Below are 144,179 nucleotides of genomic sequence, written 5' to 3'. Positions count from 1 at the left end.
ATATGCACACTTGTGTCTGTCGCTGCACAGTGCAGCCGGTGTGTCAACACAATAACGTTACACCGGGCAGCGCAGACACGAATCTTACTACTTGATCATCATCGATCATGCACCAACTTCATATATTATCAAGCGTACTAAATCAACACAAGGAAACTTCCTTAATTAGTCCCCATAAACTTCCGTAATCGTCACTGACAAACTTCACATACCAATCAGCAACGTCAGCGTTCTGCTTTGGACGTTCTCCGTCCCTGGCCCAGTGTCGCCGGACATAAATCCGAACGTGCATTCCTGTGGATGTTGACAAGCTGTTACAGACTGTGGCACTGCACCTACGATAATGTTCAGAAGTCGCCCAGACCGCTCTTCTGAAGCCGGTATTATATCATATGTAGCCTACCATATACATGATTATGATCCACGTGGGGTGGGGGTATCGTTTAATCCGAAAGACTACAGCACCCAGACCACCACTCAAGGTCTGGTGAAAGGAGAAGTAAAATTTCCGGTCGAAATGGGACTCAGATCTATGGACACCACAAACATTTATATGTTGAGAAAGAGAGATAGATACAGAGATAGATATAGAAAATTACATATACATAGAAAAGTAAATATACATATAACCTATATACATCCGTGGTGGACACTCGCATCCTTGTCGCGCGCACTGTCACAAGGCCACCGCCCCACACAGTACTGATGACGGGAACTGCCCTTACTAATGGACCACCCTACCTTTTCCCTCAGTTACTTTTGATCGTCACCACACCTCTCCCCATTCCGTCCTGGTTAACGGTACGGTTTCTTCTGTATGTATGAGTTGTAACTATGAGGGGAAAGGGGAGGGGGTGGGGGTCGGTTAGGAAGTTGTTAATCACATTTAGGGACTGGACAGATTTGTTCTCGGTTTGTCGTTTGTTTTTTGTTCAATTGTCTGTTTGTTGTTTGTTTTTGTTGATTTTTTTTGTAATCAGTTGTTTGCTTTCGACCTGTTAATTTCTAGCAATATTATAAAAGGTTTATATATTTGTTTTCTATCATTTTTTTTTTTTTTTTTTTTTTTTATACTTCATTTGGTTTCATGTCCGGGAAGGATGCAGATGATTCGATCGTGTAAGGCGAAATCACAGCGCTGCTATTTGAAAGGGGTCGTAACCCCACAGAAACATTGAAGAGACAGTTCTCTTCAATGGCAGTCATTGCCCTTGGTTCAACTGTCGAACCGACTCGATCTCCACATAAAACGAAGTTCTAAATAATTACACCACATCGTATGATATATAGCAGCATAATTTTTGGACAATGTTCAGATTCTTTCTATTTCAACTGCTTCTATATTTGTAATCGTACTCAGTATAGTCTTAGGTGTGGACTCAACAGTTAATAAGCTGAACAAACCACGACCACCAAGTCCCTTGTCAGTCAACAGTATTATAGTATTTCATTAGGGTGCTTGTCTGAGCAGCAGAAAAAAAAAGATGATTGAATGTGTGGTTTTGATGGCCAATTGGCAATGCCGTGTACAAATACCTGGGAATATTTTTTTCCACATGCATGAGTTTTGTTGGTAATTTCAAAGACCTATTCTAGCAGAGCCAAACGCTTCTGACTTAAGTTTCACTGATATATTATATGCTCAATAATTATGTTTCTTTTGATTTATTTATTTATCAAACTATTTGATGCACAGGTACAGCCGCTTGTTGCGCAACGCGGGTCGGATTTATGAGGTCTAGCTGTTCATTGTGAATTAGTCCATACTTTAAAATTAAAGCCGAATTTGTACTGAGGCCAGTGTACTAGAACCAGGCTGAGGTGGGCAAACGCCGAGTGATTTAGTTCATGCTAAAACGAATAACCGTTATATTTTGTTTCAGTGCTAGATGTATCCGTTTTTAGTTCAGATTATTACTAGTACAAAATGCCACGCAAAGCTTAAGTTACAATAATATAAGTTGCATGATTTTCATCAGTCAGAGACAGACTGAATCCGCAGTAATCAATACTGGTTATATTCGCCATTGTTTGTTTGAGTAGATGTTTGGATTTAAAGTGTTTTATTACTCAGTTATTGAAACCGGCTACTAAAGGTGTTGACAGCATCCAGGCGTTTATCTGTGTGTTTCGAAAACGGACAGATTTCCGATTCAGTCTTGTAGATGGCAGAAATGGTCTGCTGGCGGATATCAAGAATAGTGAAATGTTTATGGGTTTGTTTGTTTGTTTGTTTTTTGTTGTTGTTTTTTTATATCAGTGCGTCTGACTTGAAACATTACTTAGTGTTGAATATGGATTGACATTTGAAATATGCAACGGCGAGATTAAGATTATGCATTTCCGAATTAGCCTGAGTCCATCGATCACTATAGATAGAGAATATATGTAATGAGGTGCGGATATTATGATCGGTCTTTTGTGTAAAGACTTAATTGCAAGAAAATGACTGAGACATGTTTCAGTACACTTTTTTTCTTTGTAGTCCAGCATGTGTGTGTCACGGTGTGTGTGTGTGTGCGTGTGTGCGTGCGTGTGTGTGTGTGTGTGTGTGTGTGTGTGTGCTAGTACTACCCCAGTGTGTGTGTGTGTGTGTGTGTGTGTGTGTGTCAGTGTGTGTGTGTGTGTGTGTGTGTGTGTGTGTGTGTGTGTCAGTGTGTGTGTGTGTGCGTGTGTGTCACGTTAGTGCTGGTGGGTGCCGTACTGATGTGTGTGTGTGTGTGTCAGTGTGTGTGTGTGTGTGTGTGTGTGTGTGTGTGTGTGTGCCAGTGTGTGTGTGTGTGTGTGTGTATGTGTGTGTGTGGCGGGGGCGGGAAGGGGTGATGGTGGATGTATATCATGTACTGATGGGACTGGGGGATTTTGATTAAAGACTGACAGCTGGCGAGTGTAGTGTGTTAAATTGACTTGAGTGGTAGTCTCAGTTTCGGCAGTGACGTATTCTTGAAGACGGAGCCGGTAAGTAATGCGGTGGGGGAAAAAAACAACAACTAACAATCTGCTGGCATTTATTCAGCCCAGTTGTTTTCATGCTGCGATAAAAGTCCGAGAGCGAAGGTTTTTTTGGTAGCGGGTGTGTCATGACGTATGCTTTTTCTGTGAGATCCCGTGACTTGTCGACGTAACAGGTGCCCCTGGATGTAACAATGACGACCATGAACAGCCAATGAAAACTCAGAACTATCTTTAGAAACACTATTTTTACATCTATGACCGCATTGGCCTGGCAGATTGCCAAAATTTTCTGATGCAATATGCCAACCGCAGTACTGTTTTACATATTATTAGCTTTCGAGATACAAAGTAGTACCTCTGTTTCTTTGAAATAATACGCTTATTCAGATAATATGAAACACAAAATCATGCCGAGAGCCACAAATAAATACATTACGTTCTTACATCTGTCTCTTAAGAAGACAATCCTCACGCTGGATTCATTTTCAAATGGAGCGGATGAATCGAAAACAGCCGCTCCCACTTTCTTTTACACGAGGCAGCCGTCGTCCCGCGCCATACTCCATTTTGACATCTCAACAAGTAACACGTTATTCCTGCGTCCAAGATGGCAGTGTAAATAACGGCACCGGGCACCCGCTCGTGCACCTTGGCACAAATCACAATGGTGTAAGTGTTTGTTTTTTGGGTATTTTTTAACAGCCTATTGGTATGTTTTAGTTAATTGTTTAAAATTTAGTGATTTCGTTCAAATGAGACGCCGGCCCAACTCACGGATCTGCATCTGCCTTGTATGACCTTGAATTGTCGTTCATGTCTGAACCAGTTACTGGTATGAGGAAAGTATTGAAATATGATTTTGTTTATAATTTATTTGTTTAGGAACATAAGCTAGTAATGGACACATTCAATATATCATGGCTAGATCAGATGTACTTTACAGTTTTGAATATTTGTCATGTGGGACAGACTGGTAGTCTACTAGTACAAGACCACATATGGTATACCAGAGCCTTGTTTGAAATTCTACACTTAAACGTGGTTGAAGTGGACATGGGAAAATATTTTTCTTCTTTACCGTTAGCGATCACAATCATTGTGAATATTGTCACTCAAAAAGAGCGAGTGACCTTTGGGACGAGTAGCCTAATGGACATTCTGAAACCAGTCACCTATCAAAGCACCACCCCCAAACACACACTTGCACATACACTTATCACTATATCAGTTATGAAACTATCTGCTAAACGAAAAATTCAATGGTTAAATAACTCAATTGATGATAAATGCATTGACAAAGTCGACTTGCAGATTGGTGTTTGCATTTGTGCTTTACAGCAGGCACACTTACAATTTGATATTTGCCATTGTCATCTCTAAGAACACTGATGGGACCTTCACCACCTTGTTTATCAAAGTATAGGACTTAGAGTCATCAGTCAGATGTGAGTAATGGACATGAACTTTAATAAAAGTGTCTTGCTGGCCAAGCCCCAAATGACTGCCTGTGGAATGCTACCAATTCACATTTGGATTTTGTTTCTGTGATAATGTAACTTTTATCACTGTGACCTGTGGTAGAACTGAGATAGCATTGTAGATGTACATTACATGCAGTAATTGATGCACTAGCTTATGCAGTTTAAAAAGTTCATCTAAAAAAAAAGAAAAAAAGCTTAAATTCGTTGTTTTTTTATCTTGTATGTCCACAGTACCTGCAATGATGTTCTGGCCATTTTGGCAACTCTACTGACTGCAAAAGTCACAGACAAAAAAGACGACTTGAGTGGAGACTGCTTCGCCATTACCTCTTCAAGTTCATTTCAACTGGTTGACCTGCACAACATAATCCAGTATGGAATTGGACATGCTTCTTCAGTCGGAGGGCGGTTGGACCCTGGACCAGCCGGACTATTTCCTCCTCGGTGACATTGACATGATAGAGGCCCCAGATGGCCTTCCAGGGATCAGCACCAAGTCGGAAACTCTGGCGGACACACTGGAGGGACTGTCCAGCCCCGTTGAAGGTCATTTCCTTAACTAAATTTGGCAGTGTAAATTCTGAAAAGATGTCATTCCATGATAACTGATGAAAAATTTCATCAAATATGTGTGTACTCAGTAAATGTTGAACCTACTCAAATATGATTGTTGGGGGGGGGGGGGTAAAAAATTGTGGGGGGACACCCTGAGCTAAATTTAGAGTTGTTGGGTTGCTCATATTTTGATACTAATAATCTTATGTGTGCACTTTGTAATTTAAGTTTGTATAATTTAAGTTGATAGTCGGCCTCTTTGCTAGCTGACTTAATTTTAACAGTTGTGTACACTACCTTGAACCATAATGATACTGTATTACTGCTTGCATACGCTAAATTTTTTGTTGCAGATTATATGTTTGATTTACGATTATAACAAACAGTTCCTGATAAAGGCACTTTCAAGCGGAGAGTCGTTTCAGTGTCATTCAGAACAGATATAACTCGCATAGGCTTGATTGCGCATAGCTTTTAACTGTTGCACAGAGCTTTAAACTGAAATATAATATTGAATGATGTGAAAGGGTAAGTGTTTATGTTTGGAAATACTGACAGATTTTCATCTTCAAAGACCTCATATTGGAAAGGTGTTTGTATACTTTCAGGTTCCTTGGGGACAGATTGGATGGAACAAGATTTCACTTTCCCAGTTGACTTCCCCTTGCTGCCTCTTCATCTGGATGATGAAATTGTCAAGCTTCCCAGCACAGACACTCTAACCACCACCACCACTGCTGGCTCCAGCCCAGTCGAGGAGTGCACCGATGAATTGGGAAGCCTGAACCATGTGTTTGCCGATGAGTTTCTGCACAGCTTGAACAAAGAGCCCTTGCTGAAACTTGACACTCCTCCATCTTCCCCACCATCCCCACATGACCAAGTCACCCCTCAGATTGTTCTGGATGCAGATGCTGAAAACAGCCCAGCTTTGCAGGTACTAGAGAGTGGGAACATTCAGTTCCTTCAGTCCCCACTGTCCCCGGATGATGTGGAGAGTGTCTTGTCTTCAGCTAGCTCTCAATCCAGTTCCCCTGCCCCAACCCCTTCCCCCTCCCCATCTTCAACAGTGGATACCTCGATTCTCTTGACCGATGGCTCGTGGTCCTTTAGCTCCACTGATCTGTACAAAGTGGTTGAGAACACGGATAAGTCAAGACCTACCCCTTATAGCAGGTCTCAGAAGACTCCCAAGAGCAGTAAATCTAAAGGACGCAAACAGACTGCTAGCATTAGTCCCAACCCTACTGAGCTAGAGCTAGAACTCATGAGCAAAAAGGACAGAAAAAAGCTGCAGAATAAGAATGCTGCCATTCGTTATCGCATGAAGAAAAAGAAAGAAACTGATGAGAAAAGGTCTGAGGTAGACGAGCTGGAGGCCATCAACGATGATTTGCGTGAAAAATGTGACGAACTGCAGCGTGAAGTGAAATGCATGAAAGACTTGATCAATGACATCCGCAAAGCCCGGGGCCAACCACCACTAGCCCTCTCTCAGCACTCTCTTTTAGGACATAGTAAATAGCAGCTTGGCTGTTTACTGCCTTTTTTTTTTTTTTTTTTTTCATCCAACTGTACATAGACCAACCATTTCATAGTTCAGTTCCATCAGTTTATTAATATTGCAAATAGATAACATTTTGTAAATTAGCTTATTTTATATTTGAACACATTTTTCATTCATGTTTATTTTTCCCCACTTATATATTTACTTTTACCTTCAGAAGTAGGTAAGGTCATTTGGAAATTTGAAATTCCAGGTCATGGATCAAATGTAGAGCAGCTATATTATCCAGACAATTTGAACTGGTGTCTTCATTCACAATTTGGTGAGGTCCGTTGTAAATTTGAAATTTCATATCAAGGATCAATTGTAGAGCATCTATATTCTCCAGACAATTTGTACTGGTGTCTTCAGTCACATTCTAAGTTTAGGAATGATTTACAGTTCTGTAGAAGTTGCATTTTGTTGACGGAAGTATTGCTGTTAATGTCTGATGTGAGCTTCATCTTTGTCATAAATTGGTACATGTCAAGTGTTTGATTTTTGTGAACACCTCTCGTGTGTGAATTTAATTCCTTTATTTATTGGCAACAAACTGATCAAACAAAATAAATTTTTGAAGTCATGTGTTACGATTGGGACTGTTCATTGCTATTCTTATGAATGGATGTGCCATGTGTTATGATTGGACTGTTGATTGCAATTCTCATGAATGGATGTGCCATTTCACTTTCCAGTTTACTGATGCAGATGGTCTGTGCAGTCACACAAACAAGGTGGTTGAATACAACGTATTGCTTAGCCATGAAACAGAGTACACTTATCACAATTTACTAGTGATCTTTAAAGAATGGAACAAATTAGTAATGGTATGCAAGATATTTTTGCAGAAATTAGAATGGGTTAGCAATACTATCCTGGAGATAAAAAGTTCAACATTATGCTTCCATGTTCTCTGCTTACTAGCATTTACACTAAGTATTTTATACAGTGGACGTATCTTTTAGGAGAAATCAGTGGATGCGTAAAATTTCTGCAAATGAGCAGGGTAGTCTTGGCATCCTTGGAAGGTTCTTTCCCACATTTTTTTGGGGGGGAGGGGGGGGTCTCTTTTTTTTTTTCTTTTTTTTCTCATCATTTTTCTCCTTTCTGTTGTCTTTTTTTTTTCTTCTTCTCTCATCTCTTTATTCTGCCTTTTTTTTCTCTCTCTCTCTTCCCCCTGTAATCTGTCTTCTTACCATTGTCATGCTCAAACATTGTCAAGGTCATGCAACATATAAAATCACATACAGGGTAGTTTTATACAGTGGACTTTGACCAAATTGTTTGCTATTTGCATGTGACTCCTACAATTGTAGCAAACAGTACAAAGTCTGGCCAGCTGAACAGATAGTTTCTAAGGTTGATCATGGGTTCTTTTATGTGTGTTAATTGAATTGCACAAAACCTTTTTCATTGGCTTTTTAAAAATATTGGATTCAATTCCAAAGGCATACAAGATCAGGAGATAGTTGCGCATAATTGGCAATGCAGTCAGTACAGTAGTTCATGTTATACCCAGTCCAAAAACTTTAAGGTGTCTGGGGTAGAATATTGCCAGTAAAATGTTGGTTCAGTAAAGCAATATGAAAGTCATTTCAGTGAAGTACAGTAGCAATAAACAATGAGTAAGCTCACTATCTTACACTCGCTGTATAACAAATACATGCACAAGAAAAGTCCATGGACGCTGATATGTATTGATCATTCAAAATGGAAATTTTACAAGAAGCTCGAAGCCTATATATCTGACCTGAAACATTCGCCAAAACCAATAGATGTATTACTCGGATAAACTGATTTCCTTTGTTGGGCATATACAGAACGTGCATAAAAGAGGCCATATTCAAGTTTCTGATTTCTGTTCAGAATGCTCGACTTAAACCTCGCATGTGTGCTCAGAAAATAAAGTATTCCTTGCAAGCAAACCAAACACAAGCACTCCTTTTGTGCACATGTTTGACACATTTTGCAATTCCCACCCACCCCTGACACATTCACCTTCGCTGGCTATCGTGGGTCGTACACGACCCAGAAAGGGTACGAAAACGCAAATATCTCGGCCAATTATTAACCCTCGCTGGCTGTCGCTTTTTACAACATGCGGAAGCTCATGTACGTGGGTCATACGACCCAATCTTTTTAAAGTGACAAAAACCAGTATATTTCTCCAAAGCTTGTGTGGGTCGTGCACGACCCATACCTTTTAAAGAGACAAACCTGTATATTCCTCCAAAGCTTCCACACGAGCTTTCGAGGGGTGACCACGTTTTTTCCTCTTTAAAAAGCGTAGGTCATACACGACCCACACAAGCGTCCGTGTGTAGTTAAAACGCCACCTTTAAGTTGCATGCTGATGTACAAGCTTGACAAGTTCTGATTTAGAATTCTTGCTTGCTTTGGCATGCTCACACACACACAAATCCCAATATGTGTTGTTGTTTTTTCAAAAAAATGATCCATTTGGTGAGGTGGCTCTTCTTTCACTAATTAAACTTCCACCATACAGGTTTTGATAAGGGATGGATTGTCAGCACTAAACAAGGGAGGAGCAGATGGAGTCAGTGGGGAGTGTGGCTGCGTGTGGCAGAAGAGGGAATTGGGGGACTTTGATTTCCACCATTGTGAGTGACACTAGCTGCGGCCTCGTGTAGAACTGATTAGTTTCAATCACGGACATTTGAGTAATTCCTGTTGCGAACAGAAAAAGCCTACCACAGGCGCGTGAGAAAAAAACTTTCAAAGATTGGGACTGTTAGAATCAAAGCCATGTCAATGGACTTGGTCAGCTTCCTCAGGCAAGGTTGGTCATGTATCTTCTCGTTCGTTGGATGGACGAGCATATTGTACAAGATCCATAACAACCAAGCCATAATCAACAGATCCAAGATTTTCCCCGCCTCTGTTCGACAGAGAAGAGATCACCCCCAACAACTGTGCCAGATTCAGTGCAGAAACCAGTACAGGAAATTCTCATCCCTTCCAAATACCGTCAGAAACAGAAATAAGCTACAAGAAACAGCTGTCAAACTTAGAATATGTGTTGAATGGTGTCTTGATTGATTGATACAAAAACGTAGTAAATGATGTCATCATAACGTTCATGACACCATTCAACACACACATGTTCTGCTTCTTTTCATTTTTATATTTAATTGTACTTTGCCTGTTGAAACTTGGGTCTAACCGCGTCGCTTTCTCGTCTCGTATTTGTGTTGTTACCTACATGTGTTTCGGTGTATTCAGTTCATGAGGGTGGGTGAGAAAAGTACACTATCCTTTTTCAAGTTCCCTTTTTTTTTTTTTTTTGCAAGCACCTCTCCTCCAAAAACCATTCGCAAAGTCTCCATCACACAGTATAGGGACCGAATAACAGAAATAGACCAACACCCTAGCCCTTTACTACATGATCTCAAACTCCAACAGAAATGTAGCCTACCTGAAGCAACTTGCCGCACATCACACGCAGTAAGAGTAACTGCATGAATGCACATCTGACCAAATGAATGACACATCTTTTGAGTCTTTGGGAGACATTGTCAAGTGAGGTGAGAATGTGGGACTCTGCAATCAGACCTAAACAAAGTGGCAAAATAATGAGGGAACACAAATAGTCCGCGAGGCCTAAGGCCAAAAGCCAGTCCCTACAACTACTACTACCAGGAAATGACATTGTGTATTTATAAGGAAACGTTACTCTGGCAGCCACGCGTAACTCTTGAGAAAGCTATCATGGCAGCCCCCGGCTGGAAAGAGAGACGAGGTGTGTGTTTTGTTTTGGTATCAGCTGCTTTTAGGTGCTTCTCGAGTTTTGCGTTTTACAGTGATGTTATAACTGTTGACACATTTAAAGTTACATTATTTTAATGATTTTATATTGCGACGCCTTTGTTCTTTTTATCAGTTCATTGTAAAATAGGCTGAAGATCTGAAGACCTGACCATGCATCGCCTTCTTCCCCCACTCCACACCCTCGTTCCTCCCAACCCCCTTTCTTCTTCGTCTTCTTTCATTCTGTTGTGGTGTAATGTATATTGATCAGTCTACATGCTTTGACGCCTCCTCGAAATTAAAAATTGAGACTGATGATGCGCGGCAGCATTTGTTGGGTTCGGATCAAAGTCGCAGTTTGTGATGTGCGTGTTTTTCAGGTGGGCGATGGGATGGAACTCCAAGAGGCATTGGTGTATGGGGAAGGGGAGGGGGGTATTATGGGGAGGGGTTGAGCGTTTTACCAGTGAATGTACCGCCAAGAACAGTTTGCGCGGGTGAGTGCGGGTTATCCGACGAATGAATAACTGCTCAGGACACTTGCGTGATTAACTTGAAGCCAAACCAAAATGTAGCAGTGCTGGTAACTATATCCACATTGTTTCCCCACAAGACGGAATGAGCAGTGTTCACAAGGCGTGGACGTTCACTCCGTCAGTCTCACAGAGGGTGGAGGGGAAGAAATGTGGATTTTGCCGCAGTGCAAAGTGGATTTTCACCCCAAGCTCAGTTACTGTAGTTGACGCCCCATGTTGTGTGGAACCAGGAAATAGCAAGTTTTCACTCGGGCTTGCTTGGATAGAAAAAAAGATAGAAAATATAAAACAAACTTAAAGAATATAATAAATTTATACATAAATGAAATAAGACATGTTTTGCACCATTCAAAAGAGCAGAATTTTCTTTCAGGTGCACTGTTGTGTAAATTTGTCAAATACTCTGCTGGTCTAGTTCTTCTGGTATGGAGTGAAACAAGACACCAAAAGTTAGCTTGAAAGTTAAAAAATAATGACTCTCTCTCTCTCTCTCTCCACCCCATAACTCGCCTGAAATGCGCGCACATACACCCCCCCCCCCCCCCCACCCCCCCCCCCACACACACACACCCACACACACGCACGCGTGTGCACAGATTTGAAAAAAACCCAAAAAACATATAGTGAACCTAATGATTATATCAGTGTGTCAAGTACACCTAGATACACTATATATGAAATTTATTTTTTTGAAAATCATGCTGACCACTTCATTGTGTGATTTCTGATGTAATTAACCCAACATATTTAGCAGATACATCAATCTGTCCCTTGACATCACATAAGGATCAAGTGTCAGGTCAGTTGATGATTAAAGCCGTCTCAAGCACACAATATGCAATATTAAGGTATTTAAGAGAGAAAGACTGAGACTGAAAAGACTGAGACTGAGATATTATATTCATTTACGGCCTTGACCCCATATGAAGAGGGGCAACAACAGAGTTTATATTATATAATCAATACTTAAATCAGATAAGCATCACAGGTCCAAATACCAAATCTAAATCTGGTCAAAATGAATCGTAACTAACGGACTGAATTTAAAGAAAGATATATTTCTTCACTAAATGAGTTGAACTATACACTCTGTATATGTATCTATGTGTAATCTGTCACTGTACTTGAAGATTTTCCCAATCTTGCCATCTGCAGTCAGTCAGTCGTCAATGGAAAGTTTCCACAAATGAATTTTCTTCACCCACTCCTTGATAAATCCAAGCATACCGTCAACTGTAAACATAGCACCATGCCTATCCTTCTGGATTATTTCAGTTGACAATTCATTTACAAACAATGAAAATAAGATAGGATTGCAGACATGCCCATGTTTCACACCTCTTATAAGTTATACAATTAATCATTTAATGTAATCTTTAAATTTGTCTCCAGATCTGATTCTTGTTTTTAGAACATTATACATTGTCAAGGGGGAGAGAGAGAGAGGGAGAATGATACAGAAATTTAACAAACTCACTTTTCTCAGAAGAGAGAGGGAGAATGATACAGAAATTTAACTAACTCACTTTTCTCAGATCCAGAAGTTGAATCACTTGCATGATACACACATACACTTACATGTTTGCCTGCATATGCATGCATGCAGATGTGCACTCATACACACGCATACACACTCACACGCACACACACTCACGTGCTCGCGCACACACATGCACGCAAACACGCAGACACAGACAGACAGACACACACACACACACACACACACACACACACACACACCGAACATGGCAGAGGGTACTATTTGTTAGGAAATGACACACGCACAACCAACTTACGCATTTATGCTTACATTGTCTCTTTCTGTCTTGTTTTCTGTCTCTGCCTCTCTCCCTCCCTCTCTATCTCATTAATTTCACACACACATGCATACATTTACACACACACACACACACACAAACGCACTATCCTTCATACAGATTTATACATGTCTTCTGCTACCAAACTAGTCTGTACAGTCTTTGAGTAATTTATGCAGATTCTCTCTTACTGGCCTCTTTTTCTGCCTTCCATTTCTGTCATTCCTTTAATTTTTTTTTCTTTCTAAAATCAAGGCCTGAGAGATGAGACATCTGCAGCAGTTGATCAGGAAATTGAGCAAAAGCTTCCATTGATAGATCATCTGCAGTATTGATAAGGAAATTTGAGTGATTCCAGTGGTGCCTCCATGAATTACATAACTCTTGACTGTGTAGTTTCTGTCTTTTTATTTAAGCTTAGCTCACACAGCACACTTGGCTCTGGTCAGGTGCTGGTCAAAGGTCAAAATGTCCCACAATGATAATCCTCTGATATGTTTTTAAACTCACATCCTTCCATGCAATTGTCAGTGTCAGTTACGTTAACAACTTCTCCCCCATGGTGGCTGGCTAATTTGGATGGACTTTTTTTTGTGTGTATTTGATTTCTAGATGGTCAGTGTCATCTGCTGTTTACATATCCTTTTTAGCTTTCATCATGTTTATATTATCAGGTGTGTTTGTCATAGTTCAGTCATTTATTTGTGGTATTATCAGCTGTATCTTGTATAAACAGTTGACTTTGCTTTTTAAAATCATATCTGTCAGATTCAGCAGAAGGCAGGGCAGCCTTTGAAAAAAGGGAGAAGAGAAGAACGATTCGTCGGCTGCAGGAAGCCATTGATGACAAGGACGTGGCCTCAGTCAAGGACATTCTGCAGAAAGACCAGGAGTTTGATGTGGACTTCCGCTACAGAGGCCAGACTGCCTTGCAGCTGTCGGTGCGACTCGGTATCACGGACATCTGTAGCCTTCTGCTGGACCGCGGGGCCAACGTGGATGAAGCTGATGGGGAACTGAACTCACTCCTCAACGTGGCCTGCTGGAATGGGTACTACACTGTTGCCAAGCTGCTGGTTGAGCGAGCAGCGAACCTGGACTTTGAGAATGAGGCGGGGTCCACCCCTCTGCATGCCTGTGCCAGGAAGGGTCACGTCAACATTGTGGAACTCCTGGTGGCTGCAAAGTGCAGCTTGAACGCAGTGGACAGGCTGGGACGCACACCCACCATGCTGGCGGCAAAAGCAGGACAGATGCAGGTGGTGGCAGCGCTGGCCTGTGCTGGAGCGGACATCAACTGGATGGACCAGCAGCACAAGACTCCGCTCATTGTGGCCGCTGAGTCGGGGCACCTGGACATTGTGCACACCTTGATCCATGCAGGTAAAGTTCAAGGTTGATGGTGCCATGGTGTTTAGGGATTTGGGGGTAGTGAATTCTGCTGTGTCTTAGGCTCGGCATTAAAAGGCAGGGCCCAATCCTCTCCTTTCAATGCTTCCCTAATGCCATGCTGGTACTGATGTCTTAGTTAATGAATGTCCAGGGTAGTCCAGGGCAGATACAAAAATGGTCAAAATGTCTGCAACAAAACCGTTCTTTTCACGATAAAATAGAATAAATCATACTGATCACGCTGATATAAACTTGACCGCTGTAGGTGGGTGGGAACATGATTAGATTTTGATTTTTAATGATTATTTCTCACACATTTGGCTATGAGAGAGCACTTTACAAAGATCGCAAGGCATGAGCAAGCCAGGGTTATGCAAGTGCGGTATAAGGGATCGTCAGAGGAAAGCGTTTAGGGCAGTACAGTACTTGTGGCTGACTGCTGCCGCGCTTATGTTGTCCTATACCTCCGTTAGTAGGTCACTCCGGCAGATGACAGATACCATACAGAAAATACAGAAAACTCTTTGGAGTCAGAAGGAAACATAATTTTTAATTTCATCTATTATATACTAAATTGGTAGAAAACACAAATTTGCTTTTATGAATGTTTTACAGTTTCTTACCAGTCCTGACATTTCATAAAAATGAAATCGGTATTATACCGACTGCAAAGGTGAATTTACGAAGGCAGCACAGGATCATTTAGTTCGTAAGAACAATTATGTTGACATTTTATGCAATGTACATCTTGGAAATACTTCATGCTCTGCTTATTAACGTGTAGTATATGAATATCTCAGTACCTGTTAACTAGGTTTGTTTCAATGAACATTGTCGGAGCACTGTCCAGACAATTAATTCAGAAAGCATGGAAGGCAGATGATGGCAAAATTGACCAACATCATGTCTTAATGTAAAAAGAACGGTATTAAATATATATTTTTCTTTGGAAATGAAGCGGTATTTGCAAATGTGACTCACGAACCCTGATGCAGTAGACACATCAGTTTAGCGTGGGAAAGAAAATGTATCTGGCTGGAGTATGAAGGTGGCAAAATGAAGTGCATCAGATAGTCATGAAGAGCAAAGACTGCCTGGAAAATGAAAATGGGTCAATCTCCATAACTTTGTTGGAAATGGGGGTCTCTCAGTCTGATACAGTATAAACATGTGTTTACAATGATTATTCAAATGTTTCACATGTTATCAGGATTGCAATTCATTAGAGAAATGTCTGCAACAATTTTGTGAGATATGGTTTGTTCTTGTGTCTTAAATGTGTTGAAAATTATTAAAAACATCCAAAATTTCGGTGCCATTTTGTGACATGGCAATGTGTCTAGACATGAAGTGGTCAGAAACAAATAAGTACAAACCTGACTAAAATCAGGTACATACAGACCTGATCTATATTCATTCGTTGTGATAATAAAACATTGGTCATCAGTAAAAATGGTACATTAAGTTTGAAATATTACGCAAAAAACCCGCGTGACAGACGTAAACAACCCGTTCCTCTTGACGTATTTTTTATTCATTCAAAGGCAAGCACATTCATGAATACACTACATGTTCTTTACTTGCAACAGGTGGTCAACACATCTATCTTCTGCAGCACATACACTCATTTTCTGAAAAAAAAAAGTCTATTCAACTATTTAAATGCAATTGACATCGCATATTAATTTTCAGTTCCGCTTTTCTGTGTTACTTCTGTGCATGTAAACGACCCAAGAAAAATATACATGTAAACAAAATTAGAACTTTTTCCACATAAATCATGCGGATTCATCGTGGGAAAGCGTAAATCGGTTTGACAAACACCCTTCAATCGTGTGTGTTTGAACACAGATTCAGAGAATGTGTTGTTTCCGACAGCGTGTGAGATGTACATATGTTACATGGAAATCTCCGATATGTTCATTTGCACCCCGTGGTTGCTATATTAAAACAAAACAAAACTGTGTATGTTAATTTAGTGATTGTTACAGTTTGTTTGTACATTTATCTCTGATCCGATTAAGTTTAGACACAATCACCGTTTCTGACACATGGCGAGATGCGATAATATATGGATACTGGCGTAAGATTTCGAACCAAGTCAACGCATGTAGTTCATTAAGACTGTTTTCAGTTGAAGACTTGTTGCATCAAAAGTTCCAAACAACAAAGTTCAAAGTAGAAAATCACCCCCATAAATTACCTTGATTTTGGCTTTTGCTGTCTGGTGAAGTTTTATCACGAAATGATGTAGTTTATCAGTTCACAAGACAGACGAAGTGTGGAACGAAAAAATTTGTTGTATCCGAAACATGTCAGTCCCTACGCGCTTATTGTTTTGAAAAATTTGATTAGAACAGCCACATTTTACATCACACAAGTTCTGAAAAACCAAAGTATACATTGATTTTGAATGAATTTCTTAAAATTAATGAAGTTTGAAGCATTTCACGTTTAGTAGTGCTTGAGATGAAGTCAGGTGTCACATTCGGACACGGAACACATGTTCTTTGGTTATGCCTTACGCAGATAATAAAATTCCTTATTTTTAGTTGTTGCTTGTTGTTGTTGTTTGGTTTTGTTTTTTCTCAAAGTCTTACTTTTATTACATTTTGTTTTTCTGCAATCCTAAATATTTGTTCACTGTGAGGATAACGCAAATCAGTTTTCTGTTGATTGACCTAATAGAAAGATACAAAGAATCCGGTGTTTTGATCACAATTCTTCAGATAAAGAGGAAAACTTTTGTCAAGTGATATAAATAATACAATTCCCATTTCATAAGAAAATGAACGGTAGTACTTTTAAACAGTTAAACACTGGGGAGAATTGATGTGAAAATGGAGTGCCTGCAGCGTTTCTGAAAAATAAAATCATCCAGTGTGGAGGAGTTAGTTTAGGTATTTTGGGTTCCATGTTACATATGTCATAAGATTTTCACTCACTCACTCATTCCCTTGACCGCTGGGGTCGTTGGGGGGACATGAGGAAGATGTCATAGTTCGCCACGCCGTTCTGTTGGCAGCTGTCGTGAGGAGATCTGGCATCATCATTTTGGTCCATTCCTTGACGTTGTCGGACCAGCTCTTTCTCTGCCGCCCCCGTCTGCGCCCTCCCTCTACAGTCCCTTGCAGGATGGTTTTGGAGAGGGTGTTATGTCATATGACGTGACCAAACCATGCCATCTTCCGTCGTTTGACAGTCGCCAGCAGTGGTTCTTGGGGCCCAACAAGGTTGCTGACCAGGTTCCACGCATAGTCATTGGTCTTGTGCTCCTTGTAGGAGATGTGTAGTAGTCTCCTCAAGCACTTGGTTTCGAATGCTTGGATTCTTCTTTCTGTTTCTGCCATCAGTGTCCATGTCTCACATCCATATAAGAGGATGGAGACCACCAGTGACTTGTAGAGCAGGAATTTTGTGTGGAATCTGATGTTGCTCTTCCATACCCTGTTCAGTCTGGCCATCGCTGCCGTTGCAGAATTAATCCTATTTCGGATTTCTGCTGTGCACGTGCCGTCTTTGGACAGGGTTGCTCCCAGGTACTTGAAACTGGTCACTTCTTCCAAGGGCTCACCATTCATGGTTATGTTGGCACTGATGTTAGTTGTGCTGCTGACCATGACCTTTGACTTCTCTGTGCTGACCTCCATGCCGTAAGCACTTGCTCTTGTAGTAAGTCTGTTTGTTAGATCCTGGAGCTTGGTGTTAGTGCCTCCCATGAGGTCGATGTCGTCTGTGAATCGAAGATTGCAGACTGGCCTGCCGCCAATGATGATGGAGGTGTGGTGGTCTTCGAGGGCCTCTTGCATGATTCTCTCCAGAAAGATGTTGAAAAGTACTGGGGATAATAGGCATCCTTGCCTGACTCCGACTGTGGTCCGAAAGAACTGTCCTTGTTGATTGTTGAGGAGCACTGCGCTGCTGGAATGTTCGTAGAGGGCCTGGATGTCTTGAATGAGCCCTTCATCAATGTTGAAGCCTCTCAGTACTTGCCAGAGGCCGCTGTGCCACACCCGATCGAATGCCTTCTTGAAGTCGATGAAGTTGTGACAGATGTCCTTTTGGTGTTGTAGATGTTTTTCAGTGAGGACTCAACAGTTGAATATTTGTTCGACAGTGCTCCGCCCTTTTCTAAAGCCTGCTTGTTCTTCTGATAGCAGCTCCTCAGTCTTGGATTTCAATTGGTTGAGGATGATGCGGAGCATGACTTTGCTTGGGTCGCTAATGAGACTTATAGTCCTGTAATTTTGACACTGCTTGAGGTTGCCCCTCTTGGGTAGAGGAATCACCAGCGATTGGGTCCATTCTGTCGGCCACTTCTTTTCTGTCCAGATCTTCTGACATAGCATTGTTAGTGCTTCTGTGGTCTCCTTCCCTCCGTACTTCAAAAGCTCAGATGGGACGTTGTCCACTCCTGGAGATTTCTCTGGCTTCAGACTCTGTATTGCAGCCTCAACCTCCTCCTTCAATACTTGGAGATTTTCCTCACTGTCTGTGGATCGTGGGTTGTCCTGCAGTATGGATGAGTCTGGATTGAGCTGGTAGTTGTAGAGGCCGTCACAGTATTCTGTCCACCTCTTCAGGAGTTCTTCGCTATCTGTCAGTAGCTTGCCATCCTTATCTTCGATGACAGCTGATCTTTGCTGGCTAGTCTTGGTGAGGGTCTTGAGGGTGCTATGGGCTCTTTTGCTGTTCCCTGCTTCCATGCCTTTCTCAACTTCTTCGCACTGCTCCTCTATCCAGTTTTCTTTGGCTGCCTTCATCTTTGTCCTGACTTCTCTGTTCATCTGTTGGTGCTTCGTCCTGGCTTCATTACTAGAGTGTTTCTTTTTCCTCAGTTCTTGCCGCTTGTCGCACAGATCTAGGACCTCATTTGTCACCCATGGTTGGATCCTTTTTTGCTTTTTTCCCACAACTTGTTCAGCTGTTGTAGTTAGCACCTCTTTTGATGTTGTTAGCTAGGGTGTCTACGTCGATGTCCATTAAGTTGAGGGCTGTGAACTTCCCGCCTACTTGAGCCTGGAACACATCCGCGATTTCAGGGTCCTTTAGCTTTTCTAGGTCAAAGCGGATACGGGGATTCCTTGGACAACGCTTGCACTTCAGCTTGAGCTTGAAGGTTGCCAAGACAAGATCATGATCGCTGCCGATATCAGCTCCTGGGAACGTCCTTGTGTTGGCTTTATTGATACTGGACTTTTTGCGTTGTGGGGTCAGGATGAAGTCTATCTGGTTGTGGACTTGCCTGTTTGGTGAGTGTCAGGTTGCGGTTCTGGACAGCTTATGCAGGTAGAGAGTATTGGCTAGGGTAAGGCGATGGCTTTTGGCAAACTCCAGCAATCTAAGGCCTCTGTCATTGGTTTCCCCAATGCCAAACTTACCAGTTGTTCCTGCCCAATTCTGGTATGCATCTGGGCCAACCTTGGCATTCCAGTCTCCCTGGACTATCAGCATATCTTTCTTTGGGACTGTATAAGGTTTTAGGTAATCATTAATAAAATACATAATTTTGCACAGGCTTTGTTTGAATGCATTGCATTGGCTAAGGATCGCATGATAGATTCATTATTATAATTATTATAAATCCAGTAATTCAAACATCTGCGTCGGGAAAGTTAGTTTAGGTAACTTGGATTCAGTGTTACATGTGTTACATAATCATTAATAAAATTTATGATCCATTGTTATCATTATGATTATTATTTATATCCCACTCTAAATTGACGTCTACTGCGCCAGGGTTTGTGAGTCACATTTGCAAATACCGGTTCATTTCCAAAGAAAAATATGTATTTCATACCGTTCTTTTCACATCAAGACATGATGTTCAATTTTGCCATCATCTGCCCTCCATACTTTCCCAGTTTCTTGTCTGGACAGAGCGCCGATAATGTTCATTGAAACTGAACCGGGTTAACACATATTTAGATATTTATATTCTACACGTTAATAAGCGGAGCATGGAGTATATCCAAGTTGTGCATTGCGTAAAATATCAACAAAATTGTACTTACGAACTAAATGATCCCATGCTGCCTTCGTAAATTCACCTTTGCAGTCAGTATAATACCGATTTCATTCTTTATGATATGTCATGAATGGTAGGAAACTGGAAAACATTCATAAAAGCGGATTTGCATCTTCTACCACTTTAGTATAAAATACATGAATTTGAAAATGTTTGTTTCCTTTTGACCCCAAAGAGCTCTGTTCCTAGCTTACTGTTCAGAATCAGTTGTCTGCCGCAGTGACCTGCTCACAGATCAGCATCAGCGCGGCAGCAGTCAGTCACATGTACTGTACCGCGCTGAACGCTTTCCTCTGGCGACCCCTAATACCGCGCTTGCGTAACCTTCGCCTGTGCTTGCCTTGCGACTCTTTGTAAGGCGCTCTCACACAGGCAGAAGTAATAAAAATATTCGATTCTGGACATTAAAAATCAAAATCTACTTATGTTCCCGCCCCCCTATAGTGGTCAACTTTATATCAGTATGATCAGTATGATTTATTCTATTTTATCATAAAAAGAACGGTTTTGTTGCAGGCATTTTGACCTAACGCAAATTTTAATCTAAATTCCTTGGCCTAGGGTTCATTGCTGCCTTGACACTGTGACTCACAGTACACACACACACGCACACACACACACACACACACACACACACACACACTCACAGACTCACTCACACACACACACACAAACGCGTGCACGCGCGCGCGCGCGCACACACACACACACACACACACACACACACACACACAGAGTTCATACATACACATACATACTGTACACATACTGGGTATGAACCATTCAAAAATTGGTTGTGGATAGCAAATCTTTGTGTGTATGTGTGCATGCTCATGTTCATGCTTGTTTATACATGTGTATACATACAAATTATTCAGTGCCATCCAATGAAGGAACTTTTCATCTGTGTGTATCACTGCTTATCACCTGTGTGTGTGTGCAGGTGCCAATGTGGATGCCCAGGACCGCACTGGTCACACAGCTCTGATGATGGCCACTGTCAAAAACCAAGTCAACATTGTGCAGCTCCTCCTGGACAACCATGCCAACCCAAACCTGTCTGTCATGAAAGGGACGACTCCTTTGTTAGGTCTGGTTTCACACATGCTGTATTGTTTTGCTCTCATTTGTGTGTGGGCGTATATCAGAAATTCACATGAATTTACAGCAGGGCCAACAGCAAAGGGAGAGCTGTATGATGAATGGTTTCTTCACTGCAGTGGGAATTCATTTACAGTTTAATCTTTTGTGAAGGATTGTGCCTCTCAAATTAGGAGGCAAGATTGCAGATGCTGCAGCCATGGGGACTAGTTGGCCTTTGGGGACTATCCCAACGCTCACTGTCCTAAAGCTCTCTTGGCTAAGAGAGTGGGGATGTAACTTGGGCAAGACACTCTTCACTGTGATCAAATTCTTGCCCATATAGTGGGGACAGCAATTGCTTCCTCTGCTGGTCCAGTGGTCAGTCTGACATGGCTATTATATATACACACACATACGTACATTGTATTACTTTTTTGTCACAACAGATTTCTCTTGTGTGAAATTCAGGTTGCTCTTCATGGGTAGAGAGCTCAGTGCAGCACTGCCACCCCTCCATTTTTTTTCTCAGTCTACAAGTATGCTTGTTTTACTATCAAAGTGGATTTTTCTACAGAACTTCTCAAGGGAAAACCTCTTGTTGTGGGTTCTTTTATGTGGACTAAGCGCATGTTCCACACAGAACCTCGGTTTATTATCTAATCTGAAAGACAAGCAACCAGACTGCCACTCAAGATCTAGTGGAGGGGGAGTAAAAATCCCAGTCTGGTGGGGTACTTGAAATTGTGGACACTTGCTTTTGAGTCAGGTACATGTAATTTAAACCATCTTTATTCAGGAATGTTATGTTTTAAAGCAAAACAAAAACCAAAGTGTACATGTTAGTAATGCTGAATCAATGATTTTGGAAAAATGAAGGGGAAAGAAAAAGTAATATTTGGTTTTAAGGTAATGATAAAAAAGAAAAAAAACAACAAACAACTCATCAGTCTTGGCATTCCAGACATGGTAAATGGTAACATTTTCCGATGTAATATTTAGTTTCCACTAAAAGAAAAACTCCTCATTCTAAGCATTTAACTCACTCCATGCCAAGAGTTTTTGCCCTTGCCAATCCCTGAAAACCCAGGGTTTGTACAGGATGGGGAAAAAATTGTAAAAAAAAACAAATAAACACCCAGACAATTGATATTTAGTATATGTATGCAAGGAATGTTGTTCCATATGTGTGCAAAAAATCAAAGTATTTACTCACCATCTTGATGTTGATCGCGGTATACATATTTTGTGTAATTTTTAGCATTTTTGCACCCATCAGAAATGTACACCAAGTGCCCTTGAACATGTTCCACATCACATTCTAACACTATTTGAGGAACTGAAGACCTAGTGCATGCAATGAAGTATGAACAGGTGGTGAAGAAAGTTGAAATTCACACATACAAAAAAAAATATTGTCTCTATATAATGAAAAAAAAAGGAGTTCACTGTACACAAAAGCCTGATGTAGTATCACCAACAATAATCTTGTCTTGAGTGGAAGAGCTCATGGCAGGTGATGCTGAGTCCTGGGAGGGAAAAAGGAAAAATTGTCAGTCCAATCACTGGTGAAAACACTTGCAAAATCGTCCGTTTCCTCAGTGGTTTCATCGTCTGTGTCTGTCTCATCTGTGGGCACATGTTCCTCACTTTCCTCTCCATTGTAAACACTCTCTTCAGCGGCCAAATCTATTTCTAGTTCATCGAGATCTGGTTCAAATTCACTGTCTGAAGAATCAACATTATCTCCTTCGACATCAGAGCCTTCAGTTTGGATCATTTCCAAAGCATCTTCGACGCTGAGTAACATTTCACCTCTCCGACCGTGTCGAACACTTCGCCGTGACGCCATCTTGTCAAACAACTTACAAAGCTGACAGGGGGCACGCTTTGTTATCAACTGCGGTTGAGCTTATCGCGACACACACGCAGCGTGTGTGAATGAAAAGCAGACCAGAGGTGACGTAAGATATCACATCTGCTTTTGATTTTCGCATCCTACGCGTCACTCCGACAGCACGACTTTTTAAAATCCAAGTCCGCATATGCGGACATTGGCATCCAACGCTTTCTCGGACGATGTCCGCATATGCGGACAATGGCAGCGAGTGAGTTAATACATGATAAATGATAATTTTGTCCACTGTGTTATTTTTGATTTCCATAATCAATTCTTGTTTTTAAGTTCAGAGAAAAACAAAACAAAACAAAACAAAACAAACTTTTTGTTCTTAGCATTTAAGGCATGATGAATGATCGCTTTATTTAGTGTGTTATTTACAGTTACCATAAATCATGTACTTTAATGTGATATTACTATTGATAACAGGCATATTGACCATAGAAAATCACACAGTGCTCTGATACTTCAGTACATGTGCCCACTCTAGAAATCTTTTTGATAATAATGATATTAATTTTCATGCATCTGTTTGTTTGTGTTTTGTGTGTGTGTGTGTGTGTGTGCCCCACAATAGAGGCAGTAAGTCACCAGTACATGGAGATTTCCCAGTTGTTACTGGCCAGAGGCTGTGACATCAATCGAGCCGATCGTCTTCACCAAGCTCCGCTGCACGAAGCCATCAGACAGGGTCAGTCACTGTTCACCTGCAGTCAGCTGCAGAGGTAGCTCTGCTTGCTGTTTATTCATTGTCTGACTCTTACAGCTTTGTACTGAGTACAGATTTATGTTGATTAAAAGTGCCTATCATGATACCTACATACATACTGAGTACTCATTTTTGCTGATTAAAAACTCTGCCTGCAGCTTTATGTGAGTTCAGATTTATGCTGATTAAATCTCTGCTTACAAGGACCTACAGCTTTACACCCAACACTGATTATGTGCCAATTAAAACTATGCCAACCATATACATGTTTATTTAGTGTACGTATTTAAGTGTGTGGTGGGGGATTGGGGGTGGGGGTATGTACATATATGCATGTATATAGTGTACATGTGTGTGTTTATGATTGCAGATGAATACACAAGAATATTGAATACATAATTATCTCTGTGTGTGTCTTGCAGTTTCTCAGTATTTCGACCCAGCACAGAGTGAGGAAGCGGTGGGTCTGGTGAAACGTCTGGTGAGGAGTGGCGCCAACCTGAACCTGGGTGACAGCCAAGGCTGGACACCGCTCTATCAGTCTGCCTATGGGGGACACTTGGGTACTGTTTCATCAGGGTATAACATCAATGTCCGCCTTAAGTATTAACAGCCAGCTAGGATATAATAATCCATGGGCAATATGGCCAACCTAACCAAAACGGCAGCACATTAATGTGGACTCTTAGAATGTCAGTTGTTTTTATTATGGCTATGGGAAATCGAACTCATGACTTTAAAATGTGAGCCCAGTGCAAAACCAAGCCACTTGTGCAGGCAACCCAAAGCTGAATCGACACGGGTACATGGGTTGCTGCTTTAGGGCATGCAGCAGTTCTCTTCTCAAGCAGATATATTTGCAGATTCATTTGCATATGCAGAAGAATTTAAAACTGCTGCATGAATAAAGTTAAAACACAAAAGATTGATGTGTAGCATAATATATGAGAAAAAGAGGAAGAAATTGTTACATGAAGTATGGACAAGATGGAGTGTTGTGTGAGGTGGCATTTAGTAGCATGATGTGATAATGTGGTTTGCTTTATGTAAAAAGCTGCAGTAACTGCATCAGCACCCAGCTTGATGTTCCAGCATCCACAACTTAATACACAGCATCTTGAGATGATTGTGATAGTAATGGATTGTTTGTGATGACAGTGATTTTGATGATATGAACACTACATAAACAGTGTGTATTTGATCATGATATTCCTTTGTGACCTGGCCAGTGGATTTGCCACAGGCTGAAAGTCTTGAGATCTTGAAGAAACAGGCGGCAGTGGTTGATATACATTCTGAAAATAAGTAGAGTTTATTTTCTTAAAGCATATTTCATCATAGACAGGTCAGTAGTGACTGTTTAAAAGAACATGGTTTTAGTTTCACTGCATCAAAAATTTGGAGCTGGTTGTCATCCAGTGTGTGTAACACTCCAAAGTCAATCTCAGGACATGTTTATTTTTACCAAGCATTCCCTTAACTGTATGTCATAGATCATGTGTGTGGATAGGCTGTGTTATAGGTGATATGTGTGTGGATGGTTGTTTATGAGTGGATGGTTTCTAAGAGTGTGTGTGTTTGGTCTTAAGCTTAGTGCACAGAACTATAAGTGAACAGAGTGTGTATGGTCCACTGAGTTGCATTATATAGGATCATGCGGCATATAAAAGTGATTCACTATTATGTGCTGTGTGTGTGTGTGTCCAGAGCTGACCAAGCTGCTGGTGGAGAGCAGGGCCGACCTGACCGTGCTGACGTCCAGCGGGGAGAGCATCATGCATGCTGCCGTCTGTGGCAACAATCTGGACATCGTCCGCTACCTCATTGACGCTGGTCAGTTTGACAGTTCCTGTGAACACACATACTTCCACTACTACTACTGCTGCTACTACTACTACTATGTAGTCGTACTTAATGGCACAACTCCATATAGTGGGCTCTAAGTGCCTCCCCAAAACCAATACACATACAGTAGTATATAACAGCATACAACAGCATACCTGTACAATATACATTACAATACAATACATGTGGAATGAATAATTGTCGTAGTTCATTTGCTTTATTTTTTATCTCCAGAACTGGACACTCATTTTTAGTGTGCATTCAGAATATTCTGCATTACACTGCTTATTCTCCAAATCAGAAGTGTTCACTCTGCTGGAAATGAATCAAGTTTATAAAATATCACTCTCTGTACATAACTGAGCATACGGCTTACCTCTGCTCTTTGTGTTTGTTTTTGGTGCATGTTACATACAGGACTTCATTTCATCACCTGTGAAAGGCTAACACCCACACCAGCATTTTAAGGCTTAGTTGTTGGAGGAGGGAGGAAAAAAAAGATTCTTGAGTGTTGCAAACTTGGGTGCTTTTTTGGCTGTCTAGGCAGGTGCTGTATCCACAAAGCCACCTCTGCTTGGCCTTCATCCCACATGTGTAATGGTGTCATACTGTATATATGGATTGACCAAACTGTTGATATCATCACTTAGAACAACTGCCATCAGTTTTCAGTTTTATTTACTTTTCTGCTCAGTACCAATCTAAGTATGTGTATGGCTGATGCAGATTTCAGCTGCCGTGTGTATGTTCCAAAATGGACAGATGTTTTGTGTATCTTAAACGTAATCTGCATTTGGAGATTTTCAGTAGATTTAGGGAATAAGAATAATGTTTGTATTCATTTCAGCATTGTTTTGTTTCTGAAGAAGATTTTTCTTGGAGATTCTGTCAGATGCCTATATATATATATTTTTTTAATTTAAAGTATAATATAAAATTTCTGTGGGTATTAGTTCTGTGTCTTTAGCAGAAGCCCCTCTGTGAACAAAGGGTGTGGCCCGACAGTCCTTTTGTCTGGTTTTGCATTGGCAAAGCGATGCGCCTGGTACAGACAAAACAATGAATGATACTGACTCATCTTGAACAGGGCAAGTCTTGTTGGCAGTGGTGTAGTTGAACGACCTGTTGGCTGATGCCCTTAAGGTCAAGTTGTTTGGGGCTGTGATCTTCCAAAGGGTAGTGCACCAACTTCATGGAGAAAATAGAATAAGGCAGGGGAGGTAATTCTTCTCTGCAGTGTTTTCCAGGATCCCTGGTAGCAAGTTACACAGACCAACTATCTTATGGATTCTAAGCTTGTGTGTCCTTGTCAGTATTGGTGTTGTTTGTTTGGGTGTTTTTTTTAAATGTCTGTACTGCCAGTGTTGATATGTCAGCTCTTCTCATAATGTTATTCCCTTAGGACTGAGAATAATTATCAGTCCTTGGTGGCCTCTGACTCCGAATGTCAGTCCTGGGTGATCACTGTCCGTCTCACAAGACAGTGGGTTGTGTGCCTGTTCATGGAGCTTGAACAGCACCTGCAATGGCATAGAATCAAATGCAGAGTGAATACACTGTCCCTTTTCTCTTTGAAGACTGGTCTTGTTGATACAGAAGAAATGCATGCAGCCTTTCTGTTCATTTTTCTTTATGTCCCTGTATTTGTGCTTGATTTAAAATAAAGATGTATATGCCTTATCGAAGATATTGCTGTGGTAGACCAACCCTTTTTTTCTTTGTTTGCTGGCCTGAAGCGTTCTGTATGGCCTTGTAAGAAAAGGTTAAATTGTTACTTGTGGAATTGAATGGAAACAGAGTGATCAATCGTTTTTTTAAATTCCTTCTCCCTTGACAAAGTCCTTACATCAACCTGGGGCTTTTTGCTTTTCTTGTTGGTGGTTAAAAAACAACAACCTAGAACTGATTAAGAAACAATAAAACTTGAGTCTTGGTCTTTGTTCTAGTCTTTCACAGATGCTAAACTGCACACGTCTTATGTGCAGCATGCATTTAGCACACACAAGCACACACATGCAGAAAAACCCATTCAAGCACTTTTGTTCCAGTTTCATAAAAGGACTTTGTCAGATGGCCTTAGTTTAATGGTACTTGCTGTGAAAAATGCACATGCAGTTCTGTGCCATCAACAAAGGTTGCAGTGCGACAAAGGCTGTGGTCTGACAATTCTTTCATATGCTTTTGCAGTAGCAATGGGAAAAGAAAAATTAAATTACATGGCTGTTTGGTTTTCGTTTGCTCTTGAAGCTTGTGATGTTTATCAAGGACACCCACTTATTCTTTTGTCAGTGCACAAATTTCTGGGATGGAATAAAGTAGGGGAGATAACTTGTAACCGCAGTACTTCAAAAAGCGACGGCAATGTACTTATGTCTAATAAATGAGGAGAACAAACACAGGTTATTATTCAAAGTGAGACAAGGAAGTGAAACGTTTAGATCCCAGGGTCCTTTGTAGGCAAAATGCTGTATGTGTAGCTTGTTTGGCTTGAAAAAATTCCGCTGAAATCGTTACTTGCAAAATTGAATGCAGAAATGAGAATGATGCATGGAAAAAAAAAAAAAAAAGGAAATCTGTGGGGTGGCATGTGCTTTTGTTTGGGAGATGTTTTAAAGAGGCTGGCTGTTTGAAATTGGTATTTTGTTAAACAGAGTTTATCCTTCATTCAGTTGATTGCTAGGGTGTGTCTTTGTATTTTCCCAGTACTCTTGTTATAGTTCATTCTGTTATCTTGGACCCTAAAATTTATGTACAATGTATGAGTGTGTGTGTGTGTGTGTGTATGCACGCTAGTGAACATTAGCACATACAGAATATATTTTTCATTTCATTTCTTGCTGCAGTGTTATATTTTCTTCTTTCAGTCATACAATATCATTTTGTTATCTTTGACCCGGATGTGTGTGTGTGTGAGTGTGTGTGTGGTTGCATGCATGTAAGTGAGCATTTGCGCATACATAATTTATTCTTCATTCCATTTCTTGCTGTAGTGTCTTATTTTCCCCTTATTCATGAATTGCTTCATTGTGTTATCTTTGATCTTGATGTGTATGCATCTGTGCGTGCATGTGTATGTGTGTGTGTGTGTGTGTGTGTGTGAAAAACAGGGTGTTCAGTCAACGTGGCCAGTAAGAATGGCCAGACTCCACTTATGGTTGGCATCATAAGCAAATCAGACATCCAGGTCAGTTTTTTGTCTTTTTCTTCTCTCTCTGTCTCTCTCTTTTTCTTTCTCCTTGTGCCTCTCTTTGTTTATCTCTCTACCCTCTGTCACCCTCTGACTGTGTCTCTCTCTTTCTCTTTCTCAGTTTCTGTTTCTTTCTGCTTGACTTGCTCTCATTTTCGATGATCCTCTTCCCTTTCCTTTTGTGCATTTTTTATTTCACATATATCGCTCTGTCAAATACTCCTTATTATTCATTATTATTTTACAGTCCATTTATACTGTGGTCATAATGGTGACTAATGTGAAACAGTATGAAGGGGTCATGAATGATAATGGGGTACAACTTGGTGACTTTAATGTTTAACACTTAAACAATAAGCTTCATGATGTTTCCATGCTACTTAATGATCCTCCAATATAAGAACAAAAGCTTAAGAGGGTTTGAGAGAGAGAGAGATAAAATGTAACTCTTGACATAATAGAGCATCAAGAGAAACAACAGTTGAAGTGGAGATTACCTGCTAGATGATGATGAAGAATTATTATTTATCATTATACTATTATTATACTTATGTAACACTTATCCTTGGTCAGAGACCAAACTCCAAGCGCTTAATAAACACAGTCATTTGCACAACAGGCTGCCAGCCTGGGTAGAGCCAACTGACAGCTGTCTTTTGGCACTCATCATTAGTTTCATGTGATGTTCAGTCAGGCTTTAATCATGCTTGCGCACACACATGAAAATGACTGGATTTTTCTTCAGAATTGTGCCAGGGACAACCATTTGTTGCTGCGGGGTTTCTTTAACAAGCGCAAAGTGCATGCTGCACATGGGACTTCCATTTATTGTCTCATCTGAATGACAAGCATCCAGACCACCACTCTAAGTTTTAGCAGAAGGGGGAGAAAATACTGGCAAGGGTGGGATTCAGTGCCCGAGCATTCAGTGTGTGTGAACTCAGGCTCACACTTTTTTTTTTTTTTTTTTTTTTTTGCTGCCCCATCATTTGCACTGTTTCTGTGGCATTACTCTCACTATGCTCCTCCGAGTTGTCCCATACATGGCCACACCCGGGTTCGTCTGTCTTAGTATCAGCGCCGGCAGACCACAGGAAACCATGGATGGAAGAATGCTAGAAGGCCACACACCAGAGGAGACCCTGCACTGCTCACACGTTTTGTTTCAGATCCTGTCGACGGTGGTGAAGGCGGGAGGGGACATCAACAAAGCGGAACACAGTGCTCTGCACACTCCCCTTCATGAGGCCATCCACCAGCACTACAACCAGGCCGCCATCCTCCTTATCGACGCAGGTATAGTGTATCTCTCTCTCTCTCTCTCTCTCTCTATATATATATATATATATATATATATCCCCTTCACCTGCTATACATGCATGAACACGATGCAAACATGCGTGTACGTGAACACACACACACATGCACGCATACACATATTCACACACACACACACACACACCATTGCTCTGACATATATATGACAGAACCAACTTGTGCATCAGCTACCCTGTGATATGCCACATGCTTGCTGTAACCCCCCACGCCCCCACCCCACCACCCCCCACCTTTCCATGCCCTGTAATATGTGTACTTTCCATGCCCTGTAATATGTGCCCTTTCCATACCCTGTAATATGTGTCCTTTCCATGCCCTGTAATAAGTGCCCATACCCTGTAATATGTGTCCTTTCCATGCCCTGTAATATGTGTCCTGTAAGCAGCATGCACTTGGCACACTGAAAGGAACCCATGGCAACATAAGTGTCATTCTCCGGCAAAAGTTCTGCAGAAGAAATCCTCCGATAGGCACACATATACAATCACATGCATGCACTCAAGACCTGACTAAGTGTGTTGGATAATCAGCTGGTCAGGCATCTGGCCTATCAGATGTGGTACAGGGTGTAAGGATTTGTCTGAACACAAATGACACACCTTCCCTCAGAAACTGAAACATGCCCCTGTGCTGCAGGCTGCAACCTGCGGGCCCAGAACAAAGAGCGTCAGACCCCTCTGTGCCTGGCCTGTCACAAGGGGAACGACAGGATCATCTCCAATCTCCTGGCTGCCCTGCCCCGGCCCCTGGTGTTCACCACCCTCTCTGCCATCCCCGCCCACGCCGCCGCCAAAGAGGGTCACGCCCACGCCCTGCAGTTGCTGGCTGAGGGTGGCTGTGACATCAATCAGGTGACTTGGCTTTGCTGGTGTGAAGTTGTGTAAAACTTATCGTCTGTCAACTTGCCATTCGGGGGAGATGATTTATTCTTCTTCTTCGTTCGTTCGTGGGCTGCAACCTCCACGTTTACTCGTATGTACACGAGTGGGCTTTTGCGTGTATGACCGTTTTTACCCTGCCATGTAGGCAGCCATACTCAGCCATATGACTTGTCTGTGTAAGTAATGATAATGATAATGCAGACAGACTTATGCTCACACCTACAAACTTAGAGGTCATGGCATTTACCATAAGTTATTTTGATTACACATACTATACTGCGACCCACTGGTGCAGACTATGACTCAGTCTGATTTCTGTTCTGTACATCTTATATACATAAATATACATGCACACAAGTATGACATACCTTACACAAACAAGCGTGTGCACACACAACCTCAGATAGACTGCTAAATAAGTATCCATTATTAGTATTATTATTGTCACTATTTGTGTGTGTGTGTGTGTCCCTTCACAGCTGAACCTGGACGGCCTGACCCCGCTGCAGGTGGCGGTCACTGAGGACAACTTCTCAACGGCCCGCAAGCTCCTGCAGCTGGGCTGCGACCCGGATGCCCACGCCCGGGTGACCAGCCTGCAGAAGTGCTGTCTCACCAACCCAGACCCCCACCCCCACCTGTCCCTGGAGCCCCTCTTCCTGGCCCTGACTCATCGCAACCTCGACCTCCTGGGCCTGCTCTTCCAGTGCTACCCCTCCGCGCCCTTCCGCGTCACCCGCATGCTGAAGGCCATCCTGAAGACCTCACAGGAGCTGACCGTGCACTTCGACGTCGCCCTGAAGAGGAAGCTGGCCTTGCTGTTCCACGCCCACTTGGGAGAGCCCCGGGCCCTGCAGGACATCTGTCGGCGCGTCATCCGCGGCCGCCTGGGCTTCCCGCTGTCTGCCAAGGTCTCGCGCCTTCCTTTGGCCTGCAGGCTGCAGGACTATGTCATCATGAAGGAGGTGTTCGAGGGCTGGGACGACATCGACCGCATGCATGAAGAGGCGAGCGGGAGACAGGGGGTGTTTGGCTGGAGGGACGAGTCGGAGGAAAGGAGTGTTTTTGCTGTTGAGTAGAGAAGGTGTGACATCAGTGGATTATGACTGGGAGGGTGGAGAGAGAGAGAGGGAATAAGAGTGAAGTTCAAAGGGGAAGGTGGGGTAGGGGGGCACCATGATAGTAAAAGGGAGGTAGGTGGTAGGGAGGTCTGAACACTTGGGATGGAAGGGGGGGTGGGGGGGGGAGAGTAGATTTGCTCCAGTCAGGGAGAGGTTACATGATGGAAATGATCAAGAAATGGTTCTCCTAGTCTGGAGATAAAAAAATGAGGATGTTTAACAATAGCAGAGAGGAAATTAAACAGCAGAATTAACAAGCGGTGCAGGGGAGGGAGGGAGGGAGGGAGGAGAAGTATTACATAGCAGGAAAGAGGTAACACACATGTGGACAGAGGACCTACTTTAGTGGAGATGAACATGGAGAGGCAAAACAGAGATTACTCATAATGTAATACTTACTTAGTGGAGATGAACATAGAGAGGTAAAACAGAGATACTCATAAGACTTACTCAGTGGAGATGAACATGGAGAGGTAAAACAGAGATTACTCATAATGTAAGACTTACTTAGTGGAGATGAACATGAAGAGGTGAAACAGAGATACTCATAATGTAAGACTTACGTAGTGGAGATGAACATGGAGAGGTAAAATAGAGATACTCATAATGTAAGATTTACTTAGTGGAGATGAACATGGAGAGGTAAAACAGATACTCATAATGTAAGACTTACTTAGTGGAGATGAACGTGGAGAGGCAAAACAGAGATACTCATAATGTAAGACTTACTTAGTGGAGATGAACATGGAGAGGTAAAACAGAGATACTCATAATGTAAGACTTGCTTAGTGGAGATGAACATGGAGAGGTAAAACAGAGGTTACTTGCAATGGAAGTTCAGTATGTGAGTGGTTGGTGAGTCAGCCTTTCAGTTTTCAAAGGCGTAGGGTGCAAACCATGGTTGCTTCTTGCTGGTTTAGGGCAGAGATTGTTTTCTGACTCCCTGGCCAGCACATGTACTGACTGACATTCTGCTTCCTTCAGTGGGTGTGGATGGGGTAGGGGATAACAGGGATAAGGATATTCATGTGAGCTTTTGGTAAAGCGATATTGTGTTTTAGTAGTAGAAGAGAGAGAGAGAGAACAAATTGACAAGTCAGAGAGACTGAGTGAAGAGGAGAAAGAATGACAAAAACGTTTTCAGTCACTGATTCAGTGTCTCTGCTGTCAACCAGACTTTCTCTGCCTAAGAGCTGATCATTAGTCAACTGACTTGGGGGTGAGGCAAAGTGTAATTTTAACAGGATTATATCCCAAGCTGTTATTGGAGGTGCTGTCATGAACCATCTTGTCCAAGACTATTTGCGGGTGCTAGAATGAATTGTTGTCCCAGACTAGTTATCCTGCAGGTGCTGTCACGAACCATCCCATCCCAAACTATCCTGCAGGTGCTGTCATGAACCATCCCATCCCATACTGTTGTCCCAAACTATCCTGCAGGTGCTGTCATGAATCATCCCATCCCAAACTGTTGTCCCAATCTATCCTGCAGGTGCTGTCATGAACCATCCCATCCCAAACTGTTGTCCCAATCTATCCTGCAGGTGCTGTCATGAACCATCCCATCCCTTACTGTTTTCCCAAACTATCCTGCAGGTGCTGTCATGAACCATCCCATCCCAAACTGTTGTCCCAATCTATCCTGCAAGTGCTGTCATGAATCATCCCATCCCATACTGTTGTCCCAAACTATCCTGCAGGTGCTGTCATGAACCATCTTGTCCCAAACTGTTGTCGCAAACTATCCTGCAGGTGCTGTCATGAACCATCCCATCCCAAACTGTTGTCGCAAACTATCCTGCAGGTGCTGTCATGAACCATCCCATCCCAAACTGTTGTCCCAAACTATCCTGCAAGTGCTGTCATGAACCATCTTGTCCCAAACTGTTGTCCCAAACTATCCTGCAGGTGCTGTCATGAACCATCTTGTCCCAAACTATCCTGCAGGTGCTGTCATGAACCATCTTGTCCCAAACTATTGTCACAAACTATCCTGCAGGTGCTGTCATGAACCATCCCATCCCAAACTGTTGTCCCAAACTATCCTGCAGGTGCTGTCATGAACCATCTTGTCCCAAACTGTTGTCCCAAACTATCCTGCAGGTGCTGTCATGAACCATCTTGTCCCAAACTGTTGTCCCAAACTATCCTGCAGGTGCTGTCATGAACCATCTTGTCCCAAACTGTTGTCCCAAACTATCCTGCAGGTGCTGTCATGAACCATCTTGTCCCAAACATTTGTCCCAAACTATCCTGCAGGTGCTGTCATGAACCATCTTGTCCCAAACTGTTGTCCCAAACTATCCTGCAGGTGCTGTCATGAACCATCTTGTCCCAAACTGTTGTCCCAAACCATCCTGCAGGGTTGTCACGAACCATTTTGTGTGTGTGTGTGTATTATGTTATGTATCTCTCTCTCTCTCTCTCTCTATATATATATATATATATATATATATATAACTGACAGGTATTTATTTTATTATCATTGCATGATTAAAAATGTTCTGATAATAGTAACAGAATCATGGTTTATGTACATGTCACTGATAAAGAAAAAGAAAGAAAGAAAAAAAAAAAAGAAAAAAAAAAGGTCAACAGGTGAACTGAGATATTTTTTTCAATCAAATCATGTGGACATTCCTTGGTTGTGGCATGTGCTGCCATCTTTTTGAGCTTTTTTTTTCTTTTTTTTTTCCAATCTTGATTATTCAGTTGATTTTTTGTTATGGGTATGTTTGACTGCCACATACAATGATAAAATTTATACTTGACTGGGAGAATGGCAAAAAAGAAAAGTGCAAAAATACAAAAGAGTTCTCAGAATGAAAATCAGTGTACTGCTCACATAACAAACAAGTGCGTGTCAGCATGTATTTGCATCAAATTTTACATGTCAAATCATGCCTTTTGAAGACATTAAAACATTATGCACTTTATGGGAGATTCAGCAATATGGCTGTGGTGTGGAATGTACCATGTCAGTAGCAATATGGCTGTGGTATGGAATGTACCATGTCAGTAGCAATATGGCTGTGGTATGGAATGTACCATGTCAGTAGCAATATGGCTGTGGTATGGAATGTACCATGTCAGTAGCAATATGGCTGTGGTATGGAATGTACCATGTCAGTAGCAATATGGCTGTGGTATGGAATGTACCATGTCAATAGCAATATGGTTGTGGTATGGAATGTACCATGTCTGTGGTATGGAATGTACCATGTCAGTAGCAATATGGCTGTGGTATGGAATGTACCATGTCAGTAGCAATATGGCTGTGGTATGGAATGTACCATGTCAGTAGCAATATGGCTGTGGTATGGAATGTACCATGTCAGTAGCAATATGGCTGTGGTATGGAATGTACCATGTCAGTAGCAATATGGCTGTGGTATGGAATGTACCATGTCAGTAGCAATATGGCTGTGGTATGGAATGTACCATGTCAATAGCAATATGGTTGTGGTATGGAATGTACCATGTCTGTGGTATGGAATGTACCATGTCAGTAGCAATATGGCTGTGGTATGGAATGTACCATGTCAGTAGCAATATGGCTGTGGTATGGAATGTACCATGTCAGTAGCAATATGGCTGTGGTATGGAATGTACCATGTCAATAGCAATATGGTTGTGGTATGGAATGTACCATGTCTGTGGTATGGAATGTACCATGTCAGTAGCAATATGGCTGTGGTATGGAATGTACCATGTCAGTAGCAATATGGCTGTGGTATGGAATGTACCATGTCAGTAGCAATATGGCTGTGGTATGGAATGTACCATGTCAGTAGCAATATGGCTGTGGTATGGAATGTACCATGTCAGTAGCAATATGGCTGAGGTATGGAATGTACCATGTCAGTAGCAATATGGCTATGGTATGGAATGTACCATGTCAGTAGCAATATGGCTGTGGTATGGAATGTACCATGTCAGTAGCAATATGGCTGAGGTATGGAATGTACCATGTCAGTAGCAATATGGCTGTGGTATAGAATGTACCATGTCAGTAGCAATATGGCTGTGGTATGGAATGTACCATGTCAGTAGCAATATGGCTATGGTATGGAATGTACCATGTCAGTAACAATTGCCTGTAGTATGGAATGCACCATGTCAGTAGCAATATGACTATGGTGTGGAATGTACCATGTCAGTAGCAATATGGCTATGGTATGAAATGTACCATGTCAGTGTTAACAGCCCAGAGCTTATGGACACCTGTGAATGATTACATCATAGATTGCAAGGCTGTCTTTTTTTGTTTTTTTTGTTTTTTGGACGTTATTATGAGAGAGCATAATATGAGTTTTAGTAACTTTCAAGTCTCACTGTGTGTTTGTCATCATTTGGTCCTGTATTGTTCACCAAGTGGAGAGTCATGAGACCCTTGGTTACTCTGAAAAAGGCAAGTACTCAGCTGTAGGTCACCAGAATCAGCAGTATACTGTGTGATATTGTTGAAGTTTCTTTTTTGTTTCACACATTGGTATATGTGGAAAATGTGTGTTTATGTGTGTGTGCAAATTGTGTGTTTATGTGTGTGTGTGTGCAAATTGTTTTATTTATGTGTGTGGAGGGAGAGGGGTGTGTGTGTGAGCGTGTGTGAGCGTGTGAAATCAGAAGTTTTTACTTTATCATGTCTCCAGTTTTGTCCATTTTTGTGGTTATTCTGTGTTTGTTTAAGGTGAATGTGGTTCCAGCTGTCAGTAGAAAGTAGGAAATGGGAGACTGTTTATTACAGTCAGCATGTATTCCGGTCAGTCATGTCATATCCAGTCTGAAGAAGTTTCATGGTGAGTGCCTTGTGACAAGCGTGTCAGTACTGACTGTCTAATGAATGCATGGATTTGCACGTTGGACACAGATGATTTTGCTGCTGACTCCAGGAGACTTTTTGCAGTTTTTTAAGAAAGCGGCTTGTTTTCATGACATTTGTTTATCCTGTTGATTGAGGTAAACTTGTTCTTTTAGTGTATATATATATATATATATATATATATATATATATATATATTATATAAAGTTTTGATGTAAACTTGGTCTTTTAACAGTTTTTACTTTTTAGTTTTGATATTCTGAATTTATAGATGTGTTCCCTTTCTTTGTCAGTGGGTGAGTTTGTATAACCCCTAGACTGCCTGTATGACGAGATAACTCGTCATGGCAAGCATGTATGCTCTGCTGCCACAATGATGAGATAACTTGTCATCGAAATATTCTGACTTTTCCCTGCTTTGCGTTCAGTTCATTGACAAAACTGCTGGTAGCTTTAGCTTGGGGAATCTTTCTGGATTCTATTCATAACTAGAAACCCCATCTACGTCATGAGGTAGTCCTTTATTTGAACGTTTTGGTTGGGTCACTGCCCCAGTGTTTGCCCGACTTCTCTCCTCGCTCGCTCAACAAAATGTCGGACTGACGCGGTGCTCAAGACATGCGATCGTAGCGAACCAAATCAACCAAGATTGCTTTCTTTAGCTGATGCTCAGAAAGAATTGAAGTGTAAATTCGAAGAAGACAGTGATGAACATTTATAGGACGATTTGATAGAAAATAAAGGGAACAATCAAGAGAGTGGCCAAGATACGACTATCAGTGAGTGATGCCGGCTGTGCAAACCTTAGCAGATGACAAAGAGTGACTGAATTATTAGCAGGACACAGTGTGAATGATTTTCTTGGCACTCAGCCAACGCGGTCTTATGAGAACTGGATAAAGTGACAGTGTGAGAGGGGTGAAGAGGAGGGGGGATATCCGTTTGTCCAGAAAATATGATATTTTAGTGCAAATTATCTGACTAATGTTGAAAATGCGACAAACAAAAGACTGAATTCAAAACAACAGCATGTCACTAAAAACATATAAAATGGGAAAACATCATGTGTTTTGTATTCTTTATTCATTTACCTTTCAGAAAATATATACTTTTATGGGTCTTTTTCCAATAACAAAGAGCACAGAATTTTTTGAAAATTTATACCCGTTTTTTGTTAAAAAAACCCTGGCAAATAGATTTCACTTAAATTTTATTTTTCTGGCAGCAAAAGGGTTAATATGAAAAAAGAGTATTTTTTTTAACTTGGCTGGTGTAAACTGCCCTCATTTAGGTTGTACCATTGGACTGCTGTTCAGATCGGAAAAAAAAAAAGTTTCTGTACTGAATGAATGGAGTCCTCATGTTGTGGGAAAATTTAGACACTGAAACATACATGCCACTGCCAATCTCTATACATAGTTTCTGCAGTGCTTTGTAACTGTGGCACAGTAAATAAAAGATATGAAACAGAGAGCAAGAATATGTATCTGATGAAAAGAGAAGGAAGGGGCATAATCATTATCTCAGTAACGACGCCTGGTGGGTAAAGAGTGGAGATTTTTCCGATATCCCAGGTCAGCATATGTGCCGATCTGCTAGTGCCTGAACCCCCTTCGTGTGTATATGCATGCATAAGATCAAATAACGCACGTTAAAGATCATGTAATCCATGTCAGAGTTCGGTGGGTTACAGAAACAAAATCATACTCAGCATGCACCCCCCACCTCCCTCCAAAAAAAAAAAAAAAACGGAGTATGGCTGCCAACATGGCGGGTTAAGAATGGTCATACTCATAAAAGCTCATTTGTGTACATACAAGTTAAAATGGGAGTTGCAGCTCATAAACGATGAAGAAAAATTAGGGAGGGAATTACCAGTATATATTTTCTTCTCTCCATACTCCCCAGTTCACATTCTGTTGTCTGCCTTGAACGCACCCTTAATCCCATCCATTTTTTCATGAACACCACCTTTTTTTCTGGAATTAAACGACTTTGTCCAGAATCTCATGCTATGGCATTTATTCCCCTTGGTTGGGAAGTACATTATTATGCCATGCCTTTTATTTCCCTTAGGGAAGTATGTTCAAACTTGACCTGTTCTGAATTGCACACCGAAACCTTTTCCTGTACTCTACTCTGTACTTATTTACTTGTTCATATATATATATATATATATATATATATATATATATATATCAGGAGGACACAGGAAGGAAGTGTTTATATATCTCCCCCCACCCACCCAGAAGTGTATTCATGTGGGTTTTATATGTATATATATATATATATATATATATATATATATTGGAGGACACAGGAAGTGTTTCATTCAGGGTGCTCATATATCTCCCCCCCACTACCCACCCACCCGCACCATTTTTTATCTTTTCTTTTTTTAATGTTGGGCTGGTTTTATTTATTCACTTTTTTGTCCAATTAGGGAAGGAAAATAAACGTTTCAAACTGTTTTTTTATACAAGTGCATGGCATGGTCAGAAAGAATCTGAATACATTCAATTTTGAATGTGTTTATTCGTAAGCTATAGGATAGGTATAAAACAGATTACATTTTTTTGTTGGTGTGGGTGCCCCTATATTGGTTGTGTGGCAGTCTTAGCTGTGTTTTGATAGGGCTGAAGGTGCATGCTTTGTGTGTGTCTTGGGGTTGATCATTTTACATCAGTTTTGTGCTATGGAGTGGTGTCATGTTACATGTTGTTGAACCCCCTTGGTATTGTACAAGCATTGGTGTTTCTGCATTTTTTTTTTTTTTTTTTTTTTTTGCTGTGGTGTTTTTGGCAGTTGTCATAAGTAACGTGTTTATTGTTTTAGTAACCTACCCTGTTGTGGGAGAGTGATATACCAGTTTTGAGCTTTGGTTTCGTATCAACACTTGTTGTTAGAACATGTTTTGGGTATCGTTCAGACAGGTACATTTTCAGCATTTAAAAAAAAAAAATCCATATCTTTGCTGTGGTGTTTTGGGCAATTGCCACAGTTAATGTTTGTATTGTTTTTAGCCACCTGTTATATTGGTGGATGAGAGTGTGATTGTTTTACTCGCCTGTTGTGTACCGAGTATTAGGGTATGTACAGTACTGTTGGTGTATATATGCTATGGCGTGTATGACATTACCATGTTGGCAAGGCCAAAATGCTGATAGCTTTTTGCACTGTGTGTACTTTGTGAGCTCAGGACAATCTTAGCTCATGACCTGGTTAAATAAGAATATGACTCACACTAGTCAGAATGTGACCTGCTCAATGAGTGATGTGTGTTTGTGTTGATCTATGCGTGTATGCGTCTGCGCATATGGACTTTTTGTTGTTGTTGTTGGTAACTTGCATGCTTTGTGTGGTTGATCCAGTGAGTGAGTCTGCAGTATTCTCAGTTGAAGCACATGTAAAACTTGCCACATGTGTAACTTCTGGTTTCTGACTATGCATTTTAAGGAGTGAAAATGCAGCATGTAATCAAACATGAAAACGTTTAGCTAAAGAGTATAAAAAACAACAAACAGCATTAAAGCTTGTTTACCCTTTGTTGATGGTGTTTTTTTCCCTTTTTGACGTGAGAATTTGATACCTTTTGCCATGTGGTTAGGTACCATCTATGGGGGGTGTTTACAGACATATTTATGACTACACAAACACACTGATGAATACATGCCTGTACACATACATAACGCACACATGCCTACATAAGTCTCCAGACATATGCCTACATTTGTTGACTACAGACAAGTGCCTACACACACCCCTGCATGCATATGTCTTCATACACATGCTTACCTATGTGCACCGACACACTGCCCTGCACAACGTTTAAAACACTGACATGCCTTCACAGATACACCTTTTCACCCAAAGAAATGCCTACAAATACAGTCCTCCATACAAACCCTCATGCACACACACACACATGCCTATAGACATACCTGTACAGGCACACTTTCACACACGTCTGTACCCACATGCACCTACAAACACCCCAAAACACACACACGCAATCTTGGAGACACCCAACACACGTAACTTCAGAAACCCCTACACATACCTACACACACACCGACACACACACATCTAAAGACACCCCTACATACACATGTCCACAGATACCACAACATACACACATCTGCAGACACCTCTACATACATGCCTTCAGACACCCCCTACATCCACAGATTTACAGACATGTACAGACACATCTACAGACACCCCTACACACGTATCTAAAGACACCTCTACACACACATCTGCAGACAATTCTACACGCATCTACAGACACCTGTGCACACATATCTACATACACCCCTACACACACACCTACAGACATCCTTACACACACATCCCTACACATATTGCATGCGTCTACAGTCACCTCCAAACACACACACATGTGCGTGTGTCTACAGTCATGCACAGACACATCCCTACACACACCCCTACACATACCTTTACACACACATCTCTTAAAACACACCTTTGCAGACACATCCCTACAGACATCTGTACACACACACTCTTAAACATACACCCCCCCACCCCTCCCACATACACACACATCTGTACAAACATACACCTACAGACAATGCTAAATACACACACACACCAACAAACATATTTCTACACACACACACTCTGCCAACAGACACTCGCTTGCACACACACACACACAGGCCAACATGCAAACCTCAACACCACACGTCCACACACACTCCTACACACACATGCATGTACACACACACACACACCTAAATACATAAACCTACTCATAAACACCTATCAGCACATACCTATAGACATGCCCCTGCACACACAGCCCAACAACATTGCCCACATTCACTCCTTTCTGCAAAGAGACATTAACAAGCACACTCATAGACACACACCTACATTAATATAGACAACCTATATACGACTGCCTACAGACATACCCCAACACACCCTCCCTAACACAGTCATAGATACAATCTTGTGTACACACATACATACATACATGCCAACAAGCACACCACTGTACATAAATGCCACACACAGGTGCTCTCTCTCTCTCACACACACACACGGACGCGCACGTGCGAGTGGGTGCGTGCACAGACATTTACATACGCCCATGCACACAATAGCCTGAATACACATGCCTACAAACACACCTGCTTAAACACACATGTATATGCGCACACACATGCTCATATTCCTACACACATATGCCTGCACATACGTCTATGCATACATGCCTACACACATATCTACACGCATAAACCATCTGCACTTATACTCTAACACAGACATGCCTCTACTTACACTCCAACACCCACCCACACACATGCCAACAGACATACACACATGTACACACATGCCTACACATGCTCTCCCCCCAACCCCCATGCCTGGACAGACATTCTTGCACACTGAAGCCTGCACACACACCCTCACTTCAGTACACACATACGCTAATGCAAAGGGCGACATACACACAACACACTTATCTCAACCCCAAACACATGTGCCATCAAACACATCTCTACAAATACACTTCATCGCCATGACCAAACACATACCTACACACACACACACCTTCACACACATAATTACACAACACACATGACTATACACACATACATGTCTACCAACACATTCCTACGCCTGATGCCTTTTTGTGAACGCCTTTTCAAACACAAGTATGCCTTCACATACTCAACTACAAACACAGGTTTAGATGCACATACCTATATCCATAGACCAACACTTGTACGCATACACATGCCACTACCTCTCCTTCACATAGGCACATATCTGCACACATGCGCACACCTATGTACACATGCCTGTGCAAACCTATACCAGCTCCTATAACACACACCTCCAGACACTCATACACATGCTCAAATACACACACATATACTCGCACGACAACACACACTTGCCCACATACATGCACACACATGACTGCACTTGCAATTCTACAAACACATGCCTTCGGACAACACCCACACATGAACATTCATGTACACACACACACCTACACACATGCCTACATATATACACACACCAATGTACACAAGCCTGCATACACACCCATACATGCGTTCTCATTCACACATAATTATGCTTACACACAGAACTACACAAACATGCCTTCACACGCAAACGCCTGCACACCTAAACACACTTATCTTTTGACACATCTGCACACAAGCCTACACACACTACCTTACACACACACATGCTGACATACATGCTCCTGCTGACATTCACACATGCTTGCACATGCATCCACACAAGCCTACAAACATGCCTGCACACATATGCCAACACACACTCCAACACACATTAATTCCTACAAACTAATTCTGCACACAGATCCCAAGACGCATGCCAAGACACACACGCATATACTCCAACACATGCAAACACATTTCTACATGCACTCCAACACGTATTCAAACATGTCTACGCACACATACAAAACTATTCACATATGCCTGCATACTCATCCTTGTAAATACGCACACACCTACATGCACATGCGACAAATGCAGGTGCACAGACAGACTCACACAAATATATGCAGATACATGTTGACAAATGCACACCCACACCCACTGAGTACATCAGCTTGTGTGTGAGTTTTCACACAAACTCATTCATGCCCACATCCACATGCATGAGTGCATGTACATGTACAAGCTAATACACAAACACACGTGACTGCTTGGGTGTGCTCATGTTAACAAGTATGTATGTGTGTGCACACATTTGTGGGTTCTTGAGTGTGTGAGATTTCATGTGTCTGCGCATTGCTTCCACACATATTTGAAGTTGTATTTGTATGTGAATTTGAGTGTGAGGGCATTTTATGAATGTGTGGGTGCACATTTGTGCATTTGCTTCCATGTGTGACGGGTGCAATAGCCGAGTGGTTAAAGCGTTGGACTGTCAATCTGAGGGTCCCAGGTTCGAATCACCGTGACGGTGCCTGGTGGGTAAAGGGTGGAGATTTTTACGATCTCCCAGGTCAACATATGTGCAGACCTGCTAGTGCCTGAACCCCCTTCGTATGTATATGCAAGCAGAACATCAAATACGCATGTTAAAGATCCTGTAATCCATGTCAGCATTCGGTGGGTTATGGAAACAAGAACATACCCAGCATGCACACCCCCGAAAACGGAGTAAGGCTGCCTACATGGTGGGGTAAAAACTGTCATACACGTAAGAAGAAGAAGAAGAAGCTTCCATTTGTGTATGACTTTCTAGCATTGTCTATAAATGCAAGGTGACAGGACAAAAAATCCTCTTCATATTGTGCTGTTTAACATTTTCTTTGACAGTTGTATTTGGTGGTGTTTTTACTTTGGTTATTTTGTGTACTAGCTTAGATGTAAGTCTCTGAAGCACTGTCATTTTTCAAAGTGAACTGCAACACATACTGAATGCCACATGTACACACATACACATTTCAACATCTGAATAAAAGAACCAAGTTTAATGATATTTCTTCTTTCACAAAAAACGTTTTGAGAAATAAACACAGCATTAACTCCCAGGTTGAATTACAGAGATATATTTTTTGCATTAAATGTATGGTAGTAACAAACTATAAACAACAGACTATCTTCGACAAAAGTGTAAAACAACAATAACAACAACAACAAAAAAACAACAAGAAAATTTCTTGTAAAGCAATAACCAGACAGTACTGATTTTCTTTTCTCCAAATGAATTGTAGGCCGTTCAGTGGACAGAAAAATAATCTAAGCAACATGTTTTGGAAAAAAACAAACAAAAACCAACACTGGCACACACGCAAGTACATTCACTGTACCAATAGTATCACTGCGTAACAAACATTATAGCCAGATGCCAGATACATATAGACATGGATGCATCATGCTCTTCACAACACCACATACAATACAGCAGAAGACATGCTTAGAATACAGACCATGAATTTACATGTAAAACTGTGTTAAAGTTTGTCTCCCTGCAACAGACTTTTTTTTTCCTCCTGACAAATAATATTGAATGCATTCACATTGATCTATCTTGTCTCACCAAAACAAACTTTCATACAAAAGTAAACATGACACGTCATTAAATTCAGTATTGTTGTATATATCTGTCTTGTGAAAATAGATTTGTTAGAATAGAAAATTTTTTGGCAAGTACAGTGTGATTCATGACCATAATTTACAAAGACTTTTTCTTACACGAAATCTGGGTCACTCCTCTTGGAAAAGAATACAGTACCAGACAGCACTGCTCCAATTCCATCCGGCGCAGAAAAATTTCAATGTCACTATCATTTAACTATATCCATCATTTGGAATGTTGTCCAAACTAACAATAAGTCATTTACACTACCTAAAGCAATATTTTACAAAGCAATGAATCTTTCAAAAAAGAATGACGCCCCACCCCCACACCACCTCCCCCCCAAAAAAATCCCCAAAAAACCATCAACAACAGCAACAAACTAACCAACTAATCAACCAACCAAAAGCAACAAGAACAAAATGTATAGAAGATCCCCACATAATATTTACATCAATGTGATTTAAAAAACAACAAAAAACGACAAAAAGAGTGGGACTCGTCTCCATGACCAACAACAATGTCAAAACAACCCAAACCATTAAACATAAGAAATACCACTGATGTTCACTGCATGAACAGCAAGACTTTAACATTCTGTGTGAGCGAGCTTCTGCTTGATCCGTTTCTCACAATAATGAATTAAAATAATTTTCCTGAAAATGAAATAAACTAATGACGTTAAAAATAAAATGAAACAACTTTGTAGAAAAGAAACTCTTTTCTTTCCATATGTTGGGAATACACTGAAACATGATGCAGAGGTTTTTTTTTCATGAAGAGGTACACTAGCAATTAACAAACTGATGTATTTGTGTACATAACTGAAACCTGACTGAATGACACTGGAAACAGATGATGAGCACCTAAAGGCAGCTATCTCAGTTGGCTCTATCCAGGTAGGCAACCTGTTGTGCAAATGACTGTGTTTGTAAAGCCTTTAGAGTTTGGTCTCTTACTGCAGATTGGTATGACATAAATATCAACAATAATAATAATAATGATAATTAAAGACTGCTATCATTCTGACATGAAGCAAACTATTTTTGTTAATGCAAACTGCTTGGAAAAAAAGAAAAGAAAAAAAAAAGATTGAAAACTGATGAACTTCACATCCAACAAATCAACAAAGCACCATCTTCATTTTTTTCCTGCTAAAAACATAAACCACATCCTAATAGCTAGCAAAGAGCAATGCTAAGTCCAAAGGCAAAGACAGCACTTACAAATTCAATGCCCAACTTCCATGACTTCCATTCAGTATCAAAAAGAATGAAACACCCATCGTAAAGCTGTTCTCCAAATTCATGTGACAAAAAAAGTCATCTCATGCAAAAAAAAACCCACTCAACCTCATCACCATTCCCACACCGAAAATGTATCTGAAATAAACAGAACAACATTCCACGACGACAGTGCAAAGATGCAATTCTCCAGACAAGCACGTTTGATATAAAAAGACCACAAAACACAACAGTCCTTTGCTTGAAGTACAATGTTCAAAGAGAGAGGGGAGCTGGGGGAGAAGGGGTAAGTGAACTGGACAACTGGAATCCCAATATTTTGTTTATTGCCTTTCTCAGGGCTCCTATTATTGTCATGTATTGTATTACTTTTTGTCACAACATGCTCTGAGTGAAATCTGGGCTGTTCTCCTTTGGCAGAGCACATCACCATAGTACAGCGCCATCCTTACATAAATCTTTTTTTTCATTTTTACAGACCACCAAGCTAATGTAAAAAAAAAAAAAAAAAAGAAAGAAAAAAAAAAAAGAAAGAAGAAGAAGAAGAAGAAAAAAAAAAAAGAGATGAAGAATAGAACAGACTGAGATAACAACAAAACTGAACTCAACTAAGCACAAAGAAAATCCTTCTGAGCTCACAGAAAGTGGCATGCACACACATGCTGAAACACACAGGAATTGTTTTAACAGAGTTCTAAGGTTCAAATCTGAGCAAGTACACAGAATATACCATTAATAAAACAAAAAGCAAACAACCCCCACCCCCCACAAAACTAACACATTTACATGATTCAGTTTGTTGCAAAAACACCTAGAATTCAGCAATAAGATACAGTTAAGTTGTAGCACTTGAAAACAAAACAAAGATCAGCAGAAAAATGAAGCTCAGTTTGTATAGAAAAAAAAAGAAGAAAAAAGCAAGAAATGAGAAAAAACAAACAACCCCCCCCCCCCCCCCCCCCCGAAAAAAACCCCCACAAAAACAACAACAAAACCAAAACAAAGTCTGGCTGCATTATCTTTTATACATGGAAAAGAACAACACAAAACTTTAGATATGGAAATGAAAAAAAACACAAAAAGACACAAAAAAAGTCTAAGATATGAAAAGGAAAAAGACACAAAAGTTGAGATATGGAAAATAATAAGACACAAAATTAATGATGTGGAAAAGAACAAGACACAAAAGTTAAGATATGGAAAGGAACAAGACAAAAGATATGGAAAAGAACAAGTCAAAAGATATGGAAAAGAACATGACACAAAAGATAAGATATAGAAAAGAAAAAGACACAAAAAAGTCTAAGATATGGAAAAGGCACAAAAGCTGAGATATGGAAAAGAACAAGATACAAAAGATATGGAAAAGAACATGACACAAAAGTTAAGATATCGAAAAGAACATGACACAAAAGTTGAGATATGGAAAGGAACAAGACACAAAAGATAAGATATGGAAAAGAACAAGTCAAAAGATATGGAAAAGAACATGACACAAAAGATATGGAAAAGAACAAGCCATAAAAGTTAAGATTTAGAAAGGAACAAGAAACAAATGTTGACACATGGAAAAGAAAAAGACACAAAAGTTAAGATATGGACAAAAATAAGACAAAAAAGATAAGATATCGAAAAGAGCAAGACAGAAAAATTAAGATATGGAAAAGAACAAGAACAAAAGATATGATATGGAAAGGAACAAGACACAAAAGTTAAGATATGGAAAAGAACAAAACACAAAAGTTGAGATATGGAAAAGAACAAGACATAAAAGTTGAGATATGGAAAAGAACAAGACAAAGGAAAAGAACAAGACACGTAAGTGGAGATATGGGAAAAAATAAGACACAAAAGTTAAGATATGCATGGAAAAGAACAAGACACAAAAGTTAAGATATGGAAAGGAACAAGACACAAAAAGTCTAAGATATAGAAAGGAACAAGGCACAAAAGATAAGATACGGAAAAGAACAAGACACAAAAAAGTTAATGGAACATGGAAAAGAACAAGATGCAAAAGTTATCATATGGAAAAAATCAAGACACAAAAAATTAACAGGTAAAAGAACAAGATACCAAAAACGAACACATTCAAAAGAACAAGATACAAAAAAGATATGAACAAGAACAAGACACAAAAACACCTCCAGATGACAATTAAAAAAAAAAAAAAAAAAAAAAAAACCAGCAAAGATCAGCATCTAGTGCCATTCCAGCATTTACAACCACATTACAGCACACCAGCTGAACAAGCGCATAATAGACAGTACAAAAATGTTCTCAAAAAAGAAGGAATAAAATAAAATAAAAAAAGGAGAAAAAAAAAACAAGAAGAAGAAGAAAAGAAAATGAAAGTCTGTTTAAAAAAAAAAAAAAAAAAAAAAAGCGAATGAAAGGACAGGAAGGCAGACAAACAACAGACTTTTGATTTCTATGCATAACTGACTAGTAGTTGGGACAGGACAGGAATGCAGACCCTGCTGGAGTCTGCACCAGTGGGTCACGGTAGAGTATGTATAATTAAATGGACTTTTTAGTGAGATAAAGCGGAATATGCATGCACATGTATATATAACCGTAAAACCTTTATGTAAGGAATAAAAAAAAAAAGCAAAAAAAAAAGCATATACATACATAAACAATAAGCACGCACATCATGAAGACAAGAGGGAGACGAGGGGTGGAGGTGGTAATGGAGGCTGAAGGTGTATGTTCAGGGTGGGGTGTGTGGTGAGTCCTGAAAATATTATGAACGGCAAATGGGGAAATACAGACTAGACAACTTTTTGTTGACTGTAAGGTGACTAGTCCTGGACATCCACACATTACAGCAAAAGAATACAAGGTAACACAATTACAGCAAGAGAATATAAGAGAATATACTGTCAAGCTAGTGTGTGGTGGGATCGGGGAGAGGGGGGGGGGCAAGGTTAAGGCACAAATGCTTCATAATGGATATACACATGTGTGAAATGCTTCATGATTGACACACACATGTGTGAAATACTTCATGAAGGACACACGTGTGAAATGCTTCATGATTGACACACACATGTGTGAAATACTTCATGACGGAAACACACGTGTGAAATGCTTCATGATTGACACACACATGTGTGAAATACTTCATGACTGACACACACACTCATGTGAAATGCTTCATGATTGACACACACGTGTGAAATACTTCATGACGGACAAACACACGTGTGAAATGCTTCATGATTGACACACACGTGTGAAATACTTCATGACGGACAAACACACGTGTGAAATGCTTCATGACGGACAAACACACGTGTGAAATGCTTCATGATGGACACACACGTGTGAAATACTTCATGACTGACACACACACTCATGTGAAATGCTTCATGATTGACACACACGTGTGAAATACTTCATGACTGACACACACACTCATGTGAAATGCTTCATGATTGACACACACGTGTGAAATACTTCATGACGGACAAACACACGTGTGAAATGCTTCATGATTGACACACACGTGTGAAATACTTCACGTGTGAAATGCTTCATGATGGATACACACACATGTGAAATGCTTCATGATGGACACAGACATGTGTGAAATGCTTCATGATGGACATAGACACATGTGAAATGCTTCATGATGGACACACACATGTGTGAAATGCTTGATGATAGACACACACATGTGAAATACTTCATGATGGACACAGGCATGTGAAATGCTTCATGGTGGACACAGGCATGTGAAATGCTTCATGGTGGACACAGGCATGTGAAATGCTTCATGATGGACACAGGCATGTGAAATGCTTCATGATGGACACACACATGTGAAATGCTTCATGACTGACACAAACACATGTGTGAAATGCTTCATGATGGACACAAACACATGTGTGAAATGCTTCATGATGGACACACATGTGTGAAATGCTTCATGATGGACACAAACACATGTGTGAAATGCTTCATGATGGACACAGGTGTGTGAAAACCAATCGGACATGTGAAATATCCCTCGTCTTGATTTGATTGCCAAACGCAACATATCATCACAGCCTATTTCGAGAAACACAAAAACCTGTTTACAACTAGTACCATTTCAAAACAAAACTTCAAAATCAAATCAAGATAAAGACTAATCAAAACCTTCTTGAAACAAAATGGACTGAGGACATGGATTGAGAGAGAGAGAGAGAGGGAAAGGTGGCTTGCTGTAATATCGTGCAAGTTGTTGGTCGCGTAAATATGCCCAGAAGTACCCACACATGCCGCATGCTTTCAACACTTCATACAACTACACCCCATCACCCCTCAATAACTGTAGGCTTGCCCACACACTGAAACATTAACGTAGTTATTACAGCGCTGATTCCAGATGACTTAATCTGAGCAAGTTTTTTTTTCTTGAGGGAAGAAGCTCCTTTTTTCCCCTGGGCTTATTTCAAGTGATGATTGTAATGTATTCTGGTGCTTACCCTATGTGTACTATCCATCATGACCTGTATGCAACATTACAAGTTTACACGTCAGAACATGCTTTATCTGAAGACTGTGTCAGGGTTCTTTCGTTTAACTAATTTCAAATTTCTTTCATTTTAATTCCACCAACTTTAAATATATTTTCTTTCTTCAGACATGCATCCAAACTAAATAGCAGCAGAGAAGATGCATGCTATATACATATATACATACATATATATATATATTTATATATGTGACTCCGCACACGAAAATCATGGATAAGTCGCTGGAGTAAATTTCACGCAACACGCTCTGAAAGTGACAAGGGGTGAAAATATCAAATTTGAGTTTTTTGGTTATTCAGATTCTATGATTCTTTCTCTATTAAATTTCCAAGTATTATATAGAAATATAAAGTATTAGTGCTTTATTTTGATGTTTTCCTGTTGGGAATTGGTGATCAAGAGTGGGAACTCGTTTGCCCCAATTTTCTCAGAAGTACGTTTGTGATCATCACGAGACTCAAATGCATGTATCTCAGAAACCAATAAAGATACTTGAATTCTGTTTTCTGTGTGTTATTCAGAATTCTCTCTACTTTCAGATAAAAGAATAATATCATTTTGTAAATTTTGACCATTATCCATGATTTTCGCATGCACCATCACATATATATAACTCTCTCTCTATACATGTATATATAGATCATGGTCTGTAAATGTATTAGAATCAGAGGTGGGTTTGCCAAATAAAATGATGAAATGAAACAGATCTCACCACCACAGGTGGTATGACCTTTCAGAAAATTCCTTCCCTTTTTAATGAAAAAAAAAGATTTACTTTGTATCCAGAAAATGTGCATGAATACAAAAAAACAAAAAACAAACAAAAAAAACCAAAACAAAACCAGCACAAAAATGCCCAAGCTATATCTATCTATCTGTATAGGTAAAGCAAAACAAAACAAAAACAAACAAACAAAAAAAAAAACAAGAATAAAATGGAATCATACCCAATTCTCTAAATGTTTTGAAAAGATTAAAAAAAAATCAGTTCCAACATTGCAAAATATGTTCACACTATAGAAATAACATCAAGGGGAAAAGTATACCCATCAACAACTGATAAAAACAAAACATCACAAGAACAAGAAAAAAAATGCCATTGATCTTAACAAGTGTCTGAAGGTATATGACGCAACATGATTCGTGGAGAAAAACAAGCACAGATAAGAACAAAACAACCCTTCCATCATAGCAAAACAACTATACAGAGATACAACAACAAATATATATATATATATATATATATATATATATATATATATATATATATCTGGGAGTTTATAATGACATAAGCCCTTAAAAAGATAAGATAAGATAAGATAACTTTATTATCTCCAACTGGAGTCAGCAACTGGTGCCCATCTGAAAGCAGAGTTCTCAAGGGAGAGAACCAGTTGTATGCCTGATATGACTGCAGTTTCATCCCCTGTGAATTCCTCAGAATGGCAGTGATCGATCATCCCCTATTGCAGGGGACCTGGCGACACCACTTTCAATCAAAGCCAGAGAAAAACCGCAATCCAATGACTTGGTTGCCCATAAGCTGCACACAGTCCTGATTTTTACAAGCCAATAAAATAGCTTCACCGAACCACCAGCTATGAAAAAAGAAGCGGATGCTGCGATTTAATATCTGGCAGACTGAGCTGCAGAAGTTGGAAAGTCAAAAAGGAATCCAGACTTCTGTGTCAATATCAAAGCAGACATTATTCTACCCAGAACACCATCAGTATGTCTGTTAGCTTCTATCCTCCTTCATGGACCTTGGAAGGCAGTAAGGCAGATGAAAACATTCAGGTAAAGAAGACCCAAGACTTGTTTCTTGTCTATACACTGGTACAAAAATTCACAGCTCAACTGCATATTCTTACTGTGACCATCTGTCTCTCATTCATTAATCTTCATCTTCAACCTGAGTAGCCACAATCACCATGTAGATTTTTTTTCTCACTACTTTGACTTGGAGGGATGTTGTATTTTCCTTTGGTGATAAAATGACAAAAAAAAAAAAACAAAAAAAAAAAAACCTAACCCAACCTAAATTGAACTTGTGTTCCTTGGCATTCCTGAAAAAAAAACCCCAAAAAAACCCACACCCGATTTAACAGCGTTAATTGGGGTCATGATGGCTGCTGGAAAAAGAGGGCGCTAGCCAGCGGGACAAAGGGGAGGTTACCTACTTCCGGGAGGTTATTGGCCGTAGTTGCTTTTGTTTTCTCTGCATAGGCTGATAGTAGTTTGCACAGTACAGGAATGTCAGACCCCTGCCGGAGTCTGCACTAGTTGGGTCTCGGTTAAGTATGTGTAATCAAATTGGGTATTTTATATCTCAACTGCTGATTTGCTAATCAAGACACAATTAAAGTTTTGGAAGTGGGAGAGAGTGGAGAAGAGAACAGACAAAAGGGAAAGGTGAGCTTTCCTGAGCAGAGCAAATGTAATACAAAGCCAAAAAGTAACAGGACAAAGTAAAGACCGCTGTCTTAAAGGGGAAAGGACAAAATAGATGGCAGCAGCGCGTATCTCTCTCCCTTTCACTTTCAGCAGCACATACATACATGTATCTTCATCCACAGTGAAAAACACACACCACAGTAAACTACACTGTCAGGGAAAAACATTAAGCTAACAGTTCATATTCACCAGCTCATTTCTAACTGTGAAGGACTGCGATTTTTTGTTGTTGTCATGTCCATACAACACTCTCTCCCCATTTCTACCCGTCTGTGGTTATGTACATAAGGCCATCTGACTCATCACTACTACAGACACCAAACTGATATTTTCAGCACAGACTTCTCAGATGTCTCCCTGTAAGCTTTGCCATGGTGACACAAGAGCTCACACGAGCCCAGCGCTCTTTGCCATGTCATAGAAAATGGAGTCCGGGTTCTGTAGAAGTTCCTGGGGCGAGTCGAACTCGGCAATCTCTCCAGCATCCAGAACTAGGATTCTGTGGGACACACAGGTACCATAGTCATGAGTAAGTTATCATTTCTTTTTGACGTTTTAGGCCACAAGAACAAATGTAACAGAAAAAAATCTGCATTCTTTTACCAGTCTCCATTACTCTGACATCATAAACATCTATAATGCAGCATGTGGAAACCCAGCTCCAGTCGCAGACAGCTATTCCTCACTATTATTATTATTATTATTACTACTTTTAATTTTTTTTTATAATTATTATTTATTTATTTATTTATTTATTTATGTACGCTTATAGTTGACTTCATCAAGTTTTTGCGCCTTATACATATTATTATTAGTAGTAGTAGTAATTTTTTTTAATGTATTTATCTATTATTTATTCACCTTTTTTTTTTCTCTCAAGGCCTGACTAAGTGCGTTGGGTTACGCTGCTGGTCAGGCATCTGCTTGGCAGATGTGGTGTTACGTATATGGATTTGTCTGAACGCAGTGACGTCTCCTTGAGCTACTGAAACTATGTAAAAAAAACATGTCATTAGGGTCAAAATAATGAAAACAGCGATTAAAAAACCCCAAATCCACATCTTTAAGTTTTGTCTTTGCTGTCGAAATGCATTAAACTTCCTGAAACTGAAGAATTTATAATGTTTTTAGGTGCTTGCGCTGTTGGTACTGCTGCATACACTCATCACTTTAAGTTGCAATGTTCAGTGCATTTGACTCCAGGCTTTTCTGAAATTATGTCAGCCAAAAATGTGGCAATACACTAATGACTGCAGTAAGTGAATATCATTGACTCACTTGTGTAAACAAAGTGAGTCTGTGCTTTAACCTGCTGTTCGGGTGTGTGTGTGTGTGTGTGTGTGTGTGTGTGTGTCCATGGTAAACTTTAACATTGACATTTTCTCTGCAAATACTTTGTCAGTTGACACCAAATTAGGCATAAAAATAGGAAAAATTCAGTTCTTTCCAGTTATCTTGTTTAAAACACTATTGCACCTCTTGGATGGGCACAAAAAAATAAAAAAGAAGCCAAACTATATGCAAACTGCTTTTACTGTTATATTTATATTTTGTTTATCCTCTAAACTTGGCACTTTGATCTGATATTCTGACACAACAAGAGCAGTCATTATCATTTTTTGTTCAAACAGAACTTCTTTTGCTAAGCATGGAAGTTTTATTTATTTTGCAAACGTTTTGGTGCAGATAGTAAAAAAGGGAAATTAATGTGTAATTAATGCTTGGGAACTTAATTTGCTTTAAACTGATCTTTCTCATCTTAAACATTACATTTTGAAATTATACTCAATACATAAAAAGCTTGTGTGTTTTACTCTGTGTACAGGGCTTTCACTATGTTCATTCGCCCAAGTGGTCTTTTTCGGAAAATACTAAAATCAATACAACGAGTGGACTTCATAGATCTATTGGCTGAGCCCTGAAGGTCATGGGCAAAAATCAATTGCGTACACATATTTATACACATTCAAAGCACGTGCTCATATTCTTCGCGAACGCCGCCATTTTGTATCAAGTTGTTGACCTGCCTGTTCAATCCTACATTCAATGGATAATACACGGTAACATGTGATGGAAAGTTGGAGAAGGAGACCGTTAAATATTTATTCAGAGAAAGATTTGTGAATGCCTCATCACTTACTGGATTATGCCCCTAACTGCCATAAAAATATCCACAGAATCAGTCAGAATTCACAGTTAAAAATTAATACCCTTGAATTGATGAAACGAAAAAATTTCCAGTCTTGACTTTTCTCAAAATGAAGTCCTTTTCACTTCATACAATGTTTAGAAGTGCTTGTACTTGGCTCTACATGTTATTAGTTAAAAAAAAATACTCAATTTTCGTATCAACTTTAAAACTATAAAACTAGAATGAACATATAAGAGAAATTAAATTGACCGTGTCGTACTACATTTCCGGCGGGTGTAACTAAACATGTACATCTATCTAGATCTAGAGAAAAGGGCTAAATGTTGCAGTGTGATTGCGGCGATAGCCACGTTTCCTTTACCGCGGACTTTAAAAGAATTTTTTATTGCCCTTAAAGATTTTTTGAATGCCCAAGATACACTAGAATAATATGATTTAAACAGCATTCTCACTGCGAATACCGCAACTGATTTATTGCCCTTTAAAAAAGTATGTTCAAATATTAAATTTTAGAACGTCAATTAAGGATCCACGATAATGTAATGGGTAAGACAGTTTCTTCTCACCTGAACACGCGGGGTTCGAATCTGGTAAGGACTTTTTTTTTTTTTTAACCCGAAGCTTTATAATAACAAATACTGAACAAATTTGAACGATTAATTTTTTTTTTTTTTTTAAGTGTATCACAAGTGAGTCTTGAAGGCCTTGCCTCTCTTGTTTTGATCTTGTATCTAAAGCCTGATCTTGTATCCAAAGCCCAAGTTCAAAAGATTCATCAGCATTAACTGGTATAATATTTTTTGTCCAAACACGAAAGTGGCCTTTGTCTCTCATAAATTTTGAACATTTACCTGCTCTGTAGACAAAAAAACCCAAACAAACAAAAAAACCCTCTCTTTTGTTCATGACAATGGACATGGGGAGCTTGCACAGCTCACCTGGTGTAGTCCATGATGGTGTTGAGGCGGTGCGCGATGGTCAGCACGGTGCAGTCCTCGAACTCGCGGCGGATGGTGGCCTGGATCAGGTCGTCTGTCTCCAGGTCCACAGCCGCCGTGGCTTCGTCCAGGATCAGGATCTTGGTCTTCCGCAGCAGGGCCCTCGCCAGGCACAGCAACTGACGCTGACCAACACTGCGGAAAAGAACAGAATAGAACAGAATGTCTTCATGACCTTGTGTACCAGGGTCACAAGGAATATTGGGGCAGGGGGTGATTTTTGATGGCATTTAGTGTGTTTATGAGCCTATTTAGATGGGAAAGCATGATAAGAGTATGAGTGTGTGCAGATGGAAAAGAGTAATAAGTATGAGTGTGTGTAGACAGCAAAGAGTGATAAGTATGATAAGTATGAATGTGTGCAAATGGGAAAGTATGTAGAGTGTGTGTAGACGTGAAAGAGTGTAAGCATTAGGGAAAGCGTGCAAGCATGAGCATGTGTAGATGGAAAAGAGTGTACGTATGAGCGTGTGTAGGCTGGAAAGAGCATAAGTATAAGGGAAAGTGTGTAAGAATGAGATGCGCAGGCGGGAAAGAGTGTAAATATGAGGTAAGGTGTGTAAGAATGCGTGCAGATGGGAAAGAGTGTACGTATGATGCAAGTAGGAGCATGTGAAGATGGGAAAGAGTGTAAGCATGAGCATGTGTAGACAGGAAAAAAAAAAGAAGAAGTAAGTATGAGGGAAAGAGTTTAAGTATGTGTGTGTGTAGGCGGGGAAAGAGTGATAAGTATGAACGTGTGTGCAGACAGGAAAGAAACGATAAGTATGAGTGTGTGTAGATAGGGAAAGAGTGATAAGTATGAATGTGTGTGTAGATAGGGATAGAGTGATAAGTATGAGTGTTTGTAGAGAGGGAAAGAGTGATAAGTATGAGTGCGTGTAGACAGGGAAAGAGTGATAAGTATGAGTGTGTGTAGATTGTAGATAGGGAAAGAGTGATAAGTATGCATGTGTGTAGATTGTAGATAGGGAAAGAGTGATAAGTATGAGTGTGTGTAGATTGTAGATAGGGAAAGAGTGATAAGTATGAACGTGTGTGTAGACAGGGAAAGAGTGATAGGTATGAGTGTGTGTAGATAGGGAAAGAGTGATAAGTATGAGTGTGTGTAGATAGGGAAAGAGTGATAAGTATGAATGTGTGTGTCGAGAGGGAAAGAGTGATAAGTATGAACGTGTGTGTAGACAGGGAAAGAGTGATAGGTATGAGTGTGTGTAGAGAGGGAAAGAGTGATAAGTATGAGTGTGTGTAGAGAGGGAAAGAGTGATAAGTATGAGTGTGTGTAGACAGGGAAAGAGTGATAAGTATGAGTGTGTGTAGATAGGGAAAGAGTGATAAGTATGAACGTGTGTGTAGACAGGGAAAGAGTGATAAGTATGAGTGTGTGTAGATAGGGAAAGAGTGGTAAGTATGAGTGTGTGTAGAGAGGGAAAGAGTGATAAGTATGAGTGTGTGTAGATAGGGAAAGAGTGATAAGTATGAGTGCGTGTAGATAGGGAAAGAGTGATAAGTATGAGTGTGTGTAGAGAGGGAAAGAGTGATAAGTATGAGTGTGTGAAGATAGGGAAAGAGTGATAAGTATGAACGTGTGTAGATAGGGAAAGAGTGATAAGTATGAGTGTGTGTAGAGAGGGAAAGAATGATAAGTATGAGTGTGTGAAGATAGGGAAAGAGTGATAAGTATGAGTGTGTGTAGATAGGGAAAGAGTGATAAGTATGAGTGTGTGTAGACAGGGAAAGAGTGATAGGTATGAGTGTGTGTAGATAGGGAAAGAGTGATAAGTATGAGTGTGTGTAGATAGGGAAAGAGTGATAAGTATGAACGTGTGTGTAGACAGGGAAAGAGTGATAAGTATGAGTGTGTGTAGATAGGGAAAGAGTGGTAAGTATGAGTGTGTGTAGATTGTAGATAGGGAAAGAGTGATAAGTATGAACATGTGTGTAGACAGGGAAAGAGTGATAAGTATGAGTGTGTGTACATAGGGAATGCATGAGTCTGCTCGTTCACAAGAGTTCCGTTCATCACCTGAGATTCTCTCCGCCCTCGGTACACTCATGCTGCAGGCCGGCGCTCTGCGCCTGAACAAAGGCCTTGAGGTGAGCATGCTCCAACGCTGTCCACAGCTCCTCGTCGCTGTGCTTGTCAAAGGGGTCAAGGTTCATACGCAGAGACCCAGAGAAGACCACAGGATCCTGTTGACACACGTCGATCGAATCACCTCAGATACCGGCAATGAGAAAACAGTAACGACAAGCAACAACAACAAAACACTTCACATGCATAAAACAGAGAGATTGAGAGACAGAAAGAGAGCTGAAAAAAAACAACAACAAAAAACCAAAACAAACTAACAACCAGAAATAAAGGAAATCAATGTCAATAAAGTGAAGAGGTTTTATCTATGCGAAGACCATATTTTCCGTTTTGGTTTGCTTTTCGGTGTTGTCTTTTTAGGTATATAATTGAAAAAAGAAATGGAAGCTGTATTGCTACTTTGTGTGTGTTGTTTTTAGTGTGTGTGTTGCTTTTTCTTCCTCTTGCAATATTTATGTCCCCAGAGAAAGTTACATGGGGTTACTTCAGTTCATGTGTTCTATGACTTCTACATGTTTACGTAAGTAACCGTGTATCGGTGAACTGATTTATACATGTATATTTTACTAATCCATGACAGTACTTGTGTTTTCATGTGCTAAAGGCCCAGCGAAACCCATCCGCAGAAGAATGTTTTGTCACTTTCAATATATTTTCTTTTTCTTTTTTCAAGTCACGTACATTTCACGCTTTATTTTTGATAATATTCATTTTTGTCAAACTTATGCTTTACGTCATGATAAACATAAACACGGCATGTCTGAAAAATACACAATGAAAATAAGGAGCATTAGTTTTATACCAGACAAGCAAACTAGTAATGTGTAGCTTTACAATATCATCTCTCAACTGCCAAGGTCTAGGTAATTTCCAAAAAAGAAGAGATGTATTTCCACATTTAAGACAGAAAAACTGTTCAGTGTATTTCCTACAGGATACCCACTTCACTAAGACATTAGAGCAACAGATTAGAACTGAATGGGGTTATGAATGTGTATTTTCCTCAAATAACAGCAGATCGAGAGGAGTGGCTATATTACTGAACAATAATTTTGATTTCAAAATTAAAAAGACAATAAGGGATAAAAAAGGAAACTACATTATACTGGTGTTAAATACAATGGGTAGACATATAGTGCTCGTAAATATTTATGGTCCAAACAAAGACGAACCTGATTTTTTCGAAGAAATTAAAGAAAAGATTGTAGCGCTAGATGTCTTGGATGTGATCATTGCAGGAGATTGGAACCTTGTATTAAATCCAAGTCTCGATTATTATAATTATAAACACATTAACAATGCCAAAGCTAGAGAAGTAGTATTTGAAATGATTTCCCATTTAGAACTGGTAGATGTTTGGAGAGAGCTAAATCCAGAAGTTCTCCGATATAGTTGGAGGAGAACAAACCCATTCCAGCAAAGTAGACTTGATTTCTTTTTAGTCCTCGATACACTGATTACTTATGTTAGCAATGTAGATATTGTTTATGGATATAGAAGTGACCATTCCTTGATATTGACTGAACTCACCTTTAAGACTGAGGAGAAAATTAAAACCTTGTGGAAATTTAACTCTTCATTACTCAAAGATCATGCATACGTAAAACTTATAAATGAAACTATTGAAGAAATCAAAGGTCAATATGCAGTATTTCCATATGCAAGAGATAACCTGAACCAGATACCTAATGACAAGATTCAGTTCATGATATCAGACCAACTGTTTTTAGATACGCTTCTTATGGAAATCAGAGCAAAGTCAATTACATATAGCATACATAGGACAAGGGAATCAAAACAGCATGAACAAAAATTAGAAAATGAAATACAAAATTTAGAGAGAAAGTCACCCTTAAACGAAGGTGATCTAATACTGCTAAATGAGAAAAAATTACATCTAGCTGAATTTAGGAAAACAAAAATGGAAGGAATAATTTTAAGGTCTAAGGCAAGATGGGCATCTCAAGGGGAAAAAATAGATAAATATTTTTGTTCTTTGGAGAAAAGGCACTTTGTAAGCAAACAGATGTTGAAACTGGTGACAGAAGACGGTAGAGTTTTATCGGATAGAGAAGAAATGTTAGAAGAAACAAAGACGTTTTACGAGGAACTTTATAAAAATAGAAATTGTAGAATGATAGATATCGATCTTTACACAAAAGTACCAACATTGAATAAAGATGAATCTGACGAATTAGAGGGACTGATAAGTAAAGAAGAAGCTTCGCAAGCATTAAAAAACATGCAAAACGACAAAAGCCCAGGAACTGACGGAATGACTGTTAATTTTTTTAAGTTCTTTTGGAGACAGCTAGGAGATTTTGTAATTCGATCACTAAATGAGGGCTTTACTAAAGGGGAAATGTCTATCACACAAAAAGAAGGACTTGTAATATGTTTACCGAAGGGGGATAAACCTAGGGAATACTTAACAAACTGGCGACCAATTTCTCTCCTTAATGTCACTTATAAAATTGGGTCAACTTGTATTGCAAACCGGATGAAAACAGTATTACCAAAACTTATTCACGAGGACCAGACAGGGTTTATAGCAGGACGGTACATAGGAGACAATATACGAACATTGTATGACATGATAAACTACCTAGAAAAAAGAAATCTGCCTGGTCTTTTAGTCTCCATAGACTTTGAGAAAGCCTTTGACTCTGTCAATTGGATATATATTCAAAATGTTCTGAAAGCGTTTGGTTTTGGAAAGGATATTAGTCAATGGATACATACCTTTTATAATAATATCAAAGCCTATGTGATAGTTAACAGAAAAAGGTCTCGAAGCTTCCCCATAGGCAGAGGGTGTAGACAAGGGGATCCACTATCACCATATTTATTTGTATTGTGTGCAGAGATACTAGCGTGTAAAATTCGGGAAGATGAAGAAATTAAAGGGATACAGATTTCAGACGTAGAATTCAAAATAAGCCAGTTTGCAGATGACACTTCATTCACGCTTGACGGAGATAGAAAATCTTACAATAAGTTATTTGATACATTAAATTCTTTTGAAGAAATTTCAGGTTTAAAATTAAATATTGAAAAAACAGTTAATGTATGGTTAGGTAGAAATAAGAATTCAAATGTAAAGTATTTAACAGAAAAACGTATGAATTGGAATCCTAAGAAATTTAAAATCCTTGGCATTTGGTTTATGAATGATCTATCACACTTGACAGAATTTAACGTAGAAGACAAACTAATGGAAGTTAGAAATTTATTCAAGATTTGGTCTAAACGATCGTGTACACCACTAGGAAGGGTAGCTATATTAAAATCCCTCATACTGTCTAAACTAGTGTACCTGTGGATGTTGTTACCAAACCCACCAGACAGTGAAATTAAAAAACTTCAGAATATGTGTTTTGAATTTGTATGGGACAAGAAGCCGGACAAAATAAAACGAATACACTCAGTTCACAGTATTGAAAATGGGGGCATTGGATTACCAAACATACACGCATTTATACAAGCACTGAAACTGTCCTGGGTAAGGAAACTCTATGTAGGAAATTTCAAATGGAAAAGAATATTACAAACCACTTGCCCGGAAATAGCTAGGTTAAACTGTTATGGCTCAAAGAGGTTCTTAAAAGATAATTATAATAACTTTTGGAAAGACGTTATGAAAGCTTATGACAGTTTCAACACACATACTGAACTAGATAACAGTAAAGAGTTATTAGCTGAACCCATCTTTTTCAATGCTAAATTTAGAATCGACAACAATCCTTTTCATTTTAAGAACTGGACTGCAAAAAATGCATTTTTCGTGCGTGATATTCTGGATGAAAACTGCCAGTTTTTAAGGCAGGAAGACTTTTTTAAGAAGTGGGGAATAAGAACGAATTACCTAAATTACCTTAGTTGCATTCAATCAATCAAAGAATACATCAGAAAAAGAAATATAATATTAGAGAATCATGACAACAATGAAAATAGTAAGGCGTTAAAAACCATTTGTGGGGTAAAAAAGGGAACACGGATTTATTACGATATAATCTTGGAGAAAAACGAAATTTTTGACATGAAAGCTTTTATGAAATGGGAAAATAGGTTAGGTACACAGATTGACTGGAAGAAAACATTGAAAAAGATAAATAGAATCAAAGAAATAAAAATGAAATGGTTTCAGCTTAGAATATGTCATGGAATTTTAGTATCAAATATCATCCTAAAAAACATGGGTGTAGTTGACGATGACAAATGCAATTTCTGTTATATAGAAAAAGACACAGTGCAACATTATTTATGGTTTTGTCCAGTTACGCAAACCTTTTGGCAGGACTTTAATAAGCTATTGAGAGAGAAATGTGAAAACTGTGAACGACTGTCATTGAACTTTGAATTGGCATTGTTTGGAACTGATGATAAAAATACAATGGATGATACTTTAGATTTAATGTTATTATGGGCAAAATTTTTTATACACAGGAGTAGAATCAATCAAATAAAACCAACTCTGCAAGCATTCCTGCTTGACCTCAAGTATAGATACAAGTTAGAAAAGCATATACACACAATGGAAATGAATTACTGTGATTTTGTTAAAAAATGGCTACCATACTCTGTGTTGGTAATAGAACATTGAGTAAAATGAAAACTGCCATCATAATACAGTATATGAATGATGCATGTTTGATAGAATTTTTAACAATATCAGAAATGAGTATACTGCAAAATTTGACATGTTTGTACATCAATTTTTGATAAAAGAAGTAAGCTGCCACAGGTAATGGATAACAATTATAATAATCCTCTAATAACACACTTTATAAAAACAACAACAAAAAACAAAAAACAACAACAACTGGTGCTCCTTGAAACTATCTCAACATGTATACATGCCATGATGTGACATTTGGTATCTTGTTTATCTTGTTCTTTATTATTTGTTATTGTTCTTCATCTTATTATTACTATTATAAGTATTATCATATTGAAAAAACCCTTGTATCTCAACAGATTAATGATTTTTTTCTTCTTCTTTTTTTCTCTCGATGATCATTGATGGACCAAATGTTTTGCTATGTGAATGTTGAATCACATTGATGTCATGAAAAGTCAAAATATAACCTTGTGTACAAGGGAAAAAAAAAAAAAAAAAAAAAAGTGAAGAGGTTTTTTGACAAATTAACCATCCAACACTCAAGCATTCTGGACAAGTGTCATATGAAGCAATCCCCAATCCCTAATGAACAAATCAAAACATTAAAACTGGAGTCACTGTATATGGATCACACACTTTGACAACCTGAAACTGAAAACTGAAACTGAAGTCTTGTCACTGGAACAGATCCACTTGCCTTGCTATCATGAACATTGTTTTTTGATCATCAAACTCCAAATCTTCCTTGACAAGTAAATTTCAGCTCAACTGCAATTATGTACAATAAACAGATAATTCTAGGGGGGAGCTCAGTTAGTTTGAACTCTGTGTGACCAGGCGATTATCGTTTTCATGTGAGCGCTTAGTAGGATGTGCCCTGTGTATGCTGACTCACAACAGACATTACTGAACAAAGTGACTGAGCAGCGATGCAGGGTCTCCTCTTGTGTGTGGCTGTGTGGCCTTCTGGGGATCCAACATGGATAGTTTCCTGTGGACTGCCAGTGCTCGGACTGTGGCAGACGCAACTGTGTGTGGTGGTGTATGGAGCACTCAGAGTGACAGTAGAATGGTGAAGATGAGGCATCAAAAAACAAAAACAAATAAACCCCCTCCCCAAACAACCCCCCCCTCCCCCACAGAAAAAAAACCCAAACATTCAGGTCAAAGAGAGACGTACATGTCAGAGAAGAGAACTGGATGAACTCTGGAAGAAAGGTGCTACATACTGAACGGAACTGCAGTCAGGGCCCACGACACAGTGTCATACAAGGTAGGTGGCAAGGTTTCAGCGCTGTACACGCTCTATGGTTACAGTACTTAAACTGAAAACTGCAGGACACACGCGCTCATGCCAAGTGCCCCCACCCCCTTCTGCCCAATTCCACCCACCCACACAACAGACAGACAGAAACAGAGACAGAGAGAGAAACAGTGCCTGGGCACTCACCTGGGGAATGATGGTCAGCTTGGAGCGCAGGTCGTGGAGCCCGATGGTCCCTATGCTGACGCCATCCACGCTTATCTCCCCTCCGGCCGCCTCGATGATGCGGAACAGGGCCAGGGTGAGGGAAGATTTACCCGCCCCTGTCCTTCCCACGATGCCCACCTGTGACAACAAACATGATGTACATCTGTGAGTGGCGGTGTAATCACTTGTGTGATGCACAGCTTGTCACCTTCCCCAACCCCCACCCCTCTTCCTCATTCATCACCACAGAATAGTTGTGAAATCATTACAAATTCAATGAACTGGTTATATTCATCATACTCATTTAACAGTTCCAGTCTATCCTGCTTTTTTGTCATGTTTTTTATTCTCCAATCTTCTCAATATATACTGTCTAACCTATATATGTGCTTTAACTAACTACACTGTTATGCAAAGCATCAGTTATGTAGTGTGTGTGTGTGTGTGTGTGTGTGTGTGTGTGTGTGTTTGTCCACGCATGCATGCCTATGTACCTGAATAAATTATCTCCAAGAGAAACATGATGACATGGCAATCAACTAAAAAATAAACAGCAGCAAACAAAAAGCCAAACAAACAAAAACTACACTAGCTGACCAAACACAAAAAGTGGGGATATCACCTTTTCGCCTGACTTGATGGAGCAGTCAATACCACGAAGCACCAGATCCAGCCCTTCCCGATAGCGGGTCTGGTAGTTGTTGAACTGGATGATGCCCTGGTCCGGCCATGTCGCTGCCGGTTTCTTGTCAGGTATCTGCCAGTCCGCCTGCGGTAGTGAAAAGCAACAATGCTGACACTTTGTAAGTCATCGTTTTTGTATCGTATCATATTGTTTTTTGTCACTACTGATTTTTCTGAGTGTGAAATTCAGGCTGCTTTCCTATGGGACAGCGTGTTGCTATAATGCAGCCCAACCCATTTTTCTTCTTTCTGCCTGTAAGCATATTTCCTTTCTTTTCAAAGGGGATTTTTCTACAAAATTTTTCCCAGGGACAACCCTTTTGTTGCCTCGAGTTCTTTTACGTGCACTGAGTGCATGCTGCCCATAGGACCTCTATTTATCCTCTTGTCCGAATGACTAACATCCAGACCATCACTAAATTTGTAGTTGAGGTGGAGAAAATATCAGTGAGTGCAGGATTTGAACCTAGACAGACACATTACCACTAGGTCACCACTCCACTCTAAGCATGTTGGGTTACACTGCTGGTCAGACATCTGCTTCAGCTTAGCAGATATGGTGTAGCATAAATGGATTTGTCCGAACGCAATACATATAAAATAACATATAATACATACACACAGAACACATATTACAGCAGCATAAAAACAGAAAAGCCAAACCACAAGAAACCAGTGAACAAGACAGTGACAGCCCAAGAATGCAGAAGAAATAAGAACAAAAAAGGAGACAGGTGGAAGGAATGGAAACCAATCGGTGTTCAGTGTAAGTTGACTTACTGCCCATAGAAACCAGTCAGTGTTCAGTGTAAGTTGACTTACTGCCCATAGAAACCAATCAGTGTTCAGTGTAAGTTGACTTACTGCCCATAGAAACCAGTCAGTGTTCAGTGTAAGTTGACTTACTGCCCATAGAAACCAGTCAGTGTTCAGTGTAAGTTGACTTACTGCCCATAGAAACCAATCAGTGTTCAGTGTAAGTTGACTTACTGCCCATAGAAACCAATCAGTGTTCAGTGTAAGCTGACTTACTGCCCATAGAAACCAGTCAGTGTTCAGTGTAAGTTGACTTACTGCCCATAGAAACCAATCAGTGTTCAGTGTAAGTTGACTTACTGCCCATAGAAACCAGTCAGTGTTCAGTGTAAGTTGACTTACTGCCCATAGAAACCAGTCAGTGTTCAGTGTAAGTTGACTTACTGCCCATAGAAACCAGTCAGTGTTCAGTGTAAGTTGACTTACTGCCCATAGAAACCAATCTGTGTTCAGTGTAAGTTGACTTACTGCCCACAGAAACCAATCAGTGTTCAGTGTAAGCTGACTTACTGCCCATAGAAACCAATCAGTGTTCAGTGTAAGTTGACTTACTGCCCATAGAAACCAGTCAGTGTTCAGTGTAAGTTGACTTACTGCCCATAGAAACCAGTCAGTGTTCAGTGTAAGCTGACGTACTGCCCATAGAAACCAATCAGTGTTCAGTGTAAGCTGACTTACTGCCCATAGAAACCAATTGGTGTTCAGTGCAAGTTGACTTACTGCCCATAGAAACCAATCAGTGTTCAGTGTAAGTTGACTTACTGCCCATAGAAACCAATCGGTGTTCAGTGCAAGTTGACTTACTGCCCATAGAATCCAAACAAGTCCCCTGCACACCACACCCCACCCCCTTTTCACACCCCACCCCTTTTTCAGTGAAAGATGGAAACCCATAATTTGGGGGAAGGAAAAAAAAAAAAGAAAGGAAAAAGCCACATAAATGTATATAAAAGGAACAAGTGACCGACCTCTGCAGTCGTCTCGGTGTACTCCTTCACACGCTCCACTGCCACAATGTTGGTCTCAAGTTCACAGGTCATCCTCACCATCCAGTTCAACGTCTGGGTCACCTGATCACACACACACACACACACACCGAGGTCTGAAGACCCACCTTTACCCCTCCTCCTGAATGATTCTCAGCAGCTTATCCCTTTCCAGCGTGAACTAATTAGCTAAAAGGACTATCAGTGAGTGAGCGGGTCTGAGAGTTTCAGAATTTGCAGGTTGTATTTTTTGATTGTGTTCCATTCATTTTTGCATACTATGACTTTGTGTGCATGTGTGTGAGCTTGTGTGTGTGTGTGTGTTTGGGTGTGTGTGTGTGTGTGTGTGTGTGTGTGTGTGAATAATTCAATAATGTTTTGTATCTCGTGTTCAGTTTTTTCTTTTTGCATTTTTGGGTGTTTTTTTTGTGTGTGTCTGTTTTGTTTCTTCTATTTGTAAATGCCATGGGCTTACTTTAAGATAAGGTGTAAATGCTAATAATAATAATCATCATAATAATAACAATAATAGTCATAATAATATTCATGGCTGTACAAGCTGCAATAAAAAAAAAAATCTGTTCAATAAAGTCTATTTTTATGCCTAGGCTGAATGATTGCAAAATTATTTTACAGAGTTTCAGAAATGGAACTCATATACACACTATGATTATATTATGTTGGTGGTGGTTAAACTAGTCAGGAATTCAAGATGACTGGAAAAAACTGTCAACCATCACTAAAGTGAAATCTGAAAAAAAAAGTTTGTCAACTATCGCTAAAGTGAAATCAAGTACAACTATTTCTTCTGTGAAAACAAATGCTTCGCAGAAGACAAACACAACCATTGCACATTCACAGCAAAGGCTTAATTTTCAGAATATATATATATATATTTTTTTTCATCAGACTTCATTTACCAGAAAGACTCATGCGCATGCCTTGAAAAATACTGGACACTAGAGCAAGGCAACTTAGCCAGTTGTCACCTTCAGCAAGAGTTTTTGAGCCAGTTGAACCTTTACTGGCTTTAGCAAGAGCTTGTGAACGCTTTTCTTAACATTTGTCCAATCTTAAACCAATGTTTAAGTAAGAAAAACTGTTATGACAACACGAAATTTAAATTTGGAGCGCTGTTAGCCTGTGCCTCCTGTGTCAGGACACTCACGTTCATGGCATACGATACAGACAACCCCACGATGCCAGGACTGAGGTCTTCACGCCCAATGACAGCGAACAGGGAGGCGAAGAAGATAATGCAGTTGCCGACAAACTCCAGACGTATTGCCAACCATCTGAAATGAAAACAAGGAAATCATTCCAGTGTTAACGTTTACTTTGTATGTCACTGCTCAAAAGTTTTCTTGAATTCATAAATGAACAGATTTCTGTAACACTCCTTTGAAAAAAAAGACAAAAAAAAAGTCTTAAGTCTATAAAGTATGCACTTCAAGTCCATAGATTTTGCTTTATCTTATTATTATTATTTTTTTATCCTTATTTTTATTATTATCATTTTATTTCATTTTTTCATTTATCTGCTTATTTATCTATTTGTTTCTGATAAGCATAATCATCATCATCATTATTATTATACCATAATTATCATATATCACTACACACCCACACAAAGACAAAGAAAAGGAAGGTGAGAAGAGACCACAGGTATATCACTACACACTGACACACCCACACAACAAAGACGACGAGGAGAGTCCACAGGTATATCACTACACACTGACACACCCACATAACAACGACGACGTCAAAGAGAGTCCACAGGTATATCACTACACACTGACACACCCACATAACAACGACGACGTCAAAGAGAGTCCACAGGTATATCACTACACACTGACACACCCACATAACAACGACGACGTCAAAGAGAGTCCACAGGTATATCACTACACACTGACACACCCACATAACAACGACAATGTCAAGGAGAGTCCACAGGTATATCACTACACACTGACACACCCACATAACAACGACAATGTCAAGGAGAGTCCACAGGTATATCACTACACACTGACACACCCACATAACAACGACGACGTCAAGGAGAGTCCACAGGTATATCACTACACACTGACACACCCACATAACAACGACGACATCAAGGAGAGTCCACAGGTATATCACTACACACTGACACACCCACACAACGAAGAAGAAGAAGAAGAAGATGACGACGAGAGACCATGGGTATATCGCCACACGCAGAGACGCCCACACAAAGAAGAAGAAGAAGAAGTTGAGGAAAGACCACAGGTATATCACTACACACTGACACACCCACACAATGAAGAAGAAGCTGACAACGACAAGGCCAGACCATGGATAAAAACAATAACAAAAAAAAAAAAAAAAAAAAAAAAGAAAAAAAAAAAAAATATATCGCCACAGACAGAAGACGGCCGACCTGTTGGACACAATGCTGGGGAAGTAGGACACCTGGTTCTCATCCACCTTTCCCTCCGACTGGCTGATGAAGTGGTCCTGCTGGTGGAAGGCACGGATGGTGGTGGCCCCGGTGATGGTCTCCCCAAAGTGGGAGAAGATTGGGGAGCGGCTGGTGGACTCCAGGCGCTTCAGCTGGCGGGAGGTCGCCACATAGAACCTCTGGGGAGAACAACAGCAACAACAGTCCATGTTATCATGCTTGACTGTGTGTCAGTGTGTAGATTTGTATGTGTTTATATATATATATATATATATATATATATATATATATTTATATGCATGTGTGTGTGTGTGTGTGTGTGTTGTGTTGTGTGTGTGTTGTGGTTGTGTGTGTGTGTGTGTGTGTGTTTTGTGTTGTGTTGTGTGTGTGTGCGTGCGCATGTGGGAAGGGTGGTGGGAATATATATATATATATATATATATATATATATATATATATATATATATATATATATATATATATATATGTATGTATGTATGCTTGTATGTATGCCTGTATGTCTGTCTGTCTGTCTGTCTGTATGTATGTATGTATGCACTGTCTTTATGCGAGTGTACAGTTTCCTTGGTACATTTTGGTGTGTCTGTGTAACATTGACCCATGGTAGATTTTGGTGTGTCTATGTAACATTGATCCAAAGTGTTATGTATAAAATCATGTGTTTCATAAAGCACCTAGAACAGTTTTCAGGACAGAGTGCCATATAAGTGTCCATTTTCACTATCATTATCATTTTTATTATTATCATTATTGCATAATTAAACTAATACCAACAAAAATCTAATTTGTCTTAAACTAAAAACTTCATACTCAATTTCTAATGCTAAAGGAGACTCAATTTGAAAAACAAAACAAAACAAAAAAAATGAACAAACTGATTTTGAAAAATTCATATCACACTGAATTTGAAAAATACAGATCATATTGAATTAAAAAAAAAGGACAAAAAAAAAAAAAGACAGAAAAAAAGATCACACTCAAATTAAGGAACACAGAACATACTGAATTTGAACAAATACAGATCATCCTGAATTTTAAAAACACAGACCACACTGAAATTGAAAAATACAGATAACACTTAATTTGAAAAAATAAAATAAAATAAATAAATAAAATCATATTCAGACTGAATTTGAAAAATGCAGATCATAATGAATTTGGAAACAACAACCAGATTCTCATTTTTTAACTGCTTAAAGGCACTCAGAAAAAGAAAAATATACAACCATAGTGTATTCTAAAAATACATATCATACTGAATTGGAAAAACATGTTAATTCTTAAAGCTGTGCTTGATTTTGTGGTTTTTGTTGATGTTGTTAGTTTTTTGTTTTGTTTTTTATTCATGAAGCATTAAAGAAGGCAATACTGTTTAACTGTCATTATTAACAGAATATGAACCAAAAACATAATACAGACATTTCATCAGCACATTATTATTCATGAAACCTGTTGCTATTTCTTGTATGTCACTGGGCAAAACATACCAACAGTTATGGGACACTATACTGATGAAAACTGCAGTCATTTCTTGATTGTTGAAACAAACATGGAGGATTACATACTGACAGTAACATGTTTCATTATACTAAAAGTTCTTTTTTTTTTTCTTCGACATATTTAACCCAAATAACGGTAGCATTCACAGTCGTGATTAAACACATCAGATGCAAGAAACTATTCATAACACTCTGTATTGCACAGTTTCAAGACATGAAATGGTCTGTAAGCCTATCGTCACAGGTATCATTCGATTTCCAATAATACGTGATAAACTTTTTTTATTTTTTTTTTTTATAAATCAAATTTAATATATATTCACTCTCTGTCAACATTTTATTTTATTTGTTTTGCCAAATGTTATCATTCGAATAAGACACTGTTACACAGAACCCCCACTGACTATTAAATTGTATTAAGATCAAAGATCATTGTTTCAACACTGATAATGGGCAACATATATCAAAAGCTCAAACATTTATCAAATAAAAAATGGAGATGACCAGGGTTTCAGTTCATTTATTCCTAAACAAGAAACCCTCACATGTTCTCTGTGCAGTGCTGACTGACTATGTATACACATGCAGGGACATACATGCCCACATGCTCTTTCACACTTTTAACAATGCTCAAAATACTCTGCAGTTTAAAAAAAAAAGATTAAATTTTTAGCATGCTAGTCAATTTTTGTTTGTTCTGATTAGGACTTTAACACTTTCTACAAAATTAGCAAACTGATATAAGTAGCAGCACTCGTACACAGTGGATAACAATTCTACATCAAAATGCCACATGGTTATCATTACATGATGAAGCATCAACATCTACTGAACAGCTGCAGCAGACTTCTACATACTACCAAGTCAAGCCAGAAGCAAGTGTCCAAGCAACCTGAAGCAAGTACAAAAAATCCAAAAGCCAGTACATGCAAGCCACAACCAAACTAGGCCAAAGCAAGGCTGTTGCACACACACAGAAATGGAAAAGCAAACTGGAATACAATGAATACACAAGCAAACATGGTCAAGTATACCTGTCTTAATACCGGAAGCCTGTAAATGAGAGGCATGCCAGCATACAAACACACAAATTTGCACTCACATGGGTTACCAAAGCATTCAATGAAATCATCTTGTTTGTGTCAACATGTAAGCAGAACAACGGTAAAAAAAAAAAAAAAAGAAAAAAAAAAAAAAAAGTTTTCATCTTACCAAAAGAGCATTTTATGAAGACCAAGTACATTGGAATCTGACACTGTCCTTGTGCATCAGTTGTCTGATTTTACAAGTCCATTCCCATACTTGTCTGATCCTGTTGATTCCATTATTTTCATTTATTTACTTATTTTTTTATCATTATACTTTCTTCATGATCTCTCCCGTTGTGCCTTTTTCTAGGTCCACATCTGTCCAGTCTGGTTCTTCAGCTCTCCTGCTTCTGTAACTGTCTGTTCCAGTTCCGTCCCTTTACATCTTAGTCTTGATTGTCTGATAGTATACTGCCACTGTCATTTTGGTCTCTTCTGTTTGATTTGTGGTTCGGGTATACTGTTGATTAAAACCATATGCTGCCAATTACAACCATCATTCTGGTACTGCTAATGTGTGTCTGATTTTAGTCACCATCCGCTTTGTCTATTCTCGCTATGATGTGGTCTACCTTGCGTCACTCTTAATTCTTGTGCAGTGTTTGGGCATCAAATACTTGATTCATCAAAGTGGTTTTTCAACCAATCAATGAAGTTTGAACTATTAAAAAATGGACACAACTCCTGATAAAATTCCAGGCAACTTACTGACAAAGTTTGGGAACAGAGCAGAGCTTTTTCAAGCACTTTCTGTTTAAGTTTTTATTGGTTTATGATCATAGCAAGAAAGTCATGCATCATTATTGGTTAAGTATTTAACAAACAGTCTGAAGATGAGATGCATACAGTTCTTTTGATCATGACAATGACATAAAGAATGATCAGTGTAAATATGACAGGTGAGGAAATATGTGAATGATCAACCTGAAATGTTATCTTCTTAGTTGTTAAAAAAAAAAAAAAAAAAAAAAAAAAAAATCTTAAATCATGTAAAAATTATGGCTATTACCTCCAAGCCATCCATACAGTGTTGAAAGTGTTTACCTTCAAATTCAGTTCAGTATTAGTGCATGATTTGTCACACTGTTAACCTTAAAACACTGGTAAGTGTTACTGCAGGGTGATAAAATCAATAGCAGCCGGGACGGACAATGCTTTGCTTCAGGTCTCATCTGAGTAGGTTATACCTAATGAATTACTGCCATCATCAACAAACATCAGTGCTTGGTATGTGAACTGTTAGCCAGCATATAAATTAAGCAGCCTTCCTAAATCACCTGTGTAAACATCTGCTGTTAGCACTTTTCTCTTCTTCACCCGTGCCAACTGTGGCTAATCTGACTGGACAATATATTCAGAAAATTCATCAGTATTTTATCAGTATCATAAGTAATTATTCTTCTAATCTATATGTATATATATAGATACACACACACACATTGTATATATATATATATATATACAGAGAGAGAGAGAGAGAGAGAGAGAGAGAGAGAGAGAGAGAGAGAGAGAGAGATATCTAATTTCTTTAACCCCTAGGCTGCCTATATGACGAGATAACTCGTCAGCACAAGCATGTACGCTTCGCTGCCACAATGATAAGATAACTGATCATCAAAATATTCCGACTTTTCCCTGGTTTGCATCAAATTTGTTGATAAAAATACTGGTAGCTTTAGCTTGGGGAAATCTTTCCAGATTCTATTCATAGCCAGAAACCCATTTACGTCATGAAGCTGTCGCTAGTCCTTTATTTGAATGTTTTGGTTGGATTACTGCCGCAGTGTTTGCCTGGCTCCTCTCCTCACTCACTCAACAAAATGTCGGACAAGCTCAAGACATGCGATCATGGTGTACTAAATCAACCAAGACTGCTTTCTTTAGCTGATGCTCAGAAAGAATTCAAGTGTAAATTTGAAGGAGAAGACAGTGATGAACTTTGGTAGGATGATTTGATAGAAAATAAAGGGAGCAATGAAGAGACTGGCCAAGATACGTCCATCAGCGAGTGATGCGGACTGTACAGCTGCAGCAGACAGAAAGTGATCGAATTAGTAGCAGGACACAGTGTAAGCGATTTTCTTGGCACTCTGCCAGCGCGATCTGATGAGAACTGGATGAAGTGACTGTGTGGGAGAGGGGTAAAGAGGAGGGGGGTGGGGTCTGAGGGGGCGTGGCCCCACATCCATAATTTATTATCACATGGAGAAGTCACAATGCATTGTGTATCTGTCTCTTTTTTCTTATTGTGGTTGTTCTAGTATAATTTGTGTGTGCAGGTATTATCCATTTGTCTAGAAAATAAGATATTTTAGTGCAAATTACATGACTAATGTTTGTAATGAACAAGTTGAAAATGTGACAAAAAACAAAACACTGACTTCAAAAGAACAACAACTCACTGAAAATATATGAAATGGGAAAACATGTGTTTTGTATCCTTTATTCATTTTCCTTGCTGAAGATATATACTTTTATGAGCCTTTCTCCATGAAAAAAGAGTGCAGAATTTTTTGGAAAATATATTTTGAAAAAAAATATTAGAAATATATTTTTTGGGAAAAAACACCGGCAGATAGATTTCACTAGAATCTTATTTCCCTGGCAGCGAAAGGGTTAATCTGCAAGCTAAACTATTTCAAACAGGACATTAACATGAGGCCATTGTGAGACACCTATCACATTATGATATATGGCTAGAGTGCTGATTAGTTTCTGTCAAGCAATCTCCTCTAGCCCAGTGCTAACTTCACACAGGTACAAGAGTGCAAGATTTAGTGTGTGTGTGTGTGTGTGTGTGTGTGTGAGGGAGAAGGAGAGAGGGAGAGAGAGAGAGAAACAAAAGTGTATGACTGTGCAGACATATACCTGAGTGTGTGAAGGACTGTTACTCTGGAATATTCCATCATCTTTCTGCACCTTCTGAAAGTGATCCATCAACCTGCATTTTCCCAAAGCTCTGTTGAAAGCAATCTATTCCGGCACTGACATCAAAAGCAGTCCTTTAGAAACCATCTCAGTGTGACATAGTGCTGACAGTGTCAATGGCAGCTCCCACAATTTCTGCTGTCCATGTGCTGGCAATACATCATGTCCTGCTGGCAAGCATGGTGTTCACAAAAAAAAAAAAAAAAAAAAAAAAGCTTGGTTGATCAATCAGTATTCTGATAATATCCAACGTAAAACTAATGCTGAAGACATGGGAAGGAAAGTAAGACTTCTGTCAGGCTAGACAGGCAATTTCCTCCCTCGAAAACATTTCCTTTGCTGTTCAAAAAAAAAAAAAAAAAAAAAAAAAAAAATGTTGAGAACTAGCTTTAATCAATACAAGTTGAAACAGCTGTTCTTTCTGATCGGGGAGAGAAAAAAAAGGAGAAAAAAAAAAGAAGGAGCATTTCTTTTCCATTGCAGTACATGGTCGGTTCCTTTCCTCTCCACACTGATCAGTGGCCTCACACAAAAAGCGTCAAGTGAGCACAGTGAATAACTGCTCCCTGTGCCACTGTCTGGCTTCATATGAAATAAAACCAGTATTTACTGATGAGGAGTCCGCAGGAAATGAAAACCCAAGTGATGTCAAACTTTTCGCATGGCTCTTTCTGTCAGGGAGAATTCAAATAACCCATAGCTGCGGCCTCTGAACGGTTTAAACCTCCTTCCAAAAGAACCGCATCTATGTTTTAACTCATGCAGCCCTGAGTTCAAGCGATGCCCTGGCATCAAAATTCGTTTCATAGAAACAGTGTACATGTTTTCACACATATGCACAAACTGCAAATGAAGGGATCTAACTTCTACAGCGTTTCTAGCTGTGTCCCCTTGTCTCAGTTTGAAGCAAAAATCTGTCAGTTTCGGTATATTTTTGTTCGTTTTTTCCTGCATCAATATGGCAGGAGAACCTGCCGAGGTGGTTAACTCCCTAGCGTTGAATGGGTTAAAGCGTCTTTGTGAAGTCGTTTTGGAAGAACGAAAGAGATGTCTACCTCCAATTTCTTTTCCTCCACCATCACGCTGTCTTATGACATTTATCATCTACTTCCATCTTCTTTTTCTTCCTCACACAGACATGAGATTCAGCAATGTTCTGCAGAGTATATGAACAAGACCTCATGGCTGTGTTAAACAGAAAACATGCACAATGGTCGATACGTACAGACATACAACACAGATGTTAAACAACTATGACAGTGTATCATATACATCTCTCCCTTTCTCATTTCATGCTCTCAGATGTTCACAAAGCTTAGGCAAGACCCCAGGCATCATGCACATAAGAAAAATACGGAAAAAAAAAGAAGAGGGAATATGCACAGTGTCTGCTCCTTCCATTGAAAAAAAAACAACGTTACTGAAACAAAGACATTGACAAAGCAAAAAACAAAGAAAGAAACAAAAAAGTCACAAAAGTAAGTAATTCAAATGAGTTCTATTTCTCTGGGCGAAAAAACCTTTTCAAAACACTGTTCCATGCACGACCAATGACTGGATCATGATCATGATAGCTCAAGCTTTCAAGTGCTTCCAGCAGTTTGCCATATGAAATTGTGGCAGTCCTGTTAACCATCTCTTGTGATGTTCTGCCTTACTGACAGGGGAGAGAAGAAAGTGACGGTTCGCGATGGTGTTCAGCCACACCAAGTGCATTTCCTTTGAACTGTTGCTGCTATCTGAGATACGGTATGTGCAATGGACAAGTAGAATGACAGGCATGTGACCATGGCAGTGAAATGACACGCATACAAAGCATGTTGATATGTACAATGCACCCACACAGAAAATAAAGACATGTCCACTGCTTGTGAAACCCATGGGTGAGTTTAAAAATCAACTGAACAAAATCAACAGAGAGGTTTAGAGCACACTGAATGGTATTTCATTCCCAAGGCAATTACATCCGCAATCTTTCTACAAACTGAAACTGATCAAAATCCCAGCTTTTTGAAGGAAAAAACCTTCACAACCCCTAGCAAAGAACAACTCCGGATGTCTACATAGGGTTACAGTAAAACTGACCCCTCCAGATAAGGCTGGCAGTGTCTGGATGCTGTTCAGTACAACACCATACAAGAACATTTAAATCTGAAACCATATTAAAAAAAAACAACAACCAACCAATCAACAACTGAATTTTGCTTTCTCTGCATGAAACCTGGGCTGCTCTTCCCAGGGAGAGCATGCTGCCACAATGCAGCTCCACCCATATTCCTTTCTGTTTTTCTGCCTGTGTGACTTGTTCTTTTTCTTCTTTTGGTCTGCAAGTGTGTTTGTTTTACTTACAAAGTGGATTTTTTTTGACAAAATTTTGCCAGGGGCAACCCTTTTATTGTTGTGGGTTCTTTTACATGCTCCAGGAGCATGCTGCATACATCATTAACAGTTATCAACCATGCCAGGGCATCGGCACTATGTCTGAAGACAAGAACATGCAGATAAGAGCTACAAACAGACCACCAGAAAAGCAAGTCACCATACTGTCCATTGTTAGTCACTGTGGATATCAACACACAAGCACAACAAAGAGTTCACCACTGACCATACCACTCTACAAAACAGCTAACATGCACATGGATGACTCCAGGTCTGTATGCCACCATAACTGTATTTTCCTCCCTCTTCAACTGATGCAAATAGTGTGACTATAATTTGGTATGTACAGGAAGCCGTGATGTTGGTCATTTTCTGCCTCCTAAAACTGTTGGAAATACTGTGAATGTAATCAAAGGCAGACTCCGAACTGTCAAACAAAGAGACTAACAAACAGTTCCCTGAATCAACAGGGCAAGCCGCATTTTTCTCTACACCTCCAACACAAGATTCCAACACCCCAACAACCCCATGTTGCCCCCACGACCCCCCCACAACAGCAGGGTCAGGGCAGACAGATCAATGTACCTGCGTCAGGAAGTAGGAAATGGCCAATGGGCCGGCAGCAACGAGAAAAAACGGGGTCGTCATGGAGACAACCACCAGGGTGCCCAGCACTTTGACTGCACAGTTGATGAACATCTGTAAGCTGGAGGGGATGCTGGTATCCACAGTGTCAACGTCCTTACTGAAGCGGTTGATGATTCGACCGGTTGGGGTCGTGTCGAAAAACGTCATCGGCAGTCGCACCACCATGGTCAACAGATCAGCATGGAGCTTCCCTGAAGCTAGTCGCCCTCCGTGCGCTCTCAGTATCACCGCCAGCCAAATAAACACTCCTGTGGGCATTGGGAAACAATTAATCAGGTCAGTTAGATTCACCTTCCTGGTTCAGTGTGAGTCCCTTTACTCTGTCCCTTCAGTGGCTCTGGCACACTGACGACCTGTGAAAGCAGTGAGTGTGCTGGACACCCATTTCCTATGCAGCTTAAGGAAAGGCTTTTTCGGCACCTTGAAAAATGTGTTAGTTGACATGACTGGTTAACACAAGCAAGCTGATTTTTAGTTCAGTTTGTTTCCAGCTAATTGGATCTCAGCTGCTGCAAAAAGGTTTCCATGCAAGTCGCATGCACATATCATCTGCTTTGTTGTCATGGCAAACTGTGACGAAGGGACAAACACTGTATCAAATAAAATTCTTTTTGTCATGAATAAGCAACAGTAACAGTGTCATATCGGAACTGAGACAACTGTCAGATGTGTGTGGTCAATAACTGCAAGCTGTATGGAGTCAAGAGTCAGATACAGAACACATCAAACGGGTCAGTTTAATTAAGGGGATCAATCACCAGTTATGTAGAGCCAGTCTCACGGTTATCATGTGAGGTATGAATGTCAGGTGCATGATGCTTATCACACAGGTACATGGTGCTAATCACAGTCAAGCACTAAAATGGGAGAGAGGGGAGAGAGGAGAGAATTAAGGGGAACACACAGGGTGGAGATGATGGTCAGTCAGAGCCAAAGGTGTAGTGTAACATTGTGTTAGATGTAAGTGAAATTAGTTGTAACATGTGTGTGTAAAAAAAAAAAAAAAAAAAAAAAATCTTTTCTTTTTCTTTTTGCTCCCTTTTTAATTATTTATTTTTTTAAATAGCAAATATGGTGTAGCATATATGGATCAGTCTGCATGCTCTGACACCTCCTTGAAAACTGAAACATTTTCAGGTTGTCAGTATCGGGCAGAAATTATCAGCAAGTCCAGAATTTAAGGTCCACTGCAGGTGTGCTGTCCAACTTTTCAACACATAATGTTTTGCCTGGTTGAGGCTCAAGCAATGCAGCCTTTATACTAACAACAGTTCTTTGCTTGTACAGTCTACAGATTTAACTATGGTCATTACCATTGTTTGAATACTTGACACATCATTGTCCCTATCCACGGGAACTTAAAACTCGAATTTATGAGAAAAAAAAAAACCCAAAATTCCTGCAACCCCCTGGCCCCCCTCGCCCTCCAATCCCACCCCGAAAAATAAACACCCAAAAGAACTTTGAATAAAGACTAGCAGCAAACACACACACCGCTCACAACTAGCAAGAAGGCAGATCAACATACACCTCTGCCTCTAGAATTAACAGCAGATACAAGGAGGCCTCAAAACTTATCAACGTTACACAGCAATGAAGAGAGGAAAAGAAAAAGAGGGGGGCAGGAGGCGCAGGGAGAGGGGGTGAGGGGGGGGGGGGATGTGTTAAAAAAAGAAAGAAAAAAGGCTGGAATGAATACGAAGAGGTACCTGAACGAAGAAATAGAAGAGAAAAAGGGGCAGAATGACAAGGAGGAAGTAAGGGGTGGACATGCTGATGACCAGCAACGTGCCCACCACCACCAGCATACAGCGCCACCACATCGACACTTTGCCCGACAGCACGCTGTCAATCACGTCCAAGTCCTTGGTGAAGCGGTTCAAAACCCGGCCCATCGGCGTCGTGTCAAAGAATGACAGCGGCTGGCGCAGCACGGCTTTCAGAATGCCACCATGCAGCCGGCGAGAGGCCGTGCGGCTTCCCCATGCCAGCATCAGGCCAGCGGCGTAGCTAAACAGTCCTGAAGGAAAGGACAGTGGGGGATACACTGAACCCGTGCTTCAGACATCACCGTCCTGGACAACATTCACACAAACGTACCATGCATGCCTGTCAAAAGAGGTGGACGGGCGCAATAGCCGAGTGGTTAAAGCGTTGGACTGTCAATCTGAGGGTCCCGGGTTCGAATCACGGTGACGGCACCTGGTGGTAAAGGGTGGAGATTTTTACGATCTCCCAGATCAACATATGTGCAGACATGCTAGTGCCTGAACCCCCTTCGTGTGTATATGCAAGCAGAAGATCAAATACGCAAATTAAAGATCCTGTAATTCATGTCAGCGTTCGGTGGGTTATGGAAACAAGAACATACCCAGCATGCACCCCCCCAAAAACGGAGTATGGCTGCCTACATGGCGGGGTAAAAACGGTCATACACGTAAAAGCCCACTCGTGTGCATACGAGTGAACGCAGAAGAAGAAGAAGAAGAAGAAGAAGAAGTCAAAAGAGGTGAATTCTGCCTGAAAAAAAAAAAAAAAAATCCTAAGGTCGAGCATGCCAAACTCAAACTCTCGTACATCTTTCTCATATGCCCGATTTCCCCCAACTCACCATTCATCCCCATCCCCCTCCTCTTCTGAACGATAATACTCTAAATGTATACATTAATACTCAAACAAAATCACCGATATGTGTGAGGGACATTAAAAAAAAATCCTACTCCTCTCATACATCACAGATGGGACATAAGCATGGCTGTCACATTACATTCTGATGCGAGTAACTTACATGTGGGTTGTGCATCGGTCGCGTTCGGGAGCAACGGATCATAAGAGAACAATATAAAAACTGCTTTGTGGGTGGGCAACGTTCTGTCACGGTAATTTCAAACTGTTACGATAAACACTAAACCACTGTTCTGCATTCTAAATGACTCAACAAGCAGGTTATGCTTAACTGTGACTGTAGATTCTTTTTCCCGTTTTTGCTCAATAGGTATCTTGAAAAGCATTGCACTTGCAGACAAGAACATTCTACTTTGTGGGCCCTACAGGTTTTCTTTTCCTAGGGCTCTACTGTGTGTGCCCCCCCCCCCCCCCTCCCCTGCCCCTTTTTTCATTTTCTTATTTTCTCTCTCTTCTTCTTCATGCGATGGCACGTCTCGAGGATGTGGGCCTGTTTTTCTCTTGTGTTTCCATGTACCCAAATAGAGTTTCTCGGATTAAAAATGATTTTGAACCTTTTTGAACCTTTGACCTGACAAATATATTAAGTGAAACAAGTAAAACAAAAGAAAATAAAACAAAAAAGGGTGTTCAAAACAGATGACTGATGATAACTACAGAACCATAATAACAACAATGGATGATTATTTTTTCCTTACATGTAAAGATGTCTCCTAAAGTTGTATACAATGTGAGATGGACTGCTTCATTTAAATTATCCATGGGGCATCATTACAACATGGAATGACACACTGCCAAGCACTCCAACTCATGATACAACATACAGGGCAGCTGTCTATAGTAACACAATACTGAACCAAATGAATCCAAGTAACCACAAACAATGCCATTCAGTTTATCAACAAATGCAAAGATCAGAGTTGTGATTAGTGTGTAGTATGATTAAAAAAAACAACAACCCAAAGATGGTCACATCTTTTGCTGGGGGAAAAAAAAAAAGAAAAAAAGGAAAAAAAAAAGGAAATAAAGAATGTGTTAAAATCAAACATGCATCACAGCGTTTCTCACACAATGGACAAGGAAATGCACGTCCACATGTGAACTGTTAATGCACTTGATGCACAGTACAGAGTCAATACACAGCAACATGAGCATTCTCTCTTCCTCCCCCATTATGTGCTGTGAAAATATGTCAGCATATTATCCTGTAACCCTTCATGCCAGGAAGCATAATGGTCAGTAAGTAATACAGTAGGTTACAGTCATTCTCTGTCCACTATCTCTATAGTGCAAATTTCTAACTACATAACATGCTGCATTCACTGTCCATGCCCTGTGTGTACAGCACAGAAGCCTCGCTATTTACAATGCTACATTCCTTGTCAATCTCCTGTACCCCCAAGAACTGTGTGGTTGTACAGCCCACAAGGAAAGGCAGCAAGCATCCGCTTTCTCCGCCAATCCATTTCATGCCCAGAGTTACAAATCAAAGCATAATGCATCAATAATCTCCACAAGTGGCAAAATGATAAAAATGACAAAAAAACATGAAGAAGCAAATTTCTGTCCATCGATGCCTCACAACACTAAGAACAGATCTACCAGTGTTACAGCACATGCGACATTGACTCTTTAACAAGTGAATTTCATGGCAAAGAATGAAAGTTCTGAGCAGATTCTCTCTCTCTCTCTGTGTCCACAGCACCTGACTGCAAAACGCAGCAGTGTAAAGCATGCCTCACTTCTATCCACAACACTTCTCAAGACAACATGGACACCACACACCAGTGACAACACATCAGGGAGGCTGCGAAAAAAACGGAGGACTGCTCAGTGCTTAGCGTTACTCAGTACATTCATGGAACAGTACCTGCACAAAGTAATAGACAATCATGAGCGGGAGGATGACGGCGAGAAAGACAGGAGTCCCCATGGATATGATGACGACTGTTCCCAGCACGTGAAGGAAACACAAAAGGAACATGCGCACGTTCATGGGCAGAACGTTGTCGATCAGATCAATGTCTTTGCTGAAGCGATTGATGATTCGCCCAAGGGGTGTAACGTCAAAGAAGTGCATGGGGCAGCGCAGGATGTTGGACAGAAAGGCTGTGTGCAGCATGTGAGATGCCTTCAGTGAACCCACTGTCTGCACCAGGGCCGCAGCGAAGACAAAAAGCCCTGTGGAACACCCAACCTGCCTGTTATAACACTGACCTTGGGGAACACACAATGGACAACTTTTTGTACCAAGAAACATGATGGCACAAGAACTGCTACTGCTGTGGTGACGTGGTTAGTGTCGCTGACCTCTTTTGTATGAAGAAACACGATGGCACATGAATTGTTACTGCTGGGGAGAAGTGATTAGTGTTGCACACCTACAGTAGTGAAGGCATGCAGAAGCATTATGACTGAAAAACTGTTCAGCCCATGGTCGGTTCTTTCCCAGAGGTGTGTGTGTGTGTGTGTGTGTGTGTGTGTGTGTGTGTGTGTGCAAGCTGCAAGTGTCTGATCACTCCAGCCTGGGTGACGCTGCAATGTATCATAAAAGGGAAAGTGAAGTAATCCCAAAGATAAATGGAGTGAAGCAATCCCAAAGCTAAATTGATCTCCTCTCCAGCATCGTCACTGTCAAATACACAGAACGACTGTCCCTGAGTCTGTGGCCTTTCATGCCCTGTTTTGCTAGTGACTTAAGTTTCCAGTAGCCCTCCATTTCTGTGTCTGTGATGACAGTGTGTCCAAGTCCTTGGTGTTGGTAGGTTCATGCAGACTGTGGAAAGCTGACACTGGGACTGCGACAGACGACACTTTAAGTGAAGCCATGTTTGGGGGGACTCTAAATGAGTGGTGTGGGAGTAATGCCACTGAGACAGTACAGTAGAAGCAACAGCAAAAAACCAACAGAAAAACAAAAAACAAAAAAAAAAAAATTCATGTGGACTGTCGATGAAAGGGGTGGAAGCTGCCTCCACTCCAAGGCTGATGCTTGCTCAGTCTGGCTCCATGGTCAGCAAGAGGATCAACAGGTGGTGTCCTGTTTGTACTGAATCACCACATGAACAGGACCATGGACCAAGTGCAGGGTCTCATCTGATGCTTGTGCTCAGGGGAACATGATACCGACAGATTCCTGTGGACTGTGGAATAATGGACGTCAGCAGCATGACTTTGGTTCAGGCAGTGTATGGACAATTCAGGAAGAGTGGCATGGGAGTGATGCCACTAAACAGTGCTGAACATGGTGGAACCAATAACAACAAGAACAACACTCCCCCCTCTACCTCCTAAAAGAGATGAAACATGATGACATAATGCTCATTTCACCAAAGCCTCAGTGTACAATCATAAAACCACTGAAAGCACTAACATGTAGTCCACAGTCTGGGTAGCTGAGACAGCATTTAATTTCACTGCTATCACCATCTTGCTGACATGTGAAATCTATCAGAAGCTATATCTCTGTTAAACAAAATTGCCCAGGGGAAAAAATTCCTCCAGCCTTGAGACATGTGGTGCCATGACACTTTCTGTCTCTTTCTTGTGCTGGCTGCGCATGCAAGTCTGAGAAAGTGCTGCATTTAGCGCATTTATATGATGGTGTGTGTGATTTGTGTGCTGTGCGAGTATGGGCAGAGCAAATGAATTACTTACAAGAACTGCACTGCATTCAACAATTATTCATTATCACATACAAATATTATTCATTACTATTTATTTTTTTATTTTTTTTATTATAAAGTAACCACAGTCAGAAGTCTTGACGGTTCTGAAGCAACAGCCCACAAACAGAATTCAACCGATCATGAAATCATTGAATGTCAAATGTTACTGATTCATTATATGCTGAATGTGAATTGTGTTGAGTTGTGTTGTGTTGGTTGAAAAAGAATAGAACCTCCTTCGCAAGGGGACCAAAAAAACCCAACAAAAACAAAAAACAAAAAAAATCAACAAATCACAACTCTGCTGAGCTGCAAAGACACACTGATCAGATCAACTATCGACAGTCCACAAAAAGCAAGAAAAACACTCCCTGCTATTACCTTGCAGTACTTCCAGCGCTCCGCACACTCCCAGCCTCATGTCACGCTGAGCGCTGTCATGAGTGTGGATGCAACTTGGGCAAGACACTCTCCACTATAATCAAAATCCAGCCCAGATAGTTGGGACAGCAGTTACCTCCTCTGCTGTTCTGATGGTCATAGTTGGACACGACTGACTATCACACATGATGGCGCGTGTGATTTGTGTGTTGCGTGAATATGGGCAAAGCAATGAATCACTTTCTGGAACTGTAATATTCAACAAAATTTCATAATCATTTGAAAAAAAAAAAAAAAAAAAAATTCATTCATCATCATCATCACTTTTTATAATCAATAAATGATGTGTGCAATGAAAAAAACACTCCCGTTATTACCTTGCAGCACTCCTAGTGCTCCATACACTCCCAGCCTCATGTCACGCTGAGCACTGTCATGCGTGGCGTTGGGGGATCTGGAGTCGTCGCTCCAGTCTGACAGCCAGATGTTGGAGTAGATGCTGACGGCGTTGTACAGCACGTAGAAGGTCACGATGACACAGCTCAGCAGTGGGCCCACAGCCTTCAGGTACGTCAGGAACACACTGAACTTTACCTGCACACAATGGCAATGGGAAAGGTAATATAATAATAATAATAATAACAAACAACAGCAATAATAATAATGATAATGATAATAATAACAGCTGCAAATATTTTTTTTCTAATGTGCCCGCTGCCTTGGTATCATATCTATGACAATCTACCATAATAATAATGATAATGATAATAATAATAACAATAACAGTTGCTACATTTTTTTTTTCTAATAATGTATCCCCTGCCTTGGTATCATATCTATGACAATCTACCCAAAGAAATTTGTGCAATGGGACTCTTAGTTTTTTCATGAAGATTGTAACACTGTTGTGGGTTTTGCCAACTTAACTACCACAGAATTGCGACGCCTTCTCCCTGTTGTGTTATCCTGACAGCAGTTATCATTGATAATAAGAAGAATGAACACTTAGTCAGCACTTTTTTTTCTAGAACAGAGCTCAAAGCGCTTTACAAAGACAAAAACTAAGCTCAAAGCGCTTTACAAAGACAAAAACTAATCAATTACATTTACGAAAAACTATAAACAGAAGTCATAACAAAACTCAGCCAACTCACTTGCACACACACATTCACACACACACACACACATCCACAATGGAAATTATTTGTTAACACCACAGGTAACACCCCAAATCTGATATGTTTAATGTTCTGAATGACTTGAGTTAGATCTCTTCACACTGGTGTTAAATCTCTTCAGAAATGAGACAATGGCTTGTAGATTTGCCCACAATTTCAGCAAATTCAAGATCTGACTGTTTCTAGTTGTGAAAATTCCATACTGATATTTGTATTGTTCACCAGAAGCTTAACTAAAGAACGAACACACGCACTCAAGCAGACACACACACACACACACACACTCACTCAAGCAGACACACACACACTCAGACTCAGACTCCAACTCACCTGACCCGTCTCAACACTCTCTGCCTGAATCAGCTTGTCCTTTTCTTTGGGCTCCTTCTCCATGTTTTTCCCTTCCTCTTGATGTGCTTTCTCTGGCGATTTCTCTGGCGATTTTTCCGCTTTCTTGGCCAGGTCCTTGTGGGACGATGTCAGGGACAGCTGGCTCCCTCTCACCTCCGGCTCGGACTGCACCCGCTCACTCAGCCTGCTGATTTGGCTGCAGGATAAAGACACACAGTAAACCAAATGACAAAAAAAAAACAAAAAAACAAAAAAAAAACCACCTCCAAAAACCTACTACAGACAAAAAAAGAATTTAAAAAAAGGGTAGTGCTTCACTGTGATGACATGCATTCCTGCAAAGCAGCCCAAATTTCACAGAGAACTCATTGTGACAAAAAAGTAATACAATGACATGCAATCAACTGTTACTGCAAAATTTTGGCCAAGAGGAGCAAACGATAGGCCTGGTTTGCATCAGTTTGACATGGTACACTATATAACACCAAACGCTAAATAAAATTCTCCAAAACACTGGATCTAATGAAACAAAATGACAGTCCGTATCTATCACCTTGTACGATAATTTACTTTTACGAAATACACTTTATTTTAGATTTTAACAACTAATTCTGAACAGAAGTATCTTCTTTACATATCATCTAATTTTTAAGGTAACATTTGGTTCTATGTAAGATATAAAAAATGTTGTCAAAAATATGCTCCTGTCATATAATTCATTATAACAAGCCATGCTTAAAAAAAAACCCATCTCTTTCCTAGTCAGGGAATTCAAAAAAGGAAATTGCAGTCATGTGATTGTTAATGTTGAACCCAAATGGTTTACCATCACAGAGAGAAGAGTGAGTGTCCACCCAATGAAGTACTAAAGTGGGACATCTAAGAATTGTTTCAAATGAAGTGGTCTGATGGCCTTGTGTTCATGCGCCCACCTAGGAAGCCAGAGAATCTGAGCACATGGGATCGAATCCCACACTTGGCAGTGTTTTCTCCCCCTCCCCTGTACCTTGAGTGGTGGTCTGGATGCCAGTCATTTGGCTGAGAAGATAAACAGAGCATGCATTTAGTGCACGTAAAACAACCCAAAGCAACAAAAGTGTTGTCCTTGGCAAAAATTCAGTAGAAAAGCCTAATCTGACAGGAAAACAAATAATAATGATAGTATTTATATAGCGCTGAATCTTGTGCAGAGACAAATCTAAGCGCTTTCACACCAGTGATTCACACGCATGCATAACTCTAAAACTGGAAAAACTGAAGACAAGGAAGAGGCAGGGAAGGGAGGCTATCTTGTGAAGAGGTGGGTTTTAAGGCCAGACTTGAAAGAGCTGAGTGCGGAGATCTGACGAAGTGAAAGAGGAAGTTCATTCCAAATGCAAGGTCCAGAGACATGAGAAAGAATGATGTCCAACAGTGGAGTGTTTGAATACCTGAAGCAGGAAAAAAACAAAACAAAACAAAAGGTGGCGCTGCAATGCAGCGATGCGTCTCTCTTGGGAGAGCAGCTCGATTTTCACACAGAGAAATCTGTTGTGACAAAAGAGAAATAGTCCAGCAGTACAACGAATTGGTTGGGAATAAACAGACATTTTTTTTTTTTCTGAGCACACCAACACTAACTGACCTCTGTAGCAGGCTGGCTCCAGCTCCTGTCCTTTCCGAGCTGCCCAGCTGAGAGATGATGTCATCACGCAGGCTCAACACTGCAAACAGCAACAATCAGTGTATACAGAAGTCTGTCGACTGTTGATTTCAGTCAAATTTCCACCAGTTTCAATGCCCCCAAAATTTTTTGATTGATTGATTGATATGGATACTTATATAGCACCTATCCTCGGTTGGAGACCAAGCTCTAAGCGCCTTACAAACACAGGGTCATTTGCACAACAGGCTGCCTACCTGGACAGAACTGACTGATGGCTGCCACTGGGCACTCATCATTTGTTTCCAGAGTCATTCCATCAGATTTCAGGCACACACACATACACACTCAGACAAGAGATATTACATTTAATATTTTACGTGTATGACTGTTTTACTTATTTACCCCGCCATGTAGGCAGCCATATGCAGTTTTCAGGGGTGTGCATTTTGGGTATGTTCGTTTCCATAACCCACTGAACGCTGACATGGATTACAGGATCTTTAATGTGCATATATGATCTTCTGCGTGCATATACACATGAAGGGGGTTCAGGCAATAGCAGGTCTGCACACGTTGACCTGGGAGACTGGAAAAATCTCCACCTTTTACCCACCAGGCGCCGTCACCAAGATTTGAAACCATTCGGCTATTGCGCCCGTCAAATTGGTGGAGCTCACTGCCACCCGGTCATGCAATATCCCTCCACTCATAGAATTCACTTCCAACCTTATGGGTTATTTCCCTGCACTCACTGAAATCACTTCCACCCTTCACTGTTATTTATTTCCCTCCGATCATAGAAGTCACTTACAGCCATACATGGTATTTCCCTCAACTCACTTCCACCCCTATGGGTCATCCCTCCCACCTTACCTTCTTGGTCAGCTGGGTCACCAGATTCACCCAGGTCGATCTCATCGGTCAGGTAGTTCCTCAGGAATTCAGCAAAGGCCCCATTGTGGTCCATCAGCTGAGTGAAGGACCCCACTTCAGACACCTGCCCTTCCTTCAGCACTACGATTTTGTCCACTTTTGACAGGAACCCAATGCCATGGGTCACCAAAATGCGTGTCTGAAATAAAAAAAATTGAAAAACTTTTATTGAGGTGGCTTTTGATGTTTTTTTCTGGCTTATAAAAAAAGGGGGAAAAAATTTCTCATGTTCTACTACATGAATAGTGAAATTGTGCACATTTAATTCCATCTTTGGATTACAATTTGGTCATAGCATCGCAAAAATTCATCCCGTTAGTAATTAAGTACCATATCAATATATATTCATTCTGAAGTAATGTACCATGACATTTTCCCCCCAGATTTTTAAGGACGTGTACGTAAATAAACTAAGCAAAGACATCTGTAAATAAAGCCATTCATCACATACAATCACAATAGATATACCAAACACACACAACACACAAGTGTACACATGCAAAAGACACTCGTGTGCAAAAAAGTAGTGTGGATGTTTTACATTCCAAACCCAAATTTAAAGAAAAAAAAAAATATATGTGTGCGTGTGCATGTCAAGACAGAGGAATGATATTGTTGGCGTCAAAGTTACCAGCAACTGCAGAGGTGGAACAGATACGTTTTTCAAGGACTTTCTCAAAAGAATGTGGCTGCAGAACTGATGTGCTGTAAGTCATAAAAAAAAAGAAATGAGCATGCGACTGTAGCTCACAATACTATCGTAAGAAACACATGTAAAAGACATGGTGTACGTGTTCAGTGAACACAACCACGGCATCGCTACCTGAGCAGTGCCACGCACAGCCAGTATGACTGCATACCTGCAGTGATGGCGTAGAGGTAACATGTCCTCCTAGGAATCAAGAGAATCTGAGCACACTGGTTCAAATCCTGGCACAGTTGCCAGCAATATCTCCCCCTCATCTAGAGCTTGAGTGGTTGTCTGGACGCTAGTCATTCTGATGTGATGATAAACCAAATTCCTGTGTGCAGCATGCACTTAGCATGAGTAAAAAGAACCCAGGGCAACAAAAGGGTTGTCCCTGGCAAAATTCATGCAGGAAAAAAATATCTAAAAAAAAAAAAGGGTGGCGCTCTCAGTGAAGCGACATGCTCTCCCTGGGGAGAACAGCCCCAATTTCACACAGAGAAATCTGTTGTGACAAAAAAGAGTAATACAGTACAATACTATACCACTTCTTTGTTTGTGGGCTGCAACCCCCACATTCACTAGACTGGGCTTTTACATGTATGACTGTTTTCACCCTACCATATAGGCAGCCATACTTCGTTTTCGGGGGTGTGCATGCTGGGTATGTTCTTGTTTCCATAACCCACCGAACTCTGACATGGATTACAGGATCTTATATGTGCGTATTTGATTTTCTGCTTGCGTACGTACACTATGGGAAATCAGGCACAACCAGGTCTGCACATATGTTGACACAGGAGTTCGGAAAAATCTCCACCCTTTTCCCACCAGACGCCACTGCCAGGATTCGAACCCGGGACCCTCAGATTGAAAGCAATAAAACATAACACAATTCAATACAATACCTTGTCCTTCAGCATGCCCTCGGGGCCGATAACGTGGTCAAAGATGTGCTTGCCCACGTGGGAGTCCACTGCGCTCAGGGGGTCATCCAGCAGGTACACGTCAGCGTCCTGGTATGTTGCTCTGGCCAGGCTCACCCTCTGTTTCTGACCCCCACTTAAGTTGATGCCCTGGATGCGAAAAAAATCAAAATTAAAATCAAATCATGCTGCTTGTTTATTATGTTTATGTGTGATCTGACGTGTATGTGATGCTGGATAAATGTTACAGTTCTGTCAGGCCCCATTACCTTTTCCCCAACACCAGTCAGGCCCCTTTACCTTGTTTTCCCCAACACCAGTCAGGCCCCTTTACCTTGTTTCCCCCAACACCAGTCAGGCCCCTTTACCTTGTTTTCCCCAACACCAGTCAGGCCCCTTTACCTTGTCCCCCCAACACCAGTCAGGCCCCTTTACCTTGTTTTCCCCAACACCAGTCAGGCCCCTTTACCTTGTTTTCCCCAACACCAGTCAGGCCCCTTTACCTTGTTTTCCCCAACACCAGTCAGGCCCCTTTACCTTGTTTTCCCCAACACCAGTCAGGCCCCTTTACCTTTCCCCCAACACCAGTCAGGCCCCTTTACCTTGTTTTCCCCCAACACCAGTCAGGCCCCTTTACCTTTCCCCCAACACCAGTCAGGCCCCTTTACCTTTCCCCCAACACCAGTCAGGCCCCTTTACCTTTCCCCCAACACCAGTCAGGCCCCTTTACCTTGTTTTCCCCAACACCAGTCAGGCCCCTTTACCTTGTTTTCCTTTCCCAACACCAGTCAGGCCCCTTTACCTTTCCCCCAACACCAGTCAGGCCCCTTTACCTTGTTTTCCCCCAACACCAGTCAGGCCCCTTTACCTTTCCCCCAACACCAGTCAGGCCCCTTTACCTTTTTTCCCCCCAACACCAGTCAGGCCCCTTTACCTTGTTTTCCCCCAACACCAGTCAGGCCCCTTTACCTTGTTTTCCCCCAGTCACACCAGTCAGGCCCCTTTACCTTGTTTTCCCCCAACACCAGTCAGGCCCCTTTACCTTGTTTTCCCCCAACACCAGTCAGGCCCCTTTACCTTGTTTTCCCCCAACACCAGTCAGGCCCCTTTACCTTTTCCCCAACACATCAGGCCCCTTAACCTTTTTCCCCCAACACATCAGGCCCCACCCTAACCTTGTTTCCCCGAACACCAGTCAGACCCATTACCTTTTCCCCAATCTCTGTCTGGTCCCCAGCGGGCAACATGTCCAGGTCTTGCTGGAGGGCACAGGAAGAGATAACGCTGTCATAGGTCTGCTGGTGGTAGTCCTTGTGGAACAGCACGTTGTCTCGCAGCGTCGCGTTCTGGATCCACGCCTGCTGGGCCACGTACGCTATGGACCCCTGGGGTATTTGATATGATACGTCAAAGCTTCTGCCGTCAGTGTTATGTGGGAAGTGTCTGATCAGCCTGAATGAATGCGTTTTCTAACAAGAAAAAGAGAAAAAGAAAAAAAGACAGACGGGCAAACAAAGAGAGAAAGAGAGAGAGAGAGAGAGAGACAGAGACACAGAGAGAGAGAGAGAGAGAGAGTCTGATCAGGTCGAATGAATGCACTTTCTTAGACAGAAAAGAGAAAGTGAAATTTTTTTTTTTTTTTTTAAAAGGCAGACACACAGTCAAACAAAGAGAGAGAGAGAGAGAGAGAGATAGCGAGAGCGAAGAAAATAAGATTCACTTGGGCCAATGTCAAATTTAAGTTGACGACCAAAACCTATTTCTATAATGACAAACCAAGTTCAGTGCAAAAGAAAAAAAAAAAAACCCACAAAAAGAGATTCACTCAACTTTGTTCTTTCTTCCTCCAATTCGTAGAATTCCCTCTTGCATCCCTTAACATTTTCACATCATTTATGTGTATTTGTGTCCGTGCTCTGAATCACAAGCATAACTTTACATTGTTACTGAATTTTATTTAAACGTGTAACAGAAAACAAAAAAACAACTTAATAAGCACTCGCCTTACAGGGGACAAACACTCGTGGATGTAACAACACTGACCTTGATGCTGACAGACTGAATAATCATCATTTATATGTGTAACAGACAACAAAACTTACTACGCCCTAGCCTTACAGGGACAGTCACTCACCATGTACGTAACAGCACTGACCTTGATGCTGACAGAGCCAGCCACTTTGTCCATCTCCCCAAGCAGGGCAGACAGCAGAGACGACTTCCCCGCCCCCACCACCCCCACCACAGCCACCAGCGACCCCTCCTCCACCTCCAGGTTGATGCTGAAACACACAGATTATCATCATGCGGATGCTCAAGTGTTTTTTCCCCCCCAACAAATCCTGAGCATTAACTGATGCCTAATATTGTGTTCTTAGGATAAACTCAAGACATCATCCAAACAATCTGATGCTTAATACAATTACAACCAAAATCTAATCCAATCAATGAAATCATGTTGCTTTTAGTCCACCCGACTGCAACTGGGCCTTACAGGGCTGAAAAACCTCTGATTCTTTATTCTTAAAACCAGTCTGAGAAACCCCCAAAATATTAGGTCTATTTAAATTTTAACAAAATCTAAGATCTTGATTTCCTTGATGAATTTGGAAAAAGAATCGAGAGGACATCCAGGAACAAGGTCTTCACACAGCTATCTGTGAAATGTTTTTGCCTGATAATCATGCACATCCCAGCAGTCCATCAGAAGATGATTTGTACTGAGAAGCTGGTTACATGGCACACAGCCAAAGTGGGCACTATGCTAGACAAATTAAAAAAAAAAAATCAATAGATATCAAAAGTCCCTTTTAAATGTATCTTAAAGTGTGTACTCATTTACACTTACTGAGTTAGATGCAAACAAACTGTATTCTGATCACATCAAGTTCATAAAGCTTTGTCAGCAACTTTCAAAAGCTGCAAGGTTTTCCTCGATATGCTTAAATCAAAATCCTACCATTTGATCAAAAGACCACAAGGTAACATCCTGAGGCTGACCCTTGACATGATCCAATGTTTTGAGTGTCCCCCCCCCCTCCCCCAAACAGGTGAAACAGCAGGTAAGTGAAGGTAATTTCACATTTACTTCCGGATTATTGTACACCTTTTCTAACCACTCATGTTTGTTTTGGAAAAGTGACAGACCACAAATTTGATAAAAGAAAGGCCATCCTTGTCTGTTCCATAAGTACTGAATGAGAAACATCCATAATAATAATGAACATTTATATAGTACGCTTTTCCAGAAATACCACTCAAAGTGCATTACATTTCGTTCCCCCATTCCTTCCCCTCTCCTCTCCATAATCCTCCCCCTCCCCCAGCACACACGCACGCACACACACACACACAGAAACATGTGCCAGAATACACTCATGCTACTGAACATTGGAAATCACCCACCCACCCATGACACTCTCGAGAAAACACATCCCTGCAACACACTCTCACACAAATGCACTTCTGTCAAATTTTCACTGTACTGAACAAAAGTTCACTGGATTGCAAAAAACAAAACAAAACAAAAAATCCCCATAAACTAACCCAAGAAAAACTTGTACACCCTGCCCCCCATCCCCCACACCCCTTGACATTTATGAAGCTTAGCCATCTGTTGTAGTATTCTGACCACTTACCTTTCCTTATTTTCCCCAATTATTTCTCAAAATGTTCATAAAATTCTCTCTTTCTCTCTCTCTCACACACACACACAAACACAAAAACACACAGACAGGCAGACACACACACACATACCACACAAAACATCAAAACACAGCAAAACCCAAAACCACCAACAACAAACAAACTCAAGCCAAACAAAAACACATTGATCAAAGCTTACTTGCTGATGGTGTTGGCCGCCTCCCTGTCCCAGGTGAATGTTCCATTGTCCACTTTCACAGACAACTCTGTAACAAAACATCCATGCCATCCAAGTACAATTATACATCCCTTCTTTCCTTCTGCACTTGTGGTCTGCAGCTCTCACATTCGCATGTACAAGTGAGCATAAAGGAAATTTTCTATCTAAAATTACGTTTAAATAACATACTTACCGTGACCCAACTAGTGCAGACTCCGGCACGGGTCTGATATTCCTGTGGTGTGCAAACTACTATCTGCCTATGCGAAGAAAACGAAAGTAACTATGGCCGATAACCTCCCGGAAGTAGGTAACCTCCCATTTGTCCCACTGGCGAGCGCCCTCTTTTTCTGGCAGCCATCATGACTCCTGTTCCTGTGCTCTTCATACGGCTAAGTTTTTTTTCGTATTTTCTGTCTGTCGATTCTCTGGCGTTCTGGTTTTTATGTCAAATTATGTCTCCAACCAGGTCACATAATTATATAGCTCGATTGGGCGATCGCGCTAAAATTAAGGCGCGATCGCAATCAATTCACTGACACTCTGGGCCATCTACTCCTGGCCCTCTCGACAACGCCAACCCGCCGCCTCCTCCACTTCCTCTTTTTTTAAAATCTTTTCTTTTTTCACCTTGCCATTAATTCATTTTATCCCACAGCTGCATACCTGCTACAAATCCCCTGGACCAGCACAACATGAGACCACTGCAGTAAAAAGTGGGGTGGTTCACTAAAACAGCGAAGATCGATGGAGAATTGATGACTGAATCAATTGAGCAAAGCTTTGCCGCATAGGCGGATAGTACTTTGCACAGGACAGGAATGTCAGACCCCTGCCGGAGTCTGCACTAGTTGGGTCACGGTTAAGTATGTGTAATTAAACTTTGCTTTCATGCTTCCGGAATCTGTAAATGGTTCAGTTTAGAATGCCAACTGTACCAAGGAAGAATAACGGAAATCAGAATAGTGTGTTGGTACATGAATACTCATACATGGTTCACAGGGGATGTAATCATGGTACAAGTTAACTTGTACCTAGAGTAGAAGGAGTTAAGGTTGTATATATACATTGAAAAATGTTCCGAAGGACAACTGCTATTAGACACAGACAATGAAAGAGTGAAAGAAAGTGGAGGAGGTGCTATCAAAATGCTGTGCTGACTTTGCATCGATACAGAGAGTCCTGCTTTGTTATTTTTCACCAAAACTGGTTTCGCAGATCTTTGTATTTGTGATTGTTTTAATGATCATACCGTCTGTGTAATTAATGTACAGTAGTATGTATGTATGTGTACATGCATGTGGGTATGTATGTATCTGTATGGATATCAAATGATGTATTCAGTATTAGGAAATAGTGTTGTTTAGCCTTTTTACTTTTTATCTGGTTGTATGTCATTATTTGTTTTTTTTATATCAAAAATGAAATTTGAAAAAGGTTAAATGAATAATATTAATTATTATTATTGTACAGTATATATAGCTGAATACAAATTATGAGGGAGAGAGGGGGTTTTGAGGGTGGAGGAAGAGAGAAACAGACAGTGAGATGGAGAGTCAGATGGTATATTCAGTAAAGGCTAAGGCCCCTCATCAAGTAGTGGTGTACAAACATTTAAAAAAGATTACAAAACATACAGAATACGATACAACAGAACAGAACAATACGCACAGATTATAATCAGGTACAACTCATGACAGAATTTTGAAGGCTTTTACAAGTAAACTCCAAACTGTTTAAGTTCTTCTTAAAGTGACATGAGCAAAATCAACTCAAACAAAAAAAAATAAGGCTGACTGATATTTTCGGGGTATTGAATTGTATTCAAGGTCACTTAACCCTTTCGCTGCCAGGAAAATAAGATTTAAGTGAAATCTATTTGCCAGGGTTTTTTCCACAAAAAACGGGTATAAATTTTCAAAAAATTCTGTGCTCTTTGTTATTGGAGAAAGATCCATTAAAGTATATACTTTCTGAAAGAGAAATGAATAAAGAATACAAAACACATGTTTTCCCATTTTATATATTTTTAGTGACATGCTGTTGTTTTGAAATCCGTGTTTTGTTTTTTGTCCCATTTTCAACTTGTTCATTACAAACATTAGTCAGGTAATTTGCACTAAAATATATTTTCTGGACAATGGATATCTGCACACACAAAATCAAACTAGAACAACCAAAAAAAAAAAAAAAAAAAAAAAAAACCCCAACTGAAAAAAAAATAGATACATAATGCATTGTGACTTCTGCAAGTGACAATATGGATGTGAGGCCACGCCCCCTCAGTCTCCACCCCCCTCCTCTTCACCCCTCTCACACGGTCACTTTATCCAGTTCTCATCAGACTGCGTTGACTGAGTGCCAAGAAAATAGCCCACACTGTGTCCTACTAAAAATTTGGTGACTTCTGTCGACTGCTAGAGCTGAACAGCCGGCATCACTCACAGATAGTCGTATCTTGGCCACTCTCTTGATTGCTCCCTTTATTTTCTATCAAATCGTCCTATAAATGTTCACCACTGTCTTCTCCTTCGAAATTATGCTTCAATTCTTTCTGAGCATCAGCTAAAGAAAGTAATCTTGGTTGATTTAGTTCGCCACAATCGCATGTCTTGAGCACGGAGTCAGTCCGACATTTTGTTGAGCGAGCGAGGAGAAGACTGCGGCCAGTAACCCAACCAAAAAGTTCAAATAAAGGACTGCCTTATGACGCAGATGGTGTTTCTAGCTATGAATAGAATCTAGAAAGATTCCCCAAGCTAAAGCTACCAGCATTTTTGTCAACGAACTGAATGCAAAGCAGGGAAAAGTCAGAATATTTCGATGACAAGTTATCTCATCATTGTGGCAGCGAAGCGTACATGCTTTCCATGACGAGTTATCTCGTCATATAGGCAGCCTAGGGGTTAACTTTGAACAATAAAACAAAAAACATAATTTATTTACTTATGCATTTGTGCATAATGGACAAATAAGATCACAATCACTATGCTGTCTGTAACGGAAATGATAGATTGCCGTATCTGACAGCCCAAACCCAAATCTTGTCATGACCTACTTTAAATATTTGGCCAAATTCAGATATGTAAGTCAGAGAGAGAAAGAGTGAGAGAGAGAGACAAGAGGCAGAGACAGAGAATATGAATAGGAGACTAGGAGACTGGGGGAGAGAGAGAGAGAGAGAGAGAGAGAGAGAGAGAGAGAGAGTGAAGAAGCACAGAAGCAGACAGCACTCACTGGAAGGTGGGTTGTGCTGCACAGCCTCAGAGTCCAGTTCATCGTTGTCCAGAAATTTCTGCAGACGTTTGAGGGACACACTCGCCTGAAAGAAAACAAGTTCACATGAGTTTGCCATACTACCAAAGCACATAGGCAATTTTGTATTCATTTCTAGATTTCCTCACAAAACAGTGATGAAACTAAAATGAAATTGCCTTGTACAAGCAGTCGTTTTCCGTTCTCAGTGTTTGTGAATTTTCATGATGCTGTGAAATAGCTTTACTGCTGACTGAAGTTTCCAATCATAACTGAGTTAATCCTACTGGACCTGGCTTGAGGTGGACAAGATTTTTCTTTTCTTATGCACTTCTAAAAACGTGTACTAGTAGTTTGCTTCTGTGTACGTTGCGATCAATTAACTTAAGGGCATCAAAACAAAAGGGACTGGTTTATCCCGTAAGTCATGAAATCTTTGCCTTCATCTAAATGATTATAATTAATCAAAAAAAGTAAAAAAAAAAAAAGAACAAAAAAAGCAAAGTACAAGAGTTATTTCCAGACAGCTTGTCAGGAGGAAGGTGGCAGAATGGTAGTGATGCGTATCTACTCATACAGTTTGGGTCTGGGTTAAAATCCCAGTCTCACCCTTTCTCCCAAGTTTGACTGGAAAATCAGACTGAGCTCAAAGTCATTTGAATGAGACGATAAACCGAGGTCCTGTGTGCAGCATACACTTCGCGAACTGAAAAAGAACGCATGGCAAAGTAAATGTTGTCCTCTTGCAAAATTCTGTAGAGGAAATCTGCTCTGATAGGTATAAACACACACACGTGCACACACACACACACATATATATGCATGCACTCAAAACTTGACTAACATGTTGGGTAATGCTGCTGTCAGGCAATCTGCCTAGCAGACATGGAGAAATGGATATGAATTTTTTAGCAGATGTGGTGTAGTGTATATGTGTTTGTCCAAACGCAGCGACTTGTCCTTGAGAAACTGATGAAAGTGAAACAAGACACCCACCTGCACAATGTTGGTGATGACGTTGGGCAACATGGAGAGTGGAAACCTCATGATGTTGAACAGTGACAGGGACACAAACGCCTTCTCTGCGTCCAGCACGTTGTCTTTGTCTGACAGTGTGTACACAGCAAACGTCGTCAGAGACACCTGTCGGTCAGGAAAACAAAACAAAAAACAAATTCAGATGACTTGGGTGCTCACATCACTGACACTTTTTTTTGTAATACAATTGTTTCCCCCTGTCACTCACTGACTCTGTCCTCTTTCAAAAAAAAGTAAAAAGCCTGCATGTTCGAAATCGCCTTTGGATGTGATGAAGCATAGCTGCCTGTCCCTATCGCTCACACCCCCTACAACTTCTCCCCCACCCCCTCTATTGAAATTTTCATGCAATGTGTGTGCTTGTGGGTGGGTGTTTATTGTGTGCACATGTGGGTGTACATGTGTTGCGTGTGCAGGATTTTGTGTGTGTGTGTGTGTGTGTATGTATGTTTGTGTATATGTGTATATACATGTGTAGGGTTATTTGTGCTTTTTTGGTTTGACTGCTCGTATCTGCAATTTGCAGCATTGTCTTGGTGTATACTGATACATGCATCAAATTCCAGCCCATAGTCAGGACATCAGTGGCCTCCTGTACTGTTCTGATGGTAACAGTTGGAAACGATTATCATACAAATACAAAAACTCTATTGTTTCATGCGAGGCACTTTTAGCCGATTATATGGGAAGTTTTGATGCAAGTACTTTACATACTTAAGAAAGCTATTAAACGCAGCTACTTTTGATTTCTCTGTGCAGACAATAGTTTGGACAAGACAGGAATCCAGACCCCTGCCGGGGTCTGCACCAGTGGGCCACAGTATTAAACTTTCCAGTACATCCATCCCTCTTTCCAGCTCAGTCAGGCACCTCGGTGTTGCCCTTGACAACACACTGTCCATGCAAAAATTTATCAGTCAGACCTGTCAATCCTGCTACTGTCAATTGCGGTGCATCAGTTCCATTTCGAAATATCTGTCCACCGACGCAACATCTAGATTTGTCGTTTCTCTCATTCTCTCTCTCCTTGACTATTTAACTCAATAGTCTGGTTTGCCTATTTCATCCATTCAGTCCCTTCAGCGCATACATAACCAGTGTTCCCAAAAACGTACATATGTGCGTAAATGACGCACAGATTTACAACTTTGACGCACAAAATTTTTACCCTGTGCGTCAATGTGACGCACACTTTTTCCTGAAACTAACAAGCATCTTACGGCTTCCAGGAAAACCGCGAAGCACGCATCGTGGGCCTAAGCTTAGGCTAGTGCATAGCAGACGAAACTGAGCTGGCCAAAAACGTGTTAGAGTAACTTCCCTTGCCGATGCAGGCAAACGCTGTTGTGTGTTCATTAGTAGTGAGTATGGTTATGTGCTCATTATAAGTAGTTGACTGTGTTTTCATTGTATTCAAGCATTTCAAATGTCCTTGTTTGGAGAAGGTGTGGGTTTCTTTTCATTTTCATTGTACAATTGTCTTCATTGATTTTTTGTATGTTTTCCTGTTGACCCTCAGAAATGTGACAATGACCCTCAAAAATTCCAGTCAAAGGGTCACAGTGACCCTAAAAAAATCAGGCCCATTGGGAACACTGATAACTCTGCTGCCTGACTTGTCCTCAGAAAGAAAAGATCTGAGGACATCACTCCTCTTTTGCAACACCTTCATTGGTTCCCTGTCTCACACAGAATAAAGCACAAGATCAGCACTCTATAGTATAAATGTTTTCACAAATCTGCCCCTCCCTATCTCTGTGGCTGCCTTCACCTCACACTTCATCTCATTCTCTACGATCCGCTTCAGATCCACTCTGTTTACAAATACCTAGATTCAAACACTCCACTGTTGACCGCCATTCTTTCTCTGTCTCTGGACCTTGCTTTTGGACTGAACTTCTTCTTTCACTTTGTCAGGACTCCACACTTAGCTTTCAAGTCTGGCCTTAAAACCCACCTATTCCTGACATAGCCTCCCTCCCCTGCCTGCCTCTTCTTTGTCTTCAGTTTCTCAAAGTTATACATGCATGTGAATAACTAGCGTGAAAGCGCTTTGATTTGTCTCGCTATACAAGATTCAGCACTATGAAAATACTAATCATTATCATTATAGTATGTGCAATTAAAGTTATTATCATCATTACATACAATGAAGGGAGCACAGGTCCAGAGGAAGGAGCCACAGGCCATGAGGTAGGCAGCTCTCTTCAGCACCTCCAGCTCACCGTCACGGATGCCCAGAACCTTCTCTTCGAATGACTTCTCCCACGCGTACAGCTTCAGCACCTGTGGGGAACAAATCAACCCATTAAAGCGTTAAAGGTCAGTTAACATTATACAGCCATAGGGGCAGTGAATTCCTATCCACTGAGTCTCAAGCTCAGCATAAGAAGGGCGGGACCCCAATTCTCTCCTTCCGCCAGTCTAACATTCACCAAACAAAGTAAGGAGTGAGGAAAACAGGGAGTTAAATGCCTTTCCCAAAGACACAACACCAGGATGAAATGGAGCATCAAACCCTGATCACTGGATCAGAAGTCCAAAGCCAAACCTATTCTGCCACTGACCCCCACTATCAACACATTTAAACCTTCAAACAAAAACCTAAAAAAACGACAAAAAAAAAAAAAAAAAAAAAAAAAAATCAATCAATCAAAATACACACCAGCCCGTTAATCTCTTTCTTATTACCATTTTTTTCTGGATAGTTACAAAACTTCAAGCAGACAATGGCTGCATTCGGGAATAAAATCCCACACTTCTCAATTTGCTAAGCTTGTTTTCTGCTTGTAGGATCCAGAATTATTTTACCTAGTTCGATCAACCAAGGTCACAAAAAACATATGAGGATTTGATATTTGGATGTAGTTGGTTGGTCAGGCATGGCAGAATATAAATGTTTGGTTACTTTATATGAGCAAAACACTCAGTCTGGTCTTTTATGCCTGTTGTGTCCCTATATCATGAAGGTCATCATTTAATAAAACAACAACAAAAACAACACAAAAAACAATGGTAACAACAACTATTTTCAACAAGTGAAACAAATCTTTTTTTTTTAATCACAACATCCTAACTGAAAGAAGACCACACTTTTGAGATCTTGTGAACGGCTGGCAAGTTGCTATCCAGTCTATGAGAAAAGATTTGTCTTATTATTATCAAGAAAAACAACAACAAAAAAAACCCTCTGAAGTCATACAATTTCTAATATTCCAGCTGTCTTTCTTTTACCCTTTCATTCCAACCCCTCCTTTCCTGTCCCTGTTCTTCAATCGTTGCTCCCTTCTCCCCATCCCCCCTCCACCCCTTCCTCCTCAGGGTACTGACCTTGATGCCATTGAGGACCTCATTCATAAGTTTGATCCTGGAGTCCTTCAGAACCATCTGCTTTACCTGAAAAAAAAAAAAAAAAAAAATTACTGAGCATCCATACTTGCATGATCATTACATGTTGGGTCTTTTTTCACCTCAAAAACAGAACTGCAATAACCACAGATGTTCATCAAGTTGATTTTACAACAGTTTCTACTACAAACCAAACACAAACCACAGCAATTCATCAAGTTGATTTACAACAGCTGTAACTACTAATCAAACATAACCACAGCCATTCATGAAGTCAATTTTACAATAGCTTCAGCTGCTAACCAAATATCTGTGATTTAAACCAAACAAAATCATTGTGCTTATAGGGTTGTGATCCGAGTGTTGATGGGGTTTCAGCTGCAGTTTCTCAAGGAGGTGTCACTGCGTTCGGACAAATCCATACACGCTACACCACATCTGCTAGGCAGACCTTCTACAGAATTTTGCCAGAGGACAACACTCTCGTTGCCATGGGTTCTTTTTCAGTGCACAAAGTGCGTGCTGCACATGGGACCTCGGTTTATCATCCATCCAAATGACTAGACGCTCAGTTTGATTTTCCAGTCTTCTTCTTCTTCTTCTTCTGTGTTCACTCGTATGCACACGAGTGGGCTTTTACGTGTATGACCGTTTTTACCCCGCCATGTAGGCAGCCATACTCCGTTTTTTCGGGGGTGTGCATGCTGGGTATGTTCTTGTTTCCATAACCCACCGAACGCTGACATGGATTACAGGATCTTTAACGTGCGTATTTGATCTTCTGCTTGCATATACACACGAAGGGGGTTCAGGCACTAAGCAGGTCTGCACATATGTTGACCTGGGAGATCGTAAAAATCTCCACCCTTTACCCACCAGGCGCCGTCACCGTGATTCGAACCCGGGACCCTCAGATTGAAAGTCCAACGCTTTAACCATTCGGCTATTGCGCCCGTCTGATTTTCCAGTCAAACTTGGGAGAAAGGGTGAGTGCTCGATTCAAACCCAGACCCCCATGGACTTTGATAGCAGAAAAGCATCTTAACCATTCTGCCTCCTTCCTCTGTTGATGGGAGTGAGGAGGACCATCACGTTAGGCGACAGCCTCAAACATACCTGTCAATATGGACAGCATCAGTATTTACCTGTAAATGTTGCTGCTTCTACGCAATCAGAGCGTTGATGGGGATGAAGAGGAGGTCACAGCTTCGAGCACAAATGCAATTATAGAAGACAGCAGTATTTACCTGAAACTGTAGCTGCTTATAGGAAATCAGGGCGTTGATGGGGATGAAGAGGACCATCCCTTTTGGTGATAGTCTCAAACACAGTATCTACCTGCAACTGCCGATGCTTGTATGCAATCAGTGTTGATGGGAATGAGGACCTCAATCACACCTGTAACTATGGAAGGCAGCAGTATTTACCTGTAACTGTCGCTGCTTGTACGCAATCAGAGCGTTGATGGGGATGAGGAGGATCATCACGCCCACCCCGGCCAGGACGGAGGGCCCCAGGGTCTGCCAGAGGAAGTAGAGGGAGAGGATGATCTGCAGGGGCCCCGACCAGATGGTGTGGAAATAGGTCATCAGGTCCATGAACCGTTGGGCATCCACCGACATCAGGTTGACGATCTCCCCCACCGTTGACGTCTTCTTGGCCGAGTTGGACAGCCGCAGTGTCTGCATAAATATGAACAATCTGGTGTTATGCTGAACGAATATGAGCAGTCTGGAGATACCCTGAACAAACAGGAACAAACTGGTAATACACTGAACAAATATCAATGATATGGAAATACGCTGAACAAAGCTGAACAATCTGATAACACACAGAATAAATATGAATGATATGGAAATGCACTGAACAAAGTTGAACAATCTGGTAACACACAGAATAAATATGAAGAATCTGGTAATAACCTGAACAAATAGGAACAATCTGGAAATATGCTAAACAAATAGGAACAGTCTGGTAATATGCTGAACAAGTACGAACAATCTAGTAATACCCTGAAACAATAATAACAAGCTGGCAATATACTGAACAAATATGAAGAGAACAAATATGAACAGTCTGGGAAATGCTGAACAAATTTTAACAATCTGGTAATACGCTGTACAAATATAAAGAATCTGGTACTAAGCTGAACAAACAAAAACAATCCGGAAATACTCTAACAAATTTGAACAACTCGGTAATACGCTGAACAAATTTGAACAATCTGGTAACACACAGAACAAACATGAAGAATCTGGTGATACCCTGAATAAATATGAACAAGCTGGTAATACACTGAACAAATATGAAGAATCTGACAATACATTGAACAAATATAAACAATCTGGTAATACACTGAACAAATATGTACATGTATTGTTTCATGCGAGGCGCTTAGAACCAATTACATGGGGAGTTTATGCCATATAAGTACTACATATCATGAGAACAATAACAATAACGGGCATTTATAATGTGTCCTACCTTCTGAACACAGGGACCGGAGTGCTACCAATTAATTATCATGGACAGTGGGAAATGGTTTAAAAGATCAACATCAATAGGAGGGTGGGAAATAGTTTAACTCACTCTGGATGATGGAACGCTATAGCGTTCCTGACGTAAGGCGCGGTTCTGGACGATGGAACGCTATAGCAGTTTCAAGAATCAAAATTTTTTTCCATGTTTTCCTCTTGAGGTAGCATAACAATCACAGCTCCACCATGCATTGCAAACGTGTCAAGGGTCAAATGGAAAGTTTCATTGCAAGATTCCGTAACAACACACTTGCCGGCGAGCCATTGACTTCGGTACCCCATATGACAAGCTAATCTGCATACGTATTGAAAATGGCGTGCTTTTTATTGCTGCTGAAGTGATTGAAATACTTTGAACTGAAGGTTCAGACATCGACGAGAATGATGAAGACGATGAATAAGTATCTGCAGTGAAGAAAGCTACCAGCAAGAAGGTACTGACAGTGACTCAAGATTCGGAGGGTAGAGAAGAGGGAGGGGGGGGGGTGAACACACGGCGTGAGGAGAGGGGTCAGTGGGTCAAGTACAGCGAGTTTCATTCAGTTACTTTAAGTTATGTATTTTTTGTGATTTGTTTTCCATACCCTAACAGATCCTGATGGGCCATCTGTAGGGAAAAGCAAGGGAGAAAACTTTCCATCCCAAGTGAGTTAAAATCAGCATCAATATGGAGGGTGGGAAATGGTTTAAAAAATCAACATCAATAAGGAGGATGGGAAATGGTTTAAAAAAATCAACATAAAAAAATGCAGGGTGGGAAATGGTTTTAAAAAATAACATGAATATGGAGGGTGGGAAATGGTTTAAAAAAATCAACATGAAAAAATGCAGGGTGGGAAATGGTTTCAAAAATCAACATCAATAAGGAGGGTGGGAAATGGTTTTAAGAATCAACATCATTACTGAAGGGTGAGAAATGGTTTTAAAAAATCAACATAAAAAAAATGGAGGGTGGAAATGGTTTCAAAAAACTAACACCAAACGACACGATAATCAAGACTAAATGAACAACACAAAATCAGACATATCAATGACAAAGCAGTACCCCCCCCCCCCCCCTCACCTTCCCTCCCCCTTGCCCCTCCCCACCCCTCTGCCCAGCCCCCAACCTTGCAGTAGACAGCAGAGATGATGACGGAGCGAAGACGCATGCCCAGCACCAGACAGCCGTGGAAGTACTGGTGCAGCACCAGCGACTGCAGGAAGGCCACCAGGAACATCAGGGACGCGTACAGGTAGCCACGCCATGTGTACTCATCCTGGTTCTTGGTGAACAGGATCAGCCGTCTGAACACAACACACCACACACAGTGTCATCGTTGATCAGTCAGATCAGCACAGAATGGATGTATCTACTACTTCTTCATTTATGGGCTGCAACTCCCATGTTCACTCATATGTACACAATGGGCTTTTACGTGTATGACCATTTTTATCTCACCATGTAGACAGCCATACTCCGTTTTCTGGGGTGTGCATACTGGGTATGTTCTTGTTTCCATAACCTACCGAACGCTGACATGGATTACAAGATCTTTAACGTGCATATTTGATCTTCTGCTTGCGTATACACACGAGGGGGGGTTCAGGCACAAGCTGGTCTGCACATATGTTGACCTGGGAGATCAGAAAAATCTCCACCCTTTACCCACTGAGAGTCGAACCCAGGACCCTGAAACTGAAAGACTAACACTTTAACCACTTGGCTACTGTCAGCGGTTTCATTTTTGTTGTTGTTTTTGTCTTTATTTTTTTATCTTTTAAACACAGCCCTGACATGACCTGTGTGGTCAGCCGGGTTATGAAATATAACATTAACACAAATAAAAGAAACTGTGAAACTTGGGACGATCGGCAACAGCTTTCCTGGTTTCACATAACTGACAGGTAATCAAATCAGTGCCAAACATCAAAAAGATATTTGTTTTTTTAATTGACAAAAAAAAAAAAAAATCTTTTTTCAATTCCACGATTAAACAGACTTTACTTTCCGGAAAGAATTTTCTGGATTCTGATAGCAACATAACAGATGGCTGACACATACAATTATGTATGTGAGCATATGCTTACACACACTCTCTCTCACACACACACACAAACCCACACACAAGCATACAAATCCAGTCCCCACCTCCCACAACCCCCACTCAAACACACACATGCACACTAACCCCCATACAAATTCAGGCTCCCCCCTGCACCCCCCACCCCAAACTTACTTGAGCAGCATAGGGCTGACGAACATGAGGACGTCGTGGAGCACCTTGAAGGCCATGGCCACGAAGAAGAAGGGAGCGAAGGTTCGCACCAAGGTCTTCAGCAGACTGGGCTTCTTCCTCTCTGACCCGTCCACCACCCTCACCTCCGTGGACACCGCCCCGTCCTTGTACGTCGCTTCAGGCTGCATGCCGTTCAGTGCCGCCCCTCCCTGTCTGTTTCAGGGGCAGATAACGATACTAATAAATATAATAATAATGATAATAATATTGTAAATTTGTATCACAGCACCTACACCTCTGTGGACACCGCCACGTCATTGTACGTTGCTTCTGTCTGCATTCTGTTCACTGCTGCCCCTCCCTGTCTGTGTCAGGGGCAGATAATGATAATAATAATAATGATAATAGTATTGTCAATTTGTATCACAGCACCTACACCTCTGTGGACAACGCCCCGTCATTGTACGTTGCTTCTGTCTGCATTCTATTCACTGCCGCCCCTCCCTGTCTGTGTCAGGGGCAGATAATAATAATAATAATAATGATAACAGTATTCTCAATTTGTATCACAGCACCTACACCTCCGTGGACACCGCCCCATCCTTGTACGTCGCTTCAATCTGCATGCCGTTCACTGCCACCCCTCCCTGTCTGTGTCAAGGGCAGATAACGATACTAATAAATATAATAATAATGATAATAATATTGTCAGTTTGTATCACAGCACCTACACCTCTGTGGACACCGCCACGTCATTGTACGTTGCTTCTGTCTGCATGCTGTTCACTGCCACCCCTCCCTGTCTGTGTCAGGGGCAGACAGTAATCACGATCATAGTAATAATGTGTTTTTGGGAGGGGGTGGGAGGGGTGGGGGGTTAACCTTGCAACAACATATCCCCGAGGCCCCTTCTTCCATTGAAAATAGTGTTATAACTGCATTCATTGTGTTAACCTATTTTGTGTTATTGAGTTCCACTCATTCATAAAATACTCCAACTGTTTAAACCATCTTTTTTTTTTCTTTTTTTTATAGTCTGTTTATGTTTTCATTGTTTGTCTGTCTTACACGATACATACATGCATTTGCATTACCCCTTTTTTTCTCCTTACATGTTGTATTATCCTTATTTATTCTTTTTTTTTTTTAAGGAAAAACAAGAAAAATGAATGTGATTGTTTATCACCTTGTGCTTGTGAACTGAATAAAAACAAGTGAAAAAAAAGAAAAAAAAGAAGAAAAAAAAAGAAGTCAATTTGTATGACAGCAACTGTTCTCTGTGCCCAACACTCAGCTCATATCACAGACTGACATAGTATGTTTTCTGTGCTTTTTTCCCCCACATCAATATGGCATGGAAGCCTGCCAAAGCTGTAAACTCTCCAGGGTTTAACTCACTTGGGACGACAAGTTTTCTCCCTTGCTTTTTCCCCACAGACGGCCCATTTGTAAGGGTTTGGAAAAAAAATTACAAAAAATACAAAATACTGTGTAAGAAAATGAAACTTTCAGAACTGGTTTATTACGTGTTGAGCTATTACATACAAAAAAAAAAATCAAATTTCTCATCTTATTTTTACAGTTTTGCCATATGTAGAAAATACTGCCAATTTTTCACCCCGAATCACCATACCCATGCTCACTTTCTGCATTAAATTCGCTTTCTTCTTCGTCATCATCCACCTCTTCAATGTCCGACCCTTCAGTTTGTAGATTTCAAGTACTTCGGCAACCCTAAAACATTGCCGTCACTGCCTTGTTCGCTTCACAACATTCTGAGAAGAGGCCGCTTTGCTAACAGGCTGGCACGCGAGCAGACGACTGGTCAGTGACTTTGTCAGCGTGTGTGCGAGACAGGCCACACATCCCAGGCTGACCAATCATATTGTTCGATTGTGGAGTGACCCAGAATAGCGCACTCTGCTTGGCTAATCACAAAATCATGTGTACAGCGCATGATGGAATTTTACTTTCGGAGAATGCTATTCCTTTCCTTCGTCCGAAACCGAATACGTTTTGTGTAGGAATGCGTGAGCATTCCTTCGTCCGGAAAGAGTTAATGGGTCAAGGCGGCAGGAAGAGTTACCTTTTCTTTGGAGACAGTTGTGCCTGCCAGTACTTCTCGTAGCGTTCTTTCACAGCCGCCGAGGTGTCTTCTGGATTGAGGGACCACAGGTCCTCACGAACCAGTGCCTGTTTGTAGCCCCTAACCACCATGCTGAAAGCCAAAGGACATGTTATCTGACAGCAATGCAATGACATTTTATTGAAAAAAAACATACATGAAATAGTGGGGTGATGGCCTAGAGGTAACGCGTCCGCCTTGGAAGCGAGAGAATCTGAGTGCGCTGGTTCGAATCACAGTTCAGCCGCCGATATTTTCTCCCCCTCCACTAGACCTTGAGTGGTGGTCTGGACGCTAGTCATTCGGATGAGACGATAAACCGAGGTCCCGTGTGCAGCATGCATTTAGCGCATGTAAAAGAACCCACGGCAACAAAAGGGTTGTTCCTGGCAAAATTCTGTAGAAAAATCCACTTCGATAGGAAAAACAAATAAAACTACATGCAGGAAAAAATACAAAAAAATGGGTGGCGCTGTAGGAGGAGAGCAGCCCAAATTTCACACAGAGAAATCTGATGTGATAAAAAGAAATACAAATACAAATACAAATGTTCATTCCAAGCTCCGCTCCTCACAAATAAGTTGGATCAAAGAATAGAAAATTGGATTCTAGACACATTCACGCATATAAGTGAACACAAAATACGCACTACATGCCAGACCGCACATGTGCATGAACACACCGTTACATATATTCCAACAAATACATACTTTAAACACACCTGCCTGTTCATGTGGGCGCGCGCAAACACACACTCACACACATGTGTAATTATAGAAAATACCAATAAACAGACAGTCATGAATTATCGCTCATCAGTGTCTCAGTTTCCACCCAACACTCGACTTGATGAAATAAGCTGGTTGCACTTTTTAAATGTTTCGTAAAGAAAATGAGACACTTGCAATACAGTCATTTCAACATCTGCTGCCATAACTTCTGCTTCTGCATCTGGTCCATTTGGATATATTCTTTGGATTATCTGACAGCGAGGTAGCCTGAGAGAGAGAGAGAGAGAGAGAGGGGGGGGGGGAGACAGACACACAGAGAGAGAGAGAGAGAGAGAGAGAGAGAGAGAGAGAGAGAGGGAGAGCTTGAAGATGAACTCAAATGTTTTACTGAGGGTAAAAGGATAAGCTAGCTACATTTCTTTTCACTATGCCCTCATAACAACAAATAATGATTTAAAAAAACAACAACCCCAAACATGAAAAACAAACCCAATGAAGCAGAAAGAAGGACAAGAAGAAAATGGAGGAGGAGGAGGAGGAGGAGGAGGAAGAGGAGGAAAATGACAGCAATAAAAGAAAAAGAAAAGAAGTATGAAAGATAGAGAAACACAGGCAACTTGATGAAATCATAATCCTAACTTCGAAAAGGTTGAGAAACAAACCAAGTAATCATTTCAGAAGAAGAATTCAGACCAAAATGTATATTTACTCTGTGTGTGTGTGTGTGTGTGTGTGAGCGAGAGTGAGTGAAAATGTGTGTGCAAACTGAGTGAGCGTCTGTGTTTGTGTTTGTGTTTGTGTGTGTGTGCGTGCGTGCGTGCGTATGTGTGTGTGTGTGTGTACATACGCATGTGCATGCAAGTAGAATCAGTATGGGAGTAAGGCCACTCACTTAAAAAAAAAAAAGTGCAGAAAAAACAACAAAAATACCCAGCAGTTGCTGTACCAGATCAACTATCAAATAACAGTGCCTACTGAACATCAAAGCATAATGGATCTCCTCTGTCACACAATGAACAAGTCCCCTACCTGGTAAACCACCAGAACGTGATGCGGGACAGAAAGGACGCGCTTCCTTCTGGACATGGATTCTGCAATCAACACATCACATCCTCCAATAACTCATCACATTCACCAATATAATCATATTCTGCTAAGACATATTGCAGTCTTTATTTAAATTTCTTATTTTACACTTCACAAGGGGTAGAGTGATGGCTAAGAGGTAACACGTCTGCCTAAGAAGCGAGAGAATCTGAGTGCACTGGGTCGAATCCTGGCACAGTCGCCAGTATTTTCTCCCCCTCCATTTGACCTTGAGTGGTGGTCTGGAAGCTAGTCATTCAGATGAGACGATAAACAGAGGTCCCGTGAGCAGCATGCATTTAGCGCATGTAAAAAACCCACGGGATTAAAAGAGTCGTCCCCGGCAAAATTCTGTAGGAAAATCCACTTTGATAAGAAAACAAATAAACAAAAAAAAACTGCAGGCAGGAAAAAATAAAAAAAACAATGGGAGGTGCTATCAGTGTAGTGACATGCTCTCCCTGGGGAGAGCAGCCCGAATTTCACACAGAGAAATTTGCTGCGACAAAAAAAAAAAAAAAAAAAAAAAAAAAAAAAAAAAATCTAATACATTACAATATTCTGGAATCACATGGTGATGGCACCACATCAAAGAATGTGTGCTTCAATATTCCGCATTCATGTATCACATCATCTAATGACCAATCATACTGCATAGTATTCTGCAATTACATCACATTCTCCAAAGACCAACTGCCACGCTTCACAAATTTCTGCAAACATACGTCACATCATCCAGTGACTCGTCACACTTCACGTTACTCTATGATGACATTCTTCAACCTTCATTGACTAATTACAATATTCTGCGATCATGCATCACATCATTATCATCCAATCATGCAACTTTCTGCATGAATGCCTCACACCATCCAATGAGTAATCACTCATCACAATATTCCACAGTCCAACAGTACATTATCTTATGAATTCAACATGACAGCTTCTATCATTAGTTCTATATCTGCTTGAATTCATTTACCACACTGTTTCCATTAACTCTGAATGAGATGATAAACTGAGATCTCGTGTGCAGCATGCATTAATGTCATGTAAAAGACTCATGGAAACAACATAGGGGTTGTCCCTGGCAAAATTCTGTAGAAAAACCCACTTTGATGGGAAAACAAATACACTTGCAGACAGAAAAAAACAAATAAATAAGGAGGGGGAGGGGCTGGTGGGAGGGGGGGGGGTGCTTTCACTGTAGCGACAAGCTTTCCCAAGGGAGTGCAGCCTGAATTTAACACGGAGAAATCTGTTGTGACAAAACAGAGGTTCAGTACAGTACAGTACAGGACAACAAGAGAGGCAAGGCCTTCAAGACTCACTTGTGATACACTTTAAAAAAAAAAAAAAAAATCTAATCATTAAAATGTGTTCTGTATTTGTTATTATAAAGCTTCGCGTTAAAAAAAGAAAAAAAAAGTCCTAACCAAACAATATTGCACCTCTGGGATGGGCACAAAAAAAAAAATCCATCCCAGAGGTGCAATATTGTTTTAAACAAGGTGACTGGAAAGAACTGAATTTTTCCTATTTTTATGCCTAATTTGGTGTCAACTGACAAAGCATTTGCAGAGAAAATGTCAATGTTAAAGTTTACCACAGACATACACATACACACACACACACACACACAGAGACAAACGATCACCGGGTTAAAACATACTCACTTTGTTTACACAAGTGAGTCAATAAAGGACAATACAATACAATACCTCCAGCTATGTACAACAATCTGAGATGCCCACCCCACCATCCCCCTCCAGAATAAGAACCTAAGAATTCATGTATGACAAACTGAATACAACACAAGCACTGTGCAAACTGGAAACACCGAAAAGTTATACCCTGACTGTGTATAAACTCTGGTGGTTTCTCTCTGTGTATATTTCAATGTGTTCAAATGAAAGAAAGCAGAAGAAATGTGGATAATTTGTCTGCATGTCCTAACATCACTGACAAGATAGTGCATTAAAGACATCCTTCACAGCAACTACTGCTGAAAATTTCAGCAGACAGAAACTCTGCCACAGCAAAGAGCAAACTCCTGAAGATTAAAGCCTTGCTGTTGCTGAACTTGAGCAGCTGGCATTCCTGTATTTTGAGACAAGTCCAGTTAAGTCAGGCATCGTTATATTTATCATATTTATCAATGTAAAAATGAAACAGGACAATATGAATCCCACTAAACCTACTCATATATACTAACAACTGATCCATTACAACACAGAGCAAATTCCATCCATTTCCAGCCATGAATAAACATTCACAGACAGAGTCACTATCAGTATCCATTATGGAGTCACTAACAGTGTCCATACATATCTATTCAAAAACCACATTTTGAAGCAAAAAAATTGCAAAATTTATCCATCTGAAGCATAGTCACACAAAAAAGGAGTTTAACTCACTCCGGATGAATAGTTTTCTCCCTTGTTTTCTCCTGCAGACGACCCACTTGTTAGGGTTAGAAAAAAAATCACAAAATATACAAAACACAAAGTAACTGAATGAAACTCCCTATACTTGACCCACTGACCCCTCTTCTAATGTCGTGTGTACACCCACCCCCCTCCCTCGCTTCACAGCCCTCAGAAGCTGAGTCAATGTCAGTACCTTCTTGTTGGTAGCTTTCTTCACTGCAGATACTTTATTAAACGTCTTCATCATCCTTGTCGATGTTGAAACCTTTATTTTGAAGCATTTCAATCACTTCAGCAACAGTAAAATGCAGCTATCATGATCTAGTGTGCTTAAAAAAAAATAAAAAAAATCCACTTGTATTGCCAGCCACGCCATTTTCAATACGTATGCAGATTAGTTTGTCATGTCGGGTACCAAGGTCAATGGCTGGCCAGCGAGTGCATAGTCACAGAAACCTCACGAAGAAACTTTCCATTCGACCCCTGATTCGGTCGCAATGCCAGGTGTAGTGGCAATTTTTATGCTACCCCACGAGGAAAACATGGACAAATTTTTAATTGTCGAAACCGCTATAGCGTTCCGTCGTCCAGAACGCTACTTTATGTCAGGAACGCTATAGCATTCCATCGTCCGGAGTAAGTTAACAGATACATTTAACTTACTTTTTTTTTTTAAAACCCACCAAGATAGTTACAACATCTGTGTTCACAAAAAGAGTACAACATAAACATCTAATTTACACAACATAAAAAAGCATCAATACAAAAAAGAAAAAAGGCACTCACCAAAAGTCAACTCAATAAAAGGAGACACAGACAAAGAAAAATCTACATGTATATCCACCAACAACTTACCACTACAGCTGGCTAAAAACAGGAATACAAATTCAGGTAAGTTTTAGAAGGATTAATATTAATGTACACACACCCTGGAGGAACGAGATCATCAACCATCACACACTGTCCAAACCTGACAGTGCCCAAATCAAACAGGTTTGTAGACATATAGCCTGGCACATATTCAAAGGGAATTAACATTGCTTCCACACAGCACAAATCCTTTCTGTTTCATTCTATTCTGCAGCTAATGCTTTATCTGTAACAAGTTACCTGCTTCAGGTACAAATGAACTGATGGTCTTTTTCTTGTTCTTAAATTTCACTGTCAATAGCTTGACCAAATGTGTGAACATGTGCTGTAAAAGAAAAAGTAAAATGCAAACAGAATGAACTCATGAGAAAAATTTGTGAACAAGTTGACAAAGAGAGATGTACTTTGTTCAGATAAATCAGATCGTGTTCAATGCACTTTTTAAGGAAGATGATTTCATGGGTAAAAAAACATTGGTTTTTGCTCATTAATGACATAAAAACCAAACAGTAACAGAAACAGACTCACCAGCTCTTGCTGCACTTGCTCAAACTGAGGCTTCCTGTCCACCAGGGTAGACAGCACAAAAGAGGCAGCCACCAACAGGAAGAAAAAGATGGCATCCAACCCCTGAGTTATTTGCCCCTGTCGTCAGATCAACAGTAAAGTCAGTAATTCAACTTCCCAGCCAAACATTTATCAGAACTCAAACCCAATTATCACTACTAAAAAAATACTCATCATAACTCTTGGTTACTACTGAAATTCAACTAGTTATTTCATTTTTTCACATACTGATAATTCTGTTTTTTGTAGCCCTGACATGGCCTTGTTTTGAGTAGACAATAAGTATGAAAAAAGAGCAAATTTTTAAATGATGCTGAACCTCTGCTATGTGCATGATATCAAGCAATAATAAAAACAGCTGGGAGTTCAAACCTCTCTGAAGATTTCATTTGCGGAAGTGTATGAAAACATCAATATCAAACACACAAAAGCACTTGTACGTGCCGTCATGCCAGAACCTACTTCACTTGCTCATGGCAAACTGGTTTTTTTGTGATGAGGTCCATGAGCTTCTGCACACCACACATATGACATCTTTCCACTTTGTCTGTACTGCTTGCAATGCATGATTCACTTCCATAAATTTGTATGTGAATGTACCAAATAGATCATGATCAGTGTTTTATTACAGAGCTGAAATACTTTTCACAGCAGCACAGCGAATCCCACTATGTTGTTCCATGTTCAGAGATGCCAACCCCTGCCATGTGTTTTTAGGAACGATCAGGAAATTTGGTTGGAACATTTCAAATTTGGTAGGAACACCTGGAGGCATACAAGGCATATAAACACTTGGACCTACCCACAACACAATGTAACTGCTATGATTAAGCTGATTGGTCCATTCAATGATGTTTCAATGCAAACACTCATGCAATTAGCTGAGCATCACCACGTGAGACCAAGGTTCGTAGTGACTGCCCTGGCCTTGTGATCGATAGGTCTAGAGTGCCTGGGTCATGTTACGACAGGAAAGCATATGTGACCAAGCTATGTTGTCGAAAATGAACTCGTCGGAACAATTTGATGTTGGCATAATGGTGGAACAAACTGTGAATGAGCATAACAAAATACTGCAAAATCGTAACAGGTAGCACCTCTGTAAGTGTGTTACTGAGTCGATATTTTGTGTATGAAGGTGGTTGTGTTGCTCAACTTCTTGTGCTTGCCAACACACCTGCACCATGTAGCGTTTGATCTTGCTGCGCAGGATGACGATGGAGGAGAGGAGGAGGAGGAGCCAGAAGATAAGCAGGTACCCCGACGTCCTGATCCCCTTGTATCGCTCCAGAAACATCACCCACAGAACAAGACCCTGCCACAAACAACAATTCTCACACGTCATCACACAACAACATATACACAGCCATCTTGCTCACAGGATATCACAGAACTGCACATGCACAGACATCTTGTTCACACACTTTCATACAACTACACATGCACAGACATCTTGTTCACACATTTTCACGCAACCACACATACTGACCACATACATGACACTGACGTTTACTCAGAAATCAGAATCTCACAATGCATCAACAACATATCACATCAAACATGCCCGGCTGCATCTTTTTTTTTTTGTCTCCCAACCCATTTTTCTGTTATATTTCCCTTCTGTTACCCTCACACCCCTCTTACGACACCAATGACCTGTACACAGAATCAGAATCAGAATAACTTTAATATCTCAGTAGAAAAATTAAGTAGATATCCAACCCCAGGCATGTTTTGTAACAGACTCAGTATTACCAGCGAAACAGGGAACAGTTTCAGTTTCAGTTTCAGCAGCTCAAGGAGGCGTCACTGCGTTTGGACAAATTCATATACGCTACACCACATCTGCCAAGCAGATGCCTGACCAGCAGCGTAACCCAACGCGCTTTGTCAGGCCATGAGAAAAAAATAATAAAATAAAATAAATAAATAAATAAATAGCAGAGGGGACTGAATATGTATATATATATTTTTTTTCTCCTTATTTTTCTTTCTTTTCTTTTCTTTTTTTCTCTCTTAATTTTGAAACAATGTAGTGTACGTAAACTGTGTGTGTGTGTGTGTGTGTGTGTGTGTGTGTGTGTGGTACGAGGGGTGTGAAGGTAACAGAAGGGAAATATATAGGAAAATGGGCTGTGAGACACACAAAAAAAAGAAAAATGGGGAACAATAAATACTAAGTCACGATTAAGGCCGCTCTCAGGGGGGAGAACCTGTGCTGCTGCTGAGTCACTTTGTTGGTGTGTTCAATAGAGCTGGCTGTGATATAATTCACTGTAAGCAGGAAGGACCCAGATGTCACTCACCATGGCCAGAATCATCACCAGGGGAGAGATGAAGTTGACTGGGGGCTCACTGCCATGTCTGACGTGCTCCACCACGGCTAGGACACACATCACCCCCATCACCACCGCTACCAGCACTGACAAAACCTGAAAAAAACCCCAAAAAACAAAAACAAAAATGAAACAGTGAAAAGCAGGTTAACCACACCTGAAATAGGAGCACACACACACACACACACACACACTAAAAACTACTACGAACACAGCTCCCATGATAATACCAAATCCCAACTTCATATTCATAGTCTGAGAATGCAGGTGCCTCACACATGCTGACATGCTGAAAGTAACTGCAATTAACATTTGTCAAATGCACCAACATAAATAATGATTGACAGCTACAATATATATCATGAGCTGAGACACTGATATACCTGAATTACATAGGTAAATTGATGCACAAAAAAATTATTCACATACAAAAAGGCATTCACTGGTGAAAACAAAAAGCACTAATTAAACACACAGAGGCAGACTCGCTGACAATATTCTATGACAGCAGTTTAAGAACAAAGTGACTGCACATGCTAACACACTGAACAACAAAAAATACACACGTAAAATGAATGGGAAAAAAAAACAGGAAAAAAACCCACCAACATTTTTTTTTTCTGACTTTCTAAAGTAAAATTAATTTCTATTCATTTAATATATTATTTCAAATGTGTGTGTGTGTGTACATGTGTGTGTGTGTGTGTGTGTGTGTGTGTGTGTGTGTGTGTGTGTGAAGACACAGCCAACTGTATTATACACAGTTATATTTGAAAAGATGACTCAGTTTACTGTTTGTTATTCATAACATGTCCTATCAATCTCTGTCTTTAAAAAAATATGTTTTAAACATGTATAATCATTCAATAAAGTGACAGTCTTTAACAAATGGATGAAAGGAATTAAAAAAAAATCTTCATCTGTCAGATACTGAGAAATAGTTGATAATTTTGCAACTTTTACAAATTACATTTTTACAGTTACAGTTATCAACAACATATCCATGGTTTTTGGTCTGCAACATTAAACCACCTCAAAACAAAGCAAACAAATCAAAGCAAAACCCGTCACTGCATTCAAATAATATTTAAGTTAACATCAGAATGATTTAATATCAATAGCAGCTCTAGCCAATTTTCATTGTTGTTGTTTGTTTTGTTTCAACACTGAACAGCAGCCAGGTGTAATATGATAAAGGATTTCATTAGATGAATCACACTCAATGATTAAAAAAAAAAAGGCATAATCATTTAAATTTGACATCCAAGGTCATATCTTGTAAAGCAGCAAATGAACATCATATATTTTTTTTAAACAAAACAAAATAAATAAACAACATCAAGGTAACAAATGGATTAACCTTTAGTGTGCTTCACACTTGTTTTAGTGTTTGCAGACACTTGTCATAAATTTACACAGATAGTTGAGATACATGCATAGAAAAAGAATTCTATTTCTCCTTTATAAGGACCTTAATTCACTCTCATATCTGCCAGATCAAATCAAATCAAACCATGTTGTCTATAGCCCAGCTGACTGCTAAAGGGCCATCTCAGTGCTGATCACCCAATATTTCTTAAAACCAATAAAAAAACAAAACAAAATAATGCTAACAGGTTGATTAAAACATAAAAAGAAATGAATCTCTCACTGCTCATTCAAACCACATACAACTGAAACCACATTTAAAGATTTTGTGACAGTATAAAAAAGATCACTTCACCAACAGAAGTCTCAGACCATGTAAAATTCAAATCCTGCTGAAAACATTAACTTCCCCCAGGAACTGGAGAAGAATGTCAGGTGTGGAGAGAGGGGGGTGTGGGGCTGGGGGGCATTCCGGATACATCTGCCAGACAGCTCAGGTGTTCTATTGTTGTAAATCACTTTACATTATGTAAAGTGACTCATGAGGAAACAAAACAACAGCAGCGAATAAACTGAAAGGTTGCTTTGCAGTGTGCATATCCTACCAGGAACAGGTTCTTGGTTCTACATTTAAAAAAAAAAGTCGGTCATCCACTCAGTACGTGTAGTTATTCCTGTATTCCACATCTGTACTATATCTGTCTCTTCGAAAGAAGATCATCTGGATTTAGTTTTGCTGTGCTGTGCTGTGCTGTGCTGTGCTGTGCTGTGCTGTGCTGTGCTGTGTGTGTGTGTGTGTGTGTGTGTGCGTGTGTGTGTGTGTATGGGTGTGTGAGATGGGATCGGCGATACTTAGGAATATGTGTAAGTGTTTATCTAATGATTATTATAATTATTGGTATTATCATCATTATTGTTTTATTTTTTAACTCTCTTTTACCTTGAAAAAAAAAATCAATTTCAAATGTCAAATGAAAAAAAAACATGGAATGTTCCAGTCAGCCCACAGCAGCTATGCAGGTAACAGCCATGAACTCACTGGTGACTGTTACTGTGAGGGAATTTCACAAGACAGTAACTTGACAATGTTTCCACAAACACATCATCGGAACGCACGTGACACATGAGGCGAAGTTTTCACAATATCCATGACGTGTTGCATGCCTGAGTGTATCCCTTTCTCCTGATGAATATTTTCTCCAAGCTCTATGCTGTTATCCGACTGATTAAGGAAATTCCATGACAAGAAACACCTTAGTCTAAATGAATTTGAGAACCTGATGGATTTCTATGTTTTAGTATGGTTTTTCTGTGTGGTGCCCCAATGGCTCTTCATAAATTTAAGGGAGAAGGAGAAGATGATTTATTTTTTTCAACTTGTTATGATTGCATGGTTCTACTCATGCAAATATAATTTGTATTCAAACACACATATATCTGTTTTCCTCTTATATATATATATATATATATATATTTTTTTTTTTTTTTTTTTTTTTTCCTGAGTCAAATTCATTTTAAGATCAAACCTGTCAAATAAGGAACAGTGGTATAATAAAAAAAAAGAAATAAAAAAAAAAAAAGAAATAAAAAAGCAGCAAGTACCTCTGTCAAAAAAACCCACACACAAACAAGCAAAAACCAAAGGAGGAGACATTTCAGTTTAAAAGTGTAAAAGAACCAAGAGAGCCTGACAGGTCTCATATTTTCTATCATTTTCACTCTCAGACTTCTTTGTTCATGGGCTGCAACTCCCATGTTCACTCATATGTACGCGAGTGGGCTTTCACATGTGTGACTGTACTTACCCCTCCATGTAAGCAGCCATACTCCATTTTCAGGTGAACTACTAAGACAAATACCACCTCCTTCAACATTGACAAAAAGGAAGCCTACGGAAGAGAACAGACCATTTTGGTGACGTTGAGCCAGTTGAGGCTGATGAGTCGGTCTTGGAGCTGCCAGAGGGAGTAGAGTTTGTATGGCGCCAGCAGCAAGAGGAAGGCCACTGGCATCCACATCAGCATTGTCTTTTGGAAACATGGCGTGAAGTCTGGGTCCGTTGTGTTCCATGTCACCTGTTCATCCTGGTCACATACAGTATATAAATATATACATAATATACATATACAAATATATGTAGATACATATACATAGATGCATTATATATATATATATATATATATATATATATATACATACAGACATAGATCTATTATATGTAGATCAATATATGCCAAAAGAGACAGATATATAGAGAGAGTGACTAAGAGAGAGAATTTCAATTCTGATATACATATACACACACAAATGTACGGAGAGAGAGAGAGAGAGAGAGAGAGAGAGAGAGAGAGACATTCACGCACACACACACACAGATATAAATAAATATATCTTGATACATCTACAGATATATTAAAATTTGATTTGACAAAATAGACAGTATTTTATCTCCAATAACAGAAATTAATTTGTGGGGTAAAAAATAAACAATACACTTGAATTGCGTTCATTCAATAAGAATACATAAATGTAAAAGGTATAAAACATTTAATGTTAACTTGTATTGTTGTAAGTAGACCACACAGTGACACATACAATAATCAGTTATACACATGCAATAATCAAAGCAGACATAGAATTCTTAAATGTTAATGTGGAGTAAACCACACAAACGATATTAAATAATCATAGTCACAAACATGCAATAATGACAGACTTGGATGGCATTTTATAATTAAACTAGACATATACACTAACAGAAAAAAGATTCAAAACAAGACATTAAAAGTTCTGTACTAGTAGCAGTATAAAGGCCCGAAATAATACTGGCTTACACACCTAAGCTGCTGTCTGACAAGGATCACTCTAATTTCTCTCCCTCACACTCTTTAATTTTGGAGGTAGGGTGTGGGGGTGAGGGTTTGGAATCTTAACACATCAGAGACTATGTTTGTGTATCTACTGCCATTACTGCATGACTATAAACAATCTATCTTATGAGTATGACTACCGGGTATGTTTTAAACTGTTCAAATATATATATCTAATGACACCAATGAAAAACTGAAAAGGCTATCAACACCTTTTTTTCTATTAATGACCACCTTTAATTACAGTAAATGACACAGTTTTATTCATTTGTTTGTATCAATTTATTCTTTTATGGAGTCACTGAGTCAGTGTAGCAGAAAAGGTTCTATTACTAATGCTGTGGATCGCCACATCAACACTGATCACAGAACTGTAATTGCCCCAGAAGCAGATAGCATGAGAATGTTTTAAGTTCTGTGACAATCCGTACCACTACCAGATTATTTCCCTGTCAGAAACAAAAAAACGGGAAGTCATCCCTCTCAAGTCTACAATAAATACCATGCCCCCTCATGCAACACAACAAGATTGGCAGTTGAGCCATAGTCAACACAGTCACAGAGTCAGATGCCTGATGCAAACCTTGCTAATGATAATGACGTGAAAAGAAGAAGAAAAAAACAACAAAAAGACTGTGGGTGAGCTGAATGATCTTTATCAGAAGTTCAGCCGGTGCACTTTTCACATTTACATGGAGTGACAGCACAGAACTTTACAGATAAACACAGGCATATCATTTAATTACACTGGCAACACACACACACACTCCTATTCTACAAACACACACACACACACACACACACACTGTCACAAGGCTAGGTTCATCTGATTTCTTTTTCTGTTGCTGGCTTTTGTTTTTTTTTCCAAACATGACACCCACCCCCACCTCACACTGAATTCCCCATTCCCTGATATCATATACTATAGTAACAGCCCCCAGATTTTGGACAGTGCGTAATCAAACTCAAAGTAACTATCACAACTTTAGGCTTAATAACAGTCACAACATTAGGCTTACGAATAACACTATTTGAGGGTGCAAACCATGGCCATGACCAGGAAATGAGTCAGAACATTACAATATGATACAAAGTTCAATTGGAGGAAACATGTTCAATGTCCTGCTTGCCCACACATAACTTCTCTCTCTCTCTCCCTTTTAAACCTTATCTGGATCAGCCCTGAAAGTATGTGAACCAGGAATTGTGACCCTAAAGAGGTCAGGAATTGTGACCCTAAAGAAGTCAGCGCACTCAAGGCTGTCAGCAAGACCCTTCTTATCTCAATGGGGTCAAGCCCCACACCTGCACGTTTTATCACATGCTTCACGTCACTGCTTCACGTTATACCTTCATGTTAAAAATTAGTATGTTTCAGGCTACGTGAATCAAAACTACGTGAACTGAAACTTCCCGTTGCAGTACTTCTGCTTCACGTTGCAACGCGAGTCACGTATCGTTCCCTGGTGTCCAGGCGTGGTATCAAAGCCATCAGTCGATTACACATTAATGTACAAGAAAAGGTTTTTCAAAAGAACCGAAGCTTGTGGCAGCCATGAAATTTGTAACAGTGATGCAATCACACTTGGGCGTCACCGTAGCATCTTCAGTTAGGTAATGGCCGTGCGCCAGCAGCAGCAACAAAGCCATCTCTCTCAACCCGCCACTGCGGCCTTTGCAAAAAACACCATTTACAGAGAAAACTGAAACGAAAATCGATATAAGTCATACATGTGATAATAACTATATACAGTAATGAAAACACGAACAGACTGAGAGTTCAAATTTCACGGAATATCTTACCCAAAAAGGCGAGCCGCAAAACCCAGCTTTTTCCGCGTCCGCCATGCTTGTCAAGTGCGGTAACTCTGGAACGTCGTGCGTGCGCGCGTGGGTGAATGCGGCCAATCGCGTGAGCGCCAAGGTCACACTGCGAAGCCCCCAAACCCCACGGACGTAATTGTAAGTCCGTGCCTTACCCCCACCCCTACCCCCAACCCCATCTTGCCTGCCTTCTCGATCTGCTCCGGACGGAGAAACAAAGCTTTTCAGTTTCGGTTTCAGTTTCAGTTTCAGTTGCTCAAGGAGGCGTCACTGCGTTCGGACAAATCCATATACGCTACACCACATCTGCCAAGCAGATGCCTGACCAGCAGCGTAACCCAACGCGCTTAGTCAGGCCTTGGGGAAAAAAAAAGGTGAATAAATAATAAAGCTGTTCGATTCTCTGCAATGCTAACTTGCTGTTGTACGTGCGACGCTCGATGTGTATGTCACGAGCAAGAGGCAAAATGAATCCGGCACACGTTTTGGAAACTACACGTCCGAGTTCTTCTTCTTCGTCCTTTAAAGAAGAAAACTGAGAAGAAGAAGAAGACTGAAGAAAAGGAGCATGTTCCTCCCGCCTTATTTATTACCCTCCCCAATAAAGAAAACGTCTTTGTCTTGTCAGTCACAGACTCACAAATACCGTCTTCCATCTACTGCTTAAGTCGGGGTCGGTCATAACCCAGTTTAACTCAGTTGACAGTCCACTGAAATTTTAGTTACGGCTGGGAAGGCGTCTATTCATAGTTCAGTCCACAGCTTTTCATAATTTTGTACCGAGTCCCAGGCTCCACTCCGGGCCCAGCCACGCCTATGTTAATAATTTCAAAACCGTCCCTTTCAAGTTCCCTTTCTTTTGGGTGACAGGAAAAACGGATAGCGAAAATTTTCAATAGGCCTTGAGTTTCATTTCACTGCCGGAATAATGTCACTGAGTTCAGTTTCAAGGAGGTGTCAAAGCGTGCAGATCGACCCGCATGCGCTACAGCATAAATTTTTATTTGCTTAAAAAAGAAAGTAAACATTGATGTACAATGCCGAACCGCCCAATCAAGAATGGACCGAACGCTCTGGCTTAGACCGTCCTGGCTGCGGTACTCGGTAGCAGTGTTGGAAACAGTCATGAATCAGCCGTGAACCGGAAAATCAGTATTGAATAGTAGTACTAAGACAGCAGTAAAATTGTTAGTCTGTCGGCGGCTCCGTCTTACCAGGCAGGCAGCCTGTTGTGCTAATGACTCATCAGAGTAACTGATTTGGAAAGCGCTTAGACTGAAGTTTGGTCTCTGACCCAGGACAGGCACGACACTATTATTATATTACAAGTATCCATGATGATTAAGCGAAATTGATTTTCTCTGCGGGACCGGGATTGCCAGGAAAAGCACACACAAAAGAACCGGACGGCAATTAACACGGTAATTATAAGTTCTTTTTTTTTTCTTCTCTTGGTTTTTTTTTCAGTTTTAAGACGGTCGAAATGAGGTACACGTGCAGAATTTGTATGGGATGATCATGATGCGTTCAACGTCAGTGGTAATTCAGGGAATGCTACACTGCATGTTGACTGGCAGATGTTCGACATGAATAAACTTGAGAGCCCCAGGATATCGTGAAAAAATATCTGATGTTGTGACACACACACGCGCGCATGCATGTACACACATGACAGCTCTTGATGACTGAAGTAAGTGGAAAAAACAATAACAAATCAATTTGAAACATTTCAAGGTTTTAATTGTCTGTCATTCCACTAGACAAAATTAAATTTTTATTATTGCTCGACGCGGCTCAGTGACAAAGCATACGTGTTCACATCGATTTTGCTTGTATGGTACCATCCCCGCCCCCTTAACTGGTAAAGGAAGCTTGCAACTTTTGTTCCTCCGCTGTATCACGTATCACTCACTGACCACAAACAAATAATTATGTAGGCTACTCAAAAACCAAGAGGAGGCATTGTGCAGATTATATAAAAAACAACAACAACAAACAAAAACAAACAAACAAAACAAAAACAACAACAAAAAACAAAGCATACATTGATGAAATAATAGTGCGCATCTATTCTAAAGCTGCTATACTCCCAAAATAATATTTCACAACCACCGGCACTGAAATATCTACTGTCACACATTCCTCAGACAGCTTCGAAGGCGAAAAGGCAAAGTTAACGTTCTTGCTTGACAGATTGACCTTTAGGGCGCAACTCTTCCTTCTTCAGCGACAGAATTCAGGATGGTCCATGGTGACATGTGGCCTCCGACAGCTATAGGTACAGCCGAAGAGTCATCCCGTTTAGCTAATTCCCGATTCGCCTATGTCACCAAATTCGCCTCTTCTAGTTTGCCGATGCTCATTTACTCTCTGTCTCTCTCTCTGTCTCTGTCTGTCTATATATATGCGTGTGTGTGCGCGTCTATGTGCGCGCGCGTGCGTGTGTATGTGTTAAAAAAAACAAAGCAAAAAAACAAAACAACAAACAAACAAACAAACCCCCCCCAAAAAAAAACAAAAACAAAAACAAACCAAAACAAAACAAAACAAAACAACCCCCCCCCAAAAAAATAAAAACAACAACAAAAAAACAAAACACACAAAAAAACAAAACAACAACAACAACAAAAATACACACACAAAAAAACCACCACCACTTTCTTCATTGGAGTGTGTGTGTGTGTGTGTGTGTGTGTGTGTGGGGGGGGGGGGTTGGTGTAAAGAAGTTTTCAACTTATCCAGTTTACCCTCAGTGAAACATTTGCCATCGTAAGTTCACACACACACACACACACACACACACACACACAGATGTGTATTAGTGAACAGATACTAATGCTAAACTGACTTGTGTTGCGGCGGTGGCAGGTACGAGTTCATCGACGCGCACGCTGTCAGTAGCACTGTGATTATTTTTGTGCCCGGGCTGGAACACAACTCACTGGCACGCGGTCGGTTCACCCCTCAGGCTGTCACACGGGGAGAGCGGTCGACTTTGACGCCATGACTGGTAGTTTGTTTCTGGCAAGATTTCCTTTCTTCTGACTCCCGCTCCGCCCAAAAGACGAAGACAGTGGGCTTAATCTTAAGATTGCAGTTGTCTTTCGATGCATAATGTTTTGAAGTGGTTAACAACCGGGTATTAAAAAACAAAACTAAAAGCAAAAAACCAACCAACCAACCAACCAACCAAACAAAAAACCCGGCTTCAAACAAAATTGAAGAGAAGAATGGTTAGGGGGCTGAACGGTACTTTCGTTGTGGCAAGATTTCCACTCCACTGTCTTTTGATGCGCAATGTTTTGGCGTGGTTAACAACCGGGTGCTTATTAAAAAAAAAAAAAAGAAAAAAAATCTTAAGAAAGATTACAAGAATGGCTAAGGGGCGGGGGGGAGTTTCAACAATTTAATGCTGGATACTGTTGGTGGGATATTTCTAACACCCCTCCCCTCTCACCCCGTCTGAACTGTGAACGTACATCTTCAGGCAAGACCTCCAGAATAACCCTCAGACCCCTCCGTCCAAGCACACTTTCCAAGCCAAAGTATGCTTTTACAAGTTGGACATTAACACTGCTGAAAGTCGCTTTCCTTAATCATCTTGTTCATGCCATAAGCAATGATAAACGAAAGGCTGATGACCCTGCGTCTGAAGCTGTCCAAGGATCGCTTCGCCACAGTCATCAGCTGCTATGCCCCGATGATGACCAACCCTGATGACATCAAAGAAGCTTTCTACGAGGAGCTCAGCCGCACCATTTCAGCGGTAGACAGAAAGGACAGGCTGATCATCCTTGGGAATTTCAATGCCCGCGTCGGCGTGGACTTCTCCTCGTGGCCAAAAGTCCTAGGACAGCACGGCACTGGCAAGTGCAACTCCAACGGACTGCTTTTGCTCTCGCTCTGCGCGCAGCATGGACTGACCATTACCAATACCCTCTTCCAACAAGCGGACAAGTACAAGAACACATGGATGCACCCCCGCTCCAAGCAATGGCACATGCTGGACTATGTGATTGTCCGGCAGAGGGACAGAGGTGATGTTTCCATTACACGCTGCATGAGAGGAGCAGTCTGTTGGTCGGAGCATCGCCTGGTACGCAGCAAGATGAACATCAGACTTGCACGCAAGCTCCAACCAGCCAGGCAGAAACCCCCTAGGAAGCTGAACATCCCACCGCCTCCCTATCACCAAGGACGTGCTGCAGCAGCAAATCCAAGTAGCTCTCCAAGAAATTCTGCATCGACTGATGTAGAAGAGGTATGGAGCACCTTTAGAGATGCTGTGTACACAGCAGCAGCTGACACACTCGGCTTTGTACAGAGGAGCCACAAGGACTGGTTTGACGAAAACGACTTTGGAATCTCCAAGCTCCTGAACACACTGCATATACGGCATCAGGATCACATTTCCGATAAAGACTGCCAGAGGAAGGAGAACCAGTTCTTGCAAACCAAGCAACTTGTACAGAAGAGGCTGCGTGAGATGAAGAACACCTGGTGGGAGAGAAAACCCGAAGAGCTTCAGTCCGCTGCTGATGCTCATGACATGAAGAGCTTCCATGATGGTCTCCAAGCTGTGTTTGGGCCGAGAGTCACAGGATCAACCCCTGTCCGAGCCTTGGATCAGACCACCCTCCTGACAGACAAGAAAGACATCCTTGCCCGCTGGGCAGAGCACTTCAACACCCTCCTCAACAGGGACTCGTCCGTATCAGACGAGGCAATTGCAGCCCTCCCACAGCTACCAGTCAGTGACTCGCCAGCTGCGCCTCCCACCAATGTCGAGACCCAGAAGGCCCTGAAGCTGAGAACGTCAGGAAAAGCACCAGGAGCGGATGGAATCCAGGCTGACATCTACAAGTATGGAGGCGAGGTGCTGACAGACAAGCTGACCGCCCTGTTCCAGTCTATCTGGGAGAGAGGGGAGGTCCCACAGGATTTCAGGGATGCTTCTATTGTCCACATTTACAAACGGAAGGGAGACAAAACATCCTGCGATAACCACCGTGGAATCTCTCTCCTCTGCATCGCCGGCAAGATCTTCGCCCGCATCATACTGAACAGATTGGTTGACCATGTCTCCAACACAGTCATTCCTGAAGCACAGTGTGGCTTCCGCTTAGGCAGGGGAACATGTGACATGGTGTTTGCCGTACGCCAGATGCAAGAGAAGTGCCGTGAGCAGAACAAGGAGCTCCACATTGTCTCTGTAGACCTGACTAAGGCCTTCGACACGGTGAACCGCCGTGGTCTGTGGAAGATCCTCCTGAAGTTCGGCTGCCCAGAGAGCCTAATCCAGCTGATTGCGTCTTTCCACGATGGCATGCAGGCGAGAGTACAGGAAAATACATGTCGGATCCGTTCCTTGTGGTAAATGGAATGAAGCATGGCTGCGTCCTGGCACCAACACTGTTCTCCATTCTCTTCTCTGCCATGCTGATTGACGCCTTCCGGGGCATCTACATTCAGTTTCGCACAGATGGCAAACTTTTCAACTTGCGGCGACTCCACGCCAGGTCCAGGGTGTTTGAGGCACTGTTGAGAGAATTCCTCTTCGCTGATGACTTCGCGCTTGCTGCACACACCCATGAGGACATGCAGTTCATTATGGACAGGTTCTCAACCTCCTGCAGACGCTTTGGAATCACCATCAGCCTCAGCAAGACCGAATCCATGTACCAACCAGCTAGCTCACAGAACGCCAGTGCCTCCCCCCCACCTGCAATCAAGATCAATGACACAGAGATCAAGTCAGTCGACAAGTTTTGCTACCTGGGCAGCACCCTATTCAGCAACGGAGCCAAAGATGCAGAAGTGACACTGCGCATCGCCAGGGCCAGCTCCGCCTTTGGCAGACTCAACAACAGGCTGTGGAACAACAAAGGCATCAGGCTCAGCACCAAGATGAAAACCTACAGAGCTGTTGTGCTGACCACCTTGTTGTACTGCTGTGAAACATGGATGACGTATCGCCGTCACATTCAACAACTTGAGCAGTTTCACCAGAGATGCATACGAAAGACCCTTGACATAAAGTGGCAAGACAGGGTCTCCAACCTCCACGTCCTAGAGAGGAGCGGCCTGCCCAGCATCGAAAGCCTGCTGATCCAGTACCAGCTACGCTAGACAGGACACGTTGTCCGCATGACAGACAGCAGGATCCCGAAGATGCTTTTGTATGGCCATTTGAAGGAAGGCCACCGTGAACGTGAAAGACCCTGCAAGCGCTTCAAGGACACCTTGAAGACAAACCTCAAAGCCTGTGACATAGACATCGCTTCCTGGGAAACTGATGCCCTTGACCGCTCTCGCTGGAGGATGCTGTGCTCTAGTGGCATAAAGACGTTTGAAAACAAGAGAACGCTGCCCATTAAGGAGAAGCGTGAGCGAAGGAAGCAGGGCTCAACTTCTTGAGACGTTTTCCCTTGCAACACCTGTGGGAAGTGCTGCGCATCCAGAATCGGCCTCTTCTCCCATATGAGAACACACACCGACAGATAAGCCTGCCTGCCTACTCATTGCACTGTTTCTGCTGGATGGATAAGGAAAAATGTCCAAACTGTGTTCACCTTCTCCAACCCTAATCTCCCTGTGGGTGAAGGTTCCCCTTGAATAGAAGCAGTTCTAAGTTGTCAGAACTTCCAAACCCCATATCCATGAAGGGGTGTTTCCGAAAGGTGAGCCTTTGTACACATAAAACATTAACTGTTTATTCAACTCATTCCCCAGTAAAAATATTAAATAAAATGGACTATCCACTACTGTATGAACGTGCTGAAGCATGGAAGTATGTAACGTTTATGTGCACGTACCTGTTCCAGCTTAAGCTTACGCAAGTGTGAAAATGTGTGTAGTATGCTCGAGCATGCGTGTGTGTGTGTGTGTGTGTGTGTGTGTGTGTGCCCGTGTGTGTATGAGTGTGAGTATGTGTGCACTGAGTGTGCGCGCGTGTGCTTGTGCAAGGGCGCATGTGTGCTTCAACAAAATCTAAATCACCGCGATGTTTTTGGACTTTGCGGGCGAGAACGTGTGCGCTACATCAAAATCTTAGTCCCCTCGCGCCCCCCCCCGCCCCTACCCCCCTCCCCCGCCCCCCAACACCCATAAAGAAAAACAAACCAACAAAACAAAAAAAAACACGCACATATATACACACACGCACGCATACATACACACGCGCGCGCGTGCGCACACTTGCTCACACACACACACACACACACACACACACACACACACACACACACGCACACACACCACAGACAGACATTGTATATCTGTTCTCAGTGTATATATTTTATTCTTTAACAAACGATGGCTGTGGTGTCAAACTGTATGTTCAACAACAGTCACATCATTCATTGATTAAACGTGTATCATCAACCAAACAACCATAAAAAAACAACAACATTCAATCAAACTCAACGATCAATAACTATACATCAATCAATCATTCATGAAATATTCAATCAGTCGGTCAGTCAATCAACGGTTCAAGTCAACCAATCAATTCATCACTTTTTCAGCCAACCCAGTCTGAAAGGAGTGCGGTAATAATTATTTCTGGGCTCTCGGCGTGTTGAGACACCGTGAGAAATACATGACAGATGATAATACCACGAGTATACCATACTCATATATACGATACAAGTGAAAACTACTTTGAACTGAATCAAAATGAAAGTGAATTAAAATAGAAATAGAAATAGCGATCGGTAAAAAAAAAGGAAAAAAAAAAGAAAAGAAAAAAAAGGTGGCACCACTGGACACTGAAGAAAAAGGAAATGACAAGTGGAGGGTAAACAGATTAGTCAGATCTGATGTCAGATTCACCCAGCCAGTCAATGATTAGATGTATGAGACGTAATCACGCAGTTTCACGATCACCGGCTGCAGAAAAAAAAAGAAGATACAAACATAACAAATAATGATAATAACAAAAAACAAAAAGGATAATAAAGTCAACGTTTTGCACACTACCGAAGTAGGCTGTTGTGGACGGAAATCAGATCATGTGAGTACTTCATCATTATCACAGCAGAGTTCCAGACTGAAGACCACGAATATTTTCGTGGTCTTTTAGTGCAGCCCGCGCATGTGGATATAATATATGTCTTTTTTTTGTTGTTGTTGCTGCTGAAAAAAAGTGAACAGTTCAATTTCAAAGTTTTAAAACATATTGACAAACATTGTAACAATCTAACCCTGATCCGACGCAAAAATGACAGTCCGGCTGACACGAATAATCGAATTGTGAGTCACGCGCGCGCCTGTGCAGGGAAAGCCGTGAAAAAGTCGTCATTTCACAATATGGTATTTAGCACAAGACCAACCGACCAGCAATAGGAAAAGGAAACGTTTCCACTGTTGCAATAAGAAGAACAGATTGGCCTGCACACTTTCAATTTCTGCATTTGTTACAACGCCCAAAAGCAGTTTAGGAGGTGTATAATCTTAATGGCTCCGTTTGTTATACTTTACCAAAAAGCAGTTTTGAAGGTATGTAACTATTAATGTCCGCGTTTGTAATACTCTCCGAAAGCAGTTTAAAAGGTATACACTTTAAATGTCTGCTTTTGCCTGCATTGGATGACGTTGTTCTGCGGTAAATGATTATGCCGTGCATGGCAACACGAAGATAACTGTGTGATTATCTTTCTGGTCTATCCAGGGAGGGCAATTTGAGGAGATAATTAACAGGAACCGCCCAACAACTTGTCAGTTAATTTCTCACGACACGGTGTCGTCAGCTTTGCCCTTTGCGAACATACTCCCCGTCAAGACACAAAAGAAAAAAAAAAGTGAATTAATACGTTGCACCTCCCTGCGCCCACAATAACACACACAGACACAGACACAAAATTAATACACACGCATGCACACGAGCGCTGCACACAGAGAGAGAGAAAGCGAGAGAGAGAGAGAGACAGAGAGAGAGAGAGAGAGAGAGACAGAGACAGACAGACAGAGAGGCAGACAAAGAAACAGACAAAGAGAGACAGAGACAAAGAAACAAAGAGAGAGAGAGACAGAGAGAGAGAGAGAGAGGGTGATTAACAAGTAAAGTATCAGTTCAGTACAGAAAGCAAAAGACGAAAGTGAACCAAGAGGCAAGAATGAGGAAAACAAGAAAAGGAAATAGAGAGAATCTAGGTGGAAAAGAGACAAAATAACTTAATACCACAAAACATGTAGCCAAATGGAATTCTGATATAACTGTAGAACCAAAACAGTGAGAGAAATATTGAAATACGTGGAAAAGTTGACAAACAAATCTGTCAATGTAAGGCTAATAAACAAATCTGTCAATGTAAGGCTAATAAAGACGAGAATATCAGTCTCGAGATGCGACTGGCAATAGATTTCCACAAAAACACATCACTTTACTATAAAATGGTAAGTGAGGGGAAAAAAAGCTGAAATTATCAACAGCAACAACGGTGACAATGACAGCAACCGCAACATTTTTTTTCAAGAAAAAATACAAGAAGAAAATAGGATTTTTTTTGTCTGCCAAATACAAAAAATGTAAATAAGCAAACATCCAGCAGAGTCCGTTCCATAAAATTCACACCAGCTTTCAGCTCCAATTCGGTGTCTTTTGAGCAAGTTAACCATGCAGTATAAGAAAAAAAAGAAGAAAAAAAAAGAAAAAAACCAGAAAGGGAAAAAAGATATACCAACTATGAATGAAAAGCGGCGGTCAGAACTGGAAAGAAACAAAAGTCCAGTCAGAGTGGATCAACCACTATTTTGAACAAGAAAGGTATGCAACGCATGTGCCATCACCGAACGATTGACACTAAAGACACCAACACCATCGAAAATGTGCAGCGTAGAGCGTAGAGCTCGCTGGGTCTCACACAGCTTCCACCAAACCTCCAATGTGGACGACATGCTCCTTGACCTGGAATGGCCAACGCTGCAAGCCAGACGGAAGCGTGCGAGACTCACCGTGTTTTACAAGGTGCACAACGGCCCTGCACATGTTAATTCCAAACACCTTCCCTCTGTCAGCCGCCTCAGCCACAAAACGAGAAAGTCCCACCTCCTGCAATACGACATCCCATCCAACAGGACACAGTACCGGCAGATGACATTCTTTTTTAGAACCATCCCGGAGTGAAACAACTTGCCCACTGAAGCCGCTACCGCGCTGTTGTGTCCATGACTGAATCGTAGCTTAATGTTAAGAAGCGAAAGTAAATAGTTGACAATCTCCCTTTGTTATGACGCAATATTCTTCTATCATGACATCATAGCTAGATAAACGTCACTTGAAGAGCGAGAGCGAAATGAAGTAAAAGACCTGCCAACCGTCCTCCTGTGTTTTCGGTATTTATTGTTTATTGCTGTGTTCTGCCAACACCACGCAAACATTACACGCGCCATCCCTGGCAGCTTTCCAGGCCAGGGTGGCTAATCTCTGACCAGCTCCAAACAACAACCATCTCCTCCCCCAAACCCCCCACCCCACCCCAAGCCCCCTAAACCTGTTACACTCAGAACTAACTAAAATAGCCCACTCGGCCCGACGGGCGCAACAGCTTTGTGGTTAAATCGTTGGACTTTCAATCTGAGGGTCCCGGGTTCGAATTCCGGTCTCGACGCCTGGTGGGTAGGATAAATAGGTGGAGATTTTTCCCGATCTCCCAAGTCAACAGATGTGCAGACCTGCTTGCGCCTGAACCTCCTTTGTGTGCATATGCATACAGAAGATCAAATACGAACAGTAAAGATCCCGTAATCAATGTCAGCGTTCGGTGGGTTATGGAAACAAGAACCTACCCGGCATGCGCGCCCCATCGCCCCCCAAAAACAGAGTATGGCTGCCTACATGACGGGGCTAAAAACGGTCATACACGTAAAAGGCCACTCGTGCCTACGAGTGAACGCGGGAGTCTCAGCCCACGAACGAAGATGAAGAAGAAGAAGAAGATCGACTGGTTCTTGCCCCACCATCGACACTTCCAAAATAACCCGTTCACACTTTTTTGAACGATCCCGCAACAAACACACAAATAAACAATGCCGAGAGAAAACATGATCTCTTTGACTTGTCGGAATTCCAGAGGCTGCACAGCCAAACAACACGAATAAATCAGTTGTCACAATGAGCAAATACTATACAGCACAACGTAAAACAATCATCTGAAATGGAAGACTCGTTTTTTTTTTCTCGACCATGTTTCGCAGGATACTTCAGTGAAAACAAGCTCATATGTGGGGCTACTGTGTGTTAAAAAATATCACACTGAGCTTTGAAATAAAAAAAAAACAACCCCAAAAAACAAAATCTTCCCAACCATATTTCGTGATCACGTAGACATAATCCGCACTTCCCACTTCAGTCACCAAGTTAACCTCTGAAATATTTCAATTTTGATCTGTCTGCTAGACTTAAATCATTGCTTGCCGCAGTATCGTTTCATGACTTTGTTTTCGTTTAACTGTCTGAAAACGTTCCGAATGGAGACGATGCTGGTGAGAATTGTTAGAACCGAGGCTCAGTAGGACATAATAATAATAATATCAATCATAATACAACTACTAATGATGATGATGGTGATGGTAATAATACTGTCTTAATAACACAGTTATCTTTATTTGTCAGATTATCAACATTTCACTTACACAAAGATATCATGGAACATGCTTGGTCAATAGGACTGTGTGCACTGCATTACCAGAATCACGTGAGAATGTTCCATCACACATATAAACCGTTATGATGATGATGATGATGATAATAACACCACTAACATGTTTTGATAACACATAATTCATATATATATATATATATATATATATATTTATCTATTTATTTTTTTACTGCACTGATTATCGCATTTTGCACAGTGGAAAAGTCTGGTCACTGGGATGATCTGGGAAACTGCAGAGGCGTTTGGTTTCATGTCAGCGTGTTCACGCACAGCATACTGTTGTTCCAATATTCAGGCGCTCACTCTTAATCCAGTCACTCAACCTGTCTCTGCTGTCACTTAGATGGGATGGCGCGCGTATATGGATCAGGCCGCACGCTTAGACGCGTCCTGGAAACTGTAACCAAAACTGAAACAGTCCGTGGAATTCCTAATACTGTAACACGCCACTGCAAGGAATCATCAGTATCGGGACATATGGCAGGGGAGGCTGGGCTTTGGTGTTGCGAGAGACGTGTCAGTGTGAGCAATTCTTTGTACTCCCTCTGCGATTAGTCACTGATTGTCCTCACGCCCTCAACCCCACCTGTCTGTCTGTCTGTCTGTCTGTCACAGTTAGCAGTTTTCTCCGCTGTTCAGTTCTGTCTCACCGTTAAACCGCATGTGGTCACACGAGAGAGCATAAATATAGATGTCTGTGGGTTATTGCAGATAATATTATTGCAGCGGCTGAAGCAGCCACAGGCGTCTCTGTCCGGTCACACATCCACAAACGTGGAACGACTCATTTCCATTCAGTTTTTTGGCTGTGGGCCTTGCCGAGACCTTCGGTGAAGAATCGCATCATGCAGAAGACAGTCCTGTTGATCGTACCCGCGAAGAACTGCAAGAAACACACCTAGTACGACTCGATAGGTTCAAGCACTGATCTCCGTGCATGACTTTCCCCCTATAACAAAACGTAGTCCCATCGGTTCAGCTGCACGCAGAAACGATATCACATTCGGCTGTTTGTAGTACTCAACAGCAAAACAACAATCACCAAATCAGCCATTCCCACTACCATCCTCATTTTGTTTTTGGTTTTTTGGCATGACAGTACTCAGGTCTAGCACTTGCACAAAGATCTGGTGTTGCATGCATGTATGATAGTCAGTCGTGTCCAACTTAACGACCACAAGAACCGTGCACCAGAGGAGGTAACTGCCGTCCCGATTATCGGGGCTAGAATTTGATTATAGTGGAGAGTGTCTTGCCCAAGTTACATATCCCCCTTCTCTCTCTCTCTCTCTCTCTCGGTTAAGAGGGTTTTAGGTTAGTCGCGGCGTTGGAATGGTTCCCAAAGGCCAACTTGCCCCCAAGGCTGAAGCAGTAAGAACCAAAGCAGTTTCGCCTCCTAGTTTAAGAGTCATAGTCCCTCACCAACACCACACACACGCAAAAACAACAACAACAACAAAGCATCCGAGGGAAGGAGAACGCCTCACGTCACCACTACCACTCTCTGTTTCCTGTGTCACAGTTCAGAGTAGTCATTGTCAATGGTGAACCAGTGGCTGGTGTACTGCTGCGCCTTCTTCTTTCCGCGCGACGTCATCTTCACCTTCTGCTTGGTGCTGTCCTTGAAGAAGGAATCATCGGCGGCCATGGGGTAGGTCTTGGTGCCGTCGTACACCTCTTGCCGCTGCTGGGCCAACACCTGTTCACATCAATGATGATGATGATAACAATAACAACAATAATAATGATGATAAATGATAGTCATGATAATAATAATAATCATAATCATAGATGTAATAATAATAATGATGATGATGATGATTAATAATAATCATAATATATTCTACCCAGAAAAGTGCTCTCGGTGCTTCCTAAAACACATGATATCATACATTTGTATTTGTATTTGTATTCCTTTTTATCATGATAGATTTCTCTGTGTGAAATTCGGGCTGCTCTCCCCAGGGAGAGCACATCGCTACACTACAGCGCCACCCATTTTTTTTTTTGTATTTTTTCCTGCGTGCGGTTTTAGTTGCTTTTCCTATCGAAGTGGATTTTTCTACAGAATTTTGCCAGGAACAATCCTTTTGTTGCCGTGGGTTCTTTTACGTACGCTAAGTGCATGTTGCACACGGGACCTCGGTTTATCGTCTCATCCGAATGACTAGCGTCCAGACCACCACTCAAGGTCTAGTGGAGGGGGAGAAAATATCGGCGGCTGAGCCGTGATTCGAACCTGCGCGCTCAGATTCTCTCGTTTCCTAGGCGGACGCGTTACCTCAAGGCCATCACATTACATCAAAATTGCATATACTCATCAAAACGTGGCAAGGAAACTACAACACTCACACCCACTTCCACACACACTGCATACATAGCCCACATGCATACGTTTAAAACATACGTATATACATACCTGTCCCCCTCATCCCCCCCACCTACAAATTCGCACGGACATGCGTATATATGTATACATATAACATGTGTGCACAAGTTGTCAAGCATACCACATGTACAAGAGTATATCTACATTGTTTAGATGAATTGTAGTACAACCGTTGTGTTTACCCATGAAATCAGAATAGGGACAGGAACACATACAGGTAGATAGATGGACAGGCAGACAGACAAGCGTAGATAGATGGGGAACTGGTAGGCTGGTGGGTTTACACTTCGACAGACTGGCAGATAGATTTGAAGGAATGCACACAGAGAGAGAGAGAGAGAGAGAGAGAGAGAGAGAGAGAGAGAGAGAGAGAGAGAGAGAGAGACAGACAGACAGACAGACAGAGAGAGGACTAAGAACTCTGAAATATTTAACTGCAAGACCTCCGGACCTGTTTGCAAAGGAGGTACATACATACAACTGTGACACACAAAATACCGAAATTAAAGTGGGGAAGGTACTAATATAATGAACACATTTCATAACTGAAAAAAATAGAAGAGCGAGAGAGAGAGAGAGAGAGAGAGAGAGAGACAGAGACAGAGAGAGACAGAGACACACAGAGAGAGAGACAGAGACGGAGAGAAGGGCGAGATACGGGTATGTCGGTGGATGCATAAATCTCGACCGACATGATCACAAGCATGATTAAATCATAATGCATTTCGGAACGTGTCTCAACTCACATTCTGTTGCACTCTCTCTCTCTCTGTCTGTCTGTCTCTCTCTGCAAGTTCTTACCACACTCTTTTTGCAGTTCTTGGGCAACATGACAGCTAAATTCTCTCCCCATGATACGCTTATCAGCGATCGCAGATAATTTGATTTCATTAAGTTTAGCTGAAGAACCACTCCGGTCATAGCCCCTATTGTGTGTGTGTTTGTTTTTTTTTTGTCTTTTGGTGCCAAGCGCGCATTATCTTAAAAAACAAATAGCCCTCCACCAAAAAAAAAGAAAAAAAAGTGAGAAACGCAAAAAAGCAAGAAAGAAAAAAAAAAGAAAAAAAAAGAGAGAAAAAAAAGCGAACTCGCATATTTTTACCCCCTTCCCTCTCTCCATCTCTATCTCGTTCTCCCTAAAAGCAAAACCAAACCAGTACACATGCATTTTCATCCCACCTCCCCCTAATTCTCCCCCCTCTCTATGCTCCGCCACACCTTTTCCCCCGGGCCCCCATGCCACAGTTTCTCTCTCTCTCTCTCCCTCTCTCTGTGCACTGGTTTCAATTTCCATTTCGTCTCGTCTACAGCTCTTTCCTTCCTCCATGAATAAAATATCACGAGTTGGGTTCCCAACGTCAGGGAAATCACGTGCAGCAAGCTACGGTCTCATGACATTTCAAATGTGTCCTAACATTAACAACACAGCACGACCTCGTCACAAGACACGACGTGTTCTAACATTACAGCATCACCTCGTCACAAGACACGATGTGTTGTCCTAACAACACAGCACGACCACGTCACAAGACACGATGTGTTGTATTACCAACACAGTATCACCACGTAACAAGACACGATGTGTTGTCCTAACAACACAGCACGACCTCGTCACAAGACACGATGTGATGTCCTAACAACACAGCATCACCTCGTCACAAGACACGATGTGTTGTCCTAACAACACAGCATCACCTCGTCACAAGACACGATGTGTTGTCCTAACAACACAGCATCACCTCGTCACAAGACACGATGTGTCGCCCTAACAACTCAGCATTACCTCGTCACAAGACACAATGTGTTGTCCTAACAACACAGCATCGCCTCGTCACAAGACACGATGTGTTGTCCTAACAACACAGCATCACCTCGTCACAAGACACGATGTGTTGTCCTAACAACACAGCATCACCTCATCACAAGACACGATGTGTTGTCCTAACAACACAGCATCACCTCGTCACAAGACACGATGTGTTGTCCTAACAACACAGCATCACCTCGTCACAAGACACGGTGTGTTGTCCTGACAACACAGCATGACATCGTCACACACAAGACACAAGGCATGGCCCAAGCTGTCATGGCAACATGCAAATCCCTCAAATTACTCGAAATTATATATATATATATACAGGGAATGCAAACGCTTGATAAAATAGATTTAATTGATAAAAAAAAGAAATAAAGAAAGAAAGAAAGAAAGAAAAAAAAGGAGATGAGGATGTGGTTATCGTTCATCATTCGATAACATCATAAAGGTTTATAGGAAGAACTCATTCAGAGAAAAACAAAACAAAAATCAAAAAAACACATGCTGTAAGATCGAATATGTTTCTTAGGCGGTTTATTAAGAGAGAGAGAGAGAGAGAGAGAGAGAGAGAGAGAGAGAGAGAGAGAGAGAGAGAGAGAAGAAAAAAATATGTGCGAACATGAATTTTTTCTCAGTCAAACGAGATGATGAGTACAAAATATGCTATCGATACATGACGATACAAAGCCACTACATGCACAATACAGCTCTTAACTGCCTCAACTTTAGTGCTCCTTTGGTGAAGTGGGTTTCACGCTACTACTACAACTACTACTACTACTCCACGCTATAGTTCCCATTCACAGCCACACGTGCACACTCACGCTCATTCAGTGAGGCGCAGTCTAAACAGAGATAAACACACAGTGCTAGTAATATATACATATATATTATAACACACACACACACATTGGCAGAAAGGGTGTTTTTTTTTTAAAAATAGTACCAACAGTCTCCTACCAAGAGCTGAGCATGCTTCACCCATTCATGTAAAACTGCAAGATGGGATCTCTCAACCTAGTGCTATTCATTAATCAGCGATTAATCTCTGTCGTCGCTTAATTACAGTGGTTTGCAGAGTTTGGCTGACCACTTGGAGTTCGGAAACTGAAACGTCAGTCCTTCATTGAAAAAAAGAAAGAAGAGAGAGAGAGAGAGAGAGAGAGAGAGAGAGAGAGAGAGAGAGAGAAGGAAGAAGAAACAAAATGTTGTGCTGTAGTGGCTCGCATTATGCAATGTAAAACACTTAACTAAGCATGTTAAAACAGTGAACGGACGCCCGAAGGCGACGAACAGTCTAGTGTTCCATATGTATGTAAATAGGAACAAATATACAAACAAACACGAGGAAACAGTTGTGAGTGACACATCATTAACCATGCGTGCAGTGTATGGTACATGCAAAGTGAAAGCTTTGTGTTTTTACATTTCGAAAGCTAACACATTATGGTTATCTCACACATTTGCAAAAAGAGAACGCATATATTTATTTATTAATATACTGATCCATTTTCTCGTTGAGCAAACCTTTTTGGTATTGGTACTTCATAGAATTTTATCTTTTAAATGTTAAAACAGTTTTCACGAGTGTCACTTTTTTGACAATCCTACCTACAGTAAGTTTCGATTTCCTGTAATGTCACTCATAAGCACCAGTATCAACAATATGACTTGTTCACATTGTAGCCGTACTCGCCAGTTACACTGGGTTCAAAATAGTGCTGTAAAATGCGTGAGTTCAGGGTGTGACGCTGAAGACAATGATGCAGCTGAACACCGACTGTCTGGTTTCTTCTCTGGGGAAAAAAATCAAATTACAACAAACAATGGTCGTATTTTTTTTTTGAGACTGACGGGCGCAATAGTCGAGCGGTTAAAGCCATGGACTTTCCATCTGAGGGTCCCAGGTTTGAATCTCGGTAAAATTCGCCTGGTGGGTAAAGGGTGGAAATTTTTCCGATCTCTCAGCTCAACACGCAAGATCAAATACGCACGTTAAAGATCCTGTAATCCATGTCAGCGTTCAGTGGCTTATGGAAGCAAGGACATACCCAGCATGCACGCCCCCGAAAAGGGAGTATGGCTGCCTTTATGGCAGGGTAAAACAGTCATATACGTAAATGCCTAATCGTGTACATGCGAGTGAGCGTTGGAGTTGCAGCCCACGAACGAAGAAGAAGACGAAGAAGAAGACTGTGAGACTGACAACACAAAAGCTTACATCTACCAACTAGATATTCTGATCATGCCAGAACGTTTACTTAAAGAAATGTGCTTCCAGAAATCTGTCATATTATTATTTCTTCACGCACTTAGTACCTTCTATTGTTGCTGTAGTCAATTAAAAAGCTGTCAGATTTCTTCACAAACTTGCTGTTTTCTGTTGTTGTTATTTGGGCGTACAGCTTTCAATATTTTCGCTATGATTCAAATATGCTTCCTGTTTTTCATCATACACATTTCAAACACGTAATGCTTTTCTACTGATTGTCACCATGCCCATTTCATCATGTTCTCTGCTTTCTCAGGACCATAGCCTAGTAATTTTTGAAAATACACTACCTGCCATGCTGATTTAATATTTGTTGTTCAGTGAACTGGAAACAGGTGGTAGGTTTCTATCATACCGGTTTCAGCACTTATGTTATTTTGTTATATTCTGATTTCAGTTATTTGAAGTTTTGCTATCAAAGTGAATTCCGCCATACTGATGTCAGTAAACCTGGTCAAACATGCACGAACACGCGCGCGCGCGCACTCTCTCTCTCTCTCACACACACACACACACACATACAGACACACGCACGTACACGCACAAACAGAATCGCATATACCCCCCATGTCCCCCTCTCCCATACACACTCACATCAATATAGATATATACGTTATATAGATGTACGATGTGATAAGGATGCAGTGAAAGCTGCGCATGCTCACGACCAACACACAGTGTCAACACCGATTGCCAGTGACCATCAAAGGGAAAACCCGATAATAAACTGAAAACGAAGAAGCAGTGTGTGTCACTGTCAGCATGCAGCGGTGGTGGTGAACATTGGGCCGCACGCGCTAAATCTCTGTGGTCACATTGTGACAGATCACTGCACACGAGGCATGCCATCCATTCATGCATAACACGTGCCTTAACTGACCTTGCCGTTGTCACCCCTGGCCAATCTTTACCACTCCTCCTCATAGCTGCTGCGATCAGCAGACTGGCACACACACAGAGAGAGAGAGAGAGAGAGAGAGAGAGACAGACAGACACAGACACAGACAGACAGAGAGAGAGAGACAGAGAGAGGTAGATAGGTAGATAGATAGAGAGAGAGAGGGGGAGAAAGAGAGCGAGAGAGAGACAGAGACAGAGATGAAAACCGGATATATGGAAGCAGGTAATTTGTTTTATCAAAACACCAGGACACGTAAAAAATGTTTGGCAGTCCACCTAAAATCCCATCGTTAGATATGCACAAATAATATCAGCCTATACGACCTAAAATCCTCTCATCAAATATGCACCAAAAATAAATACATCAGTCACAAACACCCAACACCACCTCGTTAGAAATGCATAAATATAATTATATCAGCCTTTATAATCCAATATACGCTCATTACATACAAATAATATATATCAGCCATTACATATCCATAATTATATGAGCACAAATATAGGTCTGTTTATCCACAGCCCTCAGCATGCTCTGCTGCCTTCTAATGGTGCAAGAACAGGCATTCTGCTCTATCACTAACCAGAAAGCGTCCCGCCGTTGTTTTAAATTAATCTTGAAAAAAAAAATAGCTTACCTAGTGGTATGATGGCCTACTGACATTTTGCGTTCGACCAAAATCGCTTTTCTGTTCGATCTAAAATGCATGTTAATTTGCTTTTAATCCTCTCTCTCTCTCTGTCTCTGTCTCTCACCCACGCCGCCCCCCCCCCCCTTTCCCCGTTTTTTTGAACAAACAAAGTAAACCGATTTGATGATTTTCAGCCTTTCTTTGAGGACAGACCTTTGCCGTTCAAAAAATTTATAAGAATCATGTAGTGTTATATGTGATGTTTTCGAAAGGAACATGGCGTCTAAATATATATTTCTACCTCTGCGATAGTTGAAAGACGTCTCTAGGAGCTATGTCAGACAAAGCCATTGTCCTGAAGAAGGCAGAAAAAACCCAACAACAACCCAGTTGTCAAGTAAATAATAAATTCCATTTCTCATAGCTACGAAAAGCCCAGTCATCCCCTAGAATGCTGACCCCTCTGTTCCACGAGCATGTCACGGCCTCCTCTTACCACACTCTTCCCTTGCTTGGGATATCTTCCACTATAGCAATAATAATAATAATAATAATAATTATATATATAGCGCTGAATCTTGTGCAGAGACAAATCAAAGCGCTTTTGTACCAGTCATTCACACGCATGCATAACTCTAAAACTGGAAAAACTGAGGACAAGAGGCAGGGAAGGGAGGCTATTTTGGGACGAGGTGGATTTTAAGACCAGACTTGAAAGAGCTGATATACACAATTTTCGCTAAAAAAAATATTAGATATAAAGCATTTTCAGGATAGAAAATAATCTTATGTTTCGGTGGATTTTTCTTCAGTATGAGGACTCACTATGATGTTGACTATGAAACTGCAACCAAAACAAATTTTTTAAGCAATTTGTTCACACACGCTTTGGACGCTGCGTAGATCAGTATCCCTATCACCTGATAGATATTTAATCTTTTCTGTTGCTCTCTTTGTTTCTGGCATTTTCTTTTTCTGTCCATCGTCTCTTTTCTGTCCTGCTTGTCCATTCACCTGTATTTTTTGTCCGGGAAGACTTCGATATCTATTTATTCCCCTATTATCACTATTATTATCATTAGTTATTATTGTAACCTTTTTCTGGACTCGGTAATTAATCAATCTTTGTACACTGTATTTTTTTAATGCCGAGCACGTGCTGGGTGCTTGATGGCAATTTTCGGTTTTGCATGTTTGCTATCATTTATATACTTTTGTGTATTACGTATAATTAAGTTTAAGCTAGGTTTTTTATCATCTGTAAAAAAAGAAAAAGAAAAAAAAGGACACACAAAAAAAAAGAAAAAAGAAAAAAAAGAGAGACGGAATTGTGAACATCAGACATGTCGTACGCTTGCAAGCATCAACATGTGTGTGTGTGTGTGTGTGTGTGTGTGTGTGTGTGTGTGTGTGTGTGTGTGTGTGTGTGTGTGTGTGTGTGTTTTAATTACAGACTTT

The 144,179-nt window shown here is 40.8% G+C and overlaps 4 protein-coding genes across 5 annotated transcripts in view; 2 read left to right on the top strand and 2 right to left on the bottom strand.

The window, feature by feature from the left end:
* Positions 1-3,468: 3,468 nt before the first annotated feature.
* LOC143292618 (uncharacterized) lies at positions 3,469-7,120 on the top strand. The gene is made up of 3 exons (XM_076603077.1): positions 3,469-3,624; positions 4,668-4,982; positions 5,600-7,120. The coding sequence occupies exons 2-3, from the start codon at positions 4,811-4,813 to the stop codon at positions 6,514-6,516; spliced, it is 1,089 nt and encodes a 362-aa protein (XP_076459192.1). The 5' UTR covers positions 3,469-3,624; positions 4,668-4,810; the 3' UTR covers positions 6,517-7,120.
* A 3,144-nt stretch (positions 7,121-10,264) lies between these two features.
* Positions 10,265-32,582, top strand: LOC143292617 (uncharacterized). The gene is made up of 10 exons (XM_076603075.1): positions 10,265-10,297; positions 13,427-14,041; positions 21,022-21,168; positions 23,636-23,749; positions 24,190-24,330; positions 25,475-25,600; positions 28,720-28,796; positions 29,969-30,095; positions 30,774-30,988; positions 31,498-32,582. Exons 1-10 carry the CDS (start codon positions 10,267-10,269, stop codon positions 32,095-32,097), a joined length of 2,193 nt encoding a protein of 730 aa, XP_076459190.1. The 5' UTR covers positions 10,265-10,266; the 3' UTR covers positions 32,098-32,582.
* A 20,259-nt stretch (positions 32,583-52,841) lies between these two features.
* LOC143292616 (multidrug resistance-associated protein 1-like) lies at positions 52,842-123,143 on the bottom strand. The gene is made up of 33 exons (XM_076603074.1): positions 123,029-123,143; positions 120,263-120,439; positions 116,958-117,083; positions 115,829-115,966; positions 114,613-114,729; positions 110,729-110,790; positions 108,930-109,061; positions 108,472-108,485; positions 108,132-108,137; positions 106,844-107,048; positions 105,734-105,911; positions 103,515-103,769; positions 102,070-102,135; positions 100,888-101,025; positions 98,698-98,844; positions 97,684-97,768; positions 94,426-94,492; positions 92,737-92,863; positions 91,790-91,966; positions 90,564-90,731; positions 88,908-89,106; positions 88,014-88,092; positions 86,369-86,585; positions 85,238-85,454; positions 82,682-82,992; positions 69,543-69,742; positions 68,280-68,406; positions 67,094-67,195; positions 65,248-65,394; positions 64,605-64,763; positions 58,465-58,631; positions 56,379-56,573; positions 52,842-53,787 (listed from the first exon to the last, which is right to left on the bottom strand). Exons 1-33 carry the CDS (start codon positions 123,071-123,073, stop codon positions 53,676-53,678), a joined length of 4,662 nt encoding a protein of 1,553 aa, XP_076459189.1. The 5' UTR covers positions 123,074-123,143; the 3' UTR covers positions 52,842-53,675.
* A 10,407-nt stretch (positions 123,144-133,550) lies between these two features.
* LOC143292614 (uncharacterized) overlaps positions 133,551-144,179 on the bottom strand; it is a 64,556-nt gene continuing 53,927 nt past the window's right edge. For both annotated transcript variants that reach the window (XM_076603073.1, XM_076603072.1), the window contains exon 15: positions 133,551-136,411. In XM_076603073.1, the coding sequence (XP_076459188.1) occupies positions 136,229-136,411 (183 nt within the window). In that variant the 3' untranslated portion in view covers positions 133,551-136,228. The remainder of the gene's footprint in view (positions 136,412-144,179) is intronic.

Source organism: Babylonia areolata, chromosome 18 (genome assembly GCF_041734735.1).
Source record: "Babylonia areolata isolate BAREFJ2019XMU chromosome 18, ASM4173473v1, whole genome shotgun sequence".
NCBI classification, from domain to species: Eukaryota; Metazoa; Mollusca; class Gastropoda; order Neogastropoda; family Buccinidae; genus Babylonia; species Babylonia areolata.
The sequence above is the reverse complement of the archived record's forward strand: the minus strand, read 5'-3'. Positions and strand labels throughout refer to the sequence as shown.

Bases quoted from the DNA above. Each gene is read 5' to 3' on its own strand.
- LOC143292618 (XM_076603077.1), top strand. From the start codon at position 4,811: ATGGAATTGGACATGCTTCTTCAGTCGGAGGGCGGTTGGACCCTGGAC. The intron at 4,983-5,599 runs GTCATTTCCTTA...GTATACTTTCAG, and splicing joins ACTGTCCAGCCCCGTTGAAG to GTTCCTTGGGGACAGATTGG.
- LOC143292617 (XM_076603075.1), top strand. From the start codon at position 10,267: ATGGCAGCCCCCGGCTGGAAAGAGAGACGAG. The intron at 24,331-25,474 runs GTACTGTTTCAT...GTGTGTGTCCAG, and splicing joins TGCCTATGGGGGACACTTGG to AGCTGACCAAGCTGCTGGTG. The intron at 28,797-29,968 runs GTCAGTTTTTTG...GTTTTGTTTCAG, and splicing joins TAAGCAAATCAGACATCCAG to ATCCTGTCGACGGTGGTGAA.
- LOC143292616 (XM_076603074.1), bottom strand. From the start codon at position 123,073: ATGGCGGACGCGGAAAAAGCTGGGTTTTGCGGCTCGCCTTTTTGG. The intron at 103,770-105,733 runs GTTGGGGGCTGG...ATATTTATGCAG, and splicing joins TCTCTGCTGTCTACTGCAAG to ACACTGCGGCTGTCCAACTC. The intron at 98,845-100,887 runs GTATGTAATGAT...CCTGACCGACAG, and splicing joins GGACCTGTGCTCCCTTCATT to GTGTCTCTGACGACGTTTGC.